Source organism: Phodopus roborovskii, unplaced genomic scaffold, assembly GCF_943737965.1.
Source record: "Phodopus roborovskii unplaced genomic scaffold, PHOROB, whole genome shotgun sequence".
NCBI classification, from domain to species: Eukaryota; Metazoa; Chordata; class Mammalia; order Rodentia; family Cricetidae; genus Phodopus; species Phodopus roborovskii.
In genome coordinates this window covers 2,975,845-3,100,139 of record NW_026126470.1, presented here as the reverse complement: position 1 = coordinate 3,100,139, position 124,295 = coordinate 2,975,845, and the positions used below count along the sequence as shown (strand labels likewise).

The 124,295-nt window shown below is 38.6% G+C and overlaps 7 protein-coding genes across 7 annotated transcripts; 6 read left to right on the top strand and 1 right to left on the bottom strand.

Annotated features, from left to right (window-relative positions):
* Nucleotides 1-4,777: 4,777 nt before the first annotated feature.
* On the bottom strand, nucleotides 4,778-49,957 carry Gabrr3 (gamma-aminobutyric acid type A receptor subunit rho3). Its single transcript, XM_051191663.1, has 9 exons — nucleotides 49,833-49,957; nucleotides 41,616-41,728; nucleotides 35,751-35,818; nucleotides 33,108-33,331; nucleotides 29,860-29,942; nucleotides 28,568-28,708; nucleotides 22,106-22,258; nucleotides 13,171-13,367; nucleotides 4,778-5,077 (listed from the first exon to the last, which is right to left on the bottom strand). The coding sequence occupies exons 1-9, from the start codon at nucleotides 49,955-49,957 to the stop codon at nucleotides 4,778-4,780; spliced, it is 1,404 nt and encodes a 467-aa protein (XP_051047620.1).
* A 15,704-nt stretch (nucleotides 49,958-65,661) lies between these two features.
* On the top strand, nucleotides 65,662-66,582 carry LOC127227363 (olfactory receptor 5AC1). Its single transcript, XM_051191662.1, has one exon. The coding sequence runs from the start codon at nucleotides 65,662-65,664 to the stop codon at nucleotides 66,580-66,582; it is 921 nt and encodes a 306-aa protein (XP_051047619.1).
* An 8,595-nt stretch (nucleotides 66,583-75,177) lies between these two features.
* Nucleotides 75,178-76,098, top strand: LOC127227362 (olfactory receptor 5AC1-like). Its single transcript, XM_051191661.1, has one exon. The coding sequence runs from the start codon at nucleotides 75,178-75,180 to the stop codon at nucleotides 76,096-76,098; it is 921 nt and encodes a 306-aa protein (XP_051047618.1).
* An 8,243-nt stretch (nucleotides 76,099-84,341) lies between these two features.
* On the top strand, nucleotides 84,342-85,262 carry LOC127227361 (olfactory receptor 5AC1). The gene has a single exon (XM_051191660.1). The coding sequence runs from the start codon at nucleotides 84,342-84,344 to the stop codon at nucleotides 85,260-85,262; it is 921 nt and encodes a 306-aa protein (XP_051047617.1).
* A 6,590-nt stretch (nucleotides 85,263-91,852) lies between these two features.
* LOC127227360 (olfactory receptor 5AC1-like) lies at nucleotides 91,853-92,776 on the top strand. Its single transcript, XM_051191659.1, has one exon. It carries the CDS (start codon nucleotides 91,856-91,858, stop codon nucleotides 92,774-92,776), a length of 921 nt encoding a protein of 306 aa, XP_051047616.1. The 5' UTR covers nucleotides 91,853-91,855.
* A 12,965-nt stretch (nucleotides 92,777-105,741) lies between these two features.
* LOC127227359 (olfactory receptor 5AC1) lies at nucleotides 105,742-106,659 on the top strand. Its single transcript, XM_051191658.1, has one exon. It carries the CDS (start codon nucleotides 105,742-105,744, stop codon nucleotides 106,657-106,659), a length of 918 nt encoding a protein of 305 aa, XP_051047615.1.
* Nucleotides 106,660-117,992: 11,333 nt separating this feature from the next.
* On the top strand, nucleotides 117,993-118,913 carry LOC127227358 (olfactory receptor 5AC1). The gene has a single exon (XM_051191657.1). It carries the CDS (start codon nucleotides 117,996-117,998, stop codon nucleotides 118,911-118,913), a length of 918 nt encoding a protein of 305 aa, XP_051047614.1. The 5' UTR covers nucleotides 117,993-117,995.
* Nucleotides 118,914-124,295: the final 5,382 nt, after the last annotated feature.

Sequence of the window (124,295 nt, the reverse complement as noted above, 5' to 3'; positions counted from 1 at the left end):
CTCCTGAGCTTGGGGCCTACCCTAGAGTATGGTCTATATATCCTTTGGAGAAAACCGATTTTCCCTCTTCCAGTATGTATCAGTTGCAAATAGTTTCTTGGTTAGGAGTGGGACTTCTACAAGCTGTCAGTCTCATCAACCTGTAGCATCAACCCTGTAGTATCTGGAAGATGCTGTTTCCTTGGAGTCACACACCTCTGGCTGTTACATCTTCCTCCTCCTTTTTTCTTATGGAACTTTTAACAACAAGGGGAGGAGTTTGATGAGAGCATTAGGTGTGAGGTGTTTTTGGGTTTTTTTTGATGTTGTTTTGTTTTTGTTTTCTGACTGTGCTGACTTTTTAATATAAGGAAACTAAGAAAGTTAGTTCAAGTAATAAACTTTAAAGAACACAACTGTTGTCTAAGGGAACTGGAACATGCATCTAAAGCCCATTGGTTGTATTTTGTTGAAAGGGAGGGGCTTTAACAAAATGTTATTGATTGCCTCTCTGATAAGCCAGGGAGTTCTGAGATATTGCATTCTGCATTTCAGTGTATCTGGTGTGCATTCCCCAAACCATTTGGTAAATGAGGCCTTTGATGAGGCTGGACGGGCAAGGCAGCTCTTTGGGATTTATACATGTACATGTTTATGCGTATATATACATTTATATGTGTGTTTACACAAGGGAGTGTGTGCATGAATCAACCCCATTTGTGGAGAGCTCCACCCTCTAGATCTAATCTCATCCCAAAGGCCATGCTACATGCTCCATCATGTACATCTGGGGTAGACAGCTGTTTCCGCTCAAGCTGCCTATCAGTATTCTCTTTAGACATCTGTTTCTGTAGCTATGAAATGGCTGTATTTTTCACCTACCTAAGAAAGCTGATGTGAGCCCCCCCCCACACACACACACAGAGTAAGCATGATAGTCTCAAAGCTGCAAGGAGCTTTCACCTAAGAGGAATCTGACAAATCCCACATAGCATCTAAAAAATATCTCCAGAGCATGAATTAAATGCAGCTGGTGAAACTATGCAGCTTGACGAAACTCATCAAGCAAGACAATTAATGTAGTGCAATAATCTTTGGGTTTTAGAAACTTCAGAAAAGCCAAATTTACTTAAGAATGGTCCAGCCCGAGGTCCTCAAAGATTCTGCATATGATAAATCTTCTGGAATTCAAAATATTTTATTTGGCAACTATATGCTATCACTGCCCCATTTTTAAGGCTTGTCATGAAGATTACTAACAACCACAAAAACCCTGGGGAAGAATTGTATCTGCTTCTTTGCATGTAAGGGAACAGACAGTAAGAAACTAAGTTATCGGTAAAGGCCACCACCAACTAACAGGGGGAATGAAGGATTTAACCTTACAGCCCTCTATTTTCTAATAGTATTCGGCCTGTCTGCTAGCATTGGTAACCAAACCAAACCCCGCCCCTGGCATGCCAGGAAAAGTACTCTACCCCTGAGATATACCCCAGACCCTTAGCAGGGTTTAGCTATCCCTTGGAGGCCTGCTCTTTTCTAATGGGAGACAGACTGAGAGTGGATCTGGGGAAGAGGGGAGCTGTGGGAGACTGGACAGAGTGGAGGAGGGGGAAACTGTGGTTGGGATGTATTACTTGAGAGAAGAATCCATTTTCAATATAAAATAAAAAGTAAAGGAAAATCACTGGAATTAAAACTTAACTTTTATGGTAATAAAACATGGAAGAATCCAAGCATAATTAGACTTAAGAAAAAAAAACCTCTAATAATATAATTAAAATATTAAATGTTTAGTTTTTTAAGCAGTTGCTATTCCTTAGTTTAAATAGTGAAGCTATGCTTATTAAATGTTTAGTTTTTTAAGCAGTTGCTATTCCTTAGTTTAAATAGTGAAGCTATGCTTTTTAAATTATAACAAAAACTGCAAAGCTCTGTTCAAATATACGCCTTTATAGGATTCCTTGAGTAGTCCTTACAAACCTGCCCATTTCTATATTTATGCAAGGTTTACAAGCTGGCTGGCTTAAAAACAAAGTCTTACAAAGCAGCTTATGTTCTGAAATCCAGGCTTATCCCCCAGCGAACACTCATGCACAGTCTGTTCAGGATTGTGACGAGTAAATGACGGGGAAATTGAAATGAGGTAACTATTGTATGTTCTCTGTCACATACACATTTCCCACACAACAGTGCTTTCATTCTTCTTGAAATGAGAACCTACCCAGAAATCTGGTCTCTCCCTGAAAGAAATAAAGCTTCTGGGAACAGTCCTGTTTCACAAATGGCGGACCTGATGGGAAGCATACCCACTAACATCCTTGCAGCTCATTCAGAGTGGTCTGATAATCTCCTGGTGCAGTAAACGGATTTCATTCCTAAGTGTTAGACATTTATTACTGGAAGACATACTGCCTGTATTTCTAGATATTAGCAAAAGTTACATTTGATTGGCCAACAGTTGTGCATTAATGGCCCTTGAGAGACTATAGAGAACATGTGGAGTGTGACAGAGGCCCATTCTTCTAGCCTAGATTGCAAGTGTATCCAGCAACTCATCTGATTTAAAATAGGGAGATGAATATGCTCAGGGGGAGCATTAGGCATTCTGGGAGCTGCAATTCAAACTATGTGAAAAACAGACATCTCTAAAGGGCCAGAAGATTGGATGCAGGGAACAGTGGGGCTCTTTCTGTCTAACTTATTTCCTTTTTAATCACACACAGAATTTGTCAAAATCATAAATATAATCCAGCTATTACTACAGTAATTAATAGTTATAGTTCTTCAGACATGTAGGATATTATCTCTACCATATTTCTAAAATATAATCCTATAAAAGTCTCCTTATTGAATCAAGTTTAACAGCCATTAAATTCATAATTAAAAAGCTAAATTTTCATCTATTTACAATCAAATGGCTAAAATTTAAAATAAATATTAGCTCACTTTTGGATAGTAGTCTAGAAAAATACAATCTCTGAGAAGTTTTGAATGAATTGGAGAAAAATGTGTTTTTCCATTTCCAAATAATTAAGAAAATAAAATTAAGTTTCTCAGAATTAGTATGTATACCAGAAAAGCAACAATATAGAAAGAATTCTTCTTTTAGTCCTTCATACCCAGGAGGGAGAGATAATTTTCTGAAACCTATGTGTTTCATAAGAGGCAGAAACAATGTTACTGTCAGTCATGCAAGAAATTATTTGTTTCTTCAACTGGCAATGAATAATTCAAACCATTTTATTTGACTGTGCGATAAAATAAAAGGCAATACACTAAACTGACTGCTGTATTAATTTATTCTCTTAATTCATTTCAGCAATCAAAAGAAGAAGGGGAAATTTTTCTGATTTCCTGCCAAGGGATTTGCTCTAAATTGTGCCTTTTAACTAAATACCCAACACTGAATCATGTACACTGCCAGCCTGAAAATGAATGCAGATCATGGGAAGGTTTTTCTATGGAACATTTATATAATGCCCACTTGACCTGATTTACTTGTCAAAATGAAAATTACTCTGGGACACATCCATTTCACTCCATTTTTCTGCTTGGCGTGATGTCCAGACTCTTCAAGGATGCTCTTTTTCCTCAGTCTACATCCTCCTTTTAGGACAGTGTGCACAACTCCATGCTCACAACTACTAGATGCAGTTTTCAACTAGTCTGCCATCCTTTCATGGCTATACATTAAGGGGCGGAAGAAGAGGCCATTTCTTTTTCTCTTTTTTAGTATGTAACAGTTAATAAAGTACATGTAGGCGGCCAGTGAACATTTTATGAATAAAATTTAGATAAACACTGTGGTGGTCTGAGTGAGAATGTCCCCCATAGGCTCATGTATTTAAACATCTGGTCCCAAGTTGGCATTGTTGTGGGAATTATATCGCTGGGGACCAGCTTTGAGAGTTTAAAGATCTGAGTCATTTCCAGTCCATTGTACTTGGGGTATAAGCTCTCAGCCACTGCACCAGCCACCACACCTGCTGCTAGCTTCATGCTTATCTGCCATCATAGGCTCTTATCCTGGAAGGCCAAATAAACTCTTTCTTCTAGAAGTTGCTTCGGTCACTATGTTACATCACAGCTACAGAAAAGTAATCAATAAAAAACATAAATGAAGTTATGAAACTTATACCTCATTTATAAAACACTAAGTACTGTTACTGATGACTGAAGAATACAATCATACAAATGAAGACTGAGTGAAGCTTAATTTTTTTTTTCCATTTTGAACTCAATAACTTATGGAATATAACATATAGAAAAGTGACTGGAGATAATAGAAGGGGGCTGCTCATAGGGCTCTCGGTTGCCTGTGGATGGAACCACTCGAAGATGGAAGTTTTCCATTAGGACAATGTCATCTGTCACTTGGCAGATACTAAAGAACCAGTTATCCTTGAATAAATGGCATAGTCCAGACATTTTCATGAAAAGTAGTCAGAATAAAGTAGTTACAAAGGATTTACATTCCCTCTGTAATACCATGCCCATGATGCTTTATTTATAGATATTTATAGCCAAATTTCCCCAAGACTTTGAACATTGCGCTAACTGTAAATCAACTAGCTTTTACATGTTCTTTAGGCCGAGAGACATGACTGGCTCTATTCCAGGCTAACTATCCAGCTCATATCCAGGAGGTAAATAACACCATCTGACTCCAATAGAAGTTTACATTAAAAATTCTTCTTCATACTGGAGATGGTAGAGCACTTAGGTAGCACATGCAAAGTCCTAAGTACTGCAAAGAGAAAAAAAAAGCCATCAAACAAACAAACAAAAATCCTCTTCATACATATATACCCCAGTAAAACAAATTAAATATTATGTAAACAATAGGAAATACAATTCGAGAATAGGTATCAATGGCATGGTTGTTTTCGAGGATGATTCTACCAACGTTTCCTCCCATAGATTTTCTCTTTATCTGAGATAGATCTGTACAGGGGCTTCCTGTGAACTTTGTTCTCATGGAATCCTCTTCTGAGTGTAGAGAGAATGAAGTCTGGTCCACATCAGTCTCGCTGTCATGGTAGCAGCCATCAAAGGCCATGGCTTGAACTGCATCGATACTGTATATTCCAGAAACCTGTCAAAGTCATAAAAATTATGTTATGGATAGGAATTATAGAAAATGTAAGTCAGATAGCAAACAGTTTCCATAAATATTAACCTTGTCTTGTTTGTAAAAAAAAAAAAAAAAAAAAAAAAAACAAAAAAAAAACAAAAAACAAAACATCTGACTAAAAAATTGATTTAATAATAAGTGGAAAACATCGTTTTGCAAATCCTGAGGTAGCAAGGAGGTTTATGTTTAGTTCCATGAGATATTTATGTTATGATAGTATGATGTCAATAATCTCTAATAGATTCCTGAACTGACACACAGCTGTCCCAGATTCCCTTCCTTTGTTCTGAATGACATGAATAGTCTGCCATGGCTTTGTGAGTTGAGGGTGAATAGGAATTATCACATCATCAATATAAGCTCCTTATCTTTTCTTTACAACTTGCTTTTCCTCTTTATAGAGAACATGATAACACAGAGATCCATGTCTTTTGTTTTATTTTCTGGTCTCAAACTGGAACTATAGTAGCTGACTACGTACACTTGAGTTGGTTATGAGTTAGTGAAAGGGTTTTATTTGCCTTTTAAAATGAAACTAACCAGGCCTTCCCATTTTTGCTTAAAACCACTTCTAAGTGATGCTAGCAAAGCCCAATAAACTAAAATGAAATTGTCTTGTTTTTCTGAAGAAGCAAATTATCAGTGATTTCTAGCCTGATTGAATCTGAACCAATTTGTTTTTCTTTTGAGTTTTGCTTTGGGAGGCAATGACTCTCCCTAGTATCGAGCAGTGTCTAGGAGGCAGCTGTTAGTAATTGCTTTTGGAGAAAATAAAACTCTTCTGATCTTTGGGGAAGTTGGAAAATGAACAAACATAAGGAGGCTATTCTAGATGAAATTATTCACAATTTAAATTGGAGGCTGCAGAGTCAACTCTATCAAAATGCATATTTGGTGCATTTCAGTTTAATACTATAATATTTTACTGAATCGAAAAGACAGAGATTTCTGTGCAGTATGTTAACTAACCATCCAAGAACCATACTTTTGAATTACATTACACGTTTTCTTAATAAAAGAAATTTTCTGCAATAAATTAAATATGGACAAAATAAAGATGCACTGAAGTCTCAGAAAGCTAATAATATTCAACCACAAATTTAAGTATATAAAAGCTATGGTATTATGAGTGGTTTTCCTCCTACCCAGAATACTGCTGGGCATCTCACCTGCTGTTTACTGTTTATCTGGATAAGTGTTATCAGCATGTTTAAGAAGACTAATATTTAAGGAACAGGAGTACTATTTTCTCTCTCCATATTGAAAATCTAGAATTACCCATGTGATTGATCAAAGCTTATTGGTCCACAATTTACCAATAAGCTACTCTTTTCTCAGGTTTGTAAGTGAGCTGTGTGATAATAACAGATATAGAAATGGTCTTTATTCTTTCTCTCCAGACCACAGATCTGACTGTTACAGACTGAGTTCTCTAATGACAGATAATACAAACTAGTTCCCCCTTTCCCTCTTGGGCTAAGTTCAACACTAGTTCAACACTAGGGACAGTTTTTAAAATTATTATCTGTGAAGTTTTCTCAGTTCCTGGTCTTTAGTAGGTGGCTGAGCTGTATGTGTGTGAGAGTGTATGCATGTACCTGTGTGTGTGTGTGTGTGTGTGTGTGTATGTGTATACGATGGTAGTGGTGTTGATGCTTGTACAGTGTGATGGCAGTGGTAGAGGTTGTGACTTCATTCAAGGCTTTATAATAAGTGGTACTTATTTTATGAAATTTAATGCAGCTGTGCTTCGTGTGTATCTGTTTAGAATTACAATATTGTGTTCATGGACTGTTCTCTTAGTGAGGATGGTGTGACTTTTCTCTACTTACTACTTTTGATTGGACGTCTACCACCATCATTACTAGAAGGTGTGGCCCATATTAAATGTGGATCCTCCCACCTCAAAAGACCTGGATTAAAAGTGGGTCTTTCCACTTCAAATTATTTAATCAAGAAAAGATGTCCCTCACAAGTGTACCCAGCTGCGTGGGTTTTAGTTCATTCCTGATGTAGTCGAGTTGACAACCAAGAATAGCCATCACAGCAAGTCTTGATTAATACAGAAAATTTGAAATATTTTGCATTCTATTTGCCCACAATGGAACAAAGTTAAGTATTAACATAAAAAGAAAATACAGAAAGCACACGAACTCAGTGAGGTTATATAACACAGTATTTAAGAACAGGTCACTGAAGAAAATAATACAGGAATTACAAAATGTAGAATCAAATGGAAATAAATACAATATACGCAAGTGTATGGGATACAATGAAGGCAGTCCTAAGAGTAACTTTTATATCTCTTAGTGCTGACATAAGTAAATTAAGAAGATCTCAAATATACCTTAAAGCCTTGAAAAATCAAGAATCAATAGAGAGGTATAAATAACAACAGGGCAGAATTTAATACCATATACTAATATAAAGAATCAATGAAATGAAGAATTGATTTTCTGAAAAGATAAATAGCCCTTTCCCTACTTACACAAAAGAGAATAGAGACAAATGAATAAAATTAAAGATGAAAGGAAGATAACACAACATGAAATTCAGAAAACCATAAAGGCACACATTAAAAATCATTATTTTACTAAATAAAAAAAATCTTTCTTCTAGAAGAAGAAATGAATTGAAAGAGACAACTAGAACATAAAAGGACTACCTTCGCTTGTGGAATATGGATATTATTATGGCCTCCTACTAAAGGCAATCTAAAGAGTCAATGCAATTGCAATCTAAGCTTCAGGTGCATAAATTTATCATGAATTTAGGAAAGAAATCATTAGATTTTATACGTAAGCACAAAAGATCACACAGCCAAAACAATCCCAAACAAAATGAATATTGTAGGGAGTAACACCATATTTCATTTCAAGTTATTCTGCAGAGTCATAGTAATAAAAACACCGTGGTAATGGACCCAAAGTACACTCACAGATGAATGGAATAGAATGGGGGACCCAGATGCAACTTATTAACTACAGCTGCCTGGTCTTTGATGAAGTTGTCAAAAAAAAAAAAAAAAAAAAAAAAAAAAAAAAAACATACACTGGAGAAAAGACAGCATCTTTAATAAAACAGTACTGGGAAGCCTGGGTGTTAGTATGCACAAGAATGAAACTATAGGTCTATATCTCTCACCCTACACAAAACTTAATTCCGATGGATCAAGAACCTAAATATAATGGCTGATATTCTGGAACTACTAAAGGATTTCTAAATTGCACTCTGATGCAGGGAGTAAGCCCAATAGTCTGCCAAGAGGATCTCATGAAACTTTGGCCTTCTCTACAGCAAAGGAAGCTGTTGCCTGTAGTTGGTTGTTTACTCTTTGTCTTTTGGCTCTTTTGGGGGGCCCACCACCCAGCTCCCAAATAAATCACATGGAGGCTTATTTATTCTTCTTAACAGAAGAAATATAAACAGTGAGGAGTCGCTTTAAACAGTGCCCAGCAGTTTTAAGTACTTTACAATTCTATCTCACCTCAGTTACAATGGCTGTCATCAAGCACACAAATGCCGTAGAGAAAGGGGGGTTAATTATTATTTACTGTTGGTCGAAGTACAAATGGTTGAAGCCACTTTGAAAATCCATCTGGAGGTTTCTCAAAACATAAAAAGTAGTGGAAACTAGAATTACAATTCCCATAGGAACCAGCTACACCACTTGTACGCATAAGCCCAGAGGATGTGATAGCATACTACAGAGATACCTGCATATCCATGCTCATTGCTGCTCTGTTTACAGTATCTAGGAAACGGAAGCAACCAGATGTCTAGCAACTAATGAATAGATAACATAAATTATATGCGTTTAATGTTTTTTTTTTTTTCACATATAAAGAAAACTGGGATGACGAGATTTTTGGCTAAATGGATGAAATGAAAATGTTTTTTTAATCGAGAAACATAATCCAGTCCCCAAAGTACAAATACTGTAGTCTCTTTTATGTGCAGATCTTAGTTTTAACTCCTTATTTCTGTTTGTTTAGCTTGGGAAGCCAGGAAAGTAGGAAGGGGATGTTGGTAGGCTGTGTTGCCCGAAGGGAGGAGGGATAGTAGGACATGGGTAAGGGGAAAAAACAGAAGGGAACGTCGGGGATGAAAAGAGGTTTGAGCTGGGAGGCGGGTAGTAAGGTAGGCATGGCAAAATTATAGGGCAGAGAAAACTAACCAAATGAAGGGTGGGTTAATTAAACTAATTTCCAGTTAGAGGACATGGGATACTTCATAGGAGTTGTTCAGAAAGGCCCCCGAAGGCCTTCAAACTATACAAGCTGTAAGGCCTCTTGGTTGCTCACCGCAGCTAGAGTGTAATATCCTATTTCTGAGAACACCGCACATATAGAGAAAAGAAGCTGAAACAGCTGGAAAACTCCTTCCTGTTATGATCAGTTTTCCCACTAGCCTGGTCCCAGAGCTGTGTCAGCCCCAAATAACACACAGAGACGCTGTATTAGATATAAAGCTGTTGGCTTGTTACTAGTGTTTCTTATCGTTTCTTATCGGCTAGCTCTGTCTTGAATATTAACCCATTTCTATTAATCTAAGTGTTTCCACATGATCTTATCTTACCAGAGAGAGGGTCTGGACCTCTTCCTCTCTCAGCTCTCTACATCTTGACTCTCCTCTACTACATCTCCCAGAATCCTCCTAGTCCTGTCTATCTTGCCTTCCTATTTGCCAACAGTGTTTTATTCATTAACCAATAAGAGAAACATATTTACAGAATGACATCTCCCATCACCTTCCTGCTGCTTAACTTTCAGAGTACTAGAATGTGCCATGAGGGCGAGAGGGGGGGGGCAAAGGTTCCACCATCTTACCTAACTACAATTACTTCAAGTCACAAAACAAGCCTGATAAGAGAGATAAACTCACCAGTGCAATAGTAGCATGACTGTTGGCAGTTAACAACAGTCTGGTTGGATTTAAGGCCCCTTTTTAATAGCCAATTCCTGGCCGGGGGGGGGGGGAGTAAAAGGCTCAAGAGAGGGAACTTACTACTATTGTTTAACTATTTTAACAGAGCATCAATCACACTGCCTTTTAAATACCCATGCTATACGCATAGGCAAAAGCTATGCTTAGTCTTAACCAGACAAGTCTCTACTTGTAGTGAATGTAGACTTAGGGCTACTCAAGGTGCCAAGAATAAGTGATGACTGAAGGCTCAGCCCTGAACAAGGCATTTCCACCATCTCCTATAAAGCTCGGGGAATGCTGTGGAAGAGCTCGTGAACAGAAGGTAGACGTATAGAAGAGGTAGATTCTGTACTACTAATGCATCCATGAACACAGATGAACTGTGGGTACCATCACTGGCCCCACAGCAAACTGGCCCTGTCAGTAACCCTTTCTGGATGAAGGAGGAGCTCATGAGGACCCACCCATTACAGGCAAACTATTGGCTATTGATAGATTTTGGAGGGGGGGAGGAAGGGAGGGAGAGAGAGGGAGAGAGGAAGTGTCTTTAATATCCACTATGGAGCCCACCAAGCTCCAACAAACAGCTTCATACAGCTTTGGTTAAAGTCAGTGGTTTGAAAACAAACGAATAGGAGAGGGGTCTGGGGTGACATTTGTCAGTGTGCATAATGTCCACATGGAAAACTGTTAAAGAACAAATTTAACTAATCATAAGAAATTTCAGGTGGTATCAACAGTACATCGTGTGGCAGGTGAGGGCAGGAAGGCAAACTTCAAAGTCAAAGAAACAGATGAGGGACCTCAGCTTACTTCAGTGTCTGGTCCTTGGGTTTAACTCCTCACCGCACTAAAGCAAACAAGACCTTTCCACCTGTACACACTTTCCCCCATGTGTCTTTCATGACGCAGATTATGCAAACCATTGCTCTCTCCAGCGCTGGTAAGGACCAGTGGCTTTAACATCACCCGGACCTTGTCGTGTACAATCTGAGCTTTTACCCCAGCCCTGCAGAATTAGGGTTCACAAGAACACAGGTGCCACGTGCAGCTGAACGCTCATGGTGTCCTCACACCTCATGCACCCAAAATGCACACGTTTGTGACAAAGCCTCAAGTATAGTTAATAGAAGAAAGGAAAAGAGTGTGGAATAAAACCAAGTCAGTTCCTACAGGGCTTTTGATAAATGATTGACAATGTCCTCAGAGGCCTGAATCGACACTCCTCCGTGTGCCGTTTGCCAAGCCATTCTGTTTCATCAAGATCCTGTCTCTCCATTTACAAATCAGAGACGATTGTTTCTGCACAGCTTAAACGGGGGACCCGATGTGACATCTCAGTGGAAGGTGATATTAAAAACCGCGTGAAAGTGAGAAATGTTCTCATTGGAAAAACTAAAATAGAGAACAATGGTGTAAGTATGCACAAATGCTCATATGACAATCTGCAAACATTGGGACTGGAGAGATAGCTTAGCAGTTAAAAGCATGTGCTGCTCTTGTAGAGGACCTGGGTTGGGTTTCCTCTACCCACGTGGCAGATTACATGGGAGTTTGTAACTCCCTTTCTCAGGGGTTATGTTGCCCTCTTCTGGCCTTTGTGGACACTGCACCCATGTAGGAACAAGGACTTGCATATCTGTGTGTGTGTGTATGTATTCTTTAAAAATACTCTAAAGCTAGTGTAAACATATCTCATTAAAATTATGTCTATGAGCATACACAGAGATGTTACTTGTATATAGTTTTATTGTGAGTGAATCTTATCAGTTAGAATTCAGTATATACAATAAAGATGTAGAATTCAGTATCAGTTAGAATGTTGTATATAAGTTTTCATAAGTACAGGAGATTGATGCCCAAATCCTTTGGGAAATAAAGCAGTAAACAGCAACAAGTAATTTTATTAAACAATGCCAAAAAGCAATGGTCACTTTAAGAGTGCAGTAGATACTCTGCTGCCAGAAGATTATGGGAAGAAGAGCCCCTCTTTTTGCTTTAACATTCTTCTAAGTGACAAGAAAAAAAAAATCATGTCATTATTGCTTGAGAGCAGAGCCTTTGGAATCAGGGACACAAAAGCTAATCCTGATTACCATTTAGCTCTGTGACCTTGGATACACCCACTTCACCTCTGTGAAAACAAGGTGAGAAAACATTGACCTCCCAGGGTTACTATGAAAATCAAACCACATAAAATATTTTAGGTGTTGGCATAATTCCAAGATAAAGTGAGCACTTAATATATTCTAGCTATCACCACCACCACCACCATCATCCATTAGATACCATGCAGTTTGTACAACAAACCTTTCTTCTAATGGGGCCAAGTCAGTGGACCAACACATATGGAGAAGAATTCTTCACACATAAAAGCTCCTGGTGAAAGCGAATGAGGATGCTGAGGAAACAGTCAGCATGGAGCAGAGATTAAAGGTCCACATTATACTGTCACACTCTTACTCACTTGCCCTTGCCAAGGCATTTGGATTTAATGCAAGAGTTTTAAGAACTGGAAATGGAAGTTTGCTAAAGAACTTAGTCTTTGCCCCTGAGATGTTTATTGCTAATTGTCATTTTGACAGAGTCTAGAATCACTTGTCCAGTGGGTCTATTGTCCTGTCAGTGGGTGATTAATTTCATTGAGGGGATAAGCCCCTCCCGCTGTGGGTGGTACCATTCCCTAGTTAGGACCCTACACTATATAAGCCAGTAGTTCTCAACCTTCCTAATGCTGTGATCCTTAAATATAGGTCTTCACCTTGTGGTGATGCTCAACTATAAAAGTATTTTCATTGCTACTTTATAACTTTAATTTTGCTACGGTTGTGTATCTTAATGCGAATATCTGTGTCTTCCAATGGTCTTGGGTGATCCCTATATAAAGGTTGTTCACCCTCATGGGTCTCGACGCACTGGTTGAGAACCATTGATATAAGTGAAGAAAGGGGCAATAATTTGCGTTCATAGTTCTTTGCTTCTGGATGCCTTGCCTAACCCACCATAAAATGGTCAATGCCCTTGAACTGTGAGCCAAAATAAGCCCTCTTCCTTGGAAGCAAGAGGAACAGAAACCAAGCCAGCCACGTTTTTGAAAGGAATTGACACTCAAGGCAAAGCTGTACCTTTCCTCTCCTGTTGAGTTGCTTCCACTCTTCCACTGTGGTGAGGTAATTCACTGCTGCATACTCAATGACGGACAGAAACACAAAGAGGGAGCTGACCCACATGTACACGTCCACGGCCTTGACATAGGACACCTGAGGCATGGAGGCACTCCCGCCAGTGACGATTGTGGACATGGTGAGCACGGTGGTGATCCCTGCAGTTCAAGAAGAGTGAGTCACAAACTCAGGGACACAGCCATGCAGTTACTGAATCATCAATGCATGGCCCTTGAAAACAAAATTAATCAGGTGTCCCAGAGCGGGAGTGAACTTCTGCAAGCTAGCTTTGGACATCTAAATGTTCTCATCGGATTTTTCTTTCCACCCCTGTATCTTGCTGTTCCCACAGAGTCCTTCCTGTTTTTCTAAACACACAATACCCAACATGTTTGGAGCCTGTCCTTCAATGAGCAACTTCTGATCATCCTAGAACAATGAAAATGTGTTCAATTTAAGGAGTTCTCCTTGGAAAGAACTCACAAAGTCATTTGCAGTAGCTTTCTCTAAATTATTTAACAGCTGCTGCTTGTAAGAAGTTGTCTTTGGGGGCTGGAGAGATGGCTCAGAGGTTAAGAGCACTAGCTACTCTTCCAGAGGTCCTGAGTTCAATTCTCAGCAACCTCATGGTGGCTCACAATCATGAGATCTGGTGCCTTCTTTTGGTGCACAAGCATACATGCAGGCAGAACACTGTATACATAATAAACAAATCTTTTTTTATGTCTTTATGTCTACCTTTACTCTTTCATGCTGCAAAGGGGGTTCATTTTTCCTTGGTTGACCTTAAGTTCCATTAAGACCACTATTCTCCACATTTTTCTTTCATCAAGAGTGCTTTGAAAAAGCCATCGTTAGTTTTGTTGAACTCCCATAAATGAAACTACCCTTCAGCTGAAGCTCAGAGTGCAAGTGTGCTATTGTTGGAGGCTGTTTCTGAGCAACTGGTAGATGTGGGTCATTACCCCTCCTTCTCTCCTCTCCTCCATATCATTGCTTCCTTCTCTTCCTTCCCTTTTTCTAGAGTCTAGAAGCCTTCTCCTTCCCTTTCCTTTTTCCCTTCTGTCTTTCTTTTATCTGTTTGTTCTCTTACATGGACACTCCAGGTTCTGAGTTCTGGGAGACAAATGGAGGAAGAAGTGACTCAGATTTTAGTAAAACACCAGCTTTGGGAGCTATTCGATTTCTACCCTAATCTCGCAGAAGAAAACTGCCAGAGTACTGTCTGGAAAGAAGGTGCAATGCTGCAAATATCTGAAATGCACATTGGACGGAGTGGTTTCATTTGTTAGCTTTGCACCAGGGAAGTATACATGAAATCCTTAGTGAGTTTATGGATCATTGAGTCCTCAATAACAGGAAGAGCACTGTGATTTACTCTTGACCAAGACACACTTCTGCCAAGAGGCTTCTATCTTTTCTCCAGGATTGTGTGAGGTCCTCTTCCAAGAAGGCCCTGTGCCAAACACAATAACACCTCTGTAGGGTCACTCAATTTCAAATGAAGTTTTAGATTGTATAACAAAGAACATTACAGCTTGGTAGTTTGACAGTTATCATGGGAAAAATCCAGAATTTCATCTTGACAGTGATTTGAACTACTAAACTCTCTATTCTAACTCTTAACATTAAGCAAAGGGACTGTCTTATCTGATGTCAGGTTTCCAGGCAACAACAGTAACAATAAATAAGTAAATAAATTAATAAATACAACAACAACAAACAGTTTGCATGCAGCCATATATTGTTTCCATACTTTGGCTTCAAAATACACTTGTTACATAAACATTAAGTCATGAATTATTTTATTAATGCAACACATAGAGCTGAAACTAAGATTATAGCTTAAAAGCTGGTTGCTTCAATCAGATATTTACCTATGATGCCCTTTGGTAAATGTTGGCCATAGATTACAAAAGAAAGATATATGCTGAGGATAGCTGAATGATTGGACCACAGTTTGTCAGGAATAGAATTTAGATCTCTCCCTGTCATTGTTAAGACTGGTGTGTTTGTTGTTGTTGTTGTTATTGTTGTTTTTTGTTTGTTTTGTTTTGTTTTTTTTATTGTACACCTACAGCCTCTCATTTTACACCTGGAAGGGAATAATCTTTGTTCTTAAGATTATAAATCAATTTCCATATGTGGCAGATCTCTGAGACAAGATGCTACAAAGTACTGGGAAAATATGCCAAAAGGCATGAAGAGGCTTTCAATGGGCCAGAAGCCCTGTCTTTAAAGTGTCCTTCTGGGAACTGATTGCTGAGCTCACTTTTTTATTTTTTTTCACTTATTTATTTATTTATTTATTTCATTTTACATACCAGCCCTGATTCTCCATCCCTCTCCTTCTCCTCCCCCATCTCATCCACTCCCTTGGGGCAAAAATAAAATCTGGCATACCAAATTGTGGCAGGACCAGGCTCTTCCCTCCTGCATCAAGACTGAGCATCGTATCCCCTAGAGATCCAAAAAGCCAGTTCATGCCCACTGGCAGGGGCCCCACAAAAAGATCAAGTCACATAACTGTTACCCACATTCAGAGGGCCTAGTTCAGTCCCACATCGGCTCCCCAGTGGTCAGTCCAGATCCATGAATTCCCACTACTGAACTTACATCATTAAGCAGTAACTTCCATCGGTTCAAAAAAAATGCAAATGTCTTCTCTTCATTTTATAAGACATGGAACATAGAACATCAATGCTTTTCAATAGACAGCAATTTAGACTTAATGAATAAAATAATGGTTTAGAAAAGTTACAAGTGTACATAGGCTATGTGTATACACTGGGATCAATGAGAATTTAGATTAATAAAAGGAGCCACAGTACCTGTATTTTCCAGGGATGAATTAACTATCAATCATTTTCTTTAAAAGGATGCCTAGCCCAACTAATTTAGCACTTATTATTTAAATAACCAGCAGTACAGATTATCACTTCATGGAATCAGCAATAATAATAAAATGATAAAATTAATGAGAGAGTGGGGAGGAAGAATTGTAGGATGGGGGAGTAAATGATAAGATAACTGACATAAATTCTTAGAGCAAGACAAGTGGAAGTTGGAACTATTAGAGCCACATTAAACATACCTATTATGACCTGACCCATCCCTTGGAAACACATTAATATTGACAAATGGTTTTCCTTGCAGATCCATTAAAGTTAACATTTCAGTAAAAGGGTTTGAATCACATGAACTGACCCTTTATTTAAGGAAAGGTCATATATTCCATTAAAAAAGTATTTTCCCACCTACTGATCTCAGTATGCATAGTTATAAAAAATGTTATGGAAAATATTTAGTCAGGCCATTTGACTCAGCTTCCCCAAGCCTCGCGGTTTCATCATATTAACTTTTAAGCACACGTATTTGTGAATTAAGAGCAGTCTGGGAAGAATTCTTCATGTCTGTGTTTCATTGACTGGCATGGTGGAACACTGTCCATTAACCATGATGACAGCAGTAGGCACACAGACATCACTTGTTGGATTTCTGACCTTGGTCACCCCCTTCAGTGGATATTCTATAAACAGTTTTCCTGAAGGAGGGGTGGTCTTCATTTGCCTTCATGTGAGTGAGTACACTTTTCCTCTGCCCATAGGCAGAATGACCATAGGAAGTATATGGACTGGATATTGCAGCATCACTCAGTGGCCAGAAGCAACACTATCCACGTAGAGGGGTACCAGAGCCCAGTGGTTGTCATTAGAGGCTTTGGTCATCCCTGTGATGGTTACATGAATTTCTCTTGCACGTGTGCGTTCATTTGAGCCATTTTGTCTGATGGAATGTGAAGTTCATACAGTGCTTTTACAAACCAAAGTACAAAGGCTACTTTGAGGGAAACCCTCAGTCACAAATGTCTAGATGAACTAGACATTTATCTGATCATCTATTCATTTATTACTTGTGGTACTGCTGACCAAACACAGGGCTTTGCACATGCTATTGTGAACTCTCTATTGCTTCCTATCCCCCTTGGCAGTGAAACACTATTTTTATTCACAAGAACAAGGTGAACTGATCACTGCAATCCGAGTGTTCAGCACTGATTTTCTTAAGCCTGAACTAATCACTCTGTCACATCAAGTGAAAGAACATTGCTGTTCATTGTTAACCATGTGATCCACACTTTCACCAGAATGATGTCAAACTTACACATGTCACTGTGAACCTCCTACTTTTCATTTTTATCAGAAATAATGGTAATATCAATTTTTTTATGATGTTACACAATCAATTGTAGAAATCTTTGGTAGATCTGGAGCTTACTCAGTAAGCCAGTACTTTTCAAGTAACTAAGCCTGTGGGCAAAATACCCATTCACAGTACAAAATAGAACCGTGGATTTTCATCTAACAGGCAGTTTTAGAGTCCATACTGTAACTAACCTTTCAGAAACTATCACTTCCTGAGTTATTTAATAAGATCATAGTTCTCATTATTTTCAATGAAAAAAATCAATAAGATAACTTGCCTGAATATAACACCTGAAACTCTGAACTACCAGAAAAAAAAACACAGGGAAACACTTCAAAACATTGGTATAGGGATGAATTTTTGGATGAAGTTCTTGAGCAAAAATGGCTAAATCAAATTAAGAAGTTCTGTACAGCAAAAGAACAAATACAGTGACCAGACCACCTACTTAATGGGAAAATATTTTTGCTGGATAACCCCATTAGTTTGACAAGGACATTATATCCAAAGTATACAGTATATATTAAAAACCTAACAACAAAATAAGTAATCCAATCATTAATGGGCAAGGAATAAGAGTATCTGCTTCTCAAAAGAAGAAAATCATTGCTGGGCAGTGGTGGGGCATGCCTTTAATCCCAGCACTTGGAAGACAGAGGTTTGAAGTTTGAAGCCAGCCTGGTCTACAAAGTGAGTTCTGGGATAGCTAGGGTCACACAGAGAAACTCTCTCTTAAACACCCCCACCCCCAAAAAGAAGAAATTCAATTTCCAGCAAGTTGCAAAAAAGTCAAATGTTCAAATTCTTTGTACACGTTGAAAATACAAGTCTAACTACAATTAGTGATTATCTTATCCCAATTAAAAAGGAGGAGAACATGAGGGAGCAGGAAGATTGAGTCAGGAGAGGAATAGAGGAGAGCAAGAAAAGAGATAATAGAGGGTTTAAAGAGAAACCTGGCACTAGGGAAATGTTCAGAGATTCCCCAAAGACGACCCCAACTAAGAATCTAGGCAGTAGTGGAGAGGCTGCCTTAAATTCCATTCCCCTATAATGATATTGATGACTACCTTAAATGCCATCATATAGTAGCTGATGGAAGCAGAAGCAGGCACCCACACCTAAGCAATGAGTCATACTCCTGGAATCCAGTTGTAGAGAGGGAGGAGGGATGAGCAAAGAGGCCAGGCCCATGTTGGAGAAACCCACAGAAAGAGCTGACCTGATCAAGAGGGAGCATACACACCCCAGCCATAAAGCTGGGAAACCAGCATTGGACCAAACCAAGCCTTCTAAATGTGGGTGTCACTTAGGAGACCTGGGAAGGCTATGGGGCCCCTAACAGTGGAACTAGTATTTATCCGGAGTGCAATTCCTAGCACACAAATGGACCTTGGGAGCCCATTCCCCATGGAGGGATACTCTCTCAGCCCAGATACACAAAGGAGGGCCTGGGTCCTCCTGCAAATGATGTAACAGACTTTGATGATGATCTCCCATGGAAGACCTCACCATCCTTAGAGAGTGGGTGGGTGGTGGAATTGGAGGGCAAGCGGAATGAAAGGATGAGAGGGAGAGGGAACTGGAACTGGGATTGGTATGTAAAATAAGATTGTCTCTAAATTAAATAAATTTAAAAAAAATGGTCAACAAAGGCATGTGCTCATGTACACACACACACACACACACACACACATTTATGAAGAATGGTATGGAAGTTCCTCAAGAGATTTATCCTCAAGAGAATACTTAGTATTCTCCAATAGCCAGTGAAGAGACACCCAGACTGTTTAGCTACCCCAAAGCTGTGCAGAGAGCTTCAGGATTGCAGTTCCAGTGAGTCAATGATGCAGAGGCATTTATTTGAGTCTTCCCAGACCCTGGTAAGCAGTCCCTTGCCTACAATCCTGTAAGTAGTCCCAGTAAAAATCCATCAGTTCACCAAAAATAAATAAATAAATAAAAATAAATAAAAGATTTATCATATGATCCACTCACCCCACTTCTGGATATATGTCAGAAAGAAACAATATCAGCATATCAGTGAGGTGACTGCACACACGTGTTAATTGCTGCACTGTTAAAACAGCTAAGATCTACCATGCTCAGCCTATGTGTTTGTCAATAGAGCATGGATGACGGCTACACCTATCTGTTGGTATGAGGCTAGGAATTAGTTAGAATTATACTGGGTTAAGCTTCTTTTGGCTACAATTGGTCAACATTAAGAGAACAATTGAGGGTGCCCAGCCTCAACTGATATGTCCAAAGTACAACACCTACCCCTAAGGCTCGGGAAACATCTTGGAAAGAGGGAGAGACAAAGTCTAAGAGCCAGAGGACTGGGGTATCTGTTGGAGGGTTGTGTTTTCTACATAGGACAGGAAACCTATTCCCATGAAATATGAACAATATGACTACCGAGAGAAGAAATGACAACACCGGTTGACTTGCCAAGATGGATGAGGGAAATCTCCAAAAATCCCACCTTAAGGTGAAAAACTACAGGCAGTCACTGACTGCTGAGAGCAGAACACTCTGTAACAATAACAATTGAAATAAAATGACAACAATAGAGATAATAATAAAAGTAGAAGAGTTTGGAGTCAGAGGAAGAGAAACAATGGGAGCAGGAGTAGGTTATGGTGCTAGGGGATTAAAGATGATCAAAATGTATTACATATACAATAAAACTGTCCAATGAAGCCTGTTAGCTAGTGCAATTAATAAAATGAAAAAACAGATAAATGGATGCAAGCGGGCGGAATTGGAGGACACTATGTTAAATGAAGTAAGTCAGAAGAGAGACAAAGTTTGCCATATTCCCTCAAGAAGTTATTTAAAAAGTTACCAGAATGCATAGTACTAATTATAAGAAGGCTGAAAGGGTAAGGGGATGAGGAGATAGAGAGATACAGTAGTGAGTATCCAGGCACAAGCAGAGTGGGTTCTAGTATCCTCTAGCACAGTAGGGACTATAGTTTATAATGGCTTACAATATAGTTTAAGAATAACTAGGAGTTCAAAGGCACCAAACACAAACTCTAACGAGAAGGACGCGGAGATGTTAATTACCTAACTCCATCAGTACACATTATAACCATGCTTTGAAGTACCACACCATGCTTTCCAGGAACTGAGCAACATTGCATTTAGAAAGGCAAGAAAACAGAGGCAGAACTTGAGGGTGGTAGGAAGCAAACACCCGAGGATATAGCAGAGGTATGGGAAAGCTTCTATTTGTTGCAGTAGAAGTGGGAGAGAGGGTGCTCTGATTTCGATGCTAATTTACATAAGTACACAGAATTTTCCTATCTTTCAGGGACAAATCCAGATGCAAGATAGGATTTCAGAGAGGCTTGAGCATAGCATTTCTGCATTCTTACTTCACTTCAGCCTACTAGCTCAGAGCTTTCATTATCACCGTATAACTGCAGAGCAGTCAACTTGTGAGATATGATTAGAAGTCACGCTAATGTACATTTATACTGAATGCCTTTCTCAGTCTCTCTTGAGGGCTGGCATGTGCCCTCAGACTCTCGTTTGGGTCTATGCTCACTGCTATTGTACAGGGGTCAGGACACAGATGTTCTGATATGAAGACAGTCAAAATAATTTAATTACTCATTCAGATGATTTTTTCCTTGAAGATATTCAAGTCTGAAATGCTTGCAGACTGTGGCTTTTATGAGGGGGAAGGTAAACAAATTATTCAAATTATCAATATTAATAATTTATGTCCTCAAATGATCTTTTGAAGTGTGCATAAAATTTGTGAACATTAACTTCAAAAACGACCCTTTCTAGGGTGGATTTTACTATAGTTACAATGATTGTGAAGCACTTATTAAAATCTCTTAAGACAGAGCTTTACAGGTTTTAAAAAAAGGAACAACAAAATTAGGGGGAACCAGGAACTGTCCTAAACCAGACAAGAAGGTGCATGGCATTAACTCCTGGGTCCTCATTAAATAACAGGACTTTTAGGGCTTTGCTTGGCACAACCCACTTTGCAAGGACTCATTGGCCACAAAGTAGATCAGAAATGCTTCCCATAAATCCCGGTGTATGACAGTGGCATCCAACATGCTAGATGGATTAGGTAATCATCCGGGTGTGGTGACTTAATGAGGCGGGCACTGTGTTTCCCTGGAAATTCTACTGTCATTGAATCTCATTCTGACCTCTGAGTTAGGTTCTAATTTCTCATCAGCACCCACATTCCCAAATTAAACACACCCTGCCCTGGGATTTATGAAGACACCAACAGTGCAGTGGAAATTACTTTAAGGGCTCTTTGTTCATGCTGTAAAAATCCGTCTTGCAAAGCTAAATAAACTTGGGTAAGGTACAGGGGGTTGGGGGTTCTTTATTGGTAAAGGATTTTGTTAAGTGAGCTTATTATTATTATTATTATTATTGTTATTATATTGCTTTATAACCCCACCCTCTTTTCTTACTATCCATCACTCAGCTGCTGATCAGTCGGCAACAGCATCTTCAAACACTCGGTTTCCAGAGAAAGCCCAATTACAACTTGTCCTCCGAGCGAGCTAAAGATAAGCACTTTCACCTAAACACACAGCCATCCTGACTACTGCTATTTTTACTTTTCCATGCAGCATCCATTTTTATTTACCTCCTTGCCCTTCCTTCTATATCATAATCTTACATGGGAGGTTTTATTTACCCAGGGACACTCTTGCAGGGACAGCTCTCCGGTCAATCCAGAATGAAACCCATGAAAGCATCACCATTAACATGGCTGGGAAATAGGTCTGCAGTACAAAGAAGAAAATATGCCTCCGTAGTACAAAGTTGATGAAAAGCCTGCAGTACCACCCTAGAAGAAAGAAACAGTTACCGTTAGACGGGCTTCTAGAAGACACCATGCCTAGCTTCACACTGTGCTCTTCATAGGGCAAGCTCTCAGCTGTCTTAGAACATGACACATCCACCTGTGCTTCCTCAGCACCAGCTGGCACCTGGGCTTCCATTCTAATGCATTAGATGGCCTGAACTGCGGTCTGCTTAACGACTCCTCCACGATATGCTTACCATCTATATCCAAGCTTGTGGGTGAACCGTAATTACATTGGCCTTTAAAGACCCCTTTGCACAGTTACATCGTTTGCAGTGTTTCTACAAGAAGGAAAGGCTTTAGTGCCAATTGACGCTGCATGCCATAGTTAATAATCATTATCAGCTGACACAAATGAGGAACATTTTATCTGCAAGAAAGGGTTTGGAGTAGATCACTGGACCTTTGATTGGGATCTAGAACGCTAAGCGTTTACTCTGTTAACATATCACCAATGGTGATATTTCTTTGCATATTGATGGAATTAATATAAACTCATGTTGGTGATATTATTTAATCTGATGACAAATACAATTGTTGTTATATCCATAGAAAGCTGCACAGACCTCTCCATTTTGCATTTTCTGTGAGGATGTTTAAAAGTGGAAGGTTGCCAGGTGCACACCATTAATCCCAGCACTTGAGAGGCAGAGGCAGACAGATCTCTGTGAGTTCAAGGACAGCCTGTTCTACAAAGTGAGTCCCAGAATGGCCAGGGCTGTTATACAGAGGAACCCTGTCTCAAAAAACAAAATCAAAACCAAACAAACAACAACAACAACAAAAACAGTGGAAGATTTATATGACTTAAGAGAAACCATAGTATATAAAGAAGTTTAAAGCCAAAATTTCCAACCATCTGTAGGACATTTCTGAGTACTATTCATCATGCTGTTTCAGGCTACCCTGAATAATTATGGTTTTTGTTTTCCATTCATACTTATTTTTATTTTATATGGCTGTAGATGTGTGCACTCTGTACATAAATGATGCCTATGTAGGCCAGAAGAGGGTACTAGATTCCCCAGAACTGGAGTTACAGATGTTTGTGAGCTGCCATGTGGATGATGGGAGTTGAATCTGTCTCCTCCGGAAGAGCAGCCTGTGATCTTAACTGCTGAGCCATCTCTCCAGCTCCATTACTCATACTTCTTAATGCATAGTAATAACCATGTATCAATCTTCATATCTACTGAAATAAGGTAATGAATAGTGAAATGAGTGAACACTAAAATATGCTTTATGAATGGTGTGTAGGTTAGTTTTTATGTGTCTAATTTTTGAAATGAGATTATTCAAAACCCAGAGACTATAGGTTAAATTTTAAAACAGGATCACAGGCAATGTAAAGCTAGAGACTTCTACTATTTCTGGTAGTAATTTCTTAGGAGACACGAGTGGTAAACCTGTTGGGAGACACAGGTAAATTGGTCTAACCCTGGGCATTAGGACAACTACACTGAATTGGGATGCTCTACATCCAGCCACTGATTGTCAGTTAACTGCTTATTATACTTCTCACCTTATCAGACTCTGACATTCTCACTGTTAGCTAACACACATATGCCTTGAAACACATACTTCAAGATCACTAATTTCGTTAGCAGTGGAAATAAATGACCCATTATGCAGAGCATTCTGAGAGTAAACGATACATTACCGTTTGTTCTACTCATTGCACTTGATCTTAGCCAAAGGCTTGTGAAGTGTCTGTCATTCTTTTGTATTTGTCACCCACCTTACTGTGTGTGAAATTGCAAGGTCTGATTATGCCTGTAGGGTAGAATAATACAGTATCAACATCTACAGCTTCACATAATTGTTGAAAGATTAAAATAAAGAATATATATATATATTAATTTGTAAATATACTACTCCAGTATAGTTACTCTTACAGATGTGTAAAGGGATTGGTTCCAGAAACTCAGAAGTGCACTCGAGTGCTCATTTAAAACCCTGTAGAATTACTTGCATTTATATGTGTCCCTATATTTTAAATAATCTCTTTTATTTGCAGTGCCTAATACATTGTAAGTGCAATGCAAATAGCCATTATACTGCATTGTTTAGGAAGCAGTGAGAACGCATAGCTATGCTCATGCCCAGTACAACGACTCACAATTGGCTGAGTCCATGGATGTGAGGGCAGTTGATACCAAGGGTTGATTGTATGTGGTTTTCTGTTCACTGTTGAGTTTTTGACATAAATTTAGGTGACTATCCTTTTAATGAGCTGTTATTATTATTATTTTGCAATGTTAAGAATTAAGCGCAGAGACTCAGAAATATGAGGTAAGTACATAACACTAAAACACAACCCCCCTTATTTAATATTTTTCTAGAGAATTATTATCTGGTGGGGCTGCTGCAAGGGATTCAGTAGGAAGGAGGAACTGCCGTACCTTGTGGATCATGAAGGGAGGACCAGGATGGTACTGTGGGTGGATAGCAGGGTTCCTTTACCCATGGCAACAGCTCATGCTACCTTGTAAGAAGACTGACTCATGACTCCAGGTAGTGTAACCAGAGTCTGATTTCCTCTTCAATATTAAAGTACTGAGAGTTCCCACGCCCTATTTCTATGTCCCTTCCCACCTTACAGACAAAAACTAAGACAAACAACCAACAACAACAATAATAAACTCTGCAAATACAAAAATAAAACAAAACCTCTTTTGGCACCCCTGAAAAGTTCAAGCTATCAGTGTCTACTCCCCCAAAGGGAACATCCTTGATCTTAACTCCACCCAAGCCACCATAAAGCTCCAAGCCAGTTGCTCCTTTCCTAGCTCTCAGCTATTTTCAGACCGGCTTGGCAGCCTGGATTGATCTTTCTAGGAAGCTCATATTGTGAGCCATAAACTCTTTATACCTTTATGTGTATGGCATCGTCCTTTTTACAATCTGAACTCAATTTTAGGCTCTCCCATTGCCTACATCAGTAGAAAGGAGCAGAACTCAAGACTGTGAGAGAAGGGCTGGCAGTAATCGAGATGCCATGCCAGGTAGCATTAAAACCTTATTCTCTACCTATAAATTGTCACCTTTGATCACTTCCGGACACTGAGGCCCTGGATTGTGTTGAAAGCATCGCAACAAAGATGCTGGTGGGAATGGCGAGGATGAGAGTTTCTAACTAACCTCACTCAGGTATCAGCTTGTCTACAAATCCCATGAGATAGAGACTGTAGTGAAACAACCATCTTAAAGCTCAGGAAATTGAGGGCTGGGTTAAGTAACTCTTCCAAGGTTGTCCTGGTGGTCAGTGATGGACTAGAGTTTGAATTTAGGCAGTTGCCCCTGTGCTTTAGTTTTGATAACAAATGATTTTCCAGTGTGCTCCTTTGTGAATTCAGGGTATGTGAGCTGGACTAGCACTGAAGGGATGAGGGACAGAGAAACCCTCTCCTACTTGTTGATGTTACTGGGTGACTGTGGGTTTGCGCAGAGGCAAGGGGAGTGTGAAAGCATTGTAAGGAAGAAGGAAGACTCTGGTTCGCCTACAAATGGAAAGTGTCTACACCTGCCTCCAATTCCAGCTTTTGCAATGGGAGACAGCTGCGTGATTTCTTTTATTTATTAATTTATTTTTATATTGCAATTTGAGGATGGTGGTTATAGTTGGTGGTTGTGATGATAGGAATATGGGAAAATATTTACAGTTATTTTGATGAAGCTAAAATGTTTAAACAGGAGGGCACACCATTTAAAATTCATGGATAACATGAGGCAGAGGTGTTGGCTACTCATGGCTGAAATTAGTTTCTAAGGTCATCTTTCTGAAGCTGAGGAACTAGTTAGATCTGGATGTGGCTATTACTTTGATACAGAAGCACAGCTTTCAAAATGCCATGTTATTGCATTTTTCTACTCTCAGAACCCACTTCATTCCTTCTCATTAAAATGTACATGTTTTAACAAAATTAGAACCACAAAGTATTGAGATAAAATTGAAACTCTCCCCAATTTCTACCCACTTCTTAGAATTTTAAAACAGGAGGGCACACCAAACGTATGATACCCACAAACGTATAAATCATTTCTTCAATAACATATGAGATTTTGTTAAAGATTCTTCTATTAGCTACTTTTAAAATTAAAACGAACTCACAACATGCTATGCAAAACCTTTTAAATGAATTCTTAGTCCATTTTCCCACAGGAACTGAAGTTCTGTTTCTTGAAAGTATAATCAAATGGGAGTATGTCCATAGTTCATTTAAAAAAAAAATACGCAAAAGCATCTTTGTGAACAGATTTTCAGTGATGTTTTGTCTGAATTTTGACAGATTCTAAAACACGAAAAGAAGAGGATAAAAATTACCTAGTGTTGATCCTGCCTGGGTGACAGGCACGCAGTAAAGTGAGTGGAATGATTTAGTGGTAGAGGTAGAAAGTGGATGACTTATCCTCTACTTTTAGAGAGCTAGTTGAATTTCTACCAAATATATTCATGGATACCTGAGCTTTAAAATCCTAAGAAATGCAATTGCTGTTCTTATGCTGTATTTATTGGTACAAGAATACCACCCTTAGAGCCCTGTGTTTCCTATGTATCACATTATGATAACATTAAAAAGAGATTACAGACTTAATTTATGAAGTGTCAAGAGTTATTTTTAACACAGAAATAATAAGTAAAAATTAAAACTCATATATGTCATTGTTCCCCATATTCATTCATTCATTTAATACTGATTTAGTTGAACTGAGGGCTAAACACACTCACTTCCTGGCATCATAGATGAGAACGGAGCAAGGGAGACAGAAAACCGAATCACAACGGTTTGTACGCACGAGGTGTTCCTAGTATTTCAAGGGCTCTTCACACTTTTGAAATTCTTTTTGAATTATCCACCACGTATTCATTTACTCAACAACTTGGTTCCGAGAATCTTCTACGTGCCAGGGATATATCAGTGGTCAAGGAATACAAATTCGTGTTATTTGCATATCAGAAAACGCAACAAACACGATTAAAATGGATAGCATTCTTTGCTGAATGTCAACGAATGCAAGCAAACAGGGCGAAAAAGGCATTTCTCCCTGATAATAAACAGCTAGAGACACACTGGTCCTGGGCATGCAATTAGCTTCTTTGAGATTCAAATTTTGGTTGTAGTCTTAAAATACAGACTTTGAGCTAGTTAATCTGCTCCTCTAGCTCCAGCCTCTAGCCAGGCCAGCTCCAACCTGGAGGGCCAGCAGCAACCACACCTTGTAGCCTGAACACAACCCCTTTGAACCTAATGTGACACAGAGTACTCATCACTAGCAAGCTGGTGGACCGTGCCTGTGGGTGGTAGGGTGCTATGAGGAACCCAGAAAGGCTGCTCCTACCTCTGTTAACAGGCAGCAGTTCATTTTTAAATGTATTTTTTTTTTTTACATGCCAATCCCAGCCCCCCTCCCTCCTCTCCTCGTGCTCCCCCCACTCTCCCCACCCCACCTCCCATCTGCTCCTCAGAGAGGGTAAGTCCTCCCCTAGGGAGTCTATCATCTAGTTGAGGCAGGACCAACGGCCAGACCAGTTTTCAAAACTGCTGGGATAAATGCTACCAAATCAGAAATCTATCCATCGTGGTGGGGAATATGTTCTGTACTTGCGATTCTCAACAGATTTTCCTCTCTAGGGCAACAGTGCACCTTGTTAACTCAGTTCTGTCAGTTCATTTGTATTGAGCATCTGCCATGTGCCAGGCATATTCTAGGAGCTGGGAAGAGATGGTGAGCAAGGCAGATAGAGTTTCGGGCCTCTTTCCAAAGACAGACTTCGACAATAGTCAACGAGGCATCTGGTTTCGAAGGGCTAACTAGGATATCGCCGCCATTTGGGAAGATAGTTTACAAAGTTATTAACTAAAGCAGGCATGAGATAGTGCATGGGGCAAGGGCAGGGGCAGGGCAAAGCCACAGAGAGATGAGAGGGTCTGAGAGCAAGTGTGTGTGTGTGTGTGGGGGGGGGGTAAGGACACTACGATAGAGTAGCAGGGGTTGGTGTGAGTCAGAGCAGCACACAGGGTGTAGAACATGCCGAGAAGCTTGCCCTTGGTTCTAAGTGTGATGGGAAAACACTAAAGAGTTTAAAGGGTTTTGAGCAGTGATTTTCCATGTGGCAAAGATCATTGTGTAAGTTCTACTAAGCATAGAGTGGAGGGGGCCAAGAACAGGACCAAGGCATCTTGTTGGAAGGGTTTGCCCAAGGAGGGGGTGGGGTGGGGGAGAAGGATGTTTACTTCACCAACAGTAGGCGCTCAGTTGCAGAAGAATTGACTGCACGCGGCGCTGTACCTGTGCTGCTGTAGAAAGCCAGTCCGCTGGAGGCGCTGAACTCCTCAATGAAGAACTGAGAAAGGGAAATGTGCCCTTCCGTGTTTAAGGACTTGTTGCCATGTTTCCAGTACAGCATCAGGTCCTCTTCATTGTAAGCATCTAAAACAACACGGACAGTTCCAGCCTCAGAAGTTAGGTGAGCTCTGCGGCCGTGTTTTAAACAGCTCTGAACCCCCAGTTCCATGTGCTATGTATCGAAAAATATTTCCAAGGAGCTGAACAAACCCACACACTTCATGATCTGGAGAAATGGCTCAGTGGTTAAAGAACACTGCCTGCTCTTCCAAAGGTCCTGAGTTCAATTTCTAGCATGTGGTTGCTAGAAATTGAACTGTGAGATCTGGCGCCCTCTTCTGGCCTGCAGGCATACATGCAGGCAGAACACTATACATAATACTAAGTCTATAAAACACACACACACACACACACACACACACACACACACACACACACACACACACACACACCCCACACTTCAAGGAAACGAAGCCAAACACCAGCCCCACATCTGTCAGGACGGAGGCGTTTCCCCCTCAGTGACATTTATAATTCTCCAGTGTGCCCATTCTTATAAGAAATTAAGACAGGCCTCAGGGTAAGGCCAGAACACTGCCTCACCATGCCTTTGTGTTTCTTTAATGTACCTCTCTTGGATGAATGAGTCATTTTGTTTTATTGTGTTGTAAAATATTTGTAATAGATGTATACAAAGGTGCTATTCATCGAGATTTAAAATTTTGGCTATAGGATGAAAAACTGCGACCAACTTTTAAGCGGTCTTATCAAAAGTGAATGTTGGGTAACGGTAATTGTTAGGGAGCTGGATCAGACGCCCTTAACAGGACTTCATCTGGAGAGTCTGTGGCTCAAGCTGGGTTCCTCTAGGGAGCTCATACACATTTACTAGACCACTGGGACTTGTGTAGGATTCCCGGACCTTCCACATGTGGGAGATCAGTGCTAGTGTTAGGAAGCCGTACCCTCTAAAGGAGCAGCCTTTTTATTGCTGTTGTGAAAAGTCACAGACTATTTGATGACCAAAGCATCCCCTCCAATCTTCTCATTTGAAACGCAATCCGTCATCATCATCAGAAGAAAAGAGAAGCGAGATAAAATTGAAAAGCAACATAAGGTAACTGGGAAATACTGCAGGAGGCTTAAATGGTTGCTAAGCACATGCTTATTTCCCGGGAGTGAGTGAGGGCGTGTTCCGATGATGCGGGCTTGTTTCACCAGGCAGACAGACTTACAGCTTTCCAGCTCAAGGGAACAGTTCTGAGTGTCCAGAGGAAACCGGCTGAAGTCCATAAAGCACATGGCCGAAACCGTTATCCTGGAAATGGAGGAAGAAAGAGAGCTGCGATCCTTGACCCAGAGAGCCCAGAAGCATGCAGCAATGACGCTTCTCATTGTTTGCTTGCTTTGTGTGCCTTTCAGGGATAACGAGAAACAGGCCTGCCCATCTTCTGTCCAAATAACAAGAAAGCAAAGCCAGAGAGGTACGGATTGCTCAAGGCAGAGATTGATGAGTGAATTCTTACATTTGTTCCCTACCTCACCATTTCCTGCATAGCTAGCTTCCTCTGCATTTTCTGGCTCTGATGACTTTTTCTTTATTTTTTTTTCCCAGAAAAATACCTCAAAGTCAGATGCTTTAAATGGATTTAAACATGTTCTACTCTCTAGAAGATGCAAAAATTTAGTAGTCTCCAGCGAAAAAGAGTTAAGGTGGTGCTAATACAAATCTATAGGCAAAGGTTCCCTTCACATAGTGCTAGGAAATGTTCCTGTGGTACTGAAGCAAAGCCAGGAGCATGTTTAGCAATAGATCTATGTGCATAATACATAATTCAGGAACTATTAAGGCAAAGACTAGCATATTGATGAGGCTTTTTTTTTTCCTTAAAATTTTATATTCTCCTGGATTTTCCAGGCTCCAGGCAGAGGCTGTGGTCCTATGATCTTGCCTCAAAGAGAGAGCTGTGGTAGCCACAATAGCAGATTAGAGGTTCCTAAAAGGCCCCGAGCAAGTCTGCAAAAACAAAGGCAACAGATGTTCCAGCCAGTGGGTGCCCCTGAGTTAATCAGAAGAGCAGAGCCACTTTATCTTCTGTGACCTGAATGCTATTGCCAATAGTCAAAGCATTAAGAACTGAGGTGTGTGGATGCTCTTGTGTGCAGAACACACACTCAGCCTGGTATGTCCCTACAGTGTTAAAGGAAGTGTTTTTCCAGGTCTTTATACCACTTGCTTCATAGCATACAAGAAGAAATGAGTGCATGAAGAGGATATTGGCTAGGTGACCTTAGAACCCAGCCTGGTACCCAAAGACATAGATCTATGCTTGAACTGGATCTTTTGTTGGATTGAAGAGCTGTGCTCACAGCAATTTTGAGTCCTCTAAGACCACCTCCAGGGGTAAGCTTCCACAGAAAAGAGTCAGAGAACTCAGTTAAACTATGATGCTCACGGGGACTCCTGAGTGAGGGACATTGTACTTCACTACAATAAGGATTAAAACAATAACTGGAGAAGGAGAAGAAGGCTGAGTCCAGGAGGGATCACAACAAATTTCCAGTTGTCCTTTCTGGAAAGCATGATGTCATTCTGCCCATGGTGATCTATATGGCACAGTGCACAGAGAGCACTGTGGGTCAGGAAAGCTCACACAGGCCTTGGTGAGGAAAACATTAACTGAGAGTTGACCAGGTAGATGAATGATCTTAGTTTCCATCCTCTCCAATGTGGAGAGTGATGCCATGGCACAGGGAACCAACCCATCATAACCCCTGTGAGCATATGCTCTCTGGTATGGTTTACAGACTCCAGATGAGCAGCAATGCTCTTCTTAGGCAATTAGAGCACCTTAGAGATTAAAGGTGACCTCACCATAGTTTGTCTGGCAAGGGCCAAACAGACATTAGAATGTGCAAGGTAATCTATTACTCTTCATCCTCTCAGCAAAGCAACTTTTAAAACAGCCGACTCTTTGATTCTGTTTCAATTCCTAGTGACTTTTGACACCAGTATTTGTGAATCCTATAGGAAACACTACTGGGGGTGGTGGCGGCTGGAGAGATGGCTAAGTACTTAAGAACACTGAATGCTCTTCCAGAGGACCGAAGTTCTATTCTCAGCAACCGCATGGCCGCCAACGAGGTCTGATGCTCTCACACAGACATACACGCAGGCAAAACACAAACATACAACAGGAAAAAAGAATGGATACAGGATTGTTCATTAATTGCATTTATAGCTTTTATAAATGGCTGACGATAGCTGCTCCGTGAATAATACTGCTAATGAGCAAAAATAATTCCTTATTGCTGCCCTCACAGTAATTCATCATAGCATAAATGTATTCTTTAACAGCTCTGCAGGCCAGAGGCCTGATTAGACTCACTGGTCCAGAGTTACTCTTATGAGAAGTCTTAGCGGAAAATCCATCCATACCAGTTGACACCAGCTGACCTTGGCTTGGGATCTCATTGCCAACTTTTGTATGTATCAGATTTCCTCCCCTTTCCTATTATCAAGATTCTTAGGCTGCATCTAAGGCCCAGTCAGATAATATGGACCATTTTCCCACATTGAGATCATTAATTTAGGACTGGGTGTGGTGGCACACACCTTTGATACCAGTACTCAGGGGCAGAGTCAGGCAGATCTCCAAGTTGAGGCTAGTCTGTTCTAGAGAGAGAGGTCCAGGACAGCCAAGGCTACACAGAGAAACTCTGTATCTAAAAACAAACAGATCATTAACTTAATCGAATTTGCAAGGACCGCCCCCCTCCCAGTATAGAACAACTCAGCTCATACAGTTTGCAAGGATAAAGTTTTTGCAGTTTTTAAAACTGTCTCAGACTTCTAGAGCACTGAGAGAGCTGAATACCCTGGACATATATTTTTTTAAAAATAGAATTTCTACTACAAGCCACTCCATATGCACAGAACTCATTTGGTTAAAATAAAATATAGATCATTGAAGATGAAAAGCCTATAATAGGATATTGCTAGAATGCATGTTTTAACTAAAACAAACAAAAGAGCAAAAGCAATTGAGAAAATGTATGCTAACTTGCATCATGATTGTGCTTTCATATGACAAATGAAGGAGCTAACTGAAGAAAATATTTTGCTAATTCAAGATTCTAATCTACTTGGTGGAGTACCTGGATAGGGAGGAGTTGGGTAATAGAAATGGATTCACATACCTAAACAATTGTGTGTCAGACTTTTAAGGATTTCCGGGATCCAGCTCCACTCTATTTGTCCAAACAGTGTGTGGCCAGAGTGGGAATATACAGAACAGAAAGAAATGCTTTCAAGTTTTAGGTGACCGAAGTAGGGAAAATTATATAAGCTGGTCGTGCTCCAATCTTCAGTGTCATGAGCCAGACACAGCAGCACTGTTAGCTTAGTGTGAAGTGAGACTCAGGAAGTCTGGCGAGATGGCTGTGGTCCAAGCAAACCAAAGGCCACCCGGAGGCCTCATACCTGAGACTGAAGAGAACATTTCCATCCGGGTGGACTCTCAGCATAATGTTCTCCACGGTTGTGTCATGGATGAAGGATCTTTTGGAATGGACAAAGAAGATATCAGGCACCCAAATCTTTTGAATCAATCTGTGATCGAAGGTCATGCTTTTGTTTGTCCTGCTAGGAAAGGCAAGTCTCTCATCCTTCCAATAGTGCCGGAGGTAAAATGTCATGGTAAAGTCCTGGACACATGAAGAAAGGGGCCAGTGAGAATCAGTGTTCAGATCGCTGCTTCAGTATTATGAACTCAACTAAGGGCCACAGTGTCCATGGCTGTAAGATCCTGTTTGCATTGCAGTTTCAGAGTGATGTAGAATGAAGCTAGACCCTCGCTTTTTTTTTTTTTTCCACACCCCTCCTGTGCTCCTGTCTCTGGCTTCTTCCCTCCCCACTCCTCCATCCCTCCCTTCTTCCTTTCTTTCCCTTCAACAGTGGACATTTTGGAACCTAAGAAAAACAACGTGACTGGACAAACAATTGGTAACTTATTTGCAATCGGCTGAGACTTGTCTTCTGCTTGAACAATGAATGCCAAAGTCATGTTACACACACCCGTTGAGTACCTGCTGAGAGTATCTGTTATTTATGTGCACTCAGAAGAGACAAAACCGGGGTGGGGGTGCGACTCGTCTAGCATGGCTCCTGAGACAAACCTGATGGGTGCTTTATTGGACTGAAGAAAAGACAAACACGCACGGACAGGCATAAATCTGGGATCGTGCGGTCTGGGCTCTCTGCCGGAGAAGCCTGTGCACCTAGGACCCTCAGCTTGTTTATTACATAGACTTGCACGTCTATGTTCATCACATAGACATACAGCTGAGCAAGGAAGCCGGTTATTACACACAGATGGACAAGCAGGTGTGCAGGGGGTGGGGGTGGGATGGGGTGAGGGGGTGGTTATAGTACACAGCTGGACCAAGGGGGCAGTAAACGCTAATCTCTGTAGGAGCTGTCTCTGTAGGGGAGCAGTCTTCAGGTTGCAAATGTTGGGGGAAGGGTAAAGCTATGCTGGACTTTTTTTCTGCACATGTTGTCAATATTTCACACGTGGACCTTTGCCTTCACTTCATGGGTCTGAGGCTCTGGGCTACTATCAACAGCACGTGGTTACTTGGGACTTCCCTCATTCAGGGTTTCCTCTGGCTAGCAGCCATTAGGTAAAAACGAGGAAAAGACCACTGAAAATGTATCCTACAAAGGAACTGTATCTGGCAAGCAAACGTAAAGGAAAGGGCTCATCAACACTCAGACCATATGAAATTAACATCAAACCAGGAGGTAAAAGAAATCCACCTGAAAACGAAGTGCGCAAGCGCAGAAACTGCACCCAGCATGAACTCTTGTGACAGTAAAATATCCCCCACCCCCAGGGCTGAACATCACTGAAAGGAAAACCTACTCGGAAAGTTATCTAGGAAAAAAAAAAAGGCTCCTAATACATTAAAGATATCAAAAATGAAATGGAAAAAGTGTGGTCGAGGCCGTTGAAATATAAAAGTGGCTAAAACGACGAAACCAGGTTAAAGAGGAGGAAAAGGCACAAACAGTGGGGTGAGAACTGGGAACGGAAGGCTGATAATGAAAGTTCACAGTTTTACTTCCGTTTGAAACCTTTATTTTATTCTTTAAAAGATATTCTATCAATAGACATGCTGTTAGTCCTGATTTTACTTTCTCTTGTTTTGAAGCTTTTAGGTGTGTATTCTCATGAGTGGCTTTCAGACATTATTTTTTTTCCCCTGTAGGATCTTTATATCAGAGTTCAGAGCATACAGTTCCTGGTGCATGGATAATAACATCTTACTGGAAACACGAAATCTGAGAGTAGATTTTTTTTTTTAAATAAAACTTTTTGATGTATGAGCTGTAACATGTATTTATTTCTGTAGACATAGGTTTTGGTTTTATTTGTATCCAACAACTTAGTCTTTCTGTTATCTTTCTTTCCAATATGCATATATGTATATAAAATTACCATACATCAGTTTTTACATGTGACTAGAAATAAAATAGTGATTTCAAAATAAAAAAGTATAGGTTTTACATTAAAAATAAAACACCAAGCTCTCCTGTATTTCTATGACATACCATGGGATAAGCAAAATTTTCTGAATTAAATATGCTGATCAAGAATCTTAAAACGCCCTGTCTCCTGGTATTGGTTATTTAGAGACAGGCAGAATTACTATCAACCGAAACACCTGGAAATAATAAAGCTTGCCACAGCAGTCTATCATTTTATGAACAAGGCCTTGGGGCTGAGATTTCATAGTTCGCAAACTGTATGGTTGTTTTTCTTACACACTTATTTTCAACCTGTGACAGAAAGCAACTTTGCCGTGATGTGATATGCTGCAGGAAGCCACAAATGAGAAACCGTGAGACGGAAAGAGGGGAGAAAGGAATCAGAGTGTAGTCAGAGGGAGAAAGAAGTGGAGAAGAATGGAGGCAAGAAGAGTGGCCACAACTCTGCTGTGATGCAAAGCAGAAAGATTAATAACATAAATGCCCCAAAATGGCTCACTCAAGAACTGACGAGCTCGAAATCGTTATTTTGTTCTTTCCAGCAGAAGCTCAATGCCCTGTGGGAAAACTCACCATGTTGACCTCTGAAATGCTGTCGATGCTTTCAACCTGGACGTCTATACCTACTGGCACCGGGGAGCCTTCAGAGAGAAGAATGAATGATTTACCGAGAAATGCATTATAATCATTTCAGACATCCTCCAAAGCCAAGAAAGACCATTATTCACAATTAGAGGTGATTTATTTTTTCTTCAATATTTTTATTCGTCATTTTCTATTGAATCATTTGTCATACCATCAAACAGAAACTAAGGCACATGTATGAATAAATGCCACTCCAATCATTGTTGCTTGGAAAAATTCCAACGCTTTGTTATTCTGTGTTTTGGCTACTAGGAATTTAAAGAAGAACAATGGTGCATTTTATATGATAATGGCACTTCAGTGGGTTTTATAGAGTCCTTGGCTTTGGGATGTCAACCCCATTTCTCTCCCTCCACCCCCTGTCAGCCTTTTTCATTCATGCAGCAGTTGGTGGGCTAGACGTAGACAGATTCTTGAATGCTATACCAATGCTGCAGACTCAGACATGTTTCCTTGTAGGTCAGCAGCCACAAAAAGCACTGGGGAAGGAAGCAAACACTCTAGAAATTTGTTCAATGAAATACTCCCAGGTGGAAACTGAAGCGACCTCAGATAGTGGATTTCAAATGTGGAAGCTGGGGCTTCTGGAACTGGGTAAATAGTAACCAAGAGAGTACAGGCCAGGCGGCCACTGTGGCCTTTTCCAGTTCCACTAAGAAGGGATTTCAACATCCCACCTGGTATATGTAGGGCGGTTGCTGTTAATAACTTTATCATTTAGTTTGGGGTATGAAATTTGATCTGCATCTATGTTGACACAATCCATGTGTTTACACAGAATTGTTGCATGCATTTTCATACTGGAGTAAGTCATTCTCGTTTTAATCGTATTGCCTCATCGAGTTCAAAAGAACTTTTGACTATTAACAAATAAAGATTAATCCTGCACAGCTGAATTCCAGCTGCTTAATCCAGATGTTGTGGTTTGGATGAGCCCATCCTGAGAAGCTTTCACACTTGGTTAAAGAAGTACTGAGTGTGTTGCATGTGATACACATATGCGTACAATTTAGGAGCCTTCTAGATGCATAATAAAGTGTAAAAACAATCTCACTCCATTGATACTCTTCTGGGACTTCATTAATTCTTGGTGCTGCCTTTACCACTTCACATTCTCTTTTTGTTTATTATGGTTTGCTACTTAGAAAGTCTCAACTAGCCAGGTACTTGGCTCATCACTCAAATATCTTCCTGTCTCACCCTTTGTTAATGCCTTACTTATGTCCTAACGACCATCTTCTTCCTATATTGGATAAGTTAACTTGTATGACACCAGTTCTATAAATAACATTGTTTACCGCAGATTTCGGCTCCACATGAACTTGGGAAGTGCTTAGCATTATTCCTTCACAGAGCTCAGCGTTGGTGATTTTTGCATGTGCCCTTTTTCTTGAATTCATAATCTAAAGAAAAATTCATGAAAACATCTATTGCTCTGCTTGGCACTTCATGGTGAATAAATCTTCCCATTAATTCTAGTGCTGTGAGGGAATGGGATTTTGAAAGGGCTTGAAGGGGTAGAAGAATGTCCAGGGTAAAGTGTGGACACAACTTTATCACTGTTATATATTATGGCGTAAGAAATATCTCCAAAGTTTGGTTTCTTCCACTAAAGAATCTGCACAGAGACACTCAAAGAGCACCACTGAAGATCATAAATAGTACAGTTTATAGACTTAATAGACTTAATTGGATCTTAATAAATTAACAATCTTTGCTCAGTTAAGCAAAAAATGCAATCCTGCCTTTTGGAAATGCAGGGCACTATTCTTAATTAACCACTCAAACATATAGGTTATCACTATATTATCTCTCTATCTCTCTCTCTCTCTCTCTCTCTCTCTCTCTCTCTCTCTCTCTCTCTCACACACACACACACACACACCCCTACAGTCATTTCCCATCACCCATTTTCTGGTGAAGCCGGAGAACACCTTGGATTTAGGCTCTTTTAAGGGCAATTAGCCATTTGAGTCCATGGCTTTCATATCTTCAGATTCAATCAACTTCAGTTAAGATATTCAAATTTGAACATGTATTGCTTTTCCCTCATCACATTTTCCAAATAGCCTTATTAGCAACAATTTGCATAGCTTTACACTGTAGGAGGCATTAGAAGTAAGCTAGAGACAACGGACAGGATATGGAAGATGTAATATAGGGGGTATGCAAGTGCTGTGCCATTTTGTGTAAAAGACTTGAACATCTGCACAAATTGGTGTCTTTTTGAGGCAGTGGTGGCAGGCTAAAAAGCAATTGCTTAAGCTATGGAGAGAGGAGTGCATATCCTAGTTGTTGGTGGCTATTTATGGGATCCCGGGGACACTGATAAAAAGCTAGCTTTCAATGCTATGTCACCTTCCTGCTGGGCCTACAAAGGAATCTCAAGGCTATTTTTATGGTAAAGGCCATTTGAATTGAGTTCCTGTTACCTTCTATTTCTTCTGTTCACATGTATACGATTATATGGAGATCAGCTCCTCAGGTTCCACAGACAATGTGCACCTGTGGGATGCTGTCTGTCCTCATGTCTGTCTCCTTTAGAACTCTATGTCAAGGGCACACAACTCTTGTGTATAAAAACCTGTGCTCTGACACGTGAAGGTGAAGGGAATGAACAGGCAAGAATGGGAGTTACAGAATATTGGCGACTCTTTAAACCGCTAAACATCGTTCTTGTGCTATCAGATGAAGAGCAGCTAATAAAGTGACAATTAAGCACAGGTGTTACAATGCCAACATGTGTAGCCACATAAAACCAAAGTAGGGCTACCGTTCTGTGTGCCTCCTTACTCTTCATGTTTGCTCATCTGCACACAGAACAAACATGGTGCCGGTTTTGAAGGGCTGTTTCCAGAACATATAAAGGAGTGCATATCGCATTTAACCCTTAGGCCCCATTTAAATGTCGTGCTACCTACCATTCACTCTCTGTTGGGTCAATGTCATAAATGATAATACCTTTATAAGAATGTTGCCCAGGTTTAGAAGTTAGCTTTAGATTGACCCTTTTGACTATTAACTTCCCAGGACCACTAACTAGGTAGTAACACACATCTGTAAATGTTTTAATGTATATATTTGGGGTTTTAAAATGCGGGTAGACTAACAAGGGTTAAGTAAAAAAAAAAAAAAAAAGATTTATCCATCTCTGTAGTGTCTTCACAATACACGATGTGTCGTCTCATATCCTTATAGGCATTCCATTAGGTAGGTACCCAAGGATTTTTAGCTCTAGCTGACCTCTGTAGGAGCTGATATGGGTAAATAAGAACTCTTGTTTGAAATCCTAAGCAAGGTAGTGATGGAGATGGAATAAGTTCTTTGGACTCTCAGGCCTGTGTTGTGTGACTGGTGGTGACTGTAAGTAGCTTTGATAATGTTAGCTTTTGTCTCAACTCAGCTGCCAGAATCTAGGTGCTGGGTTGACTTTTGAGAGACAAAGAAATCATCATTTGGAAGATGGAAACAAAAAGTCCTTACTTAGAGGAGACACAGTGGGCGGGAAAACATAAATAAAGAAAATGAGCTGCAATTTATAACCCAAGTTAAACAAAAAGCTCCCTAAATTTACATCCTCCTATTTCTACATAATGAGTCAATTAATCTTCTGATGCTTTATAAAAGTGAAAGAAAAAAAAAAAAAAACCCACTCCGGTAGCAGCTGGTTTTAATGTTAAACCTAATTAGGAAAACACATTAAGGCAAGAGAAGTTACATTTAGCTGAGAGGAGAGTATGTTCATGAGCTTGTGCTGTGGACAAGGGGAAGATAAATTAAAGCCTGTCTTTTGTATCCCACAGCCGGATTCCCCAAAGGAAAGCAGCCATTTGAGACCAGAGAATGAGTTACCGTCTAAGGCCCGGTTCTGGTCAAGCTAAGCAAATGAAGGTTAAAGACCATTTCACAGAGCCAGTACACTGATAATTCAGGCTGGACTCAGGGAGTTTTCCTTCTGCAATGGCTGAACAAACTATCTGAGTGCCATTTAGCCCAGGCTTTAAGATTGTCAGAAGAATTTCTTAGTTGTGAGATGATCTGACACCTGTCACTAGGTATGAGTCACACGCTTCAGTCGCATGTTTAATAATCTCACAAGATAGCCTCGAGAAACATAATTTAAGAAGACATTATCACTTAAATATAGTAACCGGTATTCCTAACAGATCAGGCAAAAAGGGACTGTTGGACTGGTGTTATGCTTTTTGTGGAGGTGAGAATGTTGTACAGGGTCGAGGGTGAAAGCAGAAATATTTTACCTGGGCAGGAGGGTGCAAGCTTGGCTTTCTGCAGCCTCCATGGCCACTCAGCAGGGCATCCCGTCACCATGGGGAGTCACAATGCAGGCTTTGGGTCTGTGAGTGGGAATTTAGATGGACTCCCTGGTGCCTATACTTGATACATATTGAGTAACGAGGTGTCTGTAGATTATTTGTTTTAAGGTCCATCTACTAAAAAGTGTAGCCATTTCTCTCTCTCTTTCTTGCTAATGTCCCTATAAAAGACCCTATTAAATCACAACAACAACAACGAAACCTCATCCTCAACAACCTACAACAATTTAATTGCTAAACCTAGCTTTCAGGAATTATGGATCAAAGTCATAGCTAGGGAAGTAAGACACCTGAAGGATGTGAAGAGGATACAAACAGGAGAGAAAGACATCAACATACTATTCCCTAAAGACTTCACCTGAAAAAGCGCCTACAGCTGATACACACTTCCAGCAAAGTTATCAGGATATAAAATTGACACAAAAAACCCTGCAGCCCGCCTATATACAGGCGACACATACTGAGAAAGAAATCAGGAAAACAGTACCTTTCTCAATAGCCTCAAGACAAACAAACAAACAAGCAGATCAATCAATCATCAATCCTGAATTCCTGCTAAGTCTGAGGCCGACTTTGAAAATTCATGTGTGACTGGCGCCCTCTAGTGGCCTCATGGGATCCAACTCCAAGACACTATCTGATTTTTAGAAGTCACAGAACAGAACAAACTGCTGCACCTGGACATAGTTGTAGACTATAATTATAACTTTGGAAAACATTTTCTTTTTCCTGGGGTGAGCATCGGTTTATTGAAAATGCTAGCTAGAAGTTTTGGAAGCATTTGGAGAATTGTCAGAGAATTAGTGAGGTAGAGAAAGAAAATGGGAGAGTTTCAAAAGGATAGTGAAATGAATACTTTTTGTCTTTAAATTAGCATATTTTACTTTTCCTTTGGGAAAAAAATTGGGTTTCCAGACAAGGTTTCTCTGTATTGCTTTGGAGCCTGTCCCGGAACTAGCTCTGTAGACCAGGCTAGTCTCGAACTCACAGAGATCCGCATGCCTCTGCCTCCTGAGTGCTGGCATTAAATGTGTGCGCCATCAGGGCCCAGCTTCTTTGAAAATTTTACACACACACACACACACACACACACACACACACACACAGAGAGAGAGAGAGAGAGAGAGAGAGAGAGAGATCCTGCCCACTCCCCACGTACTCTTTGTTATTTTTCTCTTTGAAAAATCTAGTCCAATTAGTGGTGCTAGCATGAGCGTGGGCAGACTTTCAGTAGCCACACCCTGTAGGAAAAATGATGCTGTCTTCTGAGGGAGACATCCACTGCCAGTTGTTCCCAGTCAAGAGAAGGTAATCATGCAGGTATTTAAAAGTGTTTGCCTATTTATTTACTTACTTATTTTAGCATTTACTAGTGATTGGCTAATAACTGCTTCAAATTCTCATTCCCAGCTTGAGAGTGTGGCAGGCTTTAGCACGTGCTTTTGATGATAACACTCACCTCCAAATCCAGGCCTCGTGGAGAAATCGTGGTCCTCAATGTGCAACAATTGCTCCTGTTTCAAGGGCCAGACTTTTGTACTGTCGTCTTTCCTCATTCCTGTGTCCCTTATGCTGTACCCCCGAGAGAGATACATGCACGTCTTAGTTAGGGTTAGTTTTGCTGTGATGAAATACTATGACCAAGGTTTATTTGGAATATGTTTCCATATCCACAGTCCATCACTGAAGGGAGTCAGGACAGGAGCTCAGACAGGACAGGAATCTAGAGGCAGGAACCTAGAGGCAGGCCATGAAGGAGGGCTGCTTACTGGTTTGTTCTCCATGGTTTGCTCAGCCAATTTCTTTCTTCCTTCCTTTCCTTCCTTCCTTCCTTACTTCCTTCCCTTCCTTCCTTCCTTTCCTTCCTTCCTTCCTTTTTAATATTAAAAATTCCCTTCTATTGATTCTTTCTGTATATCACATCATGCATCCTGATGCCATGCCATTCATCTTTTGTGTCCCTTTGTATCTGCCCTCTACCCTTGCAATCTCCCCCCAAAATAAAATAAAATAAAACCAACCAACCAACCAACCAACAAACCAACCAGTCTTGGCATGGAAGCTGCAGTGTGACAGTGAGTCATAGTGTACCCTTTAGTCCAGACGTCTTTACTTGTTGAGTGTTTATTGCAATGAGTCACTGGTCTGGTTCGAGGCCTCTGGCTTCTGCTATCCCATTGATACTGGGCCCTCACTGGGAATCCTCTTGAGTATCCTGTTGTTGCCTTGTGTCATGGAGATCCTACAGCTTTGGATCTGCAGGGCCAGCCCCTTCACATGCTCCAGCAGATGAGGTGGATGTTGGGGGAGAGCAGGCCCTGTAACTCAGGAGAGTGGTCCTTACGCTTTGCCTGGGCAAAGCAATAGTGCTGTTGCAGTGTGGGTGAGCTGACTTGGAGGGGTAACAGCAGGAAAACTGGCCTGCTTCATTGGGTGAGTTAGCCAGGGCGGTGCTGGAGAGCTCTCCCTGGGATGGCGATGAGGGAAACCGGGCGGGCTGAGCAACCCAGCTACCTCACCACCCAGGTCCAGAACCAGGGCTATCAGTTGGCCCAGCCTGCTTTCTTGTAGAACCCAGGATCACCAGCTCAGGAATGGCATCACCCACAATGGTCTGGGTTCCGCTCAACAATCCCTAAGTGCCCTATAGCCTCCTTATGGAGGAATTGGCTCATTGGAGGGTTCCTCCTTTCAGATAACTCTCGTTTGTGTCAAGTTGACAAAAAACTAGCCAGCACAAAATACTTTTAAGATAGATATATTTATCATTACTGGCCATCTTGCTCAGCATAGTGTGATCTGAAATATACGCATACAATTTCATTTTGTTAGTTGAGATTAAGCCAAATATCTTTCAACATTTGTTTTTGCTACATAAGGCAGAACAGGTAAGATAAAACAAGTTTTAGAGTCCTTGAAATAGCAAACGGAAAGGGATTTAATACATAAACAGACAACATTTCTCAGAATACCTGTTAGATGGGAATTATTAGGTGGGTGATCAGATTCATATACGATCCATATCAGCTAAGGCAGCCCTTGAAGAAACAGCCTGAAGATGAGCCTTTGAACAAGACACCCAAAAGACTGATATTGACTGAACAATCTCTGCATTAAAGCAGTAAAAAGTGAAATATTACAGAAATGTGAACTGATGAAAACAGGGTTTTCAAAGCCAGTAGAAGCAGAGAATATGGCGACAGGCTAAAATGGCAGGTAGGATGCCTACCGGAGGTTGGAGGACTCAAGGGTTGCTGGAAGTGGCGAAAGAGGTGAAGTCTCTTTTCACTTTTCCTTCTCTAGATCAAAGGGCACATGGCCAGCTTCTTTCGGTGGTGTCCTGATGTGGGAACACAGTGCTGTGGCTCTGGGCATCAGTGACTATGAGCAAGGTGCTGGGATACTGGGCTCTTTTCTGCCTCAGCATCATTTCCTATGGACACTGGTGTGTGTGTGTGTGTGTGTGTGTGTGTGTGTGTGTGTGTGTGTGTACAAGTGTGTGCATGTGCACGCATGCATAGCTTTCAAGTAGTGCCTGCTATATCCAAGACATCAGCCCAGATGTTTGGTAAATATGATCCTCATTGGCAAGCATCCAGCTCTTCTGGTTTCTTGGGCCTCTGCCCAGAGTTTCTGGTTCAGTAGGTGTGGGGTATACAATTTGCATTTGTAACAATTTTTCGGGGTAACTCGTTTCTGTAGAAAATAGTTAATAAAAGCTGGCTACTTGTTTTTGTAAATAGTAAAGCGCAGATGTAGCAGGAACTTGGTAGTAATAATATTTTGGAAACAACTAAATGACAGGTGACAAATGTGTCTTTTCAGAAGCACTCCTCTGCAGGAGACTGAGATACAGATGCACTTTAATTAAGAACTCCAAGAATGCTGAGCACAGGCCTGCTGTGAAATGCTGTCCTGGCAGCAGTGGGCTACAAGCACCTGGCTCTCACCTGACCTGCAGTGAGAGGTCCTTGTTTATCTCATCTTGAGTTCCTTTTACCTCAACTCCCGCAAAAGAAATATTTACAAATCTATACACTGTATCACACATGTATAAATAGCACTTAAAGGAAGTGGAGAAATGTGGCACAAATTCTAACTGGTCTTAATAATAAAAACCCAGAGTCAGATATAGGGGTAAGTGCTGGGATAAAAGGTGGGAGCTCTGTTTCTCTTTGAGACTGGATCAATGTAGTCTAGACCAGGCTGGCCTTGAACTCACAGAAATCCATTTGCCTCTGCCTCCCAAGTGCTGGGATTAAAGGTGTGTGCCACCATTACCTGGCCTCTATAGCTAACTAGTGGTTTAGCTCCACACTCTGATCTTCAGCAAGTTTGTTAGTTCACAAACAAAATATCACCACAGAGAGATGGCTCAGTAGATAAGAGTGATTACTGCCATGTAAAGGATGAGAGTTTGGGTCCCAGAACCCACATGGAACAGCCTATAACTTCAGCTGCAGGGGATCTGACAACTTTAGCTTCATAGGCACCTACATTTACAAACACCCTGTCACAGACACAGAGACACCCCCCCACAGACACATGGTCAACTCCCCCCTCACAGGCTCCCCCAGACACACCTCTCTCCACAGACACCCTCCCCACAGGCACACACAATTAAAAATTATAAAACAATTCCTCTCAAACAAATAAAATAACCTTTATAATTCTTTTATCATGCATTTAAAAATATCTAGATATTGATGATTTAGAAAGACATTCTTCCTTTAAATATATCCAGTGAATGTGAATACCTGCATTAAGTGTTTGAAAATAAATGAATAAGCCAGAAGGTGGTTGGTGGTGGTGCATGTTTTAATCCCAGCACTCAGGCACAAGACAATCTCTGTGAGTTCCAGACCAACCTGGTCTACAGAGCTAGTTCCAGCACAGACTCCAACGCTACAGAGAAACCCCATCTTGAAGAAGCAAAAACAAACCATGCCCCCCCCCAAATGAACCCAAGCCACCAGACTATAAGAATGACAATCACCAATGGACCCAGATAAACAGAGTTGGTTGTGTGTTGACAACCATCCCTAAGCATGAGGCCTGTGTTGGAGTGTAGTTGATATGCCTGGTGACAAGCTCCATTGGAGAAGATCCACACTTTTCTCTATCATTGGGTATCAATTATGAATAGCTTCTCAGTTAGTGTCGGGACCCTCTGAACCTGGATCTTCTAGCTTGCGTTTGTGCGGGTCTTGTTGCAGCCCTGTGAGTTCATACATATGTACATCATTCCTGGTTTTCTTGGAGTCATCCACCACCTCTGGCACTTAAATTTTTTCCCTCCCGACTGCCTTATAAATCCCTGAGACTCAAGGGGATGAAGAAATCGGGTTTAGGACAGAATGCTCCAAAGTCTCTCACTCTGCACATTTGTCCATTTGTCTCTGTGTTTGTTACCATCTTCTGCAAGAAGATGCTTCTCCAATGAAGGTTCAATGATGCAGTGACCTCACTCAGGGTGAACACTGTCTTATTCAAGCTCTGTCAGAAGTGCACTCGGAAGCCCAGAGCAAAACTCACACAGTATAATAAACTACATCATTGTTTTTCTTTTAAAGATATAAAATCCATGAGAACATTCTGTCAGGTTATATGGATACAAATTCATGGTACAGGGAAGTAGCAGGAAAATCATTTGCCCCTATTTTTATCACTAAGGAAACTGGCCTAACTGGAGATCCAATTTTTATTTCTAGGCCCCCGATACTCTGAGAAGCCTTCAGGATGAGAAGGCTGACTGCAGTTAACACCTATTGTCTATTAAAGGAAATCCCTGGGCAGGTGAACATCTCTGTGGATGAGACAGCCAGAGAGTGTGCTCCACCAGAGAGACATGGCAGCTACTGGGTCTCACCTTGGTCTCTACCAGCTCATGCTGAGGGTGCAGACTCCCTCATGGAATTAGGAAACTAGACCAATTTTAGAGTTGGTCTGTTGATGTTATCTGGAGCTCACATAGTACAGTACATTACAACATTTTATATGAAAGTTGGAGTTCTTATCTTGATTGGGAAAAAAGGTCAGAAATCTGCTGATTGTGCTGGTGTTTCCACAGCCTTTCACAGGTGCTGGGCTGGGCTTGGAATGCTGAAGGAATGTCCACTTAAGAATAATCTGTAGGTTATTATATAGATCTGTGCTAGTATCTGCTCTGAACGGCTGATAAGAACCAATGTCCAGTCTCCAGGAGATATATAAGCCTGCTACAAAATAAAATAGTGTTAAGAATAGCTTGTAAAAATGTACAATTAAACAAGTTATCATTAAAGTGTACATAAAGACACTATGATAAAGTGTAGACAGGCCATTGTAAGATAGTTTAAGAATTATTAAATTCTGCCATAGAGCTATAGTAGGCCTAATAGCCCAAGAACAGCATCATTACAGTAGAACCAGATGTCTTTCCTAGGCAAAGAAAGACATTTTCTTTTGCCAAAAGTTTCTTTATCCATAATCCCTCCCCACTGTCTTTCTTAGAAACAAGGGGAATATTAGAATATGCCTTTTTAAAATGTTTAGCCTAAGGAAAGGATATCTTTGGATGGAATGCAAGTTTATAATCTGAATGAAAATAAATAGCTCAATTAATATAATTTATCCAGGCCTGACTGAATGAAATCGGGGCTCAGAATAATTGATAGAAATGCAATGCAGTGTGTAAAGTGTGTGATTTTCAAACAAAGACTATGTCTTCCTCTCATCTCCATTCTGTTAGTCTTCTTACATTATACGGGGTAGATAATTAATCAGTTATACCATTACTTCTTGTGAGTAATCAGGTTGGGCATGGAGCAAAGAACCTCACTGATATTTATTTATAAGAAAAGCCTGGAGAAGCCTGGCCTTACTCCCCTGGAAGAGGCCCCTATAGTCATTACTGTATTTTTGTCGAATGCTTTCACGTTTGCATGAGGGAATGCAGAGAGCAGTGTGGAAACTGGCTCTTGGATTATTGTGTTCACTCAGGGAAAGTGCCTCTGTTTCATCCTAAGTGACTGCTCTGAACCAGGGTAGTGGTTTACACAATCCTCAGTGCCCTAGGGGATTGCTCACTGCAGAACAAAAGCAGCGGATAGAAATTTTAATGAATCACATTTTGGCTTGTGGCCCGAAGGGCTCTTCAGCTAGTGAAGAGATGTGGAAAACAAGCATTTGGGACACAGGCATAGAAACCCCAGTGTTTCCCCTGAAGAAAACCTGAGCTCCACAACCCTTAAGTTGGTTTTCTTTTAAAGGGAAATAAAATGAGGCATTTAACCCAAGGAGAAAGGTTCCCTCCTTACCACAAAGACTTTGTGCTTCCTGTTGACTTAAAAAAAATGTAATAAGTAGTAAGTATAGCTTTTTAAAATTATTACCATTATTTACAGTTTCATGCATGCACACCTTGCACACTGACCACTTTTAGCTCCTCCATCCCACCTCTCCAATGCCATTCTGCACTCCACCATACAAATTTGTCTCCCAGCACATGTCTATTTGTTTTGTTTTATAACCAAGCTGCCTGGAGCTTTTTGCTGGTGGGTTGAACGGAGCTAAAGACAATGATTCCTTCTCTCTCAGAATCTGCTGATGACCAATAGTTCAGAGGTAAAAGCAAAGCCTTCTGAGTCACTGCCCCCCCCCCCTTCTTGAGATTGTTGAGAGGGCTTGTCTTGTGTGTGTCCAGTGCAGCCAACTCCCTCCTATGGATGTGAGTGAATGATGACATTAGTTGTGTGATGGTTTTTTCCTCCATAGATACTGTGCCACACATGTGGACTAGTATGATGAAATAGCTCTTATTATCATTTATCTTTTCCTTCTCTAAGCATCTGTGGAATAGCCAGAAATATCTATTGCCTTAAGTGATAGATGATATTTACTATACGCTCCATTTATTATAAAATAAACTACATGACTATTGGAAGCAACCTGAAACAAACACAAACAAAACGCATATAGTCTGGCATAACCTTACAGTCTTGCTTAATTTCTTTGGAGCAGATCCAGAAAGGAGTTAAACTCAGGTCTGTGGTCTGAGAACAGAATGGAAGGAAAGCACAGGAGGTACACTTTAAAAAGTAGGGCCCCAAGTGACAGTAGCTATCTTTATTTTCAAGTCCATGACCTCATAAGCTCCAGGAAGTTGGCTAGGTCCAGTACCAGACATGGTTTCTCCCCTGTTGAGTGGGCCTCTAAGCTCTGTCAGACAGCTATTGGTTGGCCTCAACATGTGGGTGACACTTAATGCACTTTTACCTACATTTTGCCATGCTTGTCATTGTCATGGTTTATAGGTGGAAGGATTATAAGAGCCAAATACCCGGAAGCCTGCTGTGAATAGTCTCTCCTAGAGGCGGCATAGACAAGATTGGAACAATGGAAATATCAATGGACATGCTAATGTGGAAGGTAGAAAATTTCATGAAGCCCCATTCCTAGCAAAGAACTAAAAGTGACTAGTGACTGCTGGGAAAAAGAGAATAGCCTCTCAACAAGGATGAGACCCTTACTGATTGGCCAATGAAGAGTGGCCAACCCTGAAACCAAATACACACAGACAACAAAGATGGACTCAAAATGGTTGTATGTGTATATTTGTGCATACACATATATACGTACCCCTATTAAACATATACACATATGTGTACATGTATGCGTGTTTGTGTAACAATAATAGTCAAAGTAAGAGAGTCTATCAACTTGAGAGTGTGCTGGGGGTATTGGAGAGCTTGGAAGGAGGAAGGGGAAGGGGAAGGGGAAAATGATGTAATTCTATTTCAACTAAAAATATATTTAAAAAGTCTAAAGCAGACTGGAAATTGGTACTCTACTGCAATTTTATTCTTTAAACCTGAGGATTCTGAAAGTACTGGTTAAATGTTTTATTCTTTTTCCTGATCATGAGTGCTTCATGAATATGTAAGATTATAAGGATAAGCTGTGTAACATCTGTCACTTCATAGATTAGGTCTTTTGAGAAATCTTATAAAAAATGAAGACTTTCGCAAAAACATTCTATGGGTAGGAGAGTGGACTGATTTGTACAGTTTGTAAAGCTGGGGAATTCAAGATGCTCTTAGTGAAACCTGGGAAGCCCCAGACAAGTTGTGTTGCCCTGGTTATTATAATGCACTGATTTCTCACAGTTATTTCCAGGCATCTCATATTATTGATGGGAAAATAATAATGATGATGAGTTAATCTTCAGAAAGATATTTTAAGTATATGAACACTATTTTCAACAGATAATAAATGGTCTGAATGCCTTTTTAACACTTCCTACTCTTCAAGACAAAACTATATTGACCTCCACAAAATTGACACAGAGTTTCTTAAACTACTTCTAATTCAAAATTGGAAGAAACTGTAAATAGATATCATTATTAGTGGTAAATGCACTCCACATTGCAGAAACAAGCTCCCTGATGGATGATCCATGTGTGAAACATTGAACTATTTTCTCCCCAGGTAAACACCACTAAACAAACAATGCCAAAGACAGAAGAGCCCAGCCTTTGGGATGTTAACCACAGGTGATTTATTTTTATGGATCTGAGCTATTGCAGACACAGGTACTGTGACAAAGACAGGCTTCCCTTAAAGATACGTTTCTAGATCAGCAGAGGGTCTGTTGGGAGAAAGTGGAAAATAATTGATGACTATGTCTGTGTCTTACCGTGTATGTTTTGTTGAAGCTAGGCATTGCTGGTGGTGCCTCTTGATGACAGAAGTAGCAGAAGCATCTGGCATCCATGTAATCCAGGTGTAGGTGAAGGGGACCAACCAAACAGCCAGAACCATGTCTTCCAGAAGAAAGGAATGCAGGTGGATGCCACCAACACAGCTACTGAGACTTCCTGTCTATGTGCCTTTCAAAAAAATAAATATCCCTTCATGAAAATGAACTAAGGAGACAAGAACAGACATTGCTTTTTGTGCCATCCTCTGTTTCTGTAGATTAAGCAGATTGGCATCACACATAGGTGTGTGTCTGTCTACCTCATCAGCAATGCAAGGGAGACAAGGCAATGCATTTCATTTTTCCTCTTTCCCGGGAAGCTTCTTAGCACAATGCTTGATTCCCCACTCAGTAAACTCCTAGTGGCTGTCCTAGGCAGACAAAGAAGCTAGGTTAGGCTCTAATCCTCTTAATCCAATGCAATATGATTTGAATATATGTAATGACTCTGTAAAATAATATGCTTAATGAGAGAAAGATGATTAATTTAATCTTAATTACACACTGCAAAACCTTTCATCCATGGCTTCACTTAATCCAGAAAGGGATTCTTGCCTCTCTGCAAACACACAGACCTTCCTGCACAATAGAAAATTATATTACTGTATTTTCAAGTCAGCTATAACACAGTAAGCTGGTTTATTCCCTTCAAAACAAAAGCAGTTCAATTTAAGGTTAAATATACTAAACAACCTTTGAATGAAGCATTACTGTCTTGGATAATGCACCAGACATTAATTAACCCATCACTGTTAAATTAGGGCCCTATATTCCCCTAAAAGCATAGACATTCTGGCTGGTAATATTACCTGTATGTCTTAGTTAGGGCATTCAGTTCTGTGATAAGACGTTCTGGCAAAAAGGAACTTGGGGAAGAAAGGATTTATTCTTAAAGCAAGTCAGGCCAGGAACTCCTGCAAGAACCTGGAGGTAGGTATGGGAGCAGAATGGCAGGGGAGTGCTGCTTACTGGCTTGCTCCTCATGGCTCACTTGCTCAGTTTGTATATTCTATTTGTCCATACTATTTGCCCAGGGTAGCATCATCTACCATGAATCGGGCCCTCCTATATCAATTGCTAATCAAGAAGATGCTGCAGAGGCATTCCTACAGGTCAATGTTATTGGGGTATTATGTTTCCTCAATTTTTTTGTGGCTGCCTTCCCTGAGATGAGTCCAGCCTGTATTGAAATGACAGAAAACTAGTCCGTACACTAGAGAACTCAGGAAGCTTTCTCAGGATACCCACTTTTAAGAAATAGCTGCCAGTTCAGGCACCTCCTCATCACTTACTCATACTCAGATGGCTGGGGTTATGTCCTTCATTGTAAGGACAAATCAATGATGAGAGCTCATCCGGATTCTCTATTGTGCCATTTTTTTTTCTATACCTACTACTTAGAATATTTAAGAAAGATGTAAAAACACTTTATAATTTTTGTGATTAATTTTTAAGCAAGAAAATGGTCTGCATAAAAAAAGAAGCCAGTGGCTTAAAGTGGAAACAGTTGGTTCATAAGAGGTCTTAGAGTTTTCATTCAATTACGAGGGAGCATCTGTCTCTTGGTACCAAAGCAGCTTGTTGACCTTATCCCTTTAGTGTTTTCCTTTGCAAGCCCAGTAAGCATTTTAAGAAAAACAAAACAAAACAGAAAAACACATATGTCAAAATGAGAGCCTGGTGACCAACAGGAAGCAAAGTAAGGCATTGTCCTTAGAGAAGCTTGGAGTAGCTTCAGCTGTCTCTTGCATAACTTGCCCCCTGCTCACTCTCCCTCCAGATGATGTTTGCCTGTTTCTCTGGCAAGGAACCAAGAGTCAACTCAGATAGCATTGGCGGGGCCCTCAAACTCTTCTTGTGTGCATAGCTATCATTAGCCCACAATGGAAAACAATACGGAAGCCAAGCTCCGTTTAAAGTTGGATCAATCGCAATCAACTACAACAGCAGGAGCAACAATGCTCCAGAAAATTTCAAGTGTGCTCGCTGAATGTCACATACACCAAGTATATTGATCTGGACATTGTAGTCACACAATGGTGAACCAGAAGGAGTTTTGGTGATCATTTGGTTCACGTCAGCCCCTTACTTCTTTTTTTTTTTTTTTTTTTTTTTTTTAATGCAGTCACCCCATGGAGGACCGGCTCTAGGAGCATAAGGAGGCTGAAATCCAAGGATTCTCAAGTCTCATATATGAGATGATGCACCTGCATGTACCAGTTCACACCCCCAAAGATACTTAAGGATCATTTAAAACATTTATTAGATGTATTTGTTTTGCATATGTGAACGTGTGATCGCTCTCTTTTTCTCTCTGTACACATGTGGAGATCAGAAAATAACCTTTTGGGTCAGTTTTCTTTCTCTGCCATGTGGGTCCTGGGAATCAAACTTAGGTCATCAAGCTTGACCACAGGTGCTCTTACCCTCAGAGTCATCTCACTGGCTCGTCCTGTACAGTTAAATCCTCCCTGGATTACACATAGTTCTAGTGTAATGTGGAGTCTGTGCCAATAGCTGTCTCACCGTAGTATTTTGAAAAGAATGGAAACAGGCTGTATATATTCCACACAGACACAATGTTTGGTGATAAATTTGGAGCTGTAGTTGTTTGAAACTACACATATTCCACTTGGGAGTAGGGAAACCAATTGTACAGTGAAACTAGGACTACAGAGTGAGCAGTTAGCTCATCTGTTTGTGATTTAAATTTATGTTGGGAATTAAATATATTTGGAAATATAGTGGCATGTCAGAAATATAATTGTCTATGACTCGGCATTTCCCCTTTCCCTTAAAAACGTTGTTCTCAACCAACAATTCTATTTCTTAGTATTTTGCTGTTCTCATGGAGTATACTTCTGTCACTCCCCTCTCATACCCTTGCTAGAATCATCTGTGGCAAGAGTGGGAACACATAATCCTATTTATAGTACAGGGTAAAGCCACTACAGTGAGCCATGATCTCTATTGTGTAATAGCTCAATGTAGCCACAAGATGGAAGCGTGGCACACACATTCCAACCTGTAATCCAGCCTTTTCTTTTTTTCCTTTTTTTTTTTTTTAAATTTTATATAACCAAGTCCATTTAAATGAAACAAACATTTATAGACAATATTTGGGAATTTTGGCGTTGTTCTTTCCAAACTACTTCCTGCTGGTAAGGGGTGAATCCAGCCTTTTCTTAAGCTGCCTCTCAAATTAAAAAAATAAAACCCACAAACTGAATGAAAATAATTTGTACTTGTCAACACAGGAGAGAGGGAAAGAGGAGATTAATGAAAAAATAAAACAGTCAAATGGTTAAGCAACAATAGAAAACTAAATCCTGTTACTAAAGCAGGTGTAGCTTTTCGTTTTGAATGATGATTAATGATGTTTATTTCTCATATTGAACAGTGAACATGGTTTTAAGGTTCTACCTCCTTCTCTAGCAAGAGAAGCATTTTATTTGTAATAGAAATGTAAATGTAATAGAAATGTAAAAGAAATGGAGTTGAATGAAATGGGATCATGCATGAGCTTTCTTTGGAAAAGACTTGCTGACACGTGTGATATTTTGTTTGTGTTCTGATAAATAAAGCTTGCCTGAAGATCAGAGCGCTGGAGGTCTGTACAGATAGGAGACAGGAAGTGGTAAAGCTGTGCAGAGAGGGGAAGTGATAAGACGGGGTGGAGACAGGATCTCGGCCTTTTCCGTCTGTGGGTTTGGGGAAGTAAGAAGTGACTGTGGCTGTTCTTTGCTTCTCTGATCTTTCAGCTTTTACCCCAATATCTGACCCTGGGCTCTTATTGATAAGACTAATTAGGATTGAGCTTCAGACATGGATACTGTTTGACATGGATATTCTCAAGGCTTGGAAGGCAGGGTTCTGCAGCTGGATGAAGAAGGATCTGAATGATTCCTTTTTTTTGAGGGGGAGGGTTTATTTGGCTAACATGTCCACATTGTAGACCATTATCAAAGGAAGACAGGGCAGGAATCTGGAGGCAAGAGCTGAGGCAGAGGCCATGGAGTGGTTCTGTTTACTGGCTTGTTCTGTATGACTTGCACAACCTGCTTTCTCATAGAACTTAGGGCCACCAGCCTAACTATGACATCATGCATAATGGTTTGGTCCCTCCCACATCAGTCATTAATTAAGAAAATGTGAGTTCGAGGCCAGCCTGGTCTGCAAGAGCTAGTTCTAGGACAGGTTCCAAAGCCACAGAGAAACCCTGTCTCGAAAAACAAAACAAAAACAAAAAGGCCCTACAGGTTTGCCTATAGCCCAATCTTAGACATTTTCTCAATTGAGATTCCCTCTTCTCTGATGACTCTAGATTGTATTGAAAGACCCCCACTATGCTTATTGCCTGTTTAAATTGCTCTTGCTAATTGCCAAGGTCAAGTTATGAAAAAAGTACAGGAGGGAACCAGGTGCTGCTCTCATCCAACGTCAACCAGATATCTGTGGTCTGCAGCTTGGACCAAAGCAAGGTCGGCAGGACAGTGTCCAGTATGCTGAGAGAGTCATATTCTTTGTGCCCAACCCGAATAACCAACTGTCCTTGGTTAACTACAACTGCTACATTTAGATGAAACAATGAAATCCCTGTAACCATGCTTCTGCTTCTGTAAGCCTGCTTCTTGCCACCCCAACCCTATATAAACTGCCTGAGTTTTAACCTCGGCACACTCAGTCCCCCGAAAGACTGAAGCGTCCACAGGTACCTGTGTAAACAATAAATAACCTCTTGCACTTGCATCCAGTGGTCTGGTCTCGTCTCCTGGGGGCAAGGGCCTTCCCCCCTGACAGGCTCCAAACTCTTGGGGTCTCTTGGGGGTCTTTCAGTATCAAGTTGACATAAAACTAGTCAGCACATTTTCATTGGATCCGGAGGCCTTTGTGACCTACCTGATGTCAGTGCTGGAAATTAAACTCATGTCTTTCAGAAGAGCATTACTTGCTCCCTTCCCCCTTTTTCATAAAAAAATATTGATAATAGTCTCTTCTCTCATACGACACATCCTGATCACAGTTTGGTGTCTCTCCACTCCTCCCAGCTATGCCCACCTTCCCTTTTCCCAAGTTCCACTCCCTCTTTATTTCCTCTCCAGAAAAGAGCAGGCCTTTAAGAGACGACAGCCAACGATGACAAAACAAGATACAGTAAGTCAAGGCAAAAGCCTTCATATTGAGGCTGGACAAGGCAACCCAATAGGAGGAAAAGAGTCCCAAGAGCAGACCAAAGAGTCAGAGACACACCTGCTCCCACTGTTAGGAGTCCCACAAAATCACCAAGCTAACAGGCATACCATATAGGCAGGGGGTCTGATGCAGACAGACTGTGGTTGCCGTTTCCATCTCTGTGAGTCCATATGAGCCCTGCTTTGTTGATTCAGTGGTGTCATCTGGGAATCCATAATCTTTCCTTTTCTGTGGGGTTCCCCAGTCTCCTAGGGGAAGGGCCTGATAGAGACTTGCAATGATTGCTATTTCTACAGATAATGTTTTGTTGAATGTTTTGTTGTGTGTCTCTGCACCTGCTCCCATCTGCCACTGGAGGAAGCCCCTCTGATGATGACTGGACAAGGCTCTGATCTGTGAGAATAGAGGAACATCATTAGGAAAAAAAAATTTCATTGATTTCTTTTACATTTCCATTTGGTTCTACCCTAGGTCTCTGGGCTATCCAGTCTCAGGTTCCTGGCCATCCAGGTAGTGCCCCTCTTGTGGTGTGGGCCTCAAATTACACTAAACATTAGTTGGCCACTGTAGCACCCATGCTACAATCTGTTCCACTAATCAGGCAAAGGCCTAGAGATTGAAATAAGGGACAAGTCAGCAGGTCATTCGTTCAACAGGAATGCTGGAATACCCAATGCCTTTTATTGAGGGGAAGGAGTGGGCTTATATTCTGACTCACAGCACAGTGGAAAACAACAGGGTCAAATGTGCAAGTTTTCAGGCTTAGCTCCTCCCCAGCAGAGGTGTGTTAGCAAAACAGGAAGAGTACCAGTAACAACTCTGGGGCAAGATGTTCCAGCCAACAGCTTCAGGCTTGCTCAAGGCACCTCAGGGATCCATGCAGGACTCCACAGGCTACTCCCACAAGTTCTGCACCACCCATGCCCCAGCACATCTTGCAGGATGGACAGATTGTAGGTTGAGGGTTTGATTGCTGGGTTGGTGTCCAAGATTTTCTTCCTGTAACATTCCCTGTGGGATAATTTTCCACTGATAATCTCTTAGAAGGCTGATAATTATTATAAGTAGGCACTGTGAAGACAAATTTTTCTCTGTCTTTTTCTTGTAATGGTATACTAAAGAAACAATCTTTTAAATCAATAACTGTGAGAGGCCATCCTTTAAGCAACAGAGAAGGCAAAGGAATTCCAGACTGTAAAGAACGTGTTGGTTGTATTATCTTATTAATAACTCTTAAATCTGTTACCATTCTCCATTTTCCTGAGTTTTAAAAAAATAACAAATAGAGAATTCCAAGAGCTGGTTGATTGCCCTATATGCTTAGCATTTAGTTGCTCCTGTATCAGCTCTTCTAAAACCTGCACATCATTACAAAGCTATAGGGAGCTGAGCCATAGCCATAGCAACACACAGTTCCAAGGGTACAGGAATAAGACCATGACCAAACAATGCTGGGGGACACAGTGCTTACTGACAAACTTTGAGACAAAGGTATTACTAGCATACTTGGCAAATGCTTTTCTTAGGGTGCTTTGTGTGGCAACCTGGTCAGACATTTGACACATTGATTTTGTGCATAGCTGTAAAGTTTTAAACTTATGATCTGTTTACAAAAAGCCTTTAGTATAGTTTGAACTTGTTCTAAGGGGAAAGGGAGCTAATTTTGTGCAGTTAGTCTGAGCAAAAGAGCAAAGCAGGTTTTTAAGTGTCTACAGTCCTTGTGGGACAAATAGATCCAGTTACAAAGCATGTCCCAGATTATTTCCTATCTACCAAAATTAGACCAATAAAGGAATAGATAGCACAGATCATGTGCCCAGTAGATGAAATATTTTCATGAGATAAACACCTAAGTGGTGAGAAAAAGAAGTTATACTTGGGGAAGAAATGAAGTGACTCATGAAAGAAATTGCAGACAGGAGCAACTGGTTTCCACAGCCAGTAACTCCATGGTCTGCCAGGTAGGACTCGCTATCAGAGAATCACTCATCTGGTAGGTCAGCCTGCTGAACACTAGTTATCACCTGCTGTATACTCCCATGGGAACGTTCAGAAAAATGTAAGGATACTTGCAGCTCTGATATGGTATCAACTTACCCTGAAAATTGCCCTGTTTATACACATATACCTAAGTGCTACTCTTATCCTTGGTTAAACAGCTTCAGTTTGTAGTTGGCAACTCTTAACACACATACATATAACTAGTTGATGCTCTGAGAACAAATGGCTGTTAAGCTCTCAGCATTAAATGCAATACTGAATCATCTCCCTGGGCTTAGGGAACATTTCAGAAAGAGGGGCCAAAAGAATATAAGAGCTAAAGAATTGAAGGAGTGATGTAAATAGCAGTCTTCTGGACATGACATGGTTATTCAATGCATGAATACACAATATGGCTACCCACACAAAACTTACATGACACTGGGTCCATCAAAATCTATCATAAATGGAGGGATGGATCATTAGTGGTTGCAGGGGGGAATATAGTCATACTCTCTAGTGGTGTAGTCATGCGTATATTGTTCTCCATCAAATCACCTATGGTTTATTCAGAACCCTAACCCTTACAAAAAGGTATGAACATAGGGCATCTACTTTGGAAGAAGAGGGAAATTGTTGAGAGATGAAGAGAATAGGAGAAGATAATGACAGGGATTTTAAACAATGAACATTATGTATTAAATTTGTGGGATTATAAAAGGAAATCATCATGATCATTTTGAGAGGCTGTAAATTGGTGCAGCAACCAGCAAAGCTAAAAAAGAAATATGATGAGACCCAGTCATACCATCTCCTGTGCATACACCCAAGGAACTCTACACTGTCTGATACAGATACCAGAACACTTGTGATCATTGCTGCTCTGTACCCAACAGCTGGGAATGTAATCAATCAAGGCAGTCAGCAAATTATGGATGGAAAATTAACATATGAGATATATAAATACATATATATATATAATTATTTACACACATATATAACTCTCTCTCCCTCTCTCTCTGTATGTATATATATATATATATATATATGTGTATATATATGTGCGTGTGTGTGTGCGCGCGCGCGTGTGTGTGTGTGTGTGTTTATTAAGTTCAGTTCAATTCAGCTGTAAACAAAATGAATCATGGACATTCTAGGAAAATGGGTGGAGCTAAAAATATAGTAAGTGATGTAACTCAGGCACACAGACCAACTCTTCATGTTACTCCTCATTGATGATCTTAGTTTTGAAAAGTTTTCTTCGTGTGATTAAGCCTGAGAGGGTATCTTTACAGGCCAGAAAGCAAGACAGGAGTCACAGGATGTGGGGATGTGAGGAGAACCCTTGGTGGAGACAGCAAAACAGGAAAAAACATGAAGATAGGAGACTCCAGGAGTGGGAAGGTGCAGATGGGGACGGGGAAGTGAGGATAGGGGGAAAGTGAAGGTTATGGGAGAGTAACAGAAATTATGGGTTAATGAAAAAGCTAGATAGGAACCTTCTGCTTTAAGTTCACTAAATAAAAAGACACCAGACTAAAATCCATAGCTCCAGAGAAACTAGGTAACAAGGAGAACCCTAAGAGGGACACATGGATCTTCCTGGGAAGAAAAAGTAGATGATATCTACAGGGCAAACTTGGGTCAGGGGGTGGTAAGGGTTAGGGCAGGGGGGATGAGAACAGGGGGGGGGGATCAAGATGGCCTAGGCGGGGAGGGATGCAGTGGAAGAGCAATGGAAAAGATTTCTTAGTAGAGAGAGCCACCGTGGGCTTAAGGAGAAACCTGGTGGTAGCGTAAACCTAAGAATTCGCAAGGAGGATCCCAGCTAAGACTCCTAGCAATCTTAGAGAGGATGCCTAAATTGGCCTATTCCTGGAATCAGATTGATAAATACCCTAACAACCATCATAGAACACTCACCAGTAATTCATGGAGCCAGACACACAGATCCACAACCAAGAACCAGACTGAGCTCCTGGAATCCAGTCGAAGAGAGGGAGGAGGGAACATATGAGCAAGAGAGGTCAAGATCGTGATGGAGAAATCTTCAGAAACAGTTGAACCAAGCTTGTGGAAACTCATGAACTACAACTGTGGAGACTCCAGGGGACAGAACTAGGCCCTTCATATGTGGGAGACAGTTACGAAGCTTGAACTACCAGAGGGGCCCTGGCAGTAGGACCATGATACAAACCTGGCAAATGAAGTAGCTTGTTGGAGCCCATTCCCTATGGTGCGATGCCACGTTCAATCTTAAGGCATAGTAGAGGAGCTTGTTCCTGCCCCAGCCAATTGTGCCAGACTATATAGACTCCTCATGGGACCCCTAACCTTAAGTAGGAGTGGACTTGGGGTGGTAGGAGGAAGGTGAGGGGATGTGAGAGGAAGTGACAGGGATGATGGTGGGAGGAAGGGTCCAGGAGAGAACTGTGGTTGGAACATAAAATGAAATAATAATAATAAAAAAGTATCCAAAAGGAAAAGAATGGAGATAAAAGGGGGTTATGGGAAAGACTTACAGAAAATTGCAATGTAAGGCAAATAGTGTTCATGAAAAGACAAGGTTACTACGGCCAAACGAAGAGAAGTGTAAACCCTCCTATTGTCTGATAGTGAATATTTAGAGAGGAATACTTGAGACACCATCAAATACAGTGTGATGCCTGAATATACAGTTATAAAATAAAAATATTCTTACTTATACAGATTATGTGATCACATTTCAGGAAACCTGAGAGAAACAATTAAGAGGATTTGAAATAACAGGTTTTAAGCCCTACAGACTACAGCTAGGATATCTGAATCTTCTTCGAATCCCCCAAGACAGCGCCCCTTACCAGCAGGAAGTAGTTTGGAAAGAACGACACCCAAATTCCCAAATATTGTGTATAAATGTTTGTTTTCATTTAATTGGACTTTGTTATATAAAATTAAATAAAAAATACTCTATATGCCAAAAAAAAAAAGAAATAACAGGTTTTAGTTGAGTAAATAAGGAAAACTACTACTTTGAAAGGTAGCTAACTATATTAATAATATAGATAGTTATAATCAAAGAAGATGGGATCCAGGTAGTCTGACTTGCTGGTCAATTCTGATAACAGAATTCATGGGTATTTTAAGGAAAATATAATTGTCATGATCATGATAATTCTCCGTGAGTTAACTACAGAGGCCCCAGAGGATCCAGATCAATAGAAGTTGTTGCACCTTCTCTTAAGGAGCTACCACAACTACATGTTAATACTCTATTATGGAAAGCACTGCACGCTTGACCCAGAATAGGGAGACTACGGACTGGAACCAAGCGAGAAGCTCTCTCCCTGCAGTGTAGTCCTAGCCCTCAGAGTACCAGAAGGTACTATTGAGGCTACAGGAGGAGAACATTCATCAACAGCCCTGATGCCTGTCAGTCAACTCCTGCCCACTGATTCAATACCAATGACTGTTAGGGGCCAATCAACAGCTTGCTGATTGGAGCTTATCACTACTCCAAGGAAGGAAATGTGTACCTGGTACTGTAAGCATGAGCAAAAGCTCCTGGCTAGGGAGGTCACAAGCCCTGTTTGGGGGGGGGGTATAATTTACTACTTATTATTGTGATAAATGGACATGTGGTCAATCCACTTTCCAAACAAATGGATTATTATCTTTGCACTAGTGTAGCTTTCAGCCTTGATTGGAGAAACTTCTTAATGTGGAGGACAATGAGTAATGCAAACACTGGAACAGAGCTTTTGATTGTGAGATGATGTAGGTGACAGAAAAAATGGAGGGGGAAAGGCAGAGGAGTAGAAATGGTGTAAGTACTGTACTCATGTATCCTGTCTTTGACTAGGCACCTGGAGCTTAGCCCACTGCTTGACTGTGGATCTGTGATGATGTCCTATTTATGATTTATTAAATCTTGCCTGAAGATTCAGAAAGCAAAGTAAGCCTCAAACTATAGAGATCAGGCAGTGGTGGTACACACCTTTAATCTCAGGACTCAGGAGACAAAGGCAGATGGATCTGAGTTCAAGGCCACCCAGGGCTACATAAGATTGACTCAGTCTAAAAGAGTAACAGAGCTCATGTCTTTAATCTCAGCACCAGAGAGCTAGGATCGCCTTTCAGTCTGAGGTAGGGGTGAGAGCTAGTGGCCTGCTGCTTTGCTTTTCTGATCTTCAGCTTGAAGTTTGAACCCCAATGTCTGTCTCTGGATCTTTTACTTATTGTGCTACAGTAGACACCCAACATTAGAGTACGAATTCACACACACACACACACACACACACACACACACACACACACACACACACACACAAAGCTGCTTTGAGACCACCGGCCCAAGTCCAAGCCTGAGCTGCTGTCAGGACTCACACCTGAGTCCCTGCCCAACCAGCTAGTTTTTTTTTTTTTTTTGTTTTGTTTTTTGTTTTTTTTTTTGTTTTCTGCTCAAATCTTTGAGCAACTGTGGGATTTTTCAGTTGTAGCTTTTCTACACTATTACTTCTGGCTAGTCTGAAGTTTAGAATGTTGTTTCCAAATATACATTATTAATCAACTCATTGCAGATTTATAAACAAAATTCTAAACAATGTAACCATATTTTGACAATAATCTTAGAATTCTAGAAAGTTAAAAATGATAAATAGTTCATGAACATAATGTGGCCAAGAAAAAAAATTCATTGTCATATAATTATTTGAGTACTTAAATTATTTAAAATGAATGCTTAAAATGAATGAAATATGTGTGCAGTAGGTTAATTTTCTAACAACATACACCAATACTATATGTGGAACTGTAAACATGAATGTTTAGAAGGCAGGAAATAGATACATGAAAGCGATATTTCTATTCACTAGTGATCAGTGAGATTGAAGCAATTTCTTTTCATAGTGTTTTTACATCATTTTATTGCCTTAAAAAGTTTTTAGAAATCTATTTAGAGTGAACCACATTAATTTTGCTGATTTCATACATGAGAAATGATTATGCATTGCCAAAGATGTCATTCAGTGTAAGAAGTTTATGAAAAAGATTACTGTCTCATTGTAGAGTGCGAATTCTCATAAGAGTGGCTAAAAGTAGTAAGTTCTATGGGAACTTTTGGTGATTGTTAGAAAAATAAATAATATACATATTTGTACACAATGTATGCATTCATAGGAATATTTTTGCAATGCAGGACAGCATGTTTATTGCTTAGAAATGAAATTGCATAGCAAATCTGTTATGTCATTTAAAGAATGTTGATGAAGTAAGCATTTAATATGACTTATAATTGACCTATTGCTTTTGTTTTTGAAAGTAATAGAGCATGAAAGGACAGTCACAGTGGTGTTATTAGTTTTGATCTGTTGATTAGTGAACAATGCCCAGCAGGTTGGATTTATCCTACAGGGAGTTTTTGCTAGCATTTAGGGAGCTCCAATGCTCATCTCACAAACAGGATTGAACATGGGAAGAAGTAAATAACATTCCTTCCAAACTGTGTTTCTTAAGGAAAACTGACGAGGAGAGAACGATTGTTGATACCCTTGTTCCTTCACGTAAAGTATTCTTCATGAGAATTTTTTCTTACATCCATGAATGAAAAATAATATTTTTACGATATTTTCTTTTAAACAAGTGAAATGATTCCTTATCCAACATGAAGGGTTTCCCGAATATGTTTGACAATATATGTGAAAATGTCATTTTAGGGGGTTTGTCTAATAATTAGAACATAAAGCTAAATTCCTGTGGACTCAACAGTTACCTGTTTGTAGACAAAGATTTGATCTGCACCATGAGGTTTTGTGAAGTCTTTGCAGGTAACCTCTATAATATGCTTCTTATTAATAACACTGTGGAGTTAGCTTTATCAACTACTGAGGGATACTGCATTGTAGAGAACCTAATACATTATGGTGAAAACTTAAATTAAACTTCATAAACTTGTATGTAAATAATAGTAAGTTAAAGGTGGAACTGAGATTCACGGGTTCTGAAAATTGGGCTCTAATACATTAAGATAATGTAGTAAAACAATCTATCAAATTTTCAGTGCATTCTAAAATGACTGTCATTAAAAAAAATACACTGGAATCCATGTTAAATCACTCAGAGCTGTGTAACATCTAGGCAGTATCTGCCTGCTTCCTGGATTGGTTCTCGGTTCACACAGAATTTTTGGAAAAATGAAGAAAGGAAGAGTCCACCACACTGGGAACACCAGTTACATTAGTAAATTTTTGCCAGATAAAATTTATAATCTTACAGTTTTTGGACATCAGATGTTTGAATTTACTTCAAGCATATCATCTTCCATTTAATATCTGTATTAACCTACTAAAATTGTAAACATAATTCATTTTTCTATTCCCAGAAAGGATGCACAGGAAAGATTTCCCTGGATAGTTTCTCTATTTAAAAGAAACCAAGTCACTAGATCACTTTCCATTCACGTTCTCCATATTTTTGCTTCTTTAAGATTTTTCCCAACCTGCATATTTTGTTTTTAACTCTATATTCCAATAGTTTTTCATTTTTATTTTGGATTGTAATGAATATTCAGAAGATCACAGATTTGAGCATGAGGTCTTTAGTTAATTCATAATGAAATTGTGTTGTTAAAAAATGTCCTATTAGTCTGGTCTTATAAGAACACACGACTGTGTATTTAGACATTAATTCCTGCTGTTTACAGTTAATCTGTACCTGTGTTAGTTTACCAGTGCAGAGTTGTGTATACACAAACCACATTATGTCCTGGATTCTGCATACTTTGGCATTACAGAAATGCAATGTGGTGGTTGTATTTTCAATTCTCTCTTCCTTGGTTTCTACTGGTTCTATCTTCATTCCCTGGCTAATTGCACTCATGGACTCATGCATACATGTTGATCTTTGTTTTTTTCCCTTCTTTGTCTGTTATGTATATAGTCATTATCAATTAATTTGTTTCTGAATTTTGGTCACATGATTTTATTTTACTTTTTTTTCCTACTTTGTAATGAACTGTAAATGTGGGCATCATAACTCACTAGAGGAGACATCAGAGGTTTGGGTTTTCACAAGCATCATCTGCTTAGAGTCACACATTCCAACCCCTGGAAGTACCTTCCTGCAGTAGTATGAGCATAGGCTCTCCACTAGGTGTGCAGCATGACCCACAACCTTAGTGACTTCTCTAGTCTCTGTGTGTGTTCAAATGATCCATGAGAAACAACTTAAGGAAGGAACAGCTTTCTTCTTAAATGATTTTAATTTATTGTTTTTTATGTCTTTGGGTGTTTTGCCTATGGGATGTCTGTGTAACTCATATGTGCCTCCTGCCCTCAGAGGCCCAAGGAGACTGACTGGATCTACATATGGTCGTAACCACTAAGCCATTTTCCTATCCAATTTATTTCTTACTATCTCACTGTTTTCTTTGTAAGCATTGCAAAATTCAGCACTTAAATTGAATCCAGCTATTGAAAACATTAGACTTTCTTTCTACTGTTGTTTCATTTGTAATGTTATATCCTGCCTTCGTTTTGAAAATCTCACTCAAGAAATTGATAAGAACTTACTATTTTTTCCCCCATAATTTTGTTGAGAAGAAATACAAAGGTCTATTGGAAAGCCAGAATGGTATAACAAGCAGATGAAAAGCAGAAATAAAATTTTAAATTTCTATCTTATTATTTGATCATTAATATGTTAAGATGAAAGAATCATGGGCATAAGCAATACCAAACAGATGTTAAGTATATTTGCCATATAGAATTTTTGAACGATATATGTGCACATATAAAATAAGAGTATAAAAGATATTACTGGGAAGAAGAAAGAAGATTAGAAAAGAGGGAGTAAAATGGGAGAATTTCTTGGGTATATATTCAAAGTACAGAATACAATACAAAGAAAATGGCATTATATAAGCTATCACTTTGTGTAATAATTATTTATTAGTAATAAAATAAAAAATTTTCTTGGGAAATTGTAAAAGACTTTTCCAATTGAGCTACAGTCTCTTTAAGACATTTTGGTATAAATCTAGCATAGTGGCATGTGCCTTTACCAGTACTCAGGAGACAGTAGCATGTGGGTTTGTGTTAGAGGCCAGCCTAGTCTGCATATCATCACCAGGACAGCCTGGGCTACACAGACATACCCTGTCTGTAAAAACAAAAGCAAATAAACAATCAAAAAGACATTTTAGTATAAATTGTATTATGTATTTTTCCATTCTAAATCCTGCGTACAATTTCTCAGACAGACATACACACAGACAAATGTGTGTGCGCACGCGCACACACACACACACACACACACACACACACACATGATTTATAAGAAATTCAAATATGCATGAGACCAGGCAAATTAGTGTCCCTGGTCTCATCATTTATCTTTTAGATAATTGGATGGTGAAAGTTTATACTTTAAAACTGTTCAGAAAATATTTTGTTGCTGGCATATTTAAAAGGCAGAAACATGACTTCTTATCTATTCATTGTGGAGTCCCTGAAGCTTAGGACAATAGCCTCAATCTGATCCTATTCTTACTGAGTCTTAGTTTCATTATTAAAAAAAAAAATCTTCACCTTCCTTGCAGCGAGCAGCTTGAGTGGTTATGATGGAAGGAAACCAGACCCAAGTGACTGAGTTTGTCCTCACAGGAATAACAGATCGTGCAGAGCTGCAAGCCCCCCTCTTCCTGGTGTTTTTCTTCATCTATGTCACCACCATGGTGGGCAACCTTGGTTTAATCTTTCTCATCTGGAAGGACCCCCATCTTCACACTCCCATGTACCTTTTCCTTGGAAATTTAGCCTTTGCTGATGCCTGTTCTTCATCCTCAGTGACTCCAAAGATGCTCATAAAATTTTTAGACAAGAAAGACATGATATCCCTGGGTGAGTGTTTCTCCCAATTTTATTTCTTTTGCTCAAGTGCCTCTGCAGAGTGTTTCCTCCTGGTGGCGATGGCCTATGACCGATATGTAGCCATTTGTAACCCTCTGCTCTATCTAGTGGTGATGTCCAACAGAATCTGTGTTCAGTTCATAAGTGTGTCATATCTAATTGGTCTTCTACATGCCTTGCTTCATGTAGGATTGCTATTTAGGCTAACATTTTGTAGTTCCAATATAATAGATCATTTCTACTGTGATGTCTTGCCTCTTTATGCAATTTCTTGCACTGATCCATTTATTAATTCTTTGGTCATTTTCACCTTTGCTATATTTATACAAGCGAGTACCTTTATGAGCATTATCGTTTCTTATATTTGCGTGCTTTTTGCCATCCTGAAAACAAAATCTAAGAAGGGCAGAAGCAGAGCCTTCTCCACCTGCAGTGCCCATCTGGTGTCTGTCTCTTTGTTCTATGGCACTCTCTTTGTCATATATGTGCTCTCTGGGTCTGACACAGACAATTATCAGAGTAAAATGTATTCATTGTTCTACACTGTTATCATTCCTCTGCTAAACCCCTTTATATACAGCCTAAGAAACAAAGAAGTTGTATGTGCCCTGAAAAAGCTCAAAAAATGATGACTATTTTCTGAAAAATTCAAGGTGTTTTCTATTACCAGATTCTTTCTGTTATAATTCGTCTTAATATTTGGCTCTGTCCTTTGCACACATTGGGGATTTTTTATATAATGTTAAGGAAAGCACTAAAATGTAGACTAAAATGCCTGCCTTATTTAATTATTATAAAAATAGCGAACTCTTTAAGGAAAGATAGAGCATGAGTTGTTTTTTAATTTACACTCAAAGAGGAACATGTATTGCTCACAAATTCTATTCTTCATGTTTAATAAATTCTTTTCCTAATACATGTGTTTGTATAACATGTGCATTCTATTTATATTTTTCATTTCATTTATTGAGTATTTTTGTTTTATACGTGTATGAATTACTCATGATCATAGGTATCACCCACTGTCCCCTCTCCTCCTTCCCACACCTGCTGATTCTCTTCCTACCTTCGTGCCTTTGTTTATGCAGGCATCCTCCACTGCTATAAGGCCATACTAGCAATGGCCGTCTTGAATACTGAAGGTAGTGTTTCACAGAACTGCCCCCCTTCCTCTGGCTTTTACATTCCTCCTTTCCATCCTTCCGTCATGTTCCCCGGGCTTTGGAGCAGGTGTTATTGTTGTCCCATTCAGGACTGAGGACTCTAGCATTACTTATTTTCAGCACTTTGGTCAGTATTTTTAAAAACTATGTTTTTGGAAAATTTCATACATGAGTACAGTACTTACACCATTTCTACTCCTCTGCCTTTCCCCCTCCATTTTTTTCTACATCGTCTCACAATCAAAAGCTCTGTTTGGAGTGTTTGCATTACTCATTGTCCTCCACATTAAGAAGCTTCTCTGACCAAGGCTGAAACCTGTACTAGTGCATGGATAATAATACATTTGTTTGGTTGTCCATTTATCACAATAATAAGTAGTAAATTCTACCTCACAAGGCTTATGACCTCCCTAGCCAGGAGCTTTTGGTCATGTTTACAGTACCAGGTACACATTGAAGTAGTGATAAGCTCCAATCAGCAAGCCGTTGATTGGCCCCTAACAGGCATGCTGGTATTGAATCAGTGGGTAGGAGTTGACTGACAGGCTTGAGGGTTATGTTTACTCTGCAGGAAGAGAGCTTTTCACTTGGCTCCAGGCTGTCATCTCCCTGTTCTGGGTCAAGCATGCAGTGTTTTGTATAATAGAGTATTACCATGTAGTTCTGGTAGCCCCTTAAGAGATGATGCAACAACTTCTATTGCTTTCGATTTTCTGAAGCCTCCATAGTTAACTAATGGAGAGTTATCAGAGTTATCTTGACCCCAATAAAGATATTTTTCTTAAAACAGCAATGAATTCTGTTGTCAGAATTGACCAACAAGTCAGTGTATCTCCATTCCAACTTCTTTGATTATAACTATCTATATTGTTAATATTGTTAGCTAGCTCTCAAAGTAGTTGTCCTTATTTACTCAACTAAAACCTGTTATTTCAAATCCCCTTAATTGTTTGTCTCAGATTTCCTGAAATGTGATTACATAATTTGTATAAAATATAGCTGGGAAACCAACATGGCACCAAACCAGGCCCCCTGAACACAGGTGTCAGCTAGGAGAACTGGGCAGTCTATGGGACATCTGGCAGTGGAACCAGGATGTATCCCTAGTGCATGAAAGGACTTTGGAAGCACATTTCCCATGGAGGGATACTCCCTTAACCTAGAGACACGGGGCAGGGCCTAGGCCCTGACCCAAATGACTTGACAAATTTTAAGGATCCCTTATGGAAGGCCTCATCCTCCCTGGGGAGTGGATGGAGGATGGGATGGGGGGTCTGTAGGGGGAATGGGAAGATGGGAGGGAGAGGGAACTGGGATTGATCTGTAAAGTAAGATTGTTTTTACCTAAAATAAAATCTATTAAAAAATTAACTATATACACACACATCGCACTGTCCAATAATATTAGCAGTAACCTAAGTATTCCTCTTTAAATATTCATCATCAGACAATAGGATTTACACTTTTCTTCATTTGGCAGTGGTGACCTTGTCTTTTCATGAACATTGTTTTTCTTATATTGTAATTTTCTACAAGTCTTTTTAACTTTATTGTTTTGTGACAAATATCTATATACATGGCATTCACCCCTTGCCTCCCTTTTATCTCCATCCTTTTCCCTTTGGGTATGCCCTTTTTACCTCATTCCTTCACAGCATCAGGTTTCTGTATAGCTTTTTCATGCACTCATAGTTTTGGTTTACTTTTCCACAAACATCACTTTCTCCCTATCCTCACTTTCCTATCCCCGTTTGTACCTTCCCACTCCTGGTGACTCCTACCTTCATGTTGTTCATGCTTTACTGTCTCCACCAAGACTTCGCCCACATCCCCACACCCTGCGACTCCTCTCCTGCTTTCTGGCCTGTAAATATACCCATCAAGCTTAATCACACAAAGAAAACATTTCAAAACTAAGATCATCAATGAGGAGTAACACGAAGAGTTGGTCTATGTGCCTGAGTTACATCACTTACAATAATATTTCAGCTCGACCCATTTTCCTGGAATGTCTATGATTCATTTTGTTTACAGTTGAATTGAACTGAAGTGTGTGTGTGTGTGTAATCCCACATATGCTAGCAGTCTTGGTTGATTACATCCCTAGCTATTGTATACAGAACAGTAGTGATAAATGGTGTTCTGGTATCTGTATCAGAGCATGTAGAGTTACTTGGGCATTTGCACAGGGGATGGTATAACTGGGTCTCATCATATTTCTATTTGAGATATTTTAGAGACCTGTGTACTAGCTTTGCTGGTTGTTGCCTAAGTTTCAAGTCTCTCAAAATGATCATGATGTTTTCACTTTCTCTATGTCATATTAGCATTTCTTTTCTTTTAGTTTATTTTTCTTTTGTAATTCCACAAATGTAATATATATATATATATATTTCTTTTTAAAGAATTCCCTCATTCCCTCTCATTATTTTCTCCTATTCTTTTCATCTCTCACCAGATACCTTCTTCTTCCCAAATTGATGCCCTATGTTCATGCCTTTTTGTGACGGTTAGGCTTATGAACAAACCAGAGTTTATTTGAATTACGACAACATATGCATGACTACACCACTGGAAAATACAATTATATTTCCCCCTGCAACCTTTAAATGCCTATAGATCATCTGAGGATGAGGTCACATGATACATGTGTCCATTATGATGGAGTTATTGACGCACCCAGTGCCACGTAGGTTTTGTGTGGGGAGCCACATTGTGTATTCATGTACACTATAGCCATGCCATGTCCAGAAGACTGCTGTTTATATCACTCCTCCCACTCGTCAGCTCTTATATTCTTTTGGTCCCTATTTCTGAAATGCTTCCCATGCCTGGGGGGTTGATTTAGATATTGTATTTAAGGCTGAGATCTTAACAGTCAGTTGTTAAGTGTAACCAACTGTGAACTGAAGCTTTTATCACCAAGCATGAGAGCAGCACTCAGGATAATTTTCAAGGCAGTTTGACACCATATACTTTTTACCAAAAGCAGTCTCTCCAGTGATGGGAGATGTCATTCTGTAAATATGTTTCTCTTATTGGTTAATGAATAAAGCACTGTTGGCCAATAGGAAAGCAAGATAGGCGGGACTAGGAGACAAGAAGGATTCAGGAAGTAGTAGGGAGGAGTTTCAAGATGTAGGAAAGAGAGAGTAGAATTCATACTCTCATAATATTTAAAGTGCCAGATAGGAGGTTTTATGAAATAGCTCTAAAATCAATGAGAAAAAGAGTTGTTTACTCTCACAAATCTATGCCATTATTGCACCTGCGGGCAGGTTTTTGCTCTGAGGTAGGTGTCATAGTTTAAATGGTTCATAGCCAGTTAAGATAATTAATTGCTTTCTCTCCCAGAATCATTCAGAGTACATTACTGTGGTGGAATACTCTTTATGATTTAATAATGCTTGTGTGGATATCAGAGCGCAAAGCTAGTCACAGTCATAGAGGCCAGACAGTGGTGGCACACACCTTTAAGCCCAGGACTCAGGAGACAGAGGCAGGTGGATCTCTGTGCATTCAAGGTCACCTTGGGCTACATGAGAGTGAATCAGTCTAATAGAGATATAGTTCTCATGCCTTTAACACCAGAACTAGAAAGAATGTGAGGAGCTCAGTGCAGTCTTAACAGCAGTTTGAGATTTGGAGATGCAATTTGTGATTTGATGGATCACTCCTCTGGTCTGAACACTGACAGAGAAGAACTCTGGTGACTGGCTGCTTTGCATCTCTGATATTTAGTTTGAACCCCAATATATATCTCTGGGTTTTTCTTATTCATGCTGCACATTCCAGCATGAGAAAAGCTAGCCAGTGGGGGGGGGGGAGTTTCCCTGTCAGTCCAAGAGTGATTTATCTATTTTCTGTGATCAAAGTATGTACTTCTTCAGAAGAATATACTGTCTAACTTACAAGGGTAATGAAGAACGGTTTGTTCAGGTTTCTGATCCATAATGAATAAAAAAGTAGACCATGGCCAACACAGAAACATTTGTTCAGTAACTCATGTCTTACGAGAGCAATATTGTCTCCCATGGATGCTATCTACATTCAAACTCCTTTCACAAATAGTAATTTTTAAAATAGTATACTAAGTAGTGTGCATCCATAAGACTTTAAAATTCATTCTTAGATTAAAATATTATTTTACATGTATGTAAATTTTCCTGGGTGCATGCATATGTATATGAATCTCATACATCTAGGAGCCCTTGGACATGAGAAGAGGGTTTTAGATCCCCTAGAACTGGAGGTACATGTGCTTGTGAGCCACTTTGTGAGTTCCGGGAACAAACGTCTTCACTACTCCCCTTTTTCCCTTTTTGGGTTTGTGATTCTTTTTGGGTGTTGTATTGCATTTTGTTTTTAACAGTATATAATGATAATAATAATGTATATACAAATAGAAACAGGTGAATGGGTAGAAGGTAGGAGTTGTATGCATGAAAATATTACCTGTATTCACTAGTGGTCAGGGAAGTCAAAATGATTTCTTTTGTGATTTTACACATTTTTATTTTCTTTAATATTTTTCAGATATCCTTTTTTTGAGCGAACCACACTAAATTTGTTGGTTTTGTATATAAGAAATGATTACTTATGTATGTCATATGGTTGAATAAAAATTATTCTCAATAACAGAAAGTGTGAAATAATCTACGAACCTATTGCTAGATGCTGAGTTCTCAGAACATTTGTTTAAAGTAGTAAATAGTATGGGGAAATTTGATAATTGTTATAAAGAAAATTAATACACATATTCACATAATGAGGTTTAATAAGCATCAGGAGAAACAACTAGGCTGAATAGATGTTTATTCAGGGAGAAATACCTTACAACATAGACAGATGAACACCAGCAGGTTCCTGGTCCCAAGGATGACTCTGGATGTTCTCTTGTCCCCGTGCTGCAAGCAAGAGAGCTCCCGGAGTCTCTTCCTCAGACTTAGTTCCCTCCGGTAACATCCGCACCTGTCCCCACCCCAAATTGGCATGGTCTGTGCCACAGGTGAGGACAAAGTAAATATCTCACTACATTCATATATAAATAGCATATGGGTAGTCATATAAATATTTTTCTATGATGTATTTGTGTTTGTTGCTCAGATTCAGGTTTTGGTGGAAAACTAGTTACATCACTTGAGGAATCTCCATGGAATAAACATTTCATTTTACTTTAATTGGCCTCTACCTTGATAGTTTGAAATAACACAAGCTTATGTAAGACCAGATACACTCATCTGTTAATTTTGATTTGCTGATTAATGAACAATGCCCAACAAATTGGCTTTATCCTTTGGGGAGTTCCTGATAGCATTGAGTTTTTATATTGAAGTGAGTGGAGTTGAAGATTGCAAGACATGAATGCCATCCTCTCTAAACTGCTATTCTTAGAGAAAACTGACGTTAGAAGGACAGTTGTTACCGAGACCCTTGTTTCTGCAGTGTAAGTATCTTCATGAGGATATAGTCTTGTGGCATCTATACCTACACATTTCCATTGGTATTGGGTGAAAAAATAATAACTTACTCTAATTTTAAACACTTAATCATTTTTATACCAATAGTTTCTTATAATTTATATAAGAATAAAATGACATATGTGTCAATTTATCTGAAAATATCTTTTTAGGGGATTTATCTCACAAATGGGACATAAAACATCCCTAAAAAATCTAAGTGAAGTATTTTGTGCACTTTCTCTGAATTTCTATGCTTTCATAACTATGTGTTTATAGTCTCAAGATTTGAAATCAATCATGTAAAGTTGTAAGAGTCTGTGCAGACAACCTCTATCCTATGGTTCTCATTAATAACAAAAAAGAATCACAGACTCATGGAAAATTTGGGGAATATATCTTAGAAAAGCCAACACATTTCCTGAGCTCTCAAAACAAGCTTTACGAACTTGTGCATAGTAGTAAATATGATGGAAGTGAGACAGATTTTTAAACTCGGGGTACATGTCCTTTATTAAGAGAGTTATATAATTAAGAGTGTTATATAATTGATCTGTTGAATATTTTATCAAGTAAAGCATCCTTTATATGTTTTACTTCTCGTATCAGGAACACCTTTCACAGGATCATAGGAGTATGTGAGTTTTTAGGCCGTCTGACCTGCATCCTCAAGTGGTTCTCGGTTTATGTAGTATTCCATGTAAGATGTAAGGAAGAGTTTGCCATATCGGTTGCATTGGTTTTATCAGAATTTTATTTTCGTTTTTATCTAAAATTTTCATATAGTATAGTTTGATTACATTTTTCCCTTTCCTCAACTTATCCCAGACCCTCTCTATCTCCCTATCCAGTCAAGTTTATAATCTTTCTTCTTATCTCTTTAAAAAATAGGAACAGAGGAAAGTCCACATGGCCTCACCCCTGCACAAAGATCTATAGGCAACTGAGGAAAGCTGGGCGTGGCAGAGATGGTTCTCCCCTTGGGAGAGCCCAACACTCAGTTGTCTAGTGCCAAATGGCCAGTCCGGAAAAGTACACACAAGTAACATCCAGACTGAGCAGGTTACATTTAGAAATATATTTATATATTTGTACACTTATATGCATGCTCTAACAGTTATTGAAAAAAGAGGCCATGAATCTGAAAAAGACTGGAGAGGGGCATATTAAAGGGTTTAGAGGGAAGAAAGGGAAGGAAAAATGTGAGGATTAAATTATAATATCAAAATATTAATAAAATTCATAAAAAGAAACATACAGAGGAGGAGATTCCAGGAAAGCTGAAGCAAGGGTTGGAGTAAAGGACAAAGAATGCCAAAAACCACTAGAGGTCAAGAGGGTAAAGAGAGGGGTTTTCCCTGGGTCACTAAAGGGAGGGCAGGGGGCTCACAGTCTTGAGTGCCAACCACTGATGCTGACTTTAGACCCCTGTCATCCAGACAGGTCAAGTTAATACACTTTGATTGTTTTAAATTACTTTCTAAAAAAAATGTAGCAGCTACAAGAATCCAGAACAAAAGCTTATTTTTTTTTCCCAGTGAAGCTATCCAAAACAATCAAATTTAATGACATAAGTAGTTTATGGTTTTGGAAGAGCCCTTCCTGATTATTAAATCTATAATCATTAAGATAATTTTTTTCATTTTCCCTCAGTTAATTTTCCATGCAAAATTATAACTTGGCATTTAAGTTGAATTCAGATTTTGAAAAACCTAACCATGTATCTATAATTTTTTTGTACTTTTCTTTCTTTTTTTTTGGTACTCTCATTCTTATATTGCATTGAGAAAAACTACAACAGTCTTATTAAGCCTGTAGTTGTTTTTTTTATGAATGTATATCAGATAACACAATAGGAAGCAAGAGAAAACAATATAGGCAAGATTTTTATCACTATCTTGTTACTTCATAAAGTCTTTGGATGAAACACTATTGTAACAAGAAGGATATAGTAACTTTTGGTCTTAGATAAAATATTTGAAAGTTACGTATGGAATTTAAGTGGAAATGGTATATTTTGGGAGGGAAACAGGACTAGAAGAAGGGGGAAGAAAAATGGAAGAGCCTCTTGAGAAAAGAGAATGTTCAAAGGACATTTTACACTTCAAGTAAAATGCCATTTGGTAAAACATTACATTGTATAGTGAATATAGTCTCATTAAAATATATCAAAAGAGTTCACAGGGGATTGAAAAAGGGACTTATCACATTCAACTGGTCTTTTAAAGTATTTTAGTATAAAATGTACTATGCACTTTGTCAATGTAAATTGTCTGTATACAACCTATCTGTCACATGTATGTGTATCATTGGTAGTAACTGAGACTCACAAGCACAAGGCCAAATCAAAAATTGGTTTCGATGACTTACTCATTTAGTTTTCAGATAATTGCATGTTAGGATTTTATAATATCAAAAGTTAGAAAATTCTTTGTGTTCCCACTACACCATTAAACGACGAAACATTACACCTTTATATTTTTCGATTAAGGAACAAAAGCAGCACAGGTCCATGGTACTAGAATATGATGCCACTGTCAGCCAGTTTTATTCAGATTTTGTGCCCCTTCCCTCTCTGTAGCGAGCTGCCTGAGCAGTTGTGATGGAAGTGAACAGGACGCTGCTGACTGAGTTTGTTCTCACAGGAATAACAGATCGTCCAGAGCTGCAAGTCCCCCTCTTCCTGGTGTTTTTCTTCATCTATGTCACCACCATGGTGGGCAACCTTGGTTTAATCTTTCTCATCTGGAAGGACCCCCATCTTCACACTCCCATGTACCTTTTCCTTAGAAATTTAGCCTTTGCTGATGCCTGCATTTCATCCACAGTGACCCCAAAGATGCTTATGACATTTTTAAATAAAAATGACATTATAACCCTGGGTGAGTGTTTCTCCCAATTTTATTTTTTTTGTTATAGTGTAACTACCGAAATTTTCCTCCTGGTGGCGATGGCCTATGACCGCTATGTAGCCATATGCAACCCTCTGCACTATGTAGTTGTGATGTCCAAAAGACTCTGCACTGTGTTAATAAGTATGTCAAATGTAATTGGTTTTGTAAACTCTGGACTTAATGTAGGGTTATTATTTAGATTAACGTTCTGCAAGTCCAATATAATTGACCATTTCTACTGTGAAATCTTGCCACTCTATACAATTGCTTGCACTGATCCAACTCTTAATGCATTGATTGTCTTTATTTGTGCTTCCTCCATACAAATCAGTACCTCTGTGACTATTGTAGTCTCTTATGCCCGTGTCCTATTTGCTGTCCTGAACATGAAGTCTAAGAAGGGCAGAGAGAAAGCCTTCTTCACCTGCAGTGCCCACCTGCTCTCTGTGTCTTTGTTCTATGGCACTCTCCTCTTCATGTATGTAAGTCATGGGTCTGGACCAGGTAACACCCAGGATAAAATGTATTCACTGTTCTACACTGTTGTGATTCCTCTGCTGAACCCCTTTATTTACAGTTTAAGAAACAAGGAAGTTTTGGGTGCTCTGAAAAAAGTCATAAAATTATAATCATTTCCAGAGACTTTCATAATCTGCTCTAATACCTTCTCCTGTCTTTTGCAATGCATCATAATATTTAATCCTGTGTTTTGCACACAATTGAAATTTTATGTACTGCTAATTAAAACAATAAAAATTTAGACTGTGAATGACTGTCTTAGTAACATGGTTATAAAATAGTTAATGAGGACTTTAAGAGCTAATCCCTGTTGCTTGTTGTTTTGAAATCTATAGTCAGTGTGAAAGTTATTTTATTAATTTCTTTATTAGATCGACAAACTTTGGCTTTTTTGATATTTTTTAAATTTAAATTTGAAACAAGCTGGTTTTACATGTTAATCCCAGTTCCCTCACCCTCTTACCCTCCCCTGTCCCCCCAACACCAACCCCCATCCCATCCCCTTTCTGCTCCCCAGGGAGGGTGAGACCATCCATGGGGAGTCTTCAAAGTCTGTCATATCATTTTGAGCAGGGCCTAGGCCCTCCCTCATGTGTCTACACTGACACATGTGGAATGGGCTCCCAAAGTCCATTCCTACACTAGGCATAAATACTGATCCACTACCAGAGATCCTATACACTGCCCAGGCCTCCTAACTAACACCCACATTCATGAGGTCTCGGTTGGTCCTATGCTGGTTTCCCAGCTAGCATACTGGGGTCCATGATCTCCCCCTTGTTCAGGTCAGCTGATTCTGTGGGTTTCTCCTGCCTGGTCTTGACCCCTTTGCTCATCACTCTTCCCTGTCTACACCTGGATTCCAGGAGTTCAGCTCAGTGTTCAGCTGTGAGTGTCTGCTTCTGCTTCCATCAGCTACCAGATGAAGGCTCTAGGATGGCATGTATGATAAGATATTAAGTATATTTGAATTTATTTTTTTTATCAAAAAGAATCTTAGTATGTGAAATGATTTGTTTAAAACCTATTTCTCCCTTTGAAATAATTCTTGGAGGAAGTACTTTTAAATTGTTTAAATAATCTCTAATTATATTACCAGTGCATAGGTAAATTATATTTATGTAACAGGTGACAAGGTATACCATCCAAGCAATTCAAGGAGGGTATTTCTTGAGACGTAAGTGTAATCTGAAAGAGATAAATATCTATGTCACATTTGCTGAATTTCTCAATGACAAAGTATTACAAACGGAAATGAGCATTTTTTTATGGAGCTTAATAAGGAAATTTTAATTGTTGCAAAACATCTCTTTCTGCTACCTGCACCTATCTTTTGTTTTCACATATTTCTGTGGATTGGAATCAGACATCTAGGTGCAAGATCTCTAAGTGAATATCAGCCACTAAGAGGTACACTGTGCTTCATTTCATGTCTTAAACCACATGAAGTCAACAGCATCATTCAGGAATATTATTGCCATGACTGTTTATAATTTCTTTGGATGTTGAAATAATATGGGAAAGAGGGAAACAAGTTTCACAGTCTAAGATGCCAAAACCAGAATGTAGAGTAAATGAAAACATGACTATTCTACTCACACAAAGTTTTGAAGGGAAGAGGTATGAAACTAATGTTGAATGTGAAATGGTCCCGTAGGCTCTCACGTTGGATAGTTATCTCCCATTTGGTGTCACTGTTTGGGGAGGTTATGGAATTTTTAGGAGGTGCAGTCCTGCTTGAAGAGGTGGGTTATCCCAAGCAGGCTGTGAGTCCAAATAGCCCCATCCTTCTTATTTTTGCTCTGCTTCTTGAGTGTGGATACAATGTGTCTTACACTGAGAATCTCCTGAGTATGGATACAATGTGTCTTACGTTGAGAATCTCTTGAGGGTGGATTACAATGTACCTGCTGCTTTAAGCTCTGCCACAGGGACTGTATTCTCCAACTGCAAACCCTAGTCCATGCTTTACCTTTTGCATAAAGTATCTGAGATAGAAGATTGACACCAGGTAGTATTATTGCTGTGATTGTCTTGACCTTGTGGTTCTTAGTCTTTTAGGATTCCTTTGCAACAGGAATAAAAGATAGTTTGAAACTTTAGGCCAGAGAAGCCCTTGACTGCTACAAGCAGAGCTTAATGGGCCATTCTAATGGGAGTTTGGCATATCAGGAGGTAGAGAATGCTACTGGACTTTTAAGCCTACCTCATGATGTTACAGAGGTGATAAGGATGACCTAGAAGTCTCTCTGGTATACTGTGGCAAAGAATCTTGTGGTACTCTGTATAGAGAATGAATTGAAAGTACTCCTATAATATGTTCTATAGTAGAAATTTTAACTTAGGAGGGCATTCATGTTGTGTTGTGGCCATTTATCACTATTCTCATTAAGAGATGTGAGAGAGAGAGAGAGAGAGAGAGAGAGAGAGAGAGAGGTGAGTAAAAGATATAAAAGTGTGACTATGGTAAGGAATGCATGCGTAAGAATGAAGTTTTCAATAAAATGAGACAGACTATGTGGCATCTGCAATTGATAAAGGAATTAGTTCCATCAAACTGGGACAGTAAAAAGGTACCTTGAGGGGAGTAAGAGCCCACCCATCAAAAGATTCCAACTTGTAAAACTACAATTATATTTGAAATCAGAGAACCTCAGCTCACAATAAAGAAATACTGTATCGATCCCGTGAAGCAGCTGTCTAGCAGAGTGTTTCCTTAAAACTAAGAAGCTGAAACAACTGTGATGCAAGGGGCAATGACTGCATGTAATGCCAGCATTAGAATTTGCCAGTGTCACCACTGTGATGAAAGTTGCAAGACTGCGAGGGAGTCACGGCAAGCATCTTTGTTCAGACAGTGTGGCTGGCTCAGAATTCACATAAGAAGGCTCTGAGAGCACTTTGTTCTTTCCAAAATACTTCCTGCTGGTAAGGGGTGCTGTCATGGGGGATTCGAAGAAGATGTAGAAATCCTGGCTGTAGTCTGTAAGGCTGCTTTGTCCAGGTGTTTTGAATGTAGGATCACCTGGTACTCTGTTTCAGGTGGTCTGGCTTGATCAAACCACATTAGTCTGGAAGGAATCTACAGCTGAAAAAACAGATTCTTGAAGAAGAAAAGACACAAATGCAATCTTGTATAATGAAAGTTGTGAACACCAGAGAAGACGACATAGTGTTTGCCTGGCAAGACCTCAAAATAGTATTGTAGTTAGGAGGGAAATGTCTGTGGCTTAATGTTGCTGTCTGATGCATTCAGCTGTAAAATGTTATAATTATCATTAAAAATGGAGGTGATCTATTTAAAATGGACTACTCCTGCTGGTATTTTCCCTTTATTTACTCCATGTCCACTTAAATATGGAATGAACTATATGCAAAAGTTGCTTCATGGCCAGGCGTTGTTGGCTCATGCCTTTAATCCCAGCACTAGGGAGGCAGAGGCAGGTGGATATGTGAGTTTGAGTCCAGCCTGGTCTACAGAGCTAGTTCCAGGACAGGCTCCGAAGCTACATAGAGAGACCCTGTAAAAAAACCCAAAAACAAACAAACAAACAAACAAACAAAACCAAAGCAAACCAAAAAGAAAACAAAATCAAAACAACAACAAAATGTTGCATTGTTACATTAAATTTCCAGTGAACAGCATACATTTTCTTTTTGCCCTACTCAAACTCTATTCTCTTGTGATAGAGATTGGCAGCTCCATTTATGAATAAGTAAAACAACCACCAATACATTTCATGTCACAATTACATGTGTCTCTATTATCTATCACCAATGACAAGAACTTCCCTTTCAGTCTCCCACTTGACTCTTTGGAAAACTTTGCAAGTTCTCATTAGTAACTTTGCTTCCCAAGTGAGGAAATTAAGATGAAGAATAATTATTTGGTCAATGTCTTACATGGAAAATCTTCAACCCTGCATGTTCCAAACAGGAAGGAACTTTCTCCAATAAAACCAAGAAGCCTGACTATATCAGTGATCTGAGTTGATATCTGAACTCTCATGCCCACTCCAGCATCCTTTACAATGCCCAAATGTAAAGTATCCCACATATCCACTAAAGGGTGGTTTGACAAAGTAAATGATGTGAGCATAAAAAAAGCATACTATTAAAAGATGGAAATTCTTTTATTTGAAAAACAATGCATGATATGGAAGACATACCAAATGAACTTACCCAACCCAGAAAGACATATTTTCATTAAAATTCCGAATCTAATATAGCGAGACATACAGAAGAGTAAATATGTTATTATCAGAACCTGGAGAGCTTCTGTGGAATAAGGGGATATTTGGGGGTCATCTTCACAACAGAGTGAAAATGGGTTATCATGAAGAACTGAGTGAATATATCTAAATATTAATTTGTACCAATAATTGGATGGAATCATAATTTTTCCAGTTCCTGATAAAGTTTAAGGTGACTTACACCTCTTTATAAAGTATAATAGCTTTTCTGAATACATGTGAGTCAGGAATATTTTGTGCTATGTTCATACAGATGTAGCTATATTATCATGTGCACACATATAAATATGCCTCTTATTTTTAGCTTGAATAAAAAGCAATGTTTTGCTTCTGGATATGTAATGTAAATGGACACAATATGCCTAGAGAATCATTGCAAAAGTGTGAGAGAACATCCTTAACAATGTTGGTGAGAATATATGGATGTTGCTTCTGTTATTACTAGGAGACACATCCCTACAGCAAACTCCCTGATCTTTTTGCTCTTAGGAAATATCTGCCTTTTCTTCTGTAATGATCCCTGAGCCTCAGGTGTGGGAATAATGGAGAAGACTAAGCCCACGAATTTTTCAGTTAAAAGATTAGAAAATATGTCACTTAATTTGTTATGAAAATCTATGCGCATTCACATAGCTTTTCACAAAATTTACTAATATTATACACAAATGGAAAGATATGAATGGGTAGGAGGGAGGTGCAATCATGAAAATGCTAACAGTATTCACCAGTAACCAGTGTCATTAAGCAATTTGTTCTTTTTATGTCCTATGTATTTTCATTGCCTTAAACATATTTCTGATATTTGATTACATTAACAACAATAAATTTGTTGATTTTTAAAAATGTGGGCAATGCATTCACATTGGAAATATCATATGGTTCAATAAAATTTCTCAGTGGAAGATGTGAAAGTATTTATTTCACCAATGATGAATCTGAAATAGTAAATGGTGGTTTAATATGAAAATTCTATGAGAATGCTTGATAATTTTCATAAAGATGAGTATTACTATATAATGTGTATCTTAATAAAATGTTTTCCTAAACATTATAATATGATTATCAATTAAAGATTGATAAAGATGGTAAGTCAAATGTGTCTAAAATATCCAAAGAATGTCAGTAGAGTAAATATTATTGTTTATATGTTGATATGTTTTTGTTTAATGTTTGGGTTTTAGAAAGCCAGCAAGCCTATGGAAGACCAGCTATAATAGGTTTGTTAGTAATAATTAGCTGTATAATAAACAATGCCCAGCAGATTGGCTTTATTCTATAGGGAGTTTTTGGTAGCATTAAGGGAGTTTTAGCACTGAATTTACAAATAGTGCTGAAGATGATAAGAAATAAATATCCCCTACAGTGGGCTTTTGTTTAAAAAAAATTGACCTGAGAAGGACAGTTGTGACTGACACTCTTGGTCCTGAAGCTTGAATATCTTCATGGAGATTTAAGTTTCATGGATCCATGCCTGCAGCTGTTTTCACAGAATTTTGGTAAGGAAAAATTATTTTATTGCCATTTTTAAGAGTTCAAATACTTCATTACCAATTTTTTTCATTATGTGTGAATACTTGTGGGAAAATAATAAATTGGTAACATGTTTTAGGGGACCTTTTCTTAAACAAATGTCTCATACATCAGTCCTGCAAAGCTAGATGAAGTATTTTATTATTTTTGTTTGCTTTCTCTGAGTCCCTTTTGACTCACAGCTATGTGTTTTTACACCAAAGATTTGTGCTCAGTCATGTGGCATTGTAAGAGTTCACTTGGTAGACTTTTATTTTTTGATTCTTATTAAGTAAAATTACTCTTTCTGACTTTTACTTTGGAAATTGCCATCACCAAGATGTATTTGTGGCTCCTGGAGTCACAGGACTGTGTGTGGCTCTTATGCCATTTATCCCTGCTTCATCACCTTGGCGATCCTGGGAATATGGAGAAAGGAAGAGTCCCCCACTGCAACAGCATCAGTTCCATGATAAATGCTTGGAAAGTATACAACAAAGCTCATATGCTTTTTGATATTTGACTCTGGGATATTTAACACGTTTGACAAACATTACCTGATTCTTGGCTTTTGTGTTTCAATATCCAATAAATCTCTAAGCAAAAATTCTCTTCCAATGAACAGCAAAATTGAGGTGAATGAATTCCATGGAATAGTTTATCTATGTAATAGGAAAAACCAGGACAAAAGGTCTCAAGTGCAAATTTCTGGAGAATGTTTTAGTTCAACTTCACATTTTCACTGCCTGAAGATTATTTTTTGCCTATTCCTTTAAAAAGACACTCTTTTTCACTCCTTTAAAAAATAAGGCAGATGCTTTGGAAGAAACAGTTCCACAGATTATTTAGTGGAGCTGTTAGCTAATTCTATATGGCTACTAAAACTAAACAATGTGAAAGTCCATGTTGGCAGGAAATGCATTGGGCTGGCCTTGTCTCATACTTCATGGCTATTCTATTCATTTGATGATTAGTCTCTGAAACCTGATATTTCTATGTGATCAGCTTCAATTTTTGATGAACAATACAGTGATGCAAATACAGAAACCACCTTATGTCCAGAATTGTGCATGTTTATCATTACAGAAGCAGGATAATGGGGTCCAAACTTGAAAACTGCCCCTGGTGTATTCTAGGATCTGGTTCCACTTCCCTGACTGATTACACTCATGGGTACATGTGGCTTGGTGATATTTTATTGCAAGTTATTTCTATGGTCATTATAAATTATAAATTAGATAGCTTCATGTTTTACCTATGTAATTCCTCATATATGTACACACACACACACACACACACACACACACACACACACATTACAGTGTTTATCATTTGAGCTGAATGAAAATATATACTGGGGACACTGGCCATAGGTTCTATGGTGATGTGTTAAACAGAACCTTTAATTTTACAATCTCTCTCAAGGAAATTAAAGACTCAGGAAAACCAGTGACGTGGTTAAAATCTCTTTAATACCATGGGCAACTAAAATATTAAAAGACACTCTAAATTTACAGGAAAATTTTCTACAGAGGCATGTTTAAATTTCATTTCTTCAATCTACCATTATCATTTAAACAAGTTTCTTCAATCTACCATTATCATTTAAACAAGTTATGTACACTTGTATGTATAACTGTTTTAAATGTTAAAAAGAAAGTGATTTTAACATCATGGATTAACATATGAGAAACTGGATCTTTGTTGCAATCTAAAAATTCTAATATTTATCTCTGTAGTTTTTTTTCTCATGAGGGCATGGATAAAAGCTTGTTTAAACTTATTTTGCTGAAAACATGACAGTTCATTTTAAAAATTTGTGAAAATATGTGGTTTTTCATATATATATATTTACATATATATATGTACACACACATATATATGAAGTAGCATACCTAGAAAGGATAGAAGGGGCAAAAGTGTTATAAATTACCATCTTATTACTTGATCTGTTTATGTCTTAGAATGATAGACACAACTATAGCTAACATCAAAAGCATAGTCCATTTTCATCCCATATAAGAACACTTGAAATATATATATGAAATGAAAGCAGGATGATGCCATTTGAGAATGCAAAGGGAAACATCAGAGAAGGGAGAGAAACCTGGGGAGTGTGAGCATGTTCAAAATCCATTGCAAACAAGAATAAAAATGTCCTTATGTAAAGCAACACTTCACACTGAGAAAATTTTCAACTTGAGCTTGCTTTTAAAATATTTTATTATAAAGTATATTTTGAATTTTCATCATTCTAAATTTTTACATAAAAGTTATGTTATAAATAAATTTACACATACTATAAATATATAAAAAATTTTACATAATTTATAGTTATTTAGGCCAATGTGCAGAATGTCATGTAAATCAATGCTTATGGCCTCCTCAATTACTTTTTTGTGTAATTGCATGTTATAAAATGTATACATCAAAATTGTTCAGAAAGTGGTTCCTATTTCTGGAGGTCTCCAGAAGCAGAAACAGTACACTTTGTTCTTGTTTATTAAGGAGAATATGATCCTATTTTCCTGGAGGCTCGGTCATACTTTCTTTGTCTCATCTCCTTGCAGCGAGCAGCCTGAGCGGGTGTGATGGAAGTGAACAGGACGCTGCTGACTGAGTTTGTTCTCACAGGAATAACAGATCGTCCAGAGCTGCAAGTCCCCCTCTTCCTGGTGTTTTTCTTCATCTATGTCACCACCATGGTGGGCAACCTTGGCTTAATCTTTCTCATATGGAAGGACCCCCATCTTCACACTCCCATGTACCTTTTCCTTGGAAATTTAGCTTTTACTGATGCCTGTATTTCAACCACAGTGACCCCAAAAATGCTTATGACATTTTTAAGTAAGAATGACATTATAACTGTGGGTGAGTGTTTTGCCCAATATTACTTTTTTTGCATTAGTGCAACGACTGAAATTTTCCTCCTGGTAGCGATGGCCTATGACCGCTATGTAGCCATATGCAACCCTCTGCACTATGTAGTTGTGATGTCCAAAAGACTCTGCACTGTGTTAATAAGTATGTCATATGTAATTGGTTTTGTAAACTGTGGACTTAATGTAGGGTTATTATTCAGATTAACTTTCTGCAAGTCCAATATAATTGACCATTTCTACTGTGAAATCTTGCCACTCTATACAATTTCTTGTACAGATCCATCTCTTAATACATTGATCATCTTTATTTGTGCTTCCTCCATACAAATCAGTACCTCTGTGACTATCATAGTCTCTTATGCCCGTGTCCTATTTGCTGTCCTGAACATGAAGTCCAGGAAGGGCAGAGAGAAAGCCTTCTTCACCTGCAGTGCCCACCTGCTCTCTGTGTCTTTGTTCTATGGCACTCTCCTCTTCATGTATGTAAGTCATGGGTCTGGACCAGGTAACACCCAGGATAAAATGTATTCACTGTTCTACACTGTTGTGATTCCTCTTCTAAACCCCTTTATTTACAGTTTAAGAAACAAGGAAGTTTTGGGTGCTCTGAAAAACGTTGTAAAATGTTAATCAATAAAATTCAAAGTCTGTTTTACTACTTATTCTCTTTTGCAATGTAAAATAAACTTTGATCCTTGTTTTGTACATGATTGAAATTTAATGTATAGTGACATGAAAAAATGAACATTTAACCTTTGAATGGCCATCTTAATAATATGATTGTAAAATATATAAGAAGGACTTAAAAGTCAAACCCTGTTATTTGTTGATTTGAAAGTCATATTCACTGTGAAAGTTATTTCATTAATTTTTTTCCTTAGTTTGACAAAATTTGGTATTTAGTATCTATATTAAATTCCTTCAAGTTTATTTTCAAGCTTAAAAGCAAACATAGGCTGTGTAAATGATGTCTTTAAAACCTATTTTCCCCTTTTAAGCAATTCTTGAGAAATGTGCATTCAACTTGTTTAAATAGCTGTAATTCTATTACCATTACATAGTTGAATAATATTTATACAATGCGTGACAAAGAATAACACTCAAACACTTAATTGGGGTGTTTCTTGAGATTTATGAATAATCTAGAAGAGATAAATATTCATATTACATTCTTTTAAAGTTCTCAAAGTTAACATATTAAAAATGTACATGACCATTTTTTTTTTCTCATGGAGCAGAAGAAGACAACTTTAAATTCTTGTAAATTATCTGTCTCTTTGCTACCTGTGCCTATCTTTTGTTTTCTCATATTTCTTTGGCTCTGCATCAGGCATCTGGATGCATCTTCTAGCCAAGATTTCCAAATGAATATCAGTAGGATTAAGCCAGTGCACTGTGCTTATTGTGTTGAACCACATGAAGTCAACAGCATCAGTGAGGAATGTTCTTGTTTATAATTTCTTTGGAACAATATGAGAAAGAGGAAAAGGAGTCAACAGTATCAGCTGCAAAAACTAGAATGTAGAGTGAACACATGACTATACTCTACACAAATGGCAAAACTATTACATTGAGTGTGAAAGGGCCTCATGTTGGATATTTACTTCCCATTTGGTGTCAGTGTTTGGGAAGGTTATGGGAGGTGGGTCATCACACACAAGCAGGTTGTGAGTATCAACCTGCCCTACCCCACTTCTTATTTTTGCTCTGCTTATTGAGTGTGGATACAATGTGTCTTACATTGAGAATCTCCTGAGTGTGGATACAATGTGTCTTACATTGAGAATCTCCTGAGTGTGGATACAATGTGTCTGCTTCTTTAAACTCTGCCACCCGACTGTGTTCTCCAGCAACAGCAAACCACAATCCATGCTTTACTTTTTGCATAAAGTAGCTGAGACAGAAGATTGGCACCAGGTAGTGTTATTGCTGTGATTTTCCTGACCTTGTGATTCTTTGGCATTTGGGATTCCTTTGCAGCAGGAATATGGAATACTTTGAAACTTTAGGCCAGAGAAAGCCTTGACTGTCATAAGCAGAACTAAAAAGCCATTCTAATGAGAGTTTGGAATGTCAGGAGGAAGGGAAAAGATACTGGACTTTAAGCCTGCCTCATGATGTTACAAAAGTGAGTAAGGGTGACCTTGAGGTCTCTCAGGTGCTGTGGCAAAGAATCTTGTGGTACCTGAAAACACTGGACAGAGACTGAATTGAAAATTACAGGCCTAATATGTTTCATAGCAAAAAAAAAAAAAAAAAAAAAAAATCAAGTAAGGACAGCGTTTACGTTGTGTTGTGGTTAATTATCACTGCTCTTAATTAGATTTATAATTAGAGATGGGTAGTTGGGAGGAGGGATAGAGTAATAGCCAGTAAAGAGAGATGCAAAAATAGGACTATGGTAAGGAAAGTGTGTAAATAAGATTGAACTTTTCAACAAGGAGTATTCATGTAGCATCTGTAATTGATAAAGGACTTAGTTCCATTGAAGGAAATCCTGGTCTTCTGTACTGGGAGACCAAGAAACTTGCGTTGAGGGGGAGATAAACCTCACCCATCAAAGACTCCAACTTGTGAAAAATAAAAATATGAATGATTCCAGAGAGCTTAAGTTCACAGTGAAGGAATAGTTTCTTGATCCTGGAAAGCAACTGCCTAGCAGAGTGTTTCCTTGGAAACATTAATGCTAATAGAATTGTGGTGCAAGCATACAGAATACATTTCATGCTGGCGGCAGAATTTGTCAGCATCATCCCTGTAGTACCACTTTCGAAAGAGTGAAGGTTACAACATTGAGGCAGAGTCATGACAAGAATCTTTGTCCAGACAAAGTGTGGAAGGTTTTGAATCCATGCAAGGACGCCCTGAGAGCACTCTCTGTGATGCTCTAAAGCCAAAGCATTGGAGCCCCAGGAAGCGGGAGATGCCAGAACCTTGGGACATGTGCTGAGAGAAGCTGCACTCATGGAATTGAGTTGGTGCAGCACAAAGGTCGTGTGTGCCACATGCAGCATGGCTGTGGAGATTAGGCCTCCAAATCCTCGCCACGGAGATGATTCCTTTTCAAGTTTGGGGGATACATGGAGGGGCATTTGGTGTTCGTCCTGCTGTATATTGGCCTTACTTTTGGTCCAATGTTTCCTCTATGTTCCTTTTCTCAGCAGAATGGGAATGATTACCTACTGCACTAATTGATAGAAGTAGAAACCTTTAAAATTTCACTGGGGCAGGGTCGCAATTAGGAAGTTGCCCCGTGTCCATCATTAGTTAAGAATTTGCCTTGAGATTTTTGGACGTTTGACCAGTGCTAGGACTGATCATGACAATGGAGTTTTAAAAGTTATACTGAATGCTTTTTGTATCAAGTGGAGACCATGAGCAAATGGGGACCAGGGTTAGAATGCTTTGGTTTGATGGGAAAGGGTCATGAGTTTGAATCCTTGTTCCCAGCTGGTGTTATTTGGAAAGGTCAAGGAATTTTTAGGATGTTCAGACTTTGCTGGAAGGAACTGGTCACTGGGAAAAGGCTTTTGAGGCTTTCTAGCCTGTCCATATACTCTATTATTGCTTTATTTCCTGACAGTGGGTGCAATGTGCCAGCTGCTTCAAACTCCTGCTGCTTTGACCTTCCTGCCACGAGGGACTGTATCCATGGAGCTATGGACCCAGAACTATCCTTCCCCTCTTAAGCTGATGGTTTAGTATATTCTGTTACAGCAACCAGATTGTAAATAATGCACTATTTATTAAAAACAAAACCCAATTCTTGAAAAAGAAAAGACTCAAATTCTATCTTTAGATGGTAATTTGTAAACACTGTGGATGGCATAGGGTTTACTTGCTCAGATCTCAAAGTTGTATTGTTGTAAGGAAAGAAATATCTGTAGCATAATGTTACAGTCTGAGGCATTCTGATGTGAAATGTTATAATTATCATTAAAAAATGGAAGTAATATCCTTAAAAAATGGACCATCCCTGCTGGTATTTTCCTTTCATTTACTCCATCTATATGAGTGATTTTTCTCCATGTCAACTTAAAGATGGTGTAGAAGTTGTTTTATATATAGAGTTAAATTAAATTTTCATTCAACACTATACATCTTATTTTCTGAATCCCCAAAGAGGAGTGTCACAAAGGAAATAGACATCATTATTTATGGATAAATAAAACAGTTGCCCATATAATTAAAGTCACCATTACATGTGTCTTTGTCATCTGTCACTAATGACAAGAGCTTTCATTTCGTTCTCCCATTTGACTCTCTGGATACATTGTAGCTACACATTAGTAATGTTACTTTGCAAGTGAGGTAATTAATATTAAGAATATCTATTTGATCAACATTTTAGAGGCAAAATCTTCAAGTCTGTGTGCCCCAAACGTACTCAAAATGTAACAAGTAGATGTATATTAGTACTCTGAGATGTCTGCCATGTCCACTCCAATATCCTTTACAATGCCTGATGTAGTAAAGTATCCTACATGCCCATTACTGGGTGGATTGACAAAGTAAATGAGGTGAGCATACAAAAAGAATACTATTCAAAAGATGGAAATTCTGTTATTTGGAAAACCATGGATGATATGGAAAATATACCAAATTAACTTACTGGCAGCTGGGGAACTTGCATGGGACTGAACTTGACCCTCTAAATGTGACAGTTAGTGAACTTATCTGTTGAGGGGTGTGGCACCAGCAACCCAGGGGTATGATCTGGCATTTTGGAGCCCATTTCCTATGCTGGGATACCTTGTTCAGCCTTGGTCCCTTGGGGAAGGGACTGGTCCTTCCTCACCTCGGTATGCCAGACTTTGGATTCCCCAAGGAAGGTTTTGCCTTCTCTGAGGAGTGGATTGGGTGAAGAGTGAGGGAACTGGGACAGGAGGAGGGGAGGGGGGACTGGGGCAGGAGGAGGGGAGGGGGGACTGGGGCAGGAGGAGGGGGAGGGGGGACTGGGGACAGGAGGAGGGGGAGGGGCGACTGGGGCAGGAGGAGGGGGAGGGGGAGGGAGGGGGAGGGGGGACTGGGAGAGGAGGAGGGGAGGGGGACTGGGGACAGGAGGAGGGGGAGGGGGGACTGGGGCAGGAGGAGGGGAGGGGGAGGAGGGGAGGGGGGACTGGGAGAGGAGGAGGGGAGGGGGGACTGGGGCAGGAGGAGGGGAGGGGGGACTGGGGCAGGAGGAGGGGAGGGGCGACTGGGGCAGGAGGAGGGGAGGGGGGACTGGGGACAGGAGGAGGGGAGGGGGGACTGGGGCAGGAGGAGGGGAGGGGGGACTGGGGCAGGAGGAGGGGAGGGGGGACTGAGGTTGGTATGTAAAATGAAACTAATTTAAAAAAATAAAATATTAATTAGAAAATAAAATTTAAAGTTAAAAACAAAAGAGGTTTCACCTAAACATAATATGACTTTTCATTGGAGATTGATAAGTATGGTTAAGTCAAATGCATCTAAAATATCTAAAGGATGTCAGTGGAGTCAGCATGTTTATTTTTAACTGACCTTTAATGTTTGGGTTTTAGAAAGCCAGCAAGCCTATGTAAGACCAGTTACAACAGGTTTGTTAGTAATAACTAGCTGGATAATAAACAATGCCCAGAAGATTGGCTTTATTCTATAGGGAGTTTTTTTTTTTAATAGCACTGAGGGAGTTTTTGCATTGAATTTAAAAGTAGGATTGAAGATGATAAGAAATAAATATCTCCTACAATCGGCTTTTGTTAAAGAAAATTGACATGAGAAGAGTCATCACTTACACTCTTGCTGCTGAAGCCTGAATATCTTCCTGGAGAAAAAAGCTTTGTGGCATCCATGCCTACAGCTATTCTCATAGGAATTGGTGAGAAAAATATTTCATATTCATCTTTAGTAATTCAACCACTTTATTAGTGAAAGATTACCATAATGTGTGACTCTGAATAGAAATAATAAAGTGGAAACATCTTTTAAGAAAATTTTCTAACAAATGTGTCATGCAACAGTCCTAAAAAGCTAAATGGAGTATTTTGTTTCCTTTCTGTGAATCCCTGCTGACTCCCAGCTATATATGGTCAATTGTTATACTTTGATTATTAATAAATAAAATTTCCCTCTCTGACTTTCACTTTGGAATTGCCATAGTCAAAATGTATTTGTGGTTCTTGGAGACACAGGACTGTTTGGCTTTTTACAGCATCTATGCTGGCTTCCTCACCTGGTTATTGGATTAACTGCGAATCCTGGGAATATGAAGAAAGGAAGAGACCCCAACACAAACAGCATCTGCTTCATATTAAATGCTTGGAAAATATTAAACAAAGGTCATATGCTTTTTGAGATGTGACAGTGGAACATTCAATACATTTCACAAACACACTTGCTTCTCTGCTACCCTGATTCAGCATCAAGTAAAATTCCATGCAAATTGTCTCCTTCAATATTCCCAGTAAATATGAAGGTGAACAATTTCCAAGGAATAGTTTCTGTATTTAGCTGGAGCAACTGGCAAAAAGTTCCCTGTGCAACTTTCTGTACAATATTTTTTATACATGTTTTCATTGCCCAAAGTTTATTTCATGCAGATCCCTTTAAAAAGGTCTCCTGTCCACTACTTTAAACACATAAGCAGATGACTGGAGAAAAATAGCATATTCAAATTGCATAATCTCGAATGGAACAGTTAGTTAATTCTATTGGACTACCGAGATTCAAAAAGTTAAAGCACATGCTGGTAGGAAATGCCTTGGGCTGGCCTTGTCTTCCTACTCCATGGCTATTCTATTCATTGGATGATTAGACTCAGAAACATGATATTTTTAAGGGAACAGCTCCAATTTTAGCAATGCACTTTGTGTCCAGAATCGTGCATATTTATTATTACAAGAACATCGTAATGTGGTCCCACTTGAATGCCCTCCTGGCACCACTTCCCTGACTGATTATACTCATGGGTACATGTGGCTTGGTGAAATTTCCTACCTTGGATGTTAGTTCTGAGGTCATTGTAAATTAGCCAGTTCCAAGTTTTATCTACCTGATTCTTTACATAAATGTAAAATTTTTCACCGATGCCATTCATTCTATGGTGATGTGTTTTGTAATGTCAAATAGCACACTTTGTTCTTGTTTACTAAGGAGCATCTGACATGTAGGGATGTGGACTACAATATGATCCTGTTTTCTTTGAGGCTCGGTCATATTTTCTTTGTCTCATCTCCTTGCAGTGAGCAGCCTGAGTGGGTGTGATGGAGGTGAACAGGACGCTGCTGACTGAGTTTGTCCTCACAGGAATAACAGATCGTCCAGAGCTGCAAATCCCCCTCTTCCTGGTGTTTTTCTTCATCTATGTCATCACCATGGTGGGCAACCTTGGCTTAATCTTTCTCATCTGGAAGGACCCCCATCTTCACACTCCCATGTACCTTTTCCTTGGAAATTTAGCTTTTACTGATGCCTGTACTTCATCCTCTGTGACTCCAAAGATGCTCATGAAATTTTTAAATAAGAAAGACATGATATCCCTGGGTGAGTGTTCTGTCCAGTATTACTTTTTTTGTTTCAGTGCAACCACAGAAGTTTTCCTATTGTTTGCAATGGCCTATGACCGCTATGTAGCCATATGCAACCCTCTGCACTATGTAGTTGTGATGTCCAAAAGACTCTGCACTGTGTTAATAAGTATGTCATATGTAATTGGCTTCATACATCCTGCAGTTCATGTAGGACTATTATTCAGATTAACATTCTGTAGGTCTAATATAATTGACCATTTCTACTGTGAACTCTTGCCGCTCTATACAATCTCTTGCACTGATCCAACCCTTAATGCATTGGTGATTTTTATTTTTGCTTCCTCCATACAAATCAGTACCTCTGTGACTATCGTAGTCTCTTATGCCCGTGTCCTATTTGCTGTCCTGAACATGAAGTCCAGGAAGGGCAGAGAGAAAGCCTTCTTCACCTGCAGTGCCCACCTGCTCTCTGTGTCTTTGTTCTATGGCACTCTCCTCTTCATGTATGTAAGTCATGGGTCTGGACCAGGTAACACCCGGGATAAAATGTATTCACTGTTCTACACTGTTGTGATTCCTCTGCTGAACCCCTTTATTTACAGCTTAAGAAACAAGGAAGTTTTGGGTGCTCTGAAAAAAATTATAAAATTATAGTTACTCCCTTAATATATTAAATTTTTGTATTATCTTTTCCTCTCTTTTGCAATGAATCATAAAATTTGATTCTTTGTTTTGCTCATAATTGAAATTTCATATATTTTTCCATCATTATAGAATAGTTAATGGAGACTTTAGTAGTTAATCCCTTCAATTTTTTGTTTTGAAATTCATACTCTCTGTGTAATTTCTTTCATTAAATTGGTTTCTTTACTAAATTAATAAACTTGTGATTTAAGATCAATATTACAACTCTAAGTTAATTTTTATCCAAAAGTGATTCATGTGCATAAATGATTGGTTTAAAACCCATTTTTACTTCCTAGTCATTACTTGAGCAAAGCTTATTTAAATAATATGTATGTAAATTACCAGTATATAGGTAATTAATATTTATGGATCACGTGACAAGGAAAACACCATACAAGCACTTAAATGGAGCATTTCCTGAAATTTAAGAGTAATCTGAAAGAGATAAATATTTTGCATCCACTGTAAGTTCTCAGAGTTGATGTTTGTGGTTTGTATTGCCATTGAAGTCCATGCCGATTTCAATGGCACTTGCTAACACCAAAGAACTTGGGGAGATCTATGGTCCATGTTGTCACCACAGACCTTGTATATGTCTATGATCCGTTCTCCTGCTCACTATAAAGGACAAGATTGCTACTTTTGCAGTGATATTGATAACTACAGATCCACAGCTGAAAATGAGAGACATAGAAGGCTTTTGGGGCAATCTCTACTCCCAGCCCCTTCCCCAAAGTAAGAGCCCAGACAGAAAGCCATCAAAGAGAACGTTTAAAAGGTGTGATTAGGATGCTTGTGAAGTGTATTTCTCCATACCTGATGGTTTCTTTTGGTGTCGTGGATGGGGAAGGACTCAGCTTTCTTTAAGGGACAGGCCACCAGGAATTGACCATGCTACACTGAGTATGTGAACAACACAAATTGAACTTTAAAAAATTCCTGTTTTTCTTGTTTTGTGGGGAGGGAAGGACCCAAGGGTATGCAGGGCAGACCTGGGAGTAATGGGAAGTGAGGGTGCTTAGGGTTCATGATGTGAAATTCCCAATAATTAATAAAAATATAATAGAGGAAAAGAAAGACAATGGGGGCATTAAATTTATACTGAAAGATCTTGGCATTGAGTGGATCATGAGTGTATGGTGCTCAGGGGTGTAATGCTTTGGTTTGATTGGAAATGTTCACCGTGGGGTTGTGGGTTTGAATCCTTGATCCCAGCTGGTGTTATTTGGAAAGATCACAGAACTTTTAGGATGTGCAGTGGAACGATTAGCTTTGTGGCTTGGCAGATCCCATCAACCTTCACAGCCCTAAAGAAACATGCAGATGCTATATTAATTATGAAACTGTTGGTATTGGCTATGGTTTCTTATTGGCTAGCTTTGACTTAATTATTAACATATTTTCTATTAATCTAAGTATTTCCACGTGGTCTTGGCTTACCGGGAATGCCAGACTTGCATCTTTTTACCTGCTACATCTCAGCAGAGAAAAGTGCAATTTCCTGTTTGTCCCTGCTTATATTCTGATTCTGCCCAGCTACACTATTTCCTGCCTATCTGTACAGACCTCCAGACCAATATGGTCAGCTCGTGGCAGTATCTGCCTTGCTATGTCACTTACTGCCTGGCCAATCAGTGTTTTATTCATCAGCCAATAAGACAAACGTATATACAGAAGAACATTCCCCATCAGCTCCTCTTTTCTGTCTAAATAAAAAGAAGGGCTTTAACTTTAACATAGTAAACTTACATATAACAAAACAGTTATTAAGCAAGAACTATAATTACAATATTTAGTTCCATAACATTATCAAGAATTAAAGAAATATTCTATGATCTCTCCTATCTTTGTGATTCTAAAGTCTTATAAGTAAGGTATCTTTAATCATAACTAAGGAAAACTATAACCATAACTGTCTTCAATTCCATCAAAGACCACCGAAGGATAGTATATAAACTCTAGAATTGATAGAGACATTTGTTACCTGGACAATTACCCGATGTTCTTCTGTAATGCTGGGTCATCCATCTTCAGTACATAGGCCATACTGTGTCTGACAGACTTCTTAGTGAAGCAGGGAATTTAAACTGTCAGCTTATATTGGCAGTTTGTCAGTCATTTTTCTCTGTGTCCTGCAGACTGTCTGGCAGACTCCACCACAAAGCAGGAACTCTTCAGGACTGTCCATCTTGTTTTGTAAGTTCAGCAGTTATGTTCCTGTGGGTCTTGCACATCCAATTTATACAGCAACAATCAAACAGTCCAGGCAAGGTTTGTCATCCCTCTTTAGCAGTTTCTTGCCCAAATGGCTAGTCTTGCTATATCAAAAGCAAACTCCATAAAAAGTTTCTTTGATCCCCATCTTCTTCTCAGACATAATTGATTTTGTCAGGAGCAGTTGTGTCTCATAGTCACAAAAACCCTAAACCATTTTAAATGGCTTTTTCTGAATGTCTTTGAAAGTTTTGAAGCCTATCTATCAATTTCAAATATATCTCTGTATAACTAGAAATCCTAACTATCATTGAGTATAAGTTTTGACTATTATAGGTGATTATATACAATCTGTATTTAATTATGCATTGCATTTTACAATAGCTGTATAAATAAAATACCTAAACAAGAGGAGAAATTTACACATCACAAAATTGCCCTTAAATTTGTATGAATAAATGAAAATCCACACCAATGCAAAGTATTCATTCCTATATCATTTCCCCTTTTTCCTTTAAAAAGACATTGACTGTGATCATTACCATTTATAATGAACCCATGTAAATGAAAATAAACATTTATAAACAATATTTGGTTATGTGGGCATTGTTCTTTCCACACTACTTCCTGATGTTAGGGTGTGCTGTTTTTTGGCTCTTAAGAAGACCCAGAAATCCTGACGATAGTGGGCTTGCCGGTCTGCAAGGCTTCCTTGTCCCGTATGTTTTGAATGTTGGATCACCTGGGACACTGCTTCAGGGGGGTCTTGCTTCATCAAACCATAACAGTCTGGAAGGAATACACAGCTTTTCATTTTCTGTGGAAACACAAATAAAATTTCTTTTCCAAAGTAATGTATCCTTATACTTAAATTTTGAAGTCAAAACATTTTAAAAATATTTACATTGGATTAATCCAGCATCATTTCTATTAGCAGTTGTTGCCATTTACTCAGCAGTCAAACAATACAAAGACAACTCAATAGCATACAATATCCAGACTCTCTGTGTGTTTTCCTTCTTTACATGGCTTTTATTTATTTATTTTTGAAATTTTTAAAATTTTTATTTTACATATTGATCCCAGTTCTCTCTCGCTCCCTCCCCCTTCCTTCTTTTCCCCCAACCACCCTACCCTCCTATCCCCCCACCTCCACATGTAGGGTGATGCCCTCCAGGAGGGGTCATCTAAATCTATCAAGTCATTTGGAGTAGGGACTAGACCTTCTCTCCTTCCTCCAGGCTTAGGGAGTATCCCTCCATGGGGAATGTGCTCCCAAAGTCCTTCAGACCCACATTCAGAGGGTCTGAGTTGGTTCAATGCTGGTTTCCCAGCTAGCAGTCTGGGGGACCCTTAGCTTCCCCTTGTTCAGGTCAGCTGTCTTTGTGGGCCTCTATAGGCTTGTCTTGACCCCCTTCCCCATCATTTCTCTCTATCTGCAAAGAAACTTCAGGAGGTTGGCTCAGTGCCTAGCTGTGGGTGTCTGCCTCTTTCTCCATCAGACACTAGATGAGGGCTCTATGATAGCATGTAAGTTAGCCATCAATCTCAATATCAGGGAAGGCCATTTAAGGTATTCTCTCCACTGTTGCTCAAATTGTTAGTTAGTTTGTAGGTCTCTGGATATTTCTCTAGAGTCAGTTTTCTCTTCATACCTTTAATGGCACCCTCTATTATGGTATCTTTTTTTTCTCTCATCTATTCGTCCCCCAGCTCAATCTCTCTGGTCCCTTATGTTCTCATCTCCTTCCCTTCTCTTTCTTCTAACTCCCTCTCCACTCACTGCTCCCTCCACTCCCAATATACTCAGGAGATCGTGTTCTTTTCTCCTTCTGTGAGGGAACTTGTATGGATCTCTTAGGTTCCTCCTTTTATCCTAGTTTCTCTGGCAGTGTGAATTTCCATGTTCTTGCTATTACAAATAATGCTGCTATGAGCATAGTTAAATAGATGTCTTTGTTGCATAGATGTGGATCATTTGGGTGTATGCCTAAGAGTGGAAGTGCTGGGTCCTGTGGTAAACTGATTCCCATTTTCCTGAGGAACTGCTATATTGATTTCCAAAATGGCTGTACATGTTTGCACTCCAACCAGCAATGGAGGAGTGTTCTCCTTTCTCCACATCCTCTCCAGCATAAGCTGTCATTGGTGTTTCTAATTTTAGCCATTCTGACAGGAGTAAGATGGTATCTCAGAGTTGTTTTGATTTGCATTTCCCTGATAGCTAAGGATGTTGAACACTTTCTTAAGTGTCTTTTAGCCATTTTGGATTCCTCTATTGAGATTCTCTATTCAGTTCTGTGCCCTACTTTTTAATAAGAGTTATTTGCTGTTTTGGTGACAAGTTTCTTGAGTTCTTTGGAGATCAGCCCTCTGTCAGATGTGGGGTGAAGATCTTTTCCATTTATTAATTGCTGATCTCAGTGTCTTTGCTACTTGGGTTATGTTCAGGAAGTGGTCTCCTGTACCAATTCATTCAAGGGTGCCTACCACTTTTTCTTCTAAGAGGTTCAGTGTGGCTGGATTTATGTTGAGGTCTTTGATGCATTTGGACTTGAGTTTTGTGCATGGCAATAGACATGGGTCTATCTGCAATCTTCTTTAATTTCTTTCTTTAAAGACACAAAGTTCTTGCTATATAGGTCTTTTACTTGTTTAGTAAGCGTTATCCCAAGATACTTTATGTTGGTTGTGAATATTGTAAAGGGTGATGTTTCTCTGATTTCTATTTTCAGCTCCTCTATAGTTTGTATATAGTAGAAATACTGATTTTTTTTTTTTAGTTTATATTGTATCCTACTAATTTGCTGAAGGTGTTTATCAGCTGTAGGAGTTCCCTGGTAGAGTTTTTTGGTTTGCTAATGTAAACTATCTTATCATGTGCAAATAGTGAAAGTTTGACTTCTTCCTTTCCAATTTGGATCCCCTTGATCTCCTTTTTTGTCTTATTGCTTTTGCTAGAACTTCAAGTAAATTGTTGAAGAGGTATGGAGAGAGTGGGCAACCTTTTATTTTTCCTGATTTTAGAGGAATCGCCTTAAGCTTCTTACTATTCTGTTTGATGTTGGCTGTTGGCTTACTGTATATTGCTTTTATTATGTTTCGGTATATTCCTGTCATCCCTGATTTCTCCAAGACTTTTATATCATGAAAGGGTGTTGAATTTTGTCAAAGGCTTTTTCAGCATGTAGTGAGATGATCATGTGGATTTTCTTTTTCAGTCTGTTTATATGGTGGATCACACTGCAAGATTTTCATATGTTGAACCATCCCTGCATCCCTGGGATGAAGCCTATTTGGTCATGGTGGATGATTTCTCAGATGTGTTCTTGGATTTTATTTGCCAGTATTTTATTGAGTATTTTTGCATCAATATTCATGAGGTATATTGGTTTGTAGCTCTCTTTCTTAGTTGTTTCTTTGTGAGGCTTGGGTACCAAAGTAATTATAGCCTCATAAAAAGAGTTTGGTAATGAACTTTCTGCTTCTATTGTGAGGAATAATTTGAGGAGTATTGGTATTAGCTTTTCTTTGAATTTCTGGTATAATTCTACCCTGCCCTGGGCTTTTTTTTTTAATTGGGAGGCTTTTAATGACTGCTTCTATTTCATTAGGGGTTATATATAGGTCTATTTAAATTGTTTATCTGTCCTTGATTTAATTTTGGTAAGTGATAGCTATCCGGAAATTTGTCCATTTCCTTTAAATTTTTGAAATTTGTGGAAAACAGTTCTTCAAAGTATGACCTGAAATTTATCTGGATTTCCTCAGTGTCCATTGTTATGTTCCCCTTTTTTTATTTCTGATTTTGTTGATTTGCATGTGTTCTCCCTGCTTTTTGGTTAGTTTGCATAAAGGTTTGTCTATCTTGAAAAACCAACTCTTCGTCACATTGATTCTTTATATTGTTTTCCTAGTTTCTACTTTAATGATTTTGGCCCTCAAATTGATTATTTCCTGGCATCTACTCCTCTGGGGTGAGTTTGCTTCTTTTATTCTAGTGCTTTCAGTTGTGCTGTTAATTCTTTAATGTGACTATACTCCACATTCTTCATATGGGCACTTAGTACAATGAACTTCCTCCATAGCACTGCTTTCAAAGTGCCCCATACGTTCAGGTGTTGTGCCTTCATTATCAGTAAATTCTAGGAAATCTTTAATTTCTTTCTTTATTTCTTCCTTGACTCATGAATGGTGCAATTGCGAATTGTTAATTGTTCCATTTCCATGAGTTTGTAAAGTTTCTGTAATTTGTGTTGTTGAATTACAACTTTAAAGCATGGTGGTCTGATAAGATATAGGGAGCTATTCTACTTTTTTTTTTTTTTTTTTTTTTTGTATATGTTGAGGTTTGGTATGTTGCCTAGTATGTGGTCAGTTTTAGAGAAGGTTCCATGTGGAGCTGAGAAGAAGGTATATTCCTTTGTATTTGGATGGAATATTCTATAGATGTCTGTTAAATCCTATTGGGACATAACTTCTGTTCTTTTTTTCTTTGTTAAGTTTCTGCCTGGTGGTCCTGTATAATGGTAAGAGTGGGGTGTTGAGGTCTACCACTAAGTATGTGTGAGGTTTTATGTGAGCTTTGAGTTTTAGTAGCATTTCTTTTATGAATGTGGGTGCCTTTGTATTTGGGGCATAGATGTTCAGAATTGAGACTTTGTGGTGATGGATTTCTCCTGTGATGAATATGAAATTACGTTCTTCATCTCTTTTGATTGATTTTGGGTTGAAGTCTAACTTGTTAGATATTAGGATAGCTATACCTGCTTGCTTCTTGGTCCCATTTTCCAACCCTTTACCCTAAGGTAATGTCTGTCTTTGAAGCTTAGATGTGTTTCTTGTATGGAGCAGAAGAATAGATTCTGTCTTCGTATCCATTCTGTTAGCCTGTGTCTTTTAATAGGCTAGTTAAGACCATTAATATTGAGGGAAAGTAAGGACCATTGATTGTTAACGCTTGTTTTAGATTTGTTATTAGCTGTGGTATTTTGAGTGTATTTGCCACACTTTTTCTATTGGGTTCTGGTAAAGTGGGATTATCTGTTGCCTATGTCTTTGTGACTTCTTTGGGTTGAAGTTTTCCTTACAGAACTTTCAGTAGGGCTGGATTTGTGGATATGTATTGTAAAAATGTGGCTTTGCCATTGAATATCTTGCTTTCTTCATCTATAGTGATTGAGAGTTTTGCTGGGAAAAGTATTCTTGGCAGGCATCTGTAGACTCTTAGTATTTGTATAACATCTATCCAGGACCTTCTGGCCTTGAGCGTTTCTATGGAGAAGTAAGGTGTGATTTTGATAGGTCTGCCTTTATATGTTACCTGTCCTTTTTCCTTTGCTGCTCTTAATATTCTTTCTTTATTCTGTCTGTATGTTAGTTATTTTGATTATTATGTGGTGAGAGGACTTTTTTTTTTTTCTTTTTTTGGTCCAGTCTCTTTGGTGGTTGGTATGCTTCTTGTACTTTCAAAGTCATGTCTTTCTTCAGATTAGGAAAATTTTCTTCAGTGATTTTGTTGAATATGTTTTCTGCACCTTTGAGCTGGGCTTCTTTGCCTTCTTTTATGCCTATTATTCTTCAGGTTTGGCCTTTTCACTGTGTCACACATTTCTTGGATGTTTTCTTTTAAGGATTTGTTGGATTTAAGATTTTCTTTGGTCGATGAATCCGGTTCCTCTAGTTTATCTTCAGTGCCTGAGATTCTCTCTTCCATCTCTTGTATTCTGTTTGTTATGCTTACATCTGTAGTTCCTGATTGTTAACACTGTTTTTCTATTTCAAGAGTTCCCAGATTTTGTGTTTTGTTTATTGTCTCTATTTCAGTTTTCAGGTATTGAGCTATTTGAATTGTTTCCTTCAACTGTTTGATTGTTTTTCTTGGCTTTCCTTATTTTCTTTAAGAGATTTGTGATTTGTTAATTTTTTTTGCATTTTTGCTTGGTCTTTTCTTCTATTTCTTCCAATCTTTTTGTTTGTTTTTTTGCTTCTATTTCTTTAAGGGATTTTCTCATATCATCTTAGAGGGTCCTATCATTTTTGTAAAGGTATTTTTTAAGTCTTTTTTTTTTTTTTTTTTTTTTTTTTTTGGCTTCATCTGCTTTGGTGTGTTCAGGTCTATTACTTAGGTTCCAGTTGTGTCATACTGGTCTTTCTATTGTTGGGTGTTTTTTGTATCCATCTTCCCATCGCTTCTTCCAGTGGGTGCGGGTGGAGTCTTCTCTCTACACTGTTCTTACGGTGGGTGTAGGTGGGCCAAGAATTTGATGTATGAAACTCTGGATGATCCAAGCTTTCTTGAAGGTCTTTCTGGGAGAAGTCAGGGGATGTGGCACCAAAATCAGGTGAGTGTGGCCTCAAGGTAGTCCTGCATTGGTAGGCGGTTTTAGTGTTTTCAGAGCTGACCCAAGGAGATGGTGGGGGTGATAGACCTGCACTCTGGTCCAATGCCTACCTCAAATAGTGCGCCCAGAATGACTAAGCCAAAAGGATACTATTCAAAAGATAGAAATTCTTTCATTTGGAAAACACTGCATGATATGGAAGATATACCAAATGAACTTACCCAGCCCAGAAGGCCTTTACTACTTACTTTCACTTAAATTCAGAATCTAAAAGAGGGAGACACACAGAAGAGTAAATATCTTGTTATCAGAGCCTGGAGAGTTGATGGACTAAGGAATGGTTGCTAAGGAAGAAGGTTTCTATGGGATAAGGAAATATTTGGGGTCATTTTCACAACATAGTGACAATGGGTAATCATGAAGTATTGTGTGCATATATAAAACTATCATTTTGTACTCATAAATAGATGGAATCATAATTTTCTAGTTCCTGATAAAGTTTAAGGTGACTTACACCTCTTTACAAAGTATAATAGCTTTTCTGAATACATGTGGGTCAAGAATATTTTGTGCTATGTTCATGTAAATGTAGATATACTATCATGTACATACATATAAATATGCCTGTTATTTTTAGCTTGAATAAAAAGCAATGTTTTGCTTCTGGATATGTAATGTAAATGGACACAATATGCCTACAGAATCATTGCAAAAGTGTGAGAGAACATCCTTAACAATGTTGGTGAGAATATATGGATGTTGCTTCTGTTATTACTAGGAGACACATCCCCACAGCAAACTCCCTGATCTTTTTGCTCTTAGGAAATATCTGCCCTTTCTTCTGTAATGTTCCCTGAGCCTCAGGTGTGGGAATAATGGAGAATGTTAAGCCCACGAATTTTTCAGTTAAAAGATTAGAAAATATGTCACTTAATTTGTTATGAAAGTCTATGCGCATTCACATAGCTTTTCACAGAATATACTAATATTATACACAAATGGAAAGACATGAATGGGTAGGAGGGAGGTGCAATCATGAAAATGCTAACAGTATTCACCAGTAATCAGTGTGACTGAAGCAGTTTATTCTCTTTATGTCTCATGTATTTTCATTGCCTTATATTTCTGATATTTGATTACATTAACCACAGTGTAATTGTTGATTTTTTAATGTGGGCAATGCATTCACACTTGAAATATATGGTTCAATAAAATTTCTCAGTGGAAAAAGATGTGAAAGTATTTATTTCATCAATGATTAATCTGAATTAGTAAATGGTGGTTTAATATGAAAATTCTATGAGTATGCTTGATAATTTTCATAAAGATGAGTATTACTATATAATGTGTATCTTAATAAAATGCTTTCCTAAACATTATAATATGATTATCAGTTAAAGATTGATAAAGATGGTAAGTCAAATGCATCTAAAATATCTAAAGAATGTCAGTGGAGTAAATATTATTGTTTATATGTTGATATGTTTTTGTTTAATGTTTGGGTTTTAGAAAGCCAGCAAGCCTATGGAAGACCAGCTATAATAGGTTTGTTAGTAATAATTAGCTGTATAATAAACAATGCCCAGCAGATTGGCTTTATTCTATAGGGAGTTTTTGGTAGCATTGAGGGAGTCTTAGCATTGAATTTACAAATTGTGTTGAAGATGATAAGAAATAAATATCCCCTACAGTTGGCTTTTGTTAAAAAAAAATTGACCTGAGAAGGACAGTTCTGATTGACACTCTTGATCCTGAAACTTGAATATCTTCATGGAGACTTAAGTTTCGTGGATCCATGCCTGCAGCTGTTTTCATAGAATTTTGGTGAGGAAAAATTATTTTATTACCATTTTTAAGAGTTCAAACACTTCATTACCAATTTTTTTTCATTATGTGTGAATACTTGTGGGAAAATAATAAATTGGTAACATGTTTTAGGGGACCTTTTCTTAAACAAATGTCTCATACATCAGTCCTGCAAAGCTAGATGAAGTATTTTATTATTTTTGTTTGCTTTCTCTGAGTCCCTTCTGACTCACAGCTATGCGTTTCTACACCAAAGATTTGTGCTCAGTCATGTGATATTGTAAGGGTCCACTTGATAACTTTTATTTTTTGATTCTTATTAAGTAAAATTACTCTTTCTGACTTTTACTTTGGAAATTGCCATCACCAAGATGTATTTGTGGCTCCTGGAGTCACAGGACTGTGTGTGGCTCTTATGCCATTTATCCCTGCTTCATCACCTTGGCGATCCTGGGAATATGGAGAAAGGAAGAGTCCCCCACTGCAACAGCATCAGTTCCATGATAAATGCTTGGAAGTATACAACAAAGCTCATATGCTTTTTGATATTTGACTCTGGGATATTTAACACGTTTGACAAACATTACCTGATTCTTGGCTTTTGTGTTTCAATATCCAATAAATTTCTAAGCAAAATTACTCTTTCTATTCACAGCAAAATTGAGGTGAATGATTCCACAGAACAGTTTGTCTATTTAATTAGAACAACCAGGACAAGTGCAAATTTCTGGATAATGTTTTAGTACAATTTCAAATTTTCACTGCCTGGGGATTCTTTTTTGCCTATTCCTTTAAAAAGACACCTTTATTTCACTCCTTTAAAAAGCAAGGCAGATGCTTTGGGAGAAACAGTCTCCCATATTCTGGAATGGAGCTGTTAGCTAATTCTATATGAATACTAAAATGAAAAAATGTAAAAGTCCATGTTGGTAGAAAATACATTGGGCTGGCCTTGTCTCAGTACTCCATGGCTATTCTATTCATGTGATGATTAGTCTCTGAAACCTGATATTTCTAAGTGATCAGCTGCAAGTACACTGATGCAAATACAGAAACCACCTTATGTCCAGAATTGTGCATATTTATTGTTACAGAATCAGGGTAATATGGTCCAAAATTGAATGCTGTCCCTGCTGTATTCTAGGATCTGGTTCCACTTTCCTGACTGATTAAACTCATGGGTATATGTGGTTTGGTGAGATTTTCTTGCACGTTATTTCTACGGTCATTATAAGTTAGATAGCTTCATGTTTTACCTAAGTAATGCCTTATATATGTACATGCATACACACACACACACACACACACACACACACACACACACACACCATATGCCCACACACAATGTGTGTATCACAATGTTTATCACTTAACCTGAATGAAGGTATATTGAGGACACTGGCCATTCTATGGTGATGTGTTTTATAATGTTAAACATATTCTTTAATTTTACAATCTCAAGGAAAATAAAGACTCAGGAAAACCAGTAATATTGTTAAAATCTCTTTAATACAATGGGCACTGAAATATTAAACGATATTCTAAATTTACAGAGCGTTTTCCTACAGAGGCATATTTAAATTTCATTTCTTCTATCTACCATTAATGTTTAAACAAGATGTGTACACATATGTGTGTATGTGTTTTAACTTAAAATTAAAGTGATTTTAACATCTTGGATTAACATATGAGGAACAGGATCTTTGCTACAATCTAAAAATTATAATATTTTAACACCGGTGTCTTTATTCACATGAGGTCATGAATAAATGAAAGCTTCTTTAAATATATTTTGCAGAAAAAATGACAGTTTGTATTCAAAATTTGTGGTTGTTATTATATATGTGTAACTAAGTAGCATACCTAAAAAGGATAAAAGGAGTAACAATATTATAAATTACCATCCTATTACTTGATTTGTTTATGTTTCAGAATGGTAGATACAGAACTATAGCTAACATCAATAACTCAGTCTATTTTTATCCCATTTATTAACACTTGAATGATATATATGAAATGATAGGAGGGTGATATCATTTGACATCAGAGAAGGGAGAGAAACCTGGGGAGTATGAGCATGTTCAAAATCCATTGCTAACGAGCATACAAATATACTTATTGAAAGCAACAATTCATACAGTGAGAATTTTCAACTTGAGCTTATTTTAAAAATATTTTATTATAAAGTGTATTATGAATTTTCATCATTCTAAATTTTTCAAAAAAAATGTTATAAATACACTTAAACATAATCTAAATACTTAACAAATTGTACATAATTTATAGTTATTTAGGCCAAAGTGCAGAATGCCATGTAAATCAATTTACATGGCCTCCTCAATTACTTTTCAGGTAATTTCATGTTATAAAATATATACATAAAAATTGTTCAGAAAATGTTTCCTATTTCCGGAACTCTTCAGAAGCAGAAACAGTACACTTTGTTCTTGTTTATTAAGGAGATTTTGGCATTTACCATGGGACTACAATATGAATTTATTTTTCCTTGAGGCTGGGTCATATTTTCTTTGTCTCATCTCCTTGCAGTGAGCTGCCTGAGCGGGTATAATGGAAGGAAACAGGACCCTGCTGACTGAGTTTGTTCTCAGAGGAATAACAGATCGTCCAGAGCTGCAAATCCCCCTCTTCCTGGTGTTTTTCTTCATCTATGTCATCACCATGGTGGGCAACCTTGGCTTAATCTTTCTCATCTGGAAGGACCCCCATCTTCACACTCCCATGTACCTTTTTCTTGGAAATTTAGCTTTTACTGATGCCTGTACTTCATCCTCTGTAACTCCAAAGATGCTCATGAAGTTTGTAAATAAGAAAGACATGATATCCCTGGGTGAGTGTTCTGCCCAATATTACTTTTTTTGTTTCAGCGCAACCACAGAAATTTTCCTATTATTTGCAATGGCCTATGACCGCTATGTAGCCATATGCAACCCTCTGCACTATGTAATTGTGATGTCCAAAAGACTCTGCACTGTGTTAATAAGTATGTCATATGTAATTGGCTTCATAAATCCTGCAGTTCATGTAGGACTATTATTCAGATTAACATTCTGTAGGTCTAATATAATTGACCATTTCTACTGTGAACTCTTGCCGCTCTATACAATCTCTTGCACTGATCCAACCCTTAATGCATTGGTGATTTTTATTTTTGCTTCCTCCATACAAATCAGTACCTCTGTGACTATCGTAGTCTCTTATGCCCGTGTCCTATTTGCTGTCCTGAACATGAAGTCCAGGAAGGGCAGAGAGAAAGCCTTCTTCACCTGCAGTGCCCACCTGCTCTCTGTGTCTTTGTTCTATGGCACTCTCCTCTTCATGTATGTAAGTCATGGGTCTGGACCAGGTAACACCCGGGATAAAATGTATTCACTGTTCTACACTGTTGTGATTCCTCTGCTGAACCCCTTTATTTACAGTTTAAGAAACAAGGAAGTTTTAGGTTCTCTGAAAAGAATTATAAAATGATATTTACTCTCTTAATATTTTCAATTTTTGTACTATCTTTTCCTCTCTTTTGCAATGAATCATAAAATTTGATTCTGTGTTTTGCTCATAGTTAAAATTTCATATATTTTTCCATCATTATAAAATAGTTAATGAAGACTTTAGCAGCTAATCCCTCCAAGGTTTTGTTTTGAAATTCACACTCTCTGTGTAATTTCTTTCATTAAATTGGTTTCTTTATTCAATTAATAAACATTTGGTTTAAGATCTATATTACAACTCTAAGTTAATTTTTATCCAAAAGCGATTCATGTACATAAATGATTGGTTTAGAACCCATTTTTACTTCCTAGTCATTACTTGAGCAAAGCTTCTTTAAATAATCTGCAGTTAAATTACCAGTACATACGTAATTAATATCTATGTATCATGTGACAAGGTAAATACCATACAAGCACTTAAATGGAGCATTTCCTGAAATTTAAGAGTAATCTGAAAGAGATTTTGCATTCACTGAAAGTTCTCAGAGTTGATGTTTGTGGTTTGTATTGAAGTCCATGCTGATTTCAATGGCACTTGCTAACACCAAAGAACTTGTGGAGATCTATGGTCCATGTTGTCACCACAGACCTTGTATATGTCTATGATCTGTTCTCCTGCTCACTGTAAAAGACAAGATTGCTACTTTTGCAGTGATATTGATAACTACAGATCCACAGCTGAAAATGAGAGACATAGAAGGCTTTTGGGACAACCTCTACTCCCAGCCCCTTCCCCAAAGTAAGAGCCCAGACAGAAAGCCATTAAAGAGAACTTTTAAAAGGTGTGATTAGAATGCTTGTGAAGTGTATTTCTCCATACCTGATGGTTTCTTTTGGTGTCATGGATGGGGAAGGACTCAGCTTTCTTTAAGGGACAGGCCACCAGGAATTGACCATGCTACACTGAGTATGTGAACAACACAAATTGAACTTTAAAAAATTCCCGTTTTTTTTTTTTTTTTTTTTTTTTTTTTGTGGGGAGGGAAGGACCCAAGGGTGTGCAGGGCAGAACTGGGAGTAATGGGAAGTGAGGGTGCTTAGGGTTCATGATGTGAAATTCCCAATAATTAATATAAATATAATAGAGGAAAAGAAAGACAATGGGGGCATTAAATTTATACTGAAAGATCTTGGCATTGAGTGGATCATGAGTGTATGGTGCTCAGGGGTGTAATGCTTTGGTTTGATTGGAAATGTTCACCGTGGGGTTGTGGGTTTGAATCCTTGATCCCAGCTGGTGTTATTTGGAAAGATCACAGAACTTTTAGGATGTGCAGTGGAACGATTAGCTTTGTGGCTTGGCAGATCCCACCGCTCTTCACAGCCCCTAAGAAACATACAGATGTTATATTAATTATGAAACTGTTGGCCATTGGCTGTGGTTTCTTATTGGCTAATTATTAACACATTTTTTTTTGTTATTAATCTAAGTATTTCTGCGAGGTCTTTGCTTACCGGGAATGCCAGTCCTGCATCTCTCCTTTGTCTGCTATATCTCAGCTGAGAAATGTTTATTTTCATGTTTGTCCCTGCTTATGTTCTGATTCTGCCCAGCTACATCACTTTCTGCCTGTCTGTACAGACCTCCAGATGTTGCAGGTCAGCTAGTGGCAGTATCTGCCATTGTTCATCACTTCCTGCCTGACCAATCAGTGCTTTTTATTCATCAGCCAATAAGACAAACATATATGCAGAAGAACATTCCCCATCAGCTCTTCTTTTCTGACTAAATAAAAAGAAGGGTTTTAACTTTAACATAGTAAACTTACATATAACAAAATAGTTATTAAGCAAGAACTATAATTATAATATTTATTTCCATAACATTATCAAGAATTAAAAAAAATCTATCATCTATACTATCTTTGTTATTCTAAAGTGTTATATGTAACCTATCTTTAATCCTAACTAAGGAAAACCATAACCATAACTGTCTGTCTTCAATTCCATCAAAGACCACAGAAGGATATTATGTAAATTCTAGAATTGACAGAGACTTTTGCTACCTGGACAGTCACACGAAGTTCTTCTGTAATGTTGGGGCATCAATCTTCAGTAAATAGGTCATAGTGTGTCTGACAGACTTCTCAGCGAAGCAGGGAATTTTAAACTTTCCCTTTGTATTGGCCGTTTGCCAGTCATTTTTCTCTGTGTCCTGCAGTGTCTGGCAGACTCCACCACAAAGCAGGAACTCTTCAGGACTGTCCATCTTGTTGTTCATGTTTAGCAGTCACTTTCCCGTGGGTCCTGCATGTCCAGTTTATACAGCAACAGTCAAACAGTCCAGGCAAGTTTTTCCATAACTCTTCAGCAGTTTCTTGCCCAAATGGCTAGTCTTGCTGTATCAAAAGCAAATTCCTATAAAGTTTCTTTGATCCCCATCTTCTTCTCAGACATAATTGATTTTTTCAGGAGAAGTTGTGTCTCATAGTCACAAAAAACCCTAAACCATTTTAAATGGCTTTTTCTGAAGGTCTTTGAAAGTTTGAAGCCTATCTATCAATCTCAAATATATCTCTGTATATCTAGAAATCCTAACTAATGTAACTGTAAGTTTTGGCTATTATAGGTGATTATATACAATCTATATTTAATTATACATTACATTTTAGAAGATCTGTATAAATAAAATACCTAAACAAGAGAAATTTACATATCACAAAATTGCCCTTAAATTTGTATGAATAAATGAAAATCTACACCAATGCAAAGTATTCATTCCTATGTAATTTTCCCCTGTTTTCATTTAAAAAGAGATCAATTATGATCATTACCACTTTTATTCAACCCTATATAAATGAAAAAAATTATAAACAATATTTGTTTATGTGTTATTATGTCCAAACTACTTCCTGCTGTTAGTGGGGACTGTCTTTGGTACCCTAAGAATACCCAGAAATCCTGATTGTGGTGGTCTGCAAGGCTTCCTTGTCCCAGATGTTTTGAATGGTGGATCACCTGGGACACTGCTTCAGGGGATCTTGGTTCATCAATCCATATTAGTCTGGAAGGAACCCACAACTTTTAATTTCCTGCAGAAACAAAAAAAAAAAATAAGTATAACATATCCTTATACTTAAATTTTGAAGTCAAGGCATTTTAAAAATATATAAGTTGGATTAATCCAGCATCATTTCTTTCAGCAGTGGTTGCTGTTTCCTCAGCAGTCAAACCATTCAAAGACAACACAATAGCATAGAGTATTCAGACTCTCTGTGTATTTTCCTCTTTATATGTTTTTTTGAGACAGGGTTTCTCTGTGTAACTCTAGCTGCCCTTGAACTCATTCTGTACATCAGGCTGGCCTTGAAATCATAGAGATCTGCTTGCCTCTGCCTCTGGAGTGCTGTGATTAAAGGTGTGTGCCACCACACCCAGCTACTCTATTTCTGTTCCTTTTAATTTGTCCTGTTTCTCCTCTCACACAAGCCTATGTATATTTTTAAGCACACTGTAAACCTTGAGGTTTTCCTTTTTCATTGTGAATCTGTCTTTACTATATGTCTTTATCTTTTTCTGGCCATGACAGACAGTTTTAGCCACTGTCTTCCCAAGATGTTGGGGTTACATTTACTGCCACTGAGAGCTGTGCTCACTGCCTTGGTCTATGCTGCCATCAAGCAACATGCTGCTAGCTTGGAGATATGGTTACTGCCACTGCCAGCTGCTCATCCACACCATTCAATTGTTAGCAGGGCCTTTTAAAAGAGCCTTGCAGTTTTTTCTGCTTATGCTGAGTCAGGAAGCCTCCCTTACAGGAGCTGGGTGAGTCTCTAGCAAAACAGAGACCACCCAAGAAAATGCTGCTACCAAAAGCCATGTTTGACTTTTTTCTTTTGTTTCTAAAACACATTTTAAGCTTTTGGCTTTCTACATGGAAATTCATGTCTCTCATTGTGGGTTCCATTTTGTTATGAGCACGTTCCCACCAGCTTGGTTCCAGAAGCCATTTCAGTCCCAAAATAACACATAGAGGCTCTATTAGCTATAAAGCTGTTGGCCAATGGCTAGAGCTTCTTATTGGCTAGCTCTGTCTTAAATATTAACCTATTTCTATCAATCTTAAGTGTTTCCACGTGGTCTTATCTTACAGGAGAGAGGGTGTGGATCTTTTCTCTCACCTCCTACATCTTTCCTCCTTCTACTACCTCTCCTAGAATCCTCCCTGTCTCCTAGTCCTGCCTATCTTTCCTTCCTATTTGCCAACAGTGCTTTATTCGTTAACCAATAATAGAGACATATTCACAGAATGACATCTCCCATCAGCACAGACTTTGCTGGAAAAAACAAGTCACTTTCAATAGGCTTTGGAGACTTTCTAGCCTGGCCCTACTCTCTGTTATTGCTGTTTCCTGAGTATGGGTGCAATGTGCCAGCTGCCTCAAATTCCTTCTGCTTTGACCTCCTGACATGAAGGACTGTATCACCATGGAACTATGAACCCCAAACAACCCTTTCTTGTTGTGGGATAATAATTTTGTACACTGTGTAGCTATGCCTCTGTTTACCTCACCTGCCTATTGTATCTTAATAAGGATCGGGATAAACAAATAGGCCGAACAGATGTTTATTCAGGGAGAAATAACTTACAACCTAGACAGATGAACACCAGCAAGTTCCACAGGATGTTCTCCTCTCCATGTCCTGCCAGCAAGAGCGCTTTCCCTGGCTCCTCCTCAGACCTCCTTCCACAGGTCACTTCCGCCCTTGTCTCCACCCCCAATGGGCGTGGTCAGTGCCACAGGAGGAGACAAAGTGAATATCCCACTACTCCTGCCTAAGGCCTCTTCTGGTTTGTCTAACAAAGAACTGAGTGGCCAACAGCTGGGAAGGAGAGGACAGGCAAGACTTTCAGGAAGAGAGAGGAATTTGGGGAAGAATCTGAGATGGGGATTTGCCAACAAGGTGCAGAGGAAGTTGAACATACACTATGGAGGAGCGGAAATGAGCTGCATGGCAGAACACACATTAACATACATGGGTTAAAGTTATAAGCGCTAGTTGAGAACAAGCCTAAACTAAGGCACAACTTTCACACTTAATAAGAAGTCTCCAAGCCATTTTGGAGCTGGCAGTTCAAAGAAAGACCATTATATTTGGCAGTCAATATGGAAGCTGTTACACCCAATCATAGGGTCTGTGACCATTTGGTGCTCTGTTCCAAAGGCGACTAGGTAGAAACAACTTGACCCAGCAGCTTCCCAGAGCTGAGGGAATAGATGCTGCTTGTGAGAGGTTCAGCTCTCACAGAAGGGCAAAAGGAACATTTTCCCAGAGCCAGGTGCACAGACACCACAGTCTCTCTAGCAAGCTTGTAAATACTTGCTGCATTCTTATTGTGAGTGACAAAACTTCCTGTTGGTCATGGAAGTTAGCTGGACTCTTTAAGCCTTGGTTCATATGGTTATAGAGCTGCCCCCAAAGCAAGCCGAGACTCAAAAAAAAAACCTCTGAAAAGGTAGAGCATGCTTTTAAAGTATACTTAGGTACAGAAGAAAGAAAAGAAAATGTGTATAAAAGTCATGGAAGAAAATAGTTTTAAAACAACAGTGAAGTCTTTAAAGACAGAGTAAATTAATATCAAATAATAAACCACATAAGAGTGGGAGAATTATAACACAGGGAGTTTGGACCCTATATAATGCTTTATTAATTAAAAAAATTTAAATGCTAATGAACAAAAATGAGAGCTGCCAAGAGACATTGGATTGTGGGAAAAAACCCACTAAATTAAATCACCTTATATATTTTAATGATGCTTTAATTTCAGAATGGAAGTCAAGGAAAGTGTTGTATTGACTCTTTTTAAAAGGGGAGAGGTTATGTTTTTGCTTCTACCAAAAATGGAAAGCTATGGATTTCTTCAAAATTAATAAAGATCAGATTTTATGGAGGGAGATGTCTGAAAAATCTTAGCTGCACACATGAAGGAATAAACCAAGAAAAGCTACAAGACAGGTGACATGTATATCCTGATCCCTGTACATTGGAAAAGCTCTAGAAATGGATGAGACATAATAAATTTTGTTATCAAGAGAGTTCTCATGACTTATTGTTACCTACCATCCTTTAATGTGGCATGGAAAGAGGTTTAGCTATTCAGTGCAAATAGTCTTATGAAGTTGACAGATGCCTTTCACCTGCTCAAACATAGAACAGAAAATCATCTTTAGCTGATTTGTAAGCTAAAGATGAAGACACATAGAAGAGTAGACATGCAGTTATGAGAGCCTGGAGAATTGAGTGAGAAAAGCTTGTTAAGGGAAGGTTTCAATGGGATAAGAAGACATTTTAGGACATCGTCACAAAATGGTGACAATGAATAAATAATCATGAAATACAACATGCATGTATCAAGACATTATTTTTTATACATAAATAAATGCAACCATTATTTTCCATTTTCAGTAAAATTTAAAGTAACATAACTCTTTATAAAAATGTTGCAATTTTTATATGCATGTGGGTCATAAAAATATTGTACTATGTTTATTTAGATATATGATATGTTTGTTGTTTTTAGTTTGCATAATAAGCAACATGTGCTGCTTTTGGATATGTAATATAAATGACCATAATATACCCACAGACTTGTGGCAAAAGTGTAAGACAGCATAGTTAGCAATGTAAACTTACTTGGATGCAATGTTTTTCAATTTTATGATTAGAGGTAGTCAAAGAATTTTTTTTGAGAGTATAATAATTTAATTAAAATTTTCTCTTTGCCTTCCTCCCTCCAAACCTTCTCAAATAATCCTCCCTACTCTCCTTCAAATTCATGACCTCTTTTTTCAAAATTTACTATTGTATGCATATATGTACATATATTAAGTTATTATTGCATATATATCTATATATGTATGTACATATATGAACCTATTTGATCTCTATAAATTGTCATGTATATATGTTTTCAGCACTGAATACATGGCAATGGACAACCAATTGTGCTCTTCCTTGGGGAATTCCAATTTTCCTGCTTCCAGTTTTCTTCAATTACCTATATTTCTTTATATAGGGCTAAGGTGTCATAGGTTTCTCTCCATACAGTTTGGTGTCTTTGATGTCATTCTTCACCAGCTCATATTGGCAAGAAATATTGATGAGACTTAATGGCTCTTACTTTTGATATTACTAGGAGACGCAACCACACAGTAAACTGTGCAATCTTCTGGCACTTGCAATCTGTCTGCCCCCTCTTCTGCATTGGTCCCTAAGCCTTAGGTGTAGAAATGTTTTCACAAACCTTTAATAGTGAGGAAAAATAGTTCCATGAAGTTTCAAGTTAAGAGATTAGAAAATTTGTCACTTTCTTGTTAAGAAAATAATGTGTACGTTCAAGTTATTTTTGTTTTAAAAGGTATATATATGAATACTTTATACACAAATGGGAAGGCGTAGATGGTAGAAGGAGGGAGATGTATGCATGAAAAATGCTGTCAGTATTGACCAGTAATCAATGTGACTGAAGAAATTTGTTCTCTGTATGTCTTGTGTATTTTCATCATCTTTAAACATCTTTCTGATATTTGATTATAGTAAACCACTATAAATTTGTTGATTTTATATGTGAGAAATTCATTCATACCAGAGATATCATATGATTCAGTTAAATTTATTCTTGGTGGGAGAAGAGTGAGAAGCAATCTATTCCACTATTGATTGAATCTGAAATATTAAATGCTGGTTTAAAATTAAAAAAATGCTGTGAGAACATTTAATAAAGGTAATTATTATCTGTACTAATATGTATAAAAAGTTATTCTATATATTGTAATGCAATTACTGTTCATAGTCTAATAAAGATGGTAAGTTAATTGCACCTAAAATACCTAAAAAGTGTCAGTGGAGCAAACATATTTATTTATAACTGACTTTTAATGTTTTGGTTTCAGAAAGCTGGCAAGTCTATGTAAGACCAGTTACAATGTGTTGGTTAGTAATAATTAGCTGGAAAATAAACAATGCCCAGCAGACTGGCTTTATTCTATAGGGAGGTTTTGGTAGCATTGAGGGAGTTTTAGTATTGAATTTACAAATAGGATTGAAGATGATAACAAATATCCCTGAAGAAAATTGACCCGAGAAGAGCAGTTGTCACTGACACTCTTTTTTCTGAAGCTTGAATATCTTCATGGAGATTTAAGCTTCGTGACATCCATGTCTGAAGCTGTTTTCATAGGAGTCTAGTGAGTAAAATTTTATTGTCATTTTTAATAGTACAACCATTTCATTACTGACAGTTACTCATAATCTGTCAATGCCTGCATGGAAATAATTAAATAAGGAACATATTTTCAGGAGAATTACCTTGCAATATTACACACAAAGTCCTGAAAAGATAAATGGAATATTTTGTTATTTTATCCACGTTTCTGAATCTCTGCTTACTCACAACTATGTGTTTATACACCAAAGATTTGAGCTTAATCATATGAATTTGTAAGAGTCCATGTGGTCAACCGCTATTCTGTGACACTGATTAAGGACATTTAATCTTTTTGACTTTTATTTTGGAAATTTCCATAGTCAAGATGAATTTCTGGTTCATGGGATCGCAAGTCTGTGTGGCTTCTTAAAGAATCCATGCCTGCTTACTCACCCAGCTATTGGATTTCTTAGGAATCCTGGGAATATGGAGAAAGGAAGAGTCCCCCACAAAACAGCATCAGTTTTATGCTAAGTGCTTGATGAATATAAAACAAACATCATCTTATGACTTTTTGAGATATGACAGTGGAACACTTAATAATTTTGACAAACATTACATGATTCTCTGCTGTTGTATTTTAGAATCCAATAATACTCTAAGCAAATTTTCTCTTTCCTGTTTCTAGAAGAGATAGAGGTGAAGTAATTCCAGAGAACAGCCTTTCTGTTTAGTTGAAATAAAGAAATTAAAAGTACCCTGTACACCTTTCTGTACAATATTTCTGTTCTACATATTCTATTGCCTCAAGGTTATTCATTGTCTAGTCTTTTAAAAAGAGCTTTTATTATACTCTTTAAAAATTACAAAGCAAATTATTTGAGAAAATAGTTCCTTAAAATCACAGATAAGGGCATGGAGCTGTTAGTTAATTCTATAAAAAATAGGCTGCTAATATTAAATACTGCAAAAGTATATGCTGGTAGGAAAGCCATTTGACTGGCCTTATCTCCATAATCTATGGCTGTTCTTATTCAATGGACAATTAGATACTGAAACCTGACATTTCTAATGGATCAGCTCCAATTTTAGGTCAACAAAACAGTAATGCAAATACACAAACCACATGATCCCCAGAATTACCCATATTTGTCTTTACAGGAGCACAGTGAAGTAGTCCCAACTTGAATGCTGTCCCTGTTGTATTCTAGGATCTGGAGCCACTGCCTTGACTGAATACACCCATAGGTATATGTGGCTTGGCGAAACTGTCTGCTTTGCATGTTATATCTGTGGTCATAAATTAGGTAGCTTCATGTTTTACCTAGTTGATCCTTTTTGTAGACACATAGTTTTTATCTCTTATGCCAAATGCAGATATTGGAGACACTGGCTATTCATTCTGTGGAGATGTGTTTTGTAATGTCAAACAGCACCTTGAATTTTTCAGTCTCCCCCAAGGAAATCAAAGGCTCAAGAAACACTGTGACATTCTTAAAATCTCTTTAAAACTACAATGAAATATTGAAAATGATTCTTAATTTACAGGATAATTTTGCACACAGGCATGTTTAAATTTCAAGTTGTAGATCTATCATGCATAAGTAAAAAGTTGTGAACATGTGTTTATATGTGTTTTATGTTAAAATAAAAGTGATTGTTACATTATGGATTAACATACGATTAATAGGTTCTTTATTACAAACTAAAAATCATAAAATTTTAATTCAGATGTCTCTAATCCTACAAGGAAATGAATGAATGCTTCTTTACGTGTATTCTGTTGAAAACAAAACCTGAAAAGTTGCATTCATGAGCATCTTAGTCTCCTATACTTGTGTCCTCTCTTCCATCCTAAAAACCAAGTCTGAGAGGGGGCAGAAGCAAAGCTTTCTTCACCTGCAGTGCCCACCTGCTCTCTGTGTCTTTGTTCTATGGCACTCTCCTCTTCATGTATGTAAGTCATGGGTCTGGACCAGGTAACACCCAGGATAAAATGTATTCACTGTTCTACACTGTTGTGATTCCTCTTCTAAACCCCTTTATTTACAGTTTAAGAAACAAGGAAGTTTTAAGTGCTCTGAAAAAAGTCATAAAATGATCACTATCTTCTGAAATTTTCAGGTGTTTTTGTATCTTTTTTCTTCTATCTTAGTAGTATGCCATGCTATTTGATAGTGGAAAAAAAACCCTTCCTATTGGTAGAGTACACAGTGAGACAAGTCTGTTTTATAACTGTATGATCACATAGCATATATGAAAAAGATAGGATAGGAAGAGCAGAAATAATTTAAATTACTATCTTATTACCTGGCCTGTTTATGTCTTAGAAGCATAAACCCACAACTGTAACTAATAACTAATGCATAATACATTTTCCTCCCATATAAGAACACTTGATGATATATATGAAAAGAGAAAGTAAGACTATCTCATTTGACAAGGCAAAGGGAAACATCAGAGGAGACAGAGAAACCTGGGGAGAGTTAGTATTTTCAAAATTCATTGTAAATGAGTCTGGAAATGTCACAGTGTAAAGCAACACTTCACACAAACAGACATTTGAACTAGAACTTGTTTTTAAAATATTTTAGTATAAAGTGTATTTTGCATTTTAATCATACTAAATTTTGCACAAAAGTTACATATTATAAATATATTTAAATCAAAATAATCTAAATATATATTAAATTATATATAATTCATAGTTACCAGGCCAGTGTACATAAGGCCAGGTAAATGAATGTTTATGACCTCTTCAGCTACTTTTCATATAATTGCACAATATAGCCTGGGACTGGAAAGATGGCTCAACAATTAAGAACACTAGCTGCTGTTCCAGAGTGCCTGGATTAATTCTCAGCACCCACATAACATCACACAATTGTGTGGAACTCTGGTCCCAGGACACCAAACACCCTCATCAGACGTACATGTAGGCAAAATATCAATGCATATAAATTAAAAAAAGGAAGTATACATCAAAATTGTTTAGAAAATGTTTCCTGTTTTAGGAAAGCTACCTAAGCAGAAACAGTACACTCTGCTCTTGTTTACTAAGAAGCTTCTGGCATGTAGGGATGTGGATTACAATAGGTTCCTATTCTCCTTGAGGCTCAGTCATACTTTGTCTCATCTCTCTGCAGTGAGCAGCCTGAGTGGGTGTGATGGAGGTGAACAGGACCCTGCTAACTGAGTTTGTTCTCAGAGGAATAACAGATCGTCCAGAGCTACAACTCCCCCTCTTCCTGGTGTTTTTCTTCATCTATGTCACCACCATGGTGGGCAACCTTAGCTTAATCTTTCTTATCTGGAAGGACCCCCATCTTCACACTCCCATGTACCTTTTCCTTGGAAATTTAGCCTTTGCTGATGCCTGTACTTCATCCTCTGTGACTCCAAAGATGCTTATGAAATTTGTAAATAAGAATGACATGATATCCATGGGTGAATGTTTTGCCCAATTTTATTTTTTTTGTTTCAGTGCAACCACAGAAATTTTCCTCCTGGTAGCAATGGCCTATGACCGCTATGTAGCCATATGCAACCCTCTGCACTATGCAGTCGTGATGTCCAAAAGACTTTGCACTGTGTTAATAAGTATGTCATATATAATTGGTTTTCTAAATCCTATAGTTCATGTAGGACTATTATTCAGATTAACATTCTGTAGATCTAATATAATTGATCACTTCTACTGTGAAATAATGCCACTCTATACAATCTCTTGCACTGATCCAACCCTTAATGCATTGGTGGCTTTTATTTTTGCTTCCTCCATACAAATCAGTACCTCTGTGACTATCGTAGTCTCTTATGCCCGTGTCCTATTTGCTGTCCTGAACATGAAGTCCAGGAAGGGCAGAGAGAAAGCCTTCTTCACCTGCAGTGCCCACCTGCTCTCTGTGTCTTTGTTCTATGGCACTCTCCTCTTCATGTATGTAAGTCATGGGTCTGGACCAGGTAACACCCGGGATAAAATGTATTCACTGTTCTACACTGTTGTGATTCCTCTGCTGAACCCCTTTATTTACAGCTTAAGAAACAAGGAAGTTTTAAGTGCTCTGAAAAAAGTCATAAAATGATTGCTATCTTATTAAATTTTCAGGTGTTTCTGTATCTTTTTTCTTCTCTCTAGTAGTATGTCATGCTATTTGATAGTGAAAAAAACCCTTCCTATTGGTAGAGTACACATATCTGTCTATTATCCAATTATCATTAAAATATTCAGTGAGACAAGTCCCTGTTTTCAATAGTAATAATCATAACAATAAAAGAAACAAGAATTCTCTTGCTTTTTGAGTACATACATACTAAAATTATCGATTTTATAGTATTGAAAATATTCATGTATCTCTTAATTATATGAAAGATCTACAGAAAGAGAGAGAGAGAGAGAGAGAGAGAGAGAGAGAGAGAGAGAGAGAGAGAGAGAGAACCATGAGTATCTTGCTGCCCCCGGGAGCCATGAGAGCTACTGAATGGAGTTGATAAACTTTCTCCCAGTTTTCATATACTTTAAAATTATGTTGAATTTAAAAAAATTGAACACATGCATAAATCCTCTAATTACAAACCTTTGTTTTCCTTCTTCATTCTTGAGGAATTTTCATAGCAAATCTTTTCACAAAATGTATATGCAATTATGCCAACTTTTGAAAAGAACCAAAGCACTTAAAGTGAGTATTGAGACTTATGTATAGTCTTAATGGGCTAGAGATTTCTGTCACACCCACCAAAAATACACAAATTTATTAACTTAGAAACAAAAGAAAAAAAGAAAACATGTAGATGGCTCAACAGTACAGTACTTGCTGCCAATCCTGGTGGCCTGAATGAAAACTGAAGGATCCACTTGGTGGGAGGAGAAAATTGACTGCCGCGGGCTTTCCGTTGACCTGCATACCATGGTGTATACCTTCTGCCAATCACAAAATACTGAAAAATTTATAGCAGAAAAATTGTAAATTTTATATAACTTCTACCATTTGTTATTAAACTAATATTTTTTGTGTCTCTTCATTCCTGACTTATTAAAACTATTTAATTTTGCTAAGTGGTGTCTATCAAGGAAACTTTCCAATTCTTTTAGGTTTTGAGGAGTACAGATTTTTGAAGTATGACCTAATGATTCTCTGGATTTTCTCATGATCTGTTAATACCAACCCCCCCCTTTTTTTTTCTGAATTTTTTGTTTTGGATAGTCTTTCCCTGTGTTTTAGCTAGTTTCAATAAGGGTATATCTATTTTTTCATTTTCTTGAAGAACTATTTTCTCATTGATTCTTTGTATTGTTCTCTTTATATTTTATTGATTTCAGATCTAAGATTGATTATTTTCTGCCATATAAATCTCTTAGGACTGTCTGCTTCTTTTTTGTTCTAGAGCAGGTGAGCTGCCAAGTCACTAGTAAGTGATTTCTGCACATTCTTTTTGAAGGCACTTAGTTCTATAAACTTTCCTCAGCACAACTTTCATTTGTCCCATAAGTTTGGGTATGCTATGCATTCATTTTTATTGAATTCTAGAAAGCCTTCAACTTCTTTCTTTATTTTTTCCCTGGAGCCAGTGATGCCTCAGTAGAGGGATTTTCAGATTCCATGAGTTTGTAGGCTTTCTGTTTTTGAAATCTAGCATTAATCTATGGTGGTCTGATAAGATACAGGGGGTTATTACAAATATTTTTGTATCTGTTGAGAGTTGCTTTGTAGCTTAGTATATGGTCAGTTTTAAAGAAGTTTCTGTGGAGTGCTGAAAGGAATAATCTTTTGTTTTGGGGTTAAATGTTCTGTTATTTTTCTTTTTAGTTTCTGTCCGGATAACCAGTCCATTGGTGAGAGTGGGGTATTAAAGTCTCCCACCATAATTGTATGGGGTTTTATGTGTGATTTAAGCTTTAGTAATGTTTCTTTTACAAGTGTGAGTTCCTTTACATTTGGGGCATAGATGTTCAGAATTGAGAATTCATCTTCATGGATTTTTCTTTGATGAATAGAAAATACCCTTCTCCATCTCTTTTGGTTAATTTTTATTTAAGTCTATTTTGTTAGATATTAGGACAGCTACATCCCTGTCGCACTGTCAGAGGTCCTTTAGATTGCCCAGGCCTTCTAATTAAGAGCCATGTTCAGGGAGTCTTGGTCAGTCCAATTCTGGTTTCCCATCTATTAGTCTGGGGGTCCATGAGCTCCTCCTTGTTCAAGTCAGCTGTCTCTGTGGGTTTCTGTAGCCTGGTCATGTCCTCCCTCTCTGAATCTTGGTGCCAGTTCAGCTCAGTGTTTAGCTGTGGGTGTTTGCTTCTGTTTTAATCAGCTACTAGATGAGGGCTCTATGATGGCATATAAGTTAGTTATCAATCTCATTACCAGGGAAGGGCATTTAAGGTAGCCTTTCCACTGTTGCTCAATTAGTTAGGGGTCATCCTTGTAGGTCTCTGGACATTTCTATAGAGTCAGTTTTCTCTTCAAACCTATAATGGCTACCTCTATTATGGTATCTCTTTTTTTACTCTTGTGTATTCATCCCCTGACTCAATCTTCCTGGTCCCACATGTTCTCTCCTCCCATTCTCTTTCTCCTAACTCCCTCTCTACTCACTGCCCCCCTCCCAATATGCTCAGGAGATCTTGTTCTTCTCCTGTTCTGTGAGGGACCTTGTATGAATCTCTTAGGTTCCTCCTTGTATCTAGTTTCTCTGGCGGTGTGAATTATAGGCTGGTGGTTCTTTGCTCTATGTCTAAAATACTCTGGTTTCTATTCAGATGATAAAAATCTTTAGCCTTTTGTCCTTATTTTTTATCATTTTCAGACTCTGCTTTATCACAGGTTGGGGCAACACTATATTATTTTACCTATGTTAGCTTTCCCACTAAGCTATCATTTACCACAGTTCTTTATTATATTTAGTAAAGACTCTCTATCATAAAACTCCTGTTTAAACTTACCCTATTTTTTTAGCATTTTTTTAAAAAATTATTATTTTACATGTTGATCCCAGTTCCCCCTCCCTCCCTCCCTTTTATCCTCTCTGCCCTCTCACACGCACCCTAACCACCCTCCCCTCCCATCCCCCACCCCAATTCCATATGTAGGGGAATGCCATCCAGTTGGGGTCATGTAGATCTGACAGGTCATGTGAAGTAGGGACTAGCGATTCTCTCCTGTCTCTAGTTAAGGCAGTTATCCCTCCATGGGGGATGTGTTAGCACTAGGGATACATCCTGGCTCCACTGTCTGAGGTCCCTTAGAGTGCTCAGTCCTTCTGGCTGAGACTCATATTCAGGGGAGCCTGAGTCAGTCCCATGCTGGCTTCCCAGCTATCAGTCTGGGGGGGGGGGCGTTAGCTCCTCCTTTCTCAGGTAAGCTGTCTCTATGTGTTTCTGCCGCCTGGAACTTACCTTATTTTTGTATAAAATCAATGATTCAGTTAAACAGTACACCTTAGGAGGAAATCATCTTCATAATAATCCATAGGTAAAAATGCCTAGAAGAATGGAATATTTCCATGAGATAATCATACTACATTAAAGGCAGTAGGAATATCCCCATGCCCATTCACACCAGAGGAAAATGGCAGCAGGAAACATATAAAGGCAGTAGCCAGAGACATTCTGGGGCCAATGCCCTCAAGGCTTCACCAGTCACAGATTTGTATTTTGGTAGTACCAGGATAGCTAAAACAATTCTGAACAGTAAAAGAATTGCTAGGTATATCACCATTCCATATTTCAAGTTGTACTACAGAGCTATAGTAATAAATACCACATGGTATTGGCATAAACACAGACAAGTTGATCAATGGAATGGAACTTAAGACCCAGACATAAATCTACACCCCTTATTTTTTAATAAAGAAGCCAGAAATACACACTGGGAAAAGGGAATCATCTCTATTAAATGATGCTTTTCAAACTGGATGACTGCATGTAGAAGAATGCAAATAGGTTTGTATGTATCACCCTGCACAAAACTCAAGTCTGAGGTGGATCAAATTCCTCAACATTAAACCAGACATACTAAACCTGATTGAAGAGATGGTGGGGGAATAATGTTGAACATATTTGCACAGGAGATGATTCTCTGAACAGAACATCAATAGAACAGGCACTAAGATTGATTAATAAATAGGAATTCATGAAACTGAAAAGATTCTGTAAAGTAAAGGACACTCTCATTTGGACAAAGCAGCAGCCTTCAGAATGGGAAGCTATTTTTGCTGACTCCACATCCAATAGGAGATTAAATATATATATATATATATATATATATGATATAAAAAATCAAATAGTTTAATTGAACATTGTGGTACAAATCTAAACAGGGATATCTCAATACAGTAATCTCAAATGCCTGAGAAACACTTAGAGAAATGTTCAATATCCTTTTCCATAAGGGAAACGCAAACATAAATGACTTTGAGATTCCATCTCTTTCATACATATCAGAGTGGTTAAGATCAATAACACAAATGACAACTCATGCTGAAAAAGATGTAGAAAAAGGGGAACATTCTTCCATTGCTGGCGGGGATACAAATTTGTACAGGCAATATGTAACTCACTATGACAGTTCCTCAGAAAACTACCTCAAGATCCAGTTATACATCTGTTGGGCATATATTCAAACCATGCTCCATCATACCACAAGGACACTTGTACAACCATGTTCATTGCCACTTTATTAATAATTATACAAAACTGGAAATAACATAGATGTCCTTCAACAGGAGAACAAATAAACAAAAGTTGGTACATTTACACAATGGATTATTACTCAGCTGTTTAAATATTATCATCATGAAATTTGCAGGCAGATGGATAGAACTAGGAAAAACTATCTTGAGTGATGTAACCCAGACCCAGAAAGATAAATATGGTATATATTAACTTATAAGGTGATATTAATCATCAAGTAAATAACCAGCATATAATTCAGAGAGGTTAGATAAAGAAGAGATGTCAAGGGGGAAATGCATGGATCTCCCTGGGAACTGGAAAAAATACAGGTGGACTGGAGGTAGGTGGGGATAGGAGTGGGAGGCACAAGATGTAGGAGGGTTCCAGTGTGTGGGGGGACATGGGATGGAGGGAAAGAATATAGAGGTAGATTCCTAGAGTTTTGGGGCATTTTGTGGGTGGTGTGGAAACCTAGTGCAATGGAAACTTCCTGGAATCTATGAAGGTGATCCTAATGATTACTGTAATGGGGGATATAGTCTCAACTGACCATTTCTTGTATCCAGGCAAGGCTTGCAGTAGTGGGTCTGGGCTGCATTCAGTTAAGTTGTTAGTCAAGAGGGTCCACGGAAATTCCCAAACAACCCAGGCTGATGCTAAGAAGAAATGGTAGCTTTCCAAAAACAGATAGCAAGACCCCATTGCCAAGGACAACATCCACACCACTCATTGAACATGGGGAAGTGGACATGGTGCTTGCGTGGAGCCGTTCCACCATGTTTTAGTCTCCTTG

Excerpts from the sequence above, each read along its gene's own strand:
- LOC127227359 (XM_051191658.1), top strand. The coding sequence starts at position 105,742 with ATGGAAGGAAACAGGACCCTGCTGACTGAGTTTGTTCTCAGAGGAATA.
- LOC127227361 (XM_051191660.1), top strand. The coding sequence starts at position 84,342 with ATGGAAGTGAACAGGACGCTGCTGACTGAGTTTGTTCTCACAGGAATA.
- LOC127227358 (XM_051191657.1), top strand. The coding sequence starts at position 117,996 with ATGGAGGTGAACAGGACCCTGCTAACTGAGTTTGTTCTCAGAGGAATA.
- LOC127227362 (XM_051191661.1), top strand. The coding sequence starts at position 75,178 with ATGGAAGTGAACAGGACGCTGCTGACTGAGTTTGTTCTCACAGGAATA.
- Gabrr3 (XM_051191663.1), bottom strand. The coding sequence starts at position 49,957 with ATGGTTCTGGCTGTTTGGTTGGTCCCCTTCACCTACACCTGGATTACA. Across the intron at positions 35,819-41,615 it reads CACGAGGCCTGGATTTGGAG|GCTCCCCGGTGCCAGTAGGT; the intron begins GTGAGTGTTATC and ends TTCTCTCTGAAG. Across the intron at positions 22,259-28,567 it reads GGCTTTCTACAGCAGCACAG|GGTGGTACTGCAGGCTTTTC; the intron begins GTACAGCGCCGC and ends TCTTTCTTCTAG.
- LOC127227360 (XM_051191659.1), top strand. The coding sequence starts at position 91,856 with ATGGAGGTGAACAGGACGCTGCTGACTGAGTTTGTCCTCACAGGAATA.
- LOC127227363 (XM_051191662.1), top strand. The coding sequence starts at position 65,662 with ATGATGGAAGGAAACCAGACCCAAGTGACTGAGTTTGTCCTCACAGGA.